Genomic DNA, 112,903 nt, shown 5'->3' with positions numbered 1-112,903 from the left:
AATTAAAAATTCAAATGGATGTTTTCAAGAAACTTTCAATAATAATGAACTTTGAATTTAAATTAATCAATTATTTGGTGAACTTTATAAATGCTGGCTTTACAACAGAATGTTAAAAAAAATAATAATAATTAACATTTTTGCAATTGCAGAATAGTGAAGTAAAAATATTATAAATAAATAATAATAGTACAAAATATATTTGAACGTTTCTTGAGAAAAAAGAGGAAGAACTGCCACCGGTATGCGAAAAATTATAATGAAAAATTTGAATACGGTTGTTTTTTTTTAAATAGAAGTTGTATTTAAATTATTTATTATGCAAATACGAAGTGAGATACATAAATATCATTAGATATATTATGTCATTCATAATGAAATTAAATTTTAAAAGCATTGGCGACTTATTTTTTTGTTTCATTTAAGTTTTTCGCGCGTACTCAATAGTGAGAAAAAATTATTTTATATGTAAATAGAAATTTATTATAATACATGCGTTCCATCATTTTTTTGTTATTCAGATTTTTGTGAATTGTCGTCATTATACTCTTATCAATATAAGTTATTATGTTATTATATTTAAACTTGCGTTAATCATTAATTCTATCATATAAAATACTCCACGAAAACTTTAATTAATTTTCATTTTACAATATTAAATGTGACGCTAGTCTGTACACAATTGCTTTCCTTTTATGCTAATGTATGCTAATGTGCTCTGTTGCCTGTGCCTTTAAAACAATGATTGATTGGTCGCCCATTTTTCAAATATATATATTATATAATTTTCTCGACTTTGGAGAAGTAATTTACTTAGGTACAACTCTTTTTTGATTAATCGCTTTAAGTTTAAACGGGCTTCCTTTTTATATTCATTTCACTGCGATATTTTCTATTTATTGTTCAAAAACGCTGCCAAGATACAATGGAAGAATGGGAGAAAGAAAATAAAACATGTGTTGCGATATGGAAAAGAAAAGAAGCAAAATGAGCAAAATTTTGTGAAAAGAAATTGGATCGAATATGATATTAAAAAAATTATTAAAAAATATGAGAAAGAAAAACTAAATAATAATTAGTTAACATTAAGGATAAAAAGAAAAAATAATGTATGAAGGGGTATCGAGGGTCACCACCTGCTAGTCTTGTCTATATCGTTATTCGGTTACACAATACATACAAGGAAATAATGTTTAATATAATCGATTTAATTAATATTATACTGTACTACTTATAAATTACATTAAAAATAATGAACCATTGCAAATGAATCTTTTAACATGCCCTTTGAAACGATCAATTAATAAAAATAATTTAAAAATAACAAGACTCGTTAATCTCTAATTCAGAAATATTATTTACATATTAAATATATTTTTATGTATAGAGAAAATCATTTTATTCTTTTATGTGAAATATCTCATTTTTATTACAATATATTAAAAATATTTTATGATATAAAATGCTTTATAGTTTTATAAAGAAAATGAACATGTGTTCAATTGACATTCTATATATTGTACATATGAACAAGTCTATAAACAAGGAAAGTAAATAAGAGAAGAAAGACAAACATAGGGTAAAAATTAGAGAATCACCGCTATCTTCAAAATATCGCAAATGAAACACATAAAGAAAAGACAGAAAATAATAGGAAAAGGATAGATATAAAACAAGAATTCATTTTTACCGCCATCTCTTGAATGGCAAAGATATTATTTTAAAAGGTAAAGTAGAATAGGAATCAATAATTAGTACCATCTATTGAATATTTTCTAAAATATATATAAAAAAATGCTTTAGTACTCAAGAAATGTCGCTAAAAGTCAATTCTTACTCTATCTCTATTTTTTTTCTATTTTTTATCCTTTCTTTAAATTCCTTTCATTTGCGACTTTGAAGATAGCGCTGATTCATTAATTTTTTCTTTTCCTTTCTCTGTCCTACTCACATTATTTAATTTCTTCATCTATAATTGCACTGCAATATTTATATGCTTAAAAAACTGTTTATACACTCGATTAACTTTATTATTATCATCTTTATTATTTTTGATTATAATTCAAAAATTTTAATAAAGTCTATTTAATCCGATATTTATAAATTGTCATATATGTATATATATTTATTTTCTTATATATTATAATTAATATATATTTTTTATACATAAATTAGTTTTTCCATATTTTCGCAAATGTGTTAAATATTATTATGATTTCGTATTTTGTATATACCTTTATTTCTTTTTATATTTTATATTTACATATTTCATACTTTTATATATACATATTTTATACTTTTATGTTTTATGATAATTTTTGGAATTAGAAAAGATTGAAAAACTAAATGTTAAAAAGGTAAAGATTCATTATTAGACGTAAGTAAAATGATGAAAAATGATTTCTCAAAATATTCCTAAAAAATAGCCAGATAAGAATAAAAATAAGTAAAACAAATAATAAAACAAATATCAATAAATTCAAAAAAATCCTCGCTTACTATATTCTCCTAATATAATTCTTGATCGAATAAAATTTTTGGCTAAAATTTCGATTTTGTATTAGGAGAACATAAGTTGACAGGAGGTCGTTCAAGAAATTTTTCCAAGAAATTCGGCAGTTTCTGGAAATGACGACAAATTCTTGGAATTTTCGAATTTCTTAGAAATGATGTCAAATTCCTGGAATTCTCGAAATTCTTAGAAATGACGTCAAATTCCTGGAATTTTAAGAATTCTTGGAAATGACGTCAAATTCCTGGAATTTTAAGAATTCTTGGAAATGACGTCAAATTCCTGAACGAACGAAATTTTTGGCTAAATTTTCAACTTTGTATTAGGAGAACATGAGTTGACAGGAGGTCGTTCGAAAATTTTTTCCAAGAATTTCGGCAGTTCTTGGAAATGACGTCAAATTCTTGGAATTTTAAAAATTCTAAGAAATGACGTCAAATTACTGGAATTTTAAAAATTCTTGGAAATGACGTCAAATTCCTGGAATTTTAGAAATTCTTAGAAATGACGTCAAATTCCTGGAATTTTAAAAATTCTTAGAAATGACGTCAAATTCCTAGAATTTTTCAAATTCCTGAACGAACGAAATTTTTGGCTAAATTTTCAACTTTGTATTAGGAGAACATGAGTCTATAGGAGGTCGTTCGAAAATTTTTTCCAAGAATTTCGGCAATTCTTGGAAATGACGTCAAATTCTTGGAATTTTAAAAATTCTTAGAAATGACGTCAAATTCCTGGAATTTTAAAAATTCTTAGAAATGACGTCAAATTCCTAGAATTTTTCAAATTCCTGAACGAACGAAATTTTTGGCTAAATTTTTAACTTTGTATTAGGAGAACATGAGTCGATAGGAGGTCGTTCGAAAATTTTTTCTAAGAATTTTGACAGTTCTTGGAAATGACGTCAAATTCCTGGAATTTTAAAAATTCTTAGAAATGACGTCGAATTCCTGGAATTTTAGAAATTCTTAGAAATGACGTCAAATTCCTGGAATTTTAAAAATTCTAGGAAATGACGTCATATTCCTGGAATTTTTCAAATTCCTGAACGAACGAAATTTTTGGCTAAATTTTCAACTTTGTATTAGGAGAACATGAGTTGATAGGAGCTCGTTCGAAAATTTTTTCCAAGAATTTCGGCAGTTCTTGGAAATGACGTCAAATTCTTGGAATTTTAAAAATTCTTAGAAATGACGTCAAATTCCTGGAATTTTAAGAATTCTTGGAAATGACGTCAAATTCCTGAACGAACGAAATTTTTGGCTAAATTTTCAACTTTGTATTAGGAGAACATGAGTTGACAGGAGGTCGTTCGAAAATTTTTTCCAAGAATTTCGGCAGTTCTTGGAAATGACGTCAAATTCTTGGAATTTTAAAAATTCTAAGAAATGACGTCAAATTCCTGGAATTTTAAAAATTCTTAGAAATGACGTCGAATTCCTGGAATTTTAGAAATTCTTAGAAATGACGTCAAATTCCTGGAATTTTAAAAATTCTTAGGAAATGACGTCAAATTCCTGGAATTTTTCAAATTCCTGAACGAACGAAATTTTTGGCTAAATTTTCAACTTTGTATTAGGAGAACATGAGTCTATAGGAGGTCGTTCGAAAATTTTTTCCAAGAATTTCGGCAATTCTTGGAAATGACGTCAAATTCTTAGAATTTTCGAATTTCTTAGAAATGACGTCAAATTCCTGGAATTTTAAAAATTCTTAGAAATGACGTCAAATTCCTAGAATTTTTCAAATTCCTGAACGAACGAAATTTTTGGCTAAATTTTTAACTTTGTATTAGGAGAACATGAGTCGATAGGAGGTCGTTCGAAAATTTTTTCTAAGAATTTTGACAGTTCTTGGAAATGACGTCAAATTCCTGGAATTTTAAAAATTCTTAGAAATGACGTCGAATTCCTGGAATTTTAGAAATTCTTGAACGGACGAAATTTTTGGCTAAAATTTCGACTTTGTATTAGGAGAACATAAGTTGACAGGAGGTCGTTCAAGAAATTTTTCCAAGAAATTCGGCAGTTTCTGGAAATGACGTCAAATTCTTAGAATTTTCGAATTTCTTAGAAATGATGTCAAATTCCTGGAATTTTCGAAATTCTTAGAAATGACGTCAAATTCCTGGAATTCTCGAAATTCTTGAACGGACGAAATTTTTGGCTAAAATTTCGACTTTGTATTAAGAGAATATAATTTGTGTAACATGTAAAATTTTTTGAAAATATTATGAAATAAAAATTTTTTATTATTTTATATTTAATTATATTTATCTATACTTACCTTGTTTTTATACCTACCTCTGCAAACTACTATTTGTTGTTTTAATCGTTTTTTAATAATGTACTTATTTATACTAGATTCAAGGATACAAATAAAGAAAAAGATTTTATTTTTGATAATATATAAAATGTTTTATATAAATTACATAAATTACATAAAATTGATTGGTTTCAATGGTGGCATATTTTAATATCATAAATTTTTTTAATTTTAATTTAAATTGCTTAATTAAATTAAATTAATCAAATGTATATGCTATATATATATGAATATTTATAGTACAAATTTTGAATATTAAAATTTAAAAAACCAATATTTTTTTATTATTAATTTTATCAATATTAATCATTAAAGTGAATGTAATTTTTAAATTCGCGGTTCTAAATCGTAGATGGCATATACAATTTCTTGTTGTATGATCGATAATTCAGAACATACCATACAAAGTCTCGTAAGATGATAGATCTATTCTATATGTAGTCTATGGCAGTATGATGCCATAAAAAGTAAGAGGTAAAGAATCAGTCGCAAATCAGTAACAAAATATTATTGTAAAAAAAAAAGAAAAAGAGAAAGTAGAACAATATATTCTTGATTATTAGAATGTAATAAAAAAAAGTGTAACCAAAATAGTAAGTATTTTATAATCTTTTGTATCTAAAATAAATATAAATTTCGTTCAATATTATGCAATTATTATACTTTTTAAACAAACAATATATTAAAAATGAATGCATTTTGATGATCAATTTCATTATGTACAAAATAAACGAAAAATATTTCTTGATTTTATTATAAATTACAATAGATAGTAAGATGAATATTAATATATATTCCTATACTATATCCATCCAATCACAAGTCATGATAACGAATATAGTTACTGGCTTTTGTCCATAATGATCCGGATGTTCCTAATTTTATCAATCCAGAATCTCTTATCGCACGTACTGATTTTCTCGATTGCTTCTTATTACTTTGTTATCGAAGACAATTCAATTCTTTTATGTTATAAATACGCAATTACAATGTATTTCTGATATATATATATATATATATATATATATATATATATATATATATATGTATATTTATATATGTATGTGTATATATATATATGTATATTATTATTATTCATTTTATATAATCAAGACATAAGCATATCGCTGTTAGTTTTTTTATGTATCAGTTTCCATCAACGCGAATTTTGATACGTAACATCGTAAAACGTATAAAACTTAGGTGATCGTATAATGAATTCATGTCGCGCGCCATCAGTGCGTAAATAGTATGAAATGATCGTTCGTGGCGCGCGTATAAACTGTGCAGCACGGTGCCATAGTGCCGTTCATTGATTGCGCTTGTCCGGTGCCATATTCCACGTTCCAGAGCGTGGCGTTTATTGCGCAAAATCCAATCACTAGAGTTTCGCCATTTTTGTTGACCATTCAGTAGTTTCACCGAAAACGGCTATAAGCTAGTCTGGTCGGCAAATTGGTCATGCTTGCTATCTAAATATCGATTCATCTCGATTAGGATCGAGAACCGCGATTAAATTCCTCGAAGAAACGTTAGAATTCTTACCGTTTTCTTCTTTCTTTACGATATTATTTTATTTATACAAATACATATTGTATCTATACACATAAGAGTATTTTGATTGTTCCTACGAATTTTGCGATTGAATTACCCATCAGTAACACGTGAGTATTATAATCCAATACTTTTCATTTAAAAGCAATTTTATTTAATTGTACAGTAAATAACGATGCAATGAAAGTTAGTATAACGTTTCACTTTCGTGTGCCAGTAAGCCTGCGTTATTAACAGTCTTAATTTTTTAAATATTTTATTGATTATTTTTTATACTTTCTAAAACTTGGTAACATTGATATTTTTTTATAATTATTACCATCATGTTCTTTTACTATATATTTATATAATTTTGAAATTTTTTATCTTTTATACAATAAATTAAATTTTTAATCAATTATATATACAGATTATATTTCACAAGATGTTAATATTCTTGATTATAAGAGAAAACATCGCATGTCATGTGTTTTCATTTTCGAAATATTAATATTTAATTCTGAATATGAATTTTTTTTTATGAATATTTTTTTTCCTTTTTAAAAATTAAATTTTAATTTTCTTTACTTTTACAATAAAAAAATTTAACAATTTTATTTTTAAAAAAAAAAAGAAATATTGATTTTATATATTAATAATTATTCTTATATATTAATATATTGATTTGCAAAAAAATATATATGCATCCAAATAAATATCAATTTATAGCGATAACGAAAAATCAGAAAAAATCTTTGATTAAATTTTTGTGAATATATAAAATTTGTATGAGACATCTTTGGACGATTGATTATTTCTCAAGTTATAAAAAATTTAATTTTGAACTAAAAATATCTATATGTGAGCAATAATAATAAAATGTCAATAAAAAAGTATTGGAAGAATAATAAAAAAGCAATAAATCTATATACATACAATACATATAATACATATTATATACATATACATATTTGATAAGAAAGAAGCAATCAAAAAGTTGTTTAACAAAAAAAATTGTTTTCTTAAACATAATAAATTCAACGAAAGCAATTTAATATTTTTGTTTTTTTTGAATGTATATATAAATACAATATATATATATATATATATATATATATATATATATATATATGTATCTATTTATTATAATACTATACTTTATTAAGATACTGTTTGAAGAATTTGCTATCGAGTATTTATTTTTTTTAGAAATTTGATTTTTAATTTCTCACTATGAAATAACAATACGAAATCTTTATTTTTGTAATGAAATTTGAGTCAAATAATTTCTCCGTATGCCTCGCTGTGCAATTTTAGATCCGTGGGAATAAAATAGCGCGATAAAAAACGAACAAGAAAATAAGAAATAGAAAAAAAAAATCGGCAGACGAATACGAGACATACTAAAATTTCTAATACGCACGATTCTCAAGATTTTATAAACCTACTGTTCATTTCTCTGTTCTATACTATTTTTAGCGCATGCATAGGCACTGAGAAGTTCGAACGATTTCACAGTAATAGAAGCCAGCAAACATGCAATTGCGTAAATCGTGCAATGTCTGTATGTATATTACTTAAGATCGACGATCTCCATGAATCTTTTCCGATCGACTTGTTTTCAAAATCGAAAATGAAACTTTTTCTTATAATCTTATAATTATTTTTATGGTTATATTTTTATAGAAATTTTCTTTATAAAAATAAATTCTGTATTAACTGTATGTAATTTTTTTCCCAAAGAAAAATGTAAAATAGAAATTAGTAATTGGATTATTTTGAGTATATATATATATATATTCATATATGTATATATTCATATTCATATGTGGTTAAATTTTTTTACTTATGTTTTTTTTTAGTAATAACAATCATCTCTTTAGGTCAATGACACAAGTATTGGATTGAGAGTTTGCAGGAAAAATAGAAAAATAACAAACAAGATGCCACAACGTGTTAAAAGTGTGTCTAATGAAAACAAAACACAAATCAAGGAAGAAGCTTCCACGTCGTCCGTTCTTTCTGAGAATATCGGTGATGATGACCCAAATGTAGCTGAAGTACGAAACAAAAAACCTTAAAAATAATGAAATTATTTATATAAATATTTAGCTATTATATAAATTCACAAATTAGATATTAAAAAACAAAATAAAATACATTTGATAATTACAAGATGAATATTATTTTAAATAAAAATCATGTTTTATTCCTGATAATCAAATATTTAAATGTGATCTCTTATTTTAAAATATAATTAAACATTTACATAATCGATTCATAATTTTATTTTATATCTTTAATTTAATTTGCAAGAAACTGAAATCAATACTTTGAAATATTGATTAATATTTCAAATATCAAATAAATAATAATAACTTAATTTTTCAACAATTTAAAATTTAAAAAAAAATTTGTATCATAGGTTGTATTATCAAACAAAGGAGGACCGAAATTAATTCATCATGGCTATATGTATACACTGCACAAAAAGCAACCATATAATATCCGATGGAGATGCGTCGGCAGAACTATGCATTGTAGAGGCAGTCTTATCACAACTACGAGTTGCACGAAGCCAAGGGTGCGTATGGAACACAATCATAAACCAGATTTTGCGGCTGCTCAAGTTGCCAGGAAACGTTACTTGGCTCTTGGTAAACCTTGTGTGCTAACGAGTAAGTTTACTTGTTAATATATACTTGTCGATGACGATTTAATTGTTTAATATATTACTATCTTAATATATTACTAAAGTAATTAGCTAAAAAACACGTTTAAAAAGATGTTCTTATCATATAATATTATAAACTGTTTTTTTATAGATATTGAAGGAAATACTGACAATTCCATAAACGTGCCGCAACGAGTAGTTCATATAGAAAATGATTTACCAGAGGAGAAAAAAGAGAGGAGACCGAAGACCCGAGCCACGTCTAGAAAAAGTAAGTGTTTTGAAGTTTTATATTTTTAATAATTAAAATTTACATATATAAATATTAGGAATGTAATTGAATAGAATATATAATTTTTCAATGAAATCTTTTTACTTATTGCATTCATATTTCTTTCATATAATAACTAAAAAATTGATTATAAGTTTTATTATAATGATTATTAATAAAATTTAAATGAATCTCCAGAAGATTAGTAATAAATAATTAATTTCTAAGTAAAAACAAAATCTATTACAATACTCACATTAAATTATCTATATTGATTTATATTGATCTTAAAATAAAAATTATTTTTATATGAAAAGCATGTATAATTATTGCATTTATAAAAATTATAATTTTAAATTAGTATTAAAATTTTTTACTTAAATAATTACGTTAAAAATATATGATAAATTCTTTTCGTTAAGTTAACATTACCCATAATTATATATATTTATTTTAATTTAAAAAGTTTAAAAATTATTTGTTATGTAAACTAATATATTCAAACATATGTAAACATAAGGCAATTAGCAAGATATTTCACTTGTATGTATATTGTTCCAACATGGCGGGCATCTTAAAGATGCGCGCGAAAAAAAGAGAGCCGTAGAAGCGGCTCCCGATCGATGAGAATTCGCTCGGTGAGGCTCGAGTGAGTCGAACGTGATCAGGTCGGTTAGTAATTCCTTAGCGAAGAGAGACCCGGGAACGCGCACACGATAGCAACACGAAACACGGTACGGATAATATGCGTCGACGACCGGCGGCGCCGTCGCACATGCGCGCCCTGACGCGCCCCTGTTCGTCCACCGATTTCGATTTTAGTCACTCCCGGGTTCGGCTTCGGGGAAAATCGTTTCGCTTCCGTAGAGAGCCACATTGTCGAGACGCGTCGTGAAAAAAACTTGCACGGAACTTAGTAACGATTCTGTCGATCAAGTAGATACAAACGCGTCCCTCACGAGCTACATATATTCTTATATTCGACGATCTTCCGTTCGAGTACATATTTGTACATTAAAAGAGTACCATAAAAGAAAAGGAACAGAATTTTTTGGCGATTTTTTTTCTTTGTGTAGTCGTTGGCTACGGATGATCATATCCAATACCGATTTAATCATTAGACATTTACACGGCAACGAGATTAGACACGCCGAGAATAACGCGATAGAAAACCAGTGTTGATCTGATCGAAAAAGAATCGAGAACACGGTGAAAGAAATTGAACAATTTGTAGTGTAGTTTGAATATCACTCCTGGGAATCGTGCAAGGGTCAATAAATTGTCGCGTGGTCGTTGGTACAACGGTTTCTGACGCGATACAACACAAAATTGAACCGGTTCGTAGTCGCGAATCGAATGACCGGATTGGATTAAGTGACGCTGCGACAGATGACAAAAAAGAGAGGAACAAAGACACAAGGAAAAAAAGCACAGAGGTACGGTAGACGTAGCAGTGGCGTGTGCCACTCGATATCGTGCTCAGTCGCAACGGTTGCCATTTTATAGCCGGTCGCTCAAGAGAGATCTTCGGGGAGGCAAGAAGGAGAGGGAGAACTAAGTAAGAACAAAAGAGCGAGTAAGAGAATGCGAAAAAGATAGAAGGAGCAAGGGAGAAAGGGAAAGAAAAGCAAAGTGAGAAAGATCGAAGGAACGTAATGAGACAGCAAACGTCGTTTGGTGGTGGTGAAAGGGAGGGGAGATTAGAAGCAGGAAAGGGAGGGGAGAAGAGAAGGAATAAAAGGAACTTTGTAGATAGAACTTCCGTAGATGTTTTTAGATTGTTTTCAATTATACGCATAGTTTTATAAAATGAAATTTAAAAATTTAAATTTTTTACGGTTGATCGTTTGTTTTACGTTACAATGCAATATCGATCTAACCTGCGTAATATACGTGCTATACTATCAGACGTTCTCATCGGATAAATCGTTAATACGTATTATCCGTGTGTTGTCTGCTGAGTGATGACACAGTGTGCTAAAAGAAGTGGGAGTAATAAAGAGGTATTGAGAAACGAGAAAGATAGAATGTGGACGCACATATGTATTTTATCTACTCACTGTATGATTATCTTTAGCACTTTTTATAGTAATATTACATGCCAAAAAACTTATATGTATCATACTATTTAAATATATTTTTCCTTATGAGCATATGAAATCTTATATCCAGAATTATGAAATATATTTCTCGTCGATATATTGAAATTCAATTATAGTATTTATATCATTAGATAAATATATTATTAATTATATTAAATTTTTTCAAGATATTGTAAAATATATTATTTTGAATAATATTAATTCATTTAATTCATTAATATTATAAAAATTAAACGATAAAAAGATATTCTATATATCTATTTATTCGCATTCTCTTACAAAATTATTTCGCATAATTAAAAATTGTAATTTAATATCAAATTTCATCAATTTGATATTTAAAGAAAGTTATACAATGATGATAGTTCTCATCAATCGACAAATCTTGTCATAGATTTATTTACTAAATTTATTTATTAATTATAATTAAATTATAATTATTATTACAAATGTTTTTGAATTTATTCAAAAATTAGAATTTTGATTGTTATTACAATAGTTCATCTTTTCTTCTTTATTCTTTTAAATTGTTCTTCTTGAAAAAAAGAAGTTAATTAGAATATCTTACTATATCGAGAAAGATGTTGCTCCACATAATTAATTCGTGAAACCATGTCCACACAAAAGGATGTTTTTCGTTAAGCGTTATCTTAGAATATCGCGTTTTCGCAGAGAAAACGCGCTGCGAAGTTGGCGTGGAGGTCAAATCGTAAGCAGCGCGACAAGAACGAAGACGACGGCTACAACGGCGGGTCGGCTTGTACTGGTGGCCTGTAAGGACACCGTGAAGCTGACTAGCCGCCAACTCCTGCAGGGACAGCAACCTGGTCGAAATTGCAACACATCGGTCACCACGTCTTCCAACGAGGATATCGTGGAGGCCATTCGGCTCGAGGATATCGCGATGAAGCAAGAACCTGAAGATGAAAAAGATTTTTATTTAGAGGCGGCTGAATTGCCATCTCTATCACCTTCGACTAATCGTCATGCAGGTGCTACACACCGTGTTCGTTCCCATACACGTAGCCTTCGTGCGATGACAAATCCAAGCGCAGTTTGGGCACATTTTGACCTATGTGCAAATGATCCTTTGCGAGCTCAATGTCGAATTTGCGGTGCGGTTGTTGTCAGAGGCGGAGCGAATCCACGTCAATGTGGTACAACGAATCTTCATCGACATCTTAGAGTACATCACGGTGGCAGACTCATTGGCAGTCATTATCATGGTAATGGTAGTTGGAGATATTTTATATGCTGGAAAAATGATGCTATGTGACTTGACAATTATTTAAAGTGTTAACAAATATTATTATATAAAGCTAAATATAAATTATAATTATATAAAATAAAATTAAGTTTTATGTTTGTACTTTTTTTATAAATTAATATCGAAATCTATAATTAAAGTATTTTTCATTTTTTTAAATATCAAATAGTTGCACATACAGTTTTTAAAATATTTTTTTGATATCTTCTGGAGACTCATTTTGATAAATATAAAAAATAATAAATTATTTGTCTTTTTATAAAATATATTATGTTTATTTATGATTAGAATAATAAAAATGATTTTTTTTTTTCAGTATTACAATCACCTTCTTCAAGTAATTCAACTGGCAAAACTATAAGAATAGCAGCGCAGTCCTTGGTAAGATCTCATATTAGAAACATTGCACCAGCACCTATATCACAGCAGCAACAACAACAACGTCAACCAAAGACTCTTGTGTTAAAAACAATTCCCCTAAAAGTAAAGCAGGTTGCACCTACAACTATTAAAATGCCACCACGACAAACTAGTCAAGGAATACCTCATAATATTGTACATCAACAACCTACAGAGGTAATGAGCTTTTAAATAATGAGATATATAATATTTCTATATAGATTTTATAGCAGCTAAAATATACAATATGTTTTTCAGGTTTGTTTAAGATGGAACAGTTATCATAGTAATATGCAAAACAGTTTTCCATCTTTACTAGATTCTGAACAGTTTGTTGATGTTACATTGGCTTGCGAAGGCCGTTCGTTAAAGTGTCATAAAATGATATTGTCATCCTGTAGCGATTATCTCGCAGATTTATTACGAGAAAATCCGTGTCAACATCCAATTATTTTAATGAAAGATCTTAAATTTTGGGAAGTTGAAGCACTAGTCAAATTTATGTATCGCGGAGAAGTGAATGTAGCTCATGATAAACTGCCCCAACTATTGAATGCAGCTGAGGCATTACAAGTGAAAGGATTAGCTGGACCCAATCCTTCTTCACAGGTGAATAATGATTTTTTTATTTTTTAAATAAACATAATTTTGTTAATCAAATTTTCATAAAATATATTTTTTTAATAGAATTCAAAACCACCTTTACTTATTCCACAATCAAAGCCAATAATATCTCAACCAGTTTCGCGAGTCGCTTCAGAGACCAAAGAAAAAGCTTCCACTTCCGGAGTTTCTACGCTTGCTAGTCCTAAACGTGCGCAAAAACGACAACATTCAGAACCAATTGAACCAAAACCCTTTACTAAAATACGTTTACAACGACCTGTTACACCTACATCACCAACTACTACAGTTAAACTTGAACCTTTAGATATTCCTCTCAGTCCTACAGAGATATTTCCTGAAAATAATGAAGACAGTTCAACTCCGTCGAACTTTGACAAACTTATGAGTTTACATGAAGAAGATGATCCAGGTGGTAATGAAACTATTGATGGTGAAAGAGAAATTAATTTCTGTGAGATACCTGAACCGCCCGATATAAATGATAGCGAAGATCAAATGGAATTCGTACCTACGGACTTTTTAGAACAGGAACAAGATATAGTCGAAGAAACTGAAATAGCCACGAACAAAGATTGCAAAGAAGAAACCAGAGAGGATAGTTCTGTTGAACTTGAAGTCGGCGAAGGAAATGGAGTGAAAAAAGAACAATGTTCAAAAGAAAAAAAACCAGTTTAGTAAGATAATCAGTGAATTCAGTACTTGGTTTGTTTATTAAAATAAGATCTATGTTTGATTTTTTTAAAATAGATTTTTAGAATCATCCAGTATTGCCATGAAATCTTTATTTTTTATTGAATATTGATTTCGATTATTTTCTTTTTTTTTTTCAGAATTAATACAAAAAATACATAATTATGAAATTATTAAAAATACATAATAATTATGTATATATTATTTTTATGATAATGTTTTACAAAATTTATCGTTACAATAGATTTCATAATTTGAAAATTCTATTTTATTTATATTTGATCAATTAAAATATAGTGTGAAGTTATATAATGATATATCATTTATTCTTAGAGTAATATGGCAAATATTTCATCTACATTGTAAATAGAACGTAAACGATAAAAAAGTAAAACTATTTTTACCACTTACTACATGAATCGTAGTGATACGATATATATCGGATATCTTTCGAATATTTTCTCCAAGTACACAGTTCAAAACTGATATTTCTATACAAAAAATAATGCCAGAAAATATGATTTAAGTAAAGATTACTAATTAATTGTATATAATTACAAAAGTACCTATAACTAATTTTAGTTTAATCGTACAATTAAAAATTTGAGTTTGACATTGACGTTTAATTATTACAACGTCTTTAATTATTATAATATCATATCTTTAATTATTACAATTTATTTGTTAAAAAAAACTCGATCTACACTTTTATATTATAATCTTGTAATTCAGATTAACTTCAGTAATCAAGTAGAAGTTAATCAATCATTTTAAATAATGCAATTTTTACTTTGAATCATTGTTGAAAATTTACAGATTACCTTTCTATTTCTATTACAAATATGCTAATAACATACAAAGAATGTTGCTTCTTTGATGAAAAGTTGTACCTGTTAACTTGAAAAGCGTTTGCAGTATAATCTAATGAAGAAACAGTACAACAAATTAATGTTTTTTTGTGTTTTATTTTTCTTTATGTTTATTCTATTCTTTTATTATATATATTGTATGTATGCATTATTTGAAATGGTATGTCTGATTTTACTAATAAATTAATAGAAAATCAATGCATTTATAATATATTAATCATAAAAAATTAATATTATATCAAATTGCAAAATTAACAAATTGATAACTCAATGTTATATTTTTTATTATTGTAATCTTTTTCTTAGATTTTTAAAAATTATGTATTTTTTTTTTTTTTCAAAAAAAAATTATTATACCTGTATGTAAGCGTTATGTAAAAGTAACATTCTACGTATATGGTATATATTACATAGAAGCTAGAGGCAAAATTTTATTGTAAAAATCTATATCTATATGATTGGAAAGTATATGTACATTGTAACATGTGAAATTATGTCTTATAAATAAATTGCTATAATAGTACATAGCAAAATAATTTGTATTATCTCTTTTTTTTCTAAAAAATTTTTAATATTTTAAATATTTATTATGAATTGTAATAATATAATAAAAAAATGAAATATTTTTTTCTTAATTTTGCTTATGATATTTTTGTTATTATGTATATAATATATATAAGAGAAATTAAAAGTCATCATAATAAATAAGAGACATCATAACTATTATAATAAAAGACATTATATATTAAATGTGTATTATTTTTAAATGAAACATGAATATTAGAAATATTAAATTTCTTTTATATTTATTATAGGAATATAAACATAGTTTCTTTATGTTTCTCTATTATATGTATTTAAATTTTTGTTTTTAAATTATATTATTGAGACTATAACAATATAATTATATAATATTATAATTTTAAATATTGAAGCTCCAATTTCTTAAAAAATATATTTATATAATATTTATTTTTAAAGTTTTAAATTTTTAAGCTATAATATAATATATATATTTCTAAAATGATTTTACAAAGTAATTGATTCTATTTTATTTATTTGTAAAATAATTTCAATTACATACTGATTAATATTTATACAACAAATATTCCAGGGATTACAATATCAATATTAGTGTTTCGATATAAATTGAATTTTTACATTCATATTCTAATAGATTTTATAATATTTATATAAAAAAATATACATTTTAATTCATTATATAATGAAAATCATCTTATTCTATATAATAATTATTCCTTTTTGAGTTATATCGATATTAAAATTGTAATATTAGGATTGCTGATTTGATCCCAAAGTAGGTCGCAACTCGCAACCACGATGGCGCCACGTTATCTTTACCCCTCCCCTTACCGAACTGTCAAATCGAGGAACGTTGTTTGTATACGAAATTTTTATCAGTTTTCAGCCTCAAGTACAATCCGGAGACTTCGAACAAGTGAATAAGATCAGGTTCGTACCTGTGCCTATTTTCACAATGAATTATATCAATATTATTTTATGGAATCCTTCGATTACCGCAGATAAACGAAAATGTTAAGAGCTCGATGTGACCGGCGCTGCTACCACCTTTCTGTCAATTTCTTCTTGTCTCTTTCTCTTACATTTTTCTTAATAATTCTTGTTATTCAATTCTTGTTGTTCAATACAATTAAAAAAATTATTTCTTTTGTCATTTTGTATAAGATAAAAATATTAATGAAAATTCTTCATTGAATGCAATTTTGTTATAAATTGTGTGTTATTGGCCTTGCTTTATTTCTCTTAACCTATCTAGAAAGATAATTATTTAACTATGTTTAATTTGAACTTTTTAAATAAAATTTGATGTCAAATTTGACAATGTTAATATGCTATGTAATAAATTGAAATTGATTGATAAGCTTATGTTAGAACTTACAATTTTTATTTAATATATTATAATTATTTACAATTATTTTTTGTAAAATTTTTTTTATCCTATTTTTTCTGCTATGTAAATTTTTTGATAAAATTGACTTTTGCTTAACAATAGAAATATTTTATGACATATTAATATTATCAACCTTTTTGTCAAGAATACTATTATTTTTATGAAATTATTAAATAAAATTTTTATTTTAACAAAATAAAATAATATTATTTTAAGAAAAATCAAATTTATTAATGAACTAATTATTTTAGAAAAATATAAATTTATAAATAGAATAATAAATAAATAGAAAAACAACAGATTAGATCTATATTTATATTTTTAATAGATGACTTTTAAATAAATATAAAAAATATATTTTATATTTAATAGATTATTATAAATTTTTTAGAATGAATCGTACAATGGATGAAAAAGAAGAATTAGTCAAAAAGTCTTTATTTAGTTTTGTGAGGAAAGAGGTACCCACTGCCCAATTAAGGTAAAAAAAAAAATAAATAAAAATGTTTTTTTATCTATAATTTGAAAAATTGTATGAAATCTATATATATAAATCTATATATATTTAATGTATGTTTGTAATTTATAAAGATATTATTTCTAGTTTAATAGATGATATTGTTTTGAGCTATGTGGTAAGTATGGTAGAAGAAAGTGCACTTGAAGAAGACTTGGATGTTGATGGATTATGTGAAATGGTTTCTGCTTGCCTTCCTGAGTTTTCTACCATTGAAAAAGAAGCAGTATCTAAATGGTTGTTAGATATTGAAAGCAAATTACGGCAAGAAACTAAAGAAAATGAAAATTGCCAACCTCAGGATCCTTTGAGTCATATTAGTTTAACAGCTTTATTACCTCCTGGTACACAAAGAATGAGAGTTCATCATCTCTCAGAAACAAGTGATGCTGGAAGTGATTCCAGTGGAGAATATTTTTCAGAAGTAAGCTCTATTTAATTTTTTCATAAATTAAATATATATTTTTTTAATTAAATTAGTTGCATCATATTTATTCATTTTTTTTCATAATTTAAAATGTGAAAAATTTAAATATTGAAATTTGAATTTTGAAAAATTTAGTTACGTGTAAAAAATTTTTATATTATTAATTTTCAAATAATACTATTTTACAACAATAAACTAATCTTAGAATGAAATTTAGTATCAAAAAAGCTGACATGGTTATTTTTAGTTGTCATATCTTTTTTTATTTATATAACAAATTTTATTTATTGGTATATACTAAAATACTAAATAATAGTATATACTAAAATAAAATAAAATATAAATATATCACATATTAGGAATCATCTTGGCATCAAGTAGCACTTCTGCAAGAAATGTTTCCAGCTGCAAGTCCAGCAGAAGCTAGACATTGCTTAGCAGTTGCAGGTGGTGATATAGCAAAAGCAGCACAGCTTGCACTTCATAGACAAGAAGCAGGACAAAGTCTTGTTAGTAATCTTACTTTTTTAACAGTAAGTATTTAGTTTTGAATTTATTCCTAAGTATATATATATATATATATATATACATATTTTAATCAAAAAATATATCATATATCTTACATGATCTTAGATAATTTACTATTAATTTAAAATATTGAATGCATATGTATTTTATACTACTAGTAAAGCAATTATATATTAAATGAAATAAAATAGCATAATTATCTTCTGTAGCCAAATGGTCGTAACAAGGCCAGAGTAAATGATGAGGAATTGAAATCACGTATCATCGCACGATATAGTTACGTTGATAGAGATGATGATTCACGTGAGCATCGTCCAGTTGCCCCGAAAACGGAACCAAAAAAATTAGTACGTTATTTAGATAACAAGATTGTAAGTGTGAAAGGTGAACGTTATACTGAAGTCAGAAGAGGTGGTGAAGAGGAAGATGGGAATGAAGGTGGTAGAAAAAGAGGTCATTGCCGACCGTAACCAGTCCCTTTGCCTCCACCCCCTGATCCACCCCCTTGGAGGCATCTAATTTCAAATTAAGCTTTCACTTACATTCTCTTGTATTGCTTAAAAAAGAGTACGGATAGGGCGTTGAATTTCTATATTTGTAGCACTATCCATTTTGTTCCTGCTTTCAGTTGATTTTGTCTCACAATCATCTTTCGCAATCATTTTTATCAATTTTAGAACTATCTTTTTTGTCCTTTTATGTGTGATATTATCCTTATTGTGATCTGACGCAAGAGATTTGTAGCATTTTAAAAAACCACGTATATATATATATACGATGTACCGTTTACGATATAGATCAATGAAAACTTTTCCCTAATGAGACATCGCTATTGTTATTATTATTATTGATATTAATATAATATAAAATCATTAATACTATTAATATTATTATTAATATTAATAATAATAATAATAACAATATATCACAGTTTAAGTACCTGTTAACGTATAATTAATTTACGTTTGAAACATTTTACTCTTCATTGAGTGTGATGGTCATTTTCTATTCTTTATTGAGTATAATAATCAATAAATTTTTAATTCAAAAAAATTTATATGATAACAAAATCATAAATAAATATAATGTAAATGAAAAAAGAAATTTTTTAATATTTTGTTATTTTTTTAATTTGAAAGTTATATAATTTATATAAATTTATATAATTCATGAATTTTCTTTATTGAATAAAAAATGACCACTGTAAACTCAATTATTAAACTTAAAACTCAATTTCTGCGATACAATGTCGAATTTTATTTTGCATTTTCAACAAATGCAAACTTTTTTTTTATTGTTAAAATAATAAGCACATTTTATTTATTAAACATGTTGTGTGTCTCATATTTCCAGTGAATATCGTACTATTGTTATATTAACTATTATTATTAAGTCCACAATGTGCTGATATTTTTTGAAATAGGCTAGGCTTGTATATTTTATAATGTTAACAGTAAGATTAATTTAGTTGATTGTTCCGAAACATTACTCAAATTGAGTGAAATCTCTTTCTTTTTCTCTTTCAATCTATCTCTATCTATCTCTCTATATCACTATGTATGTAATGAAACGTACGTAAGAATTATAAAATAAGTGAAACAATATCTGTGCAAGAAGTTTGGTTTCTTGCAAAAGCACTAAAATAAAATTATATATAATAAAAAAATTTAGGAATTTTTATGTGCACATTTACTCAAAAAAAATGAAAAATTTCAAATAAATAACTTCTAAGCATGCATAGTTATAATTATTGTCTATAATATAATCGAAATTCATTTAAAATTTAATATAATATTGTAAAAAGAAAAATATCCAAATTCTGTAATAGAAATAAACTGCGTATATGCTAAATTCTTTGATATCGCAGAGCAATTATAATCAAGTTGTAGATTTTAGATAATAAATTGTAGTATACGTATTAGGTACAAAAAAATATATATTGTATATATATTTATATATATATGTATACTATACATTATATATTTATATATACATATATATACATTTATATTAAATACATAAGCGGGATGAAAAATTGTTTATCGCGCTATGTAATTTATTGGTATTACTATTGTTATTGCCATTATTGCAAACTTTAAAATGTAGACAGATATAATCATTCAAACTTTAGAATATTAATAAAATCAAGTGATATACACTTGCAGTAATATATATTAAAGAATGAATTTATAGAGACATCAAATTTTGATCATATATCGTAACTGCTAATTGTCGATATAAAAAATGTGTTAATCGGAAATATAAATTTATATTTTCATATTTTAATTAGGCCCATTTATACGCTATTTAATCAGTAAAGCGTTAAATTTTATTATTTTTATTATTCATTTTGTCAAGCATATAACTTTCTTATTATTTTAATTGTTTAGAAATTTTTATTTTAATTATTAATAAAAAATTTTAATAAAATAAAAAGGAAAAGAAATATACATATGCAAATATACGTATATACAGAGTAAATTTCGTTTTTGGTATGGTTATAACTTGAATATAATAAAAAAAATAAAATATTGTCCTATTTTGTTCTGTTTTTCATATAATTATCAAGTTTTACAAAATCAAAATAATTAATAATTTTATTTTTTTCTATTTAAAAAAAAGTATATTTTTTGTTCTTAAATGTATAAGGTCTTAAATTACATACCTTCCTATTTTGCTTAACTTTTCTCTATAATTTTTCTATTTCTAACCAAATACGAAATGTAACTTATCTAAATTGTATGGATAATTTTATATACATTAAAATAATTTATAGTTGGGCCAATCCTTGCCATAAATGATTTATATGTATAACATTATAGAAAATTACATTATTATTTCTAATAATTGTAATTATTGATGAATATATTACATTCATTGTAAACTAAATGTACTCTACTGCCGATTAATCTCAGACAGAATGATATTGCTGTAACATTTCCGAAAGTATGTGTAGTAAATTAAGATAGCGATACATTAAAGAAATATTTAAAAAATAAAAAAAAAAAAAAAAGAAGAAAATCAAAGTAAATTGAAAAAAAAAAATAAAATTAATAGGATAAGCAATTATCATAAAACGAGGCACTTTAATTTCTTTCAAATTTTTCTGTATATCCTTTGATGTAACATAAGAATATTTTTATTTTGTTTCTTTTTAGATTAGCGATATTAGACATATTTTATTATAAATAATATTATGTAAAATATTTATTATCTGTTAAAATATTTAATTTGATACTTTATTTTATTAATACTAAAATAATGAGAAATTCATTCTTAAAAATCAGTATCAATTAAAACTGCTAACTGTTATATTAACTATTATTAAAATAGATTAGAATAATCCTTGATGATATTAATGATTCTTATAATCTAAAAATTAATTTAGTCAGAAAAAAAAGAAAGAAATATTTAATTATTCTATTTTGCCTTTCAATATTTATTAAAAATTTATTTTTTATAATGTTAATATAACACAGTAATAAAAATTTAACTTTTAATTTTAAATACTTTTTATGACATTTTATTTATTAAAAGATATTATATTTTTCATGTTTTTTTTTATAATACTTCGATGAATTTACAATATAATTTCTTAATAATGTTTTTTAAAATTATACGTAAACTATAAAATATAGTCAATAGTTTAATTACGCATTTATAAAAAAAAATGTATAACTAGTATATTGATTAAAATATTCTTAAAATTATAATTTCTCGTAATTAAAAATTTCTTTTTTATTATAATTATGAAATTAGAAATTTTTAATAAGATATTAAATAAATATGAAAAATATGAAAAAATATTATTGCTAGAATGCAATAAATATTAGTTTCATGAATATTGAAGTTTTCTTGCAAATTGAAAACTTATATATTTATGATTTAATTTTGGTGGTAATTAATTTTTTGTTATCATAAAATATCCATAATATATTCAGTATTTAAAATATATGGATTTATGTATAATTAGGATACTATGTTATTTACTTTTATTTTCTATAAAATTTAATCTAGGAATAAGTAATTTGAGTTATATCTTTTTTTTTCTTATGCTATGAATTCTGAAATTAATAAACATAATTATATATATATATATAAACACAATTTAAATTTTCTTCGTATATTATTCACTATCTTCGGATATTTTTTAATTTGTTATATTCACTTAATAAGGTAATAATTAATAATTGATCAAACACATTAAATGTTTATATAATGCGGCATATATTTTATTCGTAAAACGAATTACAATGCCTTTTAAAATCATAGCAAATAAATAAAATCGTTCACGTAATATTGCATTACAATTATTCATGTAAAATTAAATCAAGGTACGTATGTGGTTTTGTGTAATACATAGATGGTAGTGTGTGTAACGTTTTCATGATAATTAAGTATATATGTATAAAAAAAGTCTCACTTTTCTTCATCAGTGTCAAATAACTATAACTTGACTTTAATATTCACGAGGTGAATTGAAATCACTTGATACGTATAAATATAAAAAGTTATCGTGCCAAGGTTACACATGCAAAACCATTTCGAATATTGCTGTCAACCTATGTTTGTTAATATTAGATACATTGTTTTATTGTTAATTAGTTTTCTTTATGATTTTTAAAGATGATTCTTTGTGATTTTTATCATTAAAAAAGCAAGTCAAATTATATTGAAATATTAAAGATTGCAGGGGATGAAAAAGAACGAATTTGCGGCTTTTACAGGTCCCTTTGAATTTGAAACGATAATAGATCGTTAATATCTTAAAGGAAAATGAACGATGGAAAAATTATTACAGGTCAAGTTCGTGCTCTTTGAATTGAAGCGTATTTCTTTTTTTTATTTTTTCTTTTTTCGTGGTTTATCTTGTGGTGCCGGTAGATTTTCTTGTTTCCGTTTCGACGCAGGTTTTGCTCCAATACTGCCACCTTTTTTCCTTCTTTCTTGTCTCTCTCGTTCTTCCAACTCTTGATTTTCACGTTCGATCAACGTGATCAATGTATTGCATCGCCGTTGTAATTCTAAAGCTGTGCGCGATTTCACAAACCAATCAAAACGAAATTGTGGCGCCGATCTGACTGTGGCACGAAGCTCCTCATACACGTTTTCTTTATCAAAGCCCAGTTTATGTAACATACACACGAGAAATCGATCTTCTTCCTCAGTATAATTCTTACCTTTATTTGTTCCATATGCTATCCTCAATTGATGAAAGGGAGCACGGTACCTTGCCATTTTGGCATCCAAAGCTTTTTTGATTCCGGCTCTTCTCTGTATTTTTGCTTCTCCTCGTTCAATTTGAGCCATTACTCTGTCTATATCTTGTAATTCATGACAACGTTCCCAAAAAACGGCTGAGTATTCCATGACTTCTTCAGGAGTTTTTCCTTCTACTTCCTTAGCTATATTCTCAATATCATCTCGACCATATTTTTCATTGGCTTTTATGAATTGATTAAAGTCTCTTTTTGTCCAATTCGTGAACCCTTGAGTCAGCAATTTCTCTTTTTCTGCAACCTCGTCGTCGGTTAAAGGTTGAGCTTCATCTATTTTACGTTGCTCTTCCTTTTGAATTCTGGCAGCATCCGATCCAAGCTCTGGATTCTTTGGAACTTTATATCCAACTGTTTGTCGAAAGTAATATATCTCCTGATCAAGTAATTCGAATAATCGTGGCGGGAAAAACTGGAAATCTTGAACAATTGGTTGCTTTGGAGGTCTAGGGGCTTTTGGAGCTTTTGGTTCTGAAACTCTAAGAGCTTCTCTGAAATATGCATCAACTGCGTAATTGGCTTTACGCTCGCGTTTTGGCGGTTCTATCCAATTCCCTATACCAAGAATTTTTTGTTTTTCGCGATAATCCTCACCTTCAAACTGATAGACAGAATCCGTTGGTGCGTCTACGGTAAAGTTACGCAAAGATGATTCACCTAAACTTTCTAATTTCTGTTTCATCTCCTCGGTTCTAGCTTCACCTTTTTGAAGAATGGTATCTATATCTTCATCTGTAATAGCACTGTCTTTAGATGCAAATACTTCGTTTGCGCCATGCCTGATCATGTTTAACATTTCATCTTTATTCAATGCTGTTTGCTTCGCATCCACTAATCGTCCTTGTTGAATAACTAACTTATCTAAACGTAATTTAACTTCCGCACGTTCCACTATCTTTTCTTCTACAGTATTTTCTGTGATAAACCTAAATACACGAACTTGTTTTTGTTGACCTATGCGATGAGCTCTATCCATCGCTTGTAGATCCATTTGTGGATTCCAATCAGAATCATAAATAATAACTACATCTGCCGTTGCTAAATTAATACCTAAACCACCGGCACGAGTTGACAACATAAAAATGAATTTCTCACTTCCCGGTGCGTTGTATTCGTTAATTTGACGCTGTCTATCTTCATGTGCTGTATTACCATCTAAACGACAATATTGAAAACCTCTCCAGTGACAATAATCTTCTAAAATATCTAACATTCTGGTCATTTGACTAAATATGAGAACTCGTGATTCTTGTTGCTGTAATTTTGGCAACAATTTATCCAAGATTACCATTTTACCACAATTATAAACAAGATGTTCATCAGTTGTATAAGGAGGTCCAGGTTCTGCACCATCAAATAAATATGGATGATTACAACATTTGCGTAGCTGCATTAAAATATTTTGCAATCTCATTTTTTCAATCTTCCCTGCACCATTGACTATATCTATATCTTTCATAAGTACCTTGGTATACCATTCTCTTTGCATTTTACTAAGACCAATGTATACTTTAATTTCTTTTTTAGGTTTGAGTCCTTTCTCTACTTCAGATTTCAAGCGTCTTAAAAGGAATGGTCGAAGGACAGCGTGTAATCTTTCAACTAAAGAGTTATCACCTAAGAAACTATTAGTATTAAACCAAGAATCAAAATCATCTGAACTATTAAATACATCTGGTAATAAAAAATTGAGCAAGGACCATAGTTCATGAAGATTATTTTGTAAAGGTGTTCCTGTTAATAGAAGACGATTGGCTGTTTTAAATTCCCTTAAGATTTCTGACAATTTTGATTTTTCATTTTTTATTCTATGAGCTTCATCAATTACCATATAACGCCAATTAAACTTCTTGAATACTGATTTTTCTTTTATAACCATTTCATAAGATGTTACACAAACATCCCATTCCCCAGGCATCATAACTTCTCTAATGAAAGTATTTCGAGTCTCTGCATCTCCAATGAGACACACTGCTCTTAAACTTGGACACCATTTTTTAAATTCATTCATCCAATTTGCCAAAGTAGATTTAGGAACAATGACTATATGTGGGCCAGGAATGTTTCTAAAATGTTTCATATATCCTAGCAATGAAATAGTTTGAAGAGTCTTACCAAGACCCATCTCATCAGCCAAAATTCCATTGATACCATGCTCGTATAATGATATCATCCAATTCAAACCTCTTATTTGATAATCTCGTAACTCACCGGATTTGATGTAGTGTGGCGAAGATTCGAAACGCGTCGTTGGCGCAACACTAGCATTACTTTCAGCCAATAATTCTTCATCTTCTTCTTGTTCTGTTTTACGGTGTCTATGATCACCGGAATCAGTTTTTACTTGATTTTCTGGCTGTTTTCTAGGTCTGCCAGCTTTAACTTTTAATGGACTTCCAGCCTTATCTTTCTGATTGTTTGTCATAAAATGGGAGAATATTTCTGTCTGTTTTAGTAAATAATCAAATCGTTTACTTCGATCAGTTTCTAGTTTTGTTTCAAAATCACCACCTCGGGACGACGTGGTTTCGGCTGAAGATCCATTTGAATTATCTCCCGTATCTCCTGTGTCTGCATTTTCGTCCGGTTTTGACATTTTGATTGTTTTTGACGTACTTTTTATGTGTACAAGTAGAGTTTTAATTAATTTAACATATATTTAAAGATGTGTTTGATTTAACTGAGTATTCGTATATTAGATCCGATCTTTACCGTGATGATCACAAACGCATAACATCAATCACCGCCATAGTGGATCGTGTTATCCCTCCAAAACTACGCTATAAATAACGCCATCTATAAGCATTTGTCGAATACGTCACGTTACGAGAGGGAATATTCAAATATATTTTAAACAAGTATCGCGTATTTTCAAACATATTTATTGATAGAAATTATATTGATAATATATACTATGCTTTTTTCACTCAATGAAAAGTTTCGAAGTAAAATTTGTATATTTGAAATGATAATTAGTTCTTTTTTTTAATAATATATAATTTTTAAAACGTATATTTGTAAATATTTTTATTCGTTTTTTATTTTCATATTTTTAATATTTTGCATTTTTAATATTTTGAAATTAAAAAATATTATGCAATTATTAAAAAAATATAATTATAATAATTTGTTATATTTCTAAATTACATTTCTAAATTTTACATTTCTAAATTATAAAAAGAATGATAGTAATATATTTATACTTTAAGATAGAATGGATATCGATAAAAGAAAGAAATATTATTTTTACCAGAAATTGATCACTTTCCATCGATATTGTTTCCTAGACGACAAATTCGCGAACACGTAACAAACAATATACTCGACACGGTATACTACTGTGTATTACTACGTTATCCAAGTTAATCTTAAGCTCGCTTCGTATTGTAGTATTTTGAGAATTTGAATTTGTTTCTTTTCAAAATTTTTGTTCTTAACAGATTGATATTTGTTAGAATTTGAAAAATGTCCCTTGCAGAACAATCAGTTTCAGAACATGAAGTTATTGTACCACCTAATTTGCCACTAATTTTAAAGGAATTTTGTAAAGCGGCTATTCGAACTCAACCGTACGATTTACTTTTATGGTCCAGTTCGTATTTTCGAGCATTGGCCGATGGAGAAGAACCACCTACGAAATTAAGATTGGAATATCCACCACCGAATACAGCTTCCGGTTTGACTCTTGGTTTCCTGAGAATTTTACTTCGACAATTTGGAGGTAATAATCATTTGAATATAAATATTATACAACATTATAGCGATATATATATATATGTATATATTAGTTTTTATCGATTATTTTCGTAATAATATTCGAAGATATTTTATGCTATACATTAAATATTTAAATAATTTTTAGTAAATAGAAATAAAATGTAAATGGAAACATTTTCAATTATAGATAATTGAAATATCTTTTTCTTTATTATTATTATTAAAATTGTATTATCAAAATAATGTTTTTCGAACAGATTATAATAAATTTTTACCTGTGGAAACGATTTTAAGACGATGGGACTGCTTGTGCTTGGATCGTCGGGATTTAAATTTGATTTTAATGATAGGAAAATTTCGACGAAAATGTCAAGTAAAAAAATTTTTGGCAATCGCCGTTGGACTTTTAAGTTCAAGTCTCTTTGAAACAATGCTTATGATTTGTGAATTGTTCACTCATGAACCTGAAGGTGGATCTGCTATGGTTCCTGTTACATTTTTTTTGGAGATATATGGGTATATAATAAATTTATATAATATAAAATATATTAATATTTATAATACTTAATATTATTTCATACATATTTTATTAAATAAATTTATAATTAATAATATTAATATTTATATATTTTTTAGATATCTAGCGGGACTTCGTTGTGATGGAACTGAAAGAGATTCTGCCGATGAAGATCCAACAGAATTTATTATATGGGATTCTGAATATTTAGGAATTCAAGAAAAAAACAAGGAAAAGTTTTTTATAGATCGTGCTTGTTCAGTTACGAGCCAAGATACTGAAGCTGACGTGAATTTAGATTTGGAATTAGTATCAAGAGAAGATATTGATTCTTCAAGAAGTAAATTTATCCAATAATTTTATTTCTTATATATGTTTTTCACTTACTTCTACTAGAAAAAATTTTTTTTTTTACAGCTGACATAACACCACAATTGAGCGATAATTATATTAATTACAAAAAAACAATTGAAGATGAAATAAAACAAGACTTGTATAGTAAGAGATCATTAAGAATGGAACCTGAGACTTTTGTTAATGATGCTGAATCAAGCAAAAAAATAGATTTTAATGATGGACAGAAATTAAATAAATGTGAAAATGTATCTGCGAAGAATGCAACTAATAGCAGTACATCAGAAGAGAGTTATAGTAAGAAACATAGTATACGAAGTACAGAAGATAGAAATGCAAGCGAAAAAAGGAAAAAGAAGGCTTTAGATCCAAAAATACTCAAGTACTATCCCAATGTTCCTGGTGAGATAATTAAGAATCATTAATTATAAATGGAATCGTAAAATGATTTTAAATAATTTATGATATTTTATGATTGTTTATAAATTTAACATTTTTTTACATGATTATAATTATATATTATTATAAATTTTTATAAGATACCTATTATAATTCAATATCAGGTATTGGACCTCGGCTATCAGCTGAAGAAGTAGCTAGCGTTGCAATATGGTTGAGTGAATGCGCAAAAATACAGGAAGGTATGGTTGGCCCGCGAAATCTTCGACATATGAATTGTCCTCCTTTAGATAGGCAACAGACATCGGACTCATAATAAAATGTAATATGATATAATTAATATGAATTTGCAAAAGTTTTTAAATATTAAACATAGAACACAAGTGAATGCAATAATTACAAACACATCTTATTTTATAAATTAGTTTATATTTTAATTTTAATAATTATTGGATTAGAAGATATTTATAGTTTGAATGAATATTCTTATATATTCATTTTTTTTATCAATGAATATTGAATGTTAGAAAAGTAGTTATATAAATAGAAAAATATAGAAAAATAAGAAATATATTCATTTTACATTTTCTATATTACTTTGTTTAATTTATCATTATATTAAAACATAATTTCAGTTTTTATAATTGTTGTAATATTAACAATCATTAATAATATAAAATGTATTTATGTAAAAGTCAGTTTAATTCTATGTATATATATAGATATATATTAACAAATATGCAAGTATAATATTTTTTTTATTAATAATGCTCATTTAAATTTATATTTTTTTTTTAGCATTGATGCAATAATAAAATATTGATATCAAAATAAGTAATGATAGAAATAATCCGAAATTTATAGAATATTCTTTCACGAATTTTTTTAGTTTTAAATTAATCATTAAAATATAATTGAATCGATATATTTTAGAAAAATTAACGAATAATTTTTCTAAAGATGCATATAAATAATGTTTAAACAATTCAAAGTAAAATAAAATTTTATTTGAATTATTTACATATTTTATTATTTTAAAAATAAAATAAATACAAATTTTTAAATAAAATGATAATATTCATTATTTCATCGATATGTAATATACGATAAAATACAAAGTAATTCGAAAATTACTTTTTTAAGAAAAATATTTCATATAAAAGTTGCATATACATAATTTGATGTTATTAATTTTAATGCATTAATCGGCGCAATTCATTATTTTATACAAAAAAATATTAATTATTTTCAACAAATATTTTATTATAGTTTTAATTTGAATTATGTAAAGCTTATTGTATGAAAGTTAAGAGAAAAGAGCAAAGTATAATATATACATAATACTCTTTTGTTTATATTTTATATGTATATATATATATATATATATCACAGGAACATTTTATTTAATTTAAAAATGATATTTAAATATTTACTTGTTCGTATATCATTTTACCTTATAAAATATATAAATTCTTAATCAATTATATTTTTTAAATAAATGTTCTAAAATAAATAATTTTCATTTTGTCTTGTTAAATGTTAATTCTAAATCATGGATGGATTGACGAATAAAATACGTAATAAAATATAAAAATTATTTTGTTAAAATAGTATAAATTTTATGAGAAAATTATCTGTATAAATTTACATAATTCCATGTTCAATAAAAAAAAATTTAGAAGATCAATATATTTTGAATCGTTTTTCTCATTTTTGGATTTGTCTTAGTTTTAAACGAGTAAAATGGGCAGAGCCCGTATTCTGAATAATCTTCGTACTTGATGATAAAAAAAGTGATAGAACGTCGTAATAAGCAATAAAAAAATAAGACATAACAATAAATTTCTGGTCCTTGTTCGATTAGCTCTCCATTCAAGGAGCTTATGTCGATGAGTAAAAAGATTTCGATATTGTAATGGTAATTCGAAAGTACTACGTAATGGATAGAGAGAGCGATAAAAATCGTTCAATAATGCCCGAACTACTTCATTTTCAGCATGTCGAAGAGGATCCATATCATCATTTAAACAAATAAATTTTCTAAAATTTAATAATATTATTTGATAATATCTATTATTAAATCTGTAATTAATGAAATTACCTACTTGGGATCCCTACGTATCTCATCCAAAAGTTGTACTGTTAAAGATACGTTGCTCGTTAACATTTCAAATATTTCATTTTTTCCTGCTTTAATTATCTCATGTTGATAAAGTTTTTCTTCACCAAATTTAGCTTTAACTTTTCTTGAAACTAATTCGCATTTTGCTATCAATTCCTTAGTTACAATTGGCTATAAAAATATAAAATATAAATATTGTAAATAAATAATTTTCCTTTATATTTTAAATATCACTCATAATTAACAAAAAAAATTTACTTACAAGTGATGAATCCAAATATCTTTCTCCTGGTGGCACATTTAGTATCTTAGTAATTTTAATATGATTTGAACAATTCGTTATTGCATTTTCAAAATCAATAACTAAACTATAATCAAGAGGAAGTGGATAAAGTCTAGATAGAAGAGTCCTAATTTCTCGGTCTGACCAAGTGCTGAAAATAATAAATCACGAAAACCGCACAAAATTACTATTTTGAATAATATTTTTATTATTTTTTTGCTCTCTTTCTTTCTCTATTATTACTATTTTATAATAGTATAACTACCCTGATTTATCGGTGTCAAACGTATCAAATATTTCTTCAATTGGTACATTCCGTTTTTCACTCATTAAAAAATAAAAATAGGAAAAAGCAAATTGCATGTCCTCCGAGCTTCTAACTTTATGGTTAGATGTTCTTTTAAATTCATGTTTGAATTTCTTTTGCATATCAGCAGCAATCCATTTATCTATCAGATGAGGCATATGAGCGGGTACTCTTCTACGTTCGAATCCATATGCCATATTATATATTCTATTCACATACAGCAAAGATTCAGCATATGTATCAAGTTGTCTCGTTCTAAGTTTCCATTGATCAGAATGATGTAGTTTATGATTGATTTTTATGGTACTATTAACTTGTGGCAAATTTATGATATCATCATTTAAATAACGTTTCAATAATAAACGTCTTTTAGTTATATTTGATGTCTGAAATTTTACTTTACTCATCATTTTTGATAGCATTGATTTTTGAGTAGATACAGTTTGATTATTTTGAATTAATTGTTCATTATAATATTTCTCAATGGAACTTATATAATTATTTTTAAAATTATGAGATTTATTTATATTTAGCTTTAAATTTGTAGTCATATTTGATGATTGGTGAATAAATGTTTCTGTATCATTCCATATAGTACTTATATTTCTGTTTCTTAATATATTTAGAAATTTAAAACCATAATTATTATCATCTAATGAATCTTGTAAAAGTTTGTGTGAATAATCTCCTTCTTCTTCAAGAGTTTCACTATCAGTAGGAACTGGTGTGCTATCACAATCTCCTCCTACAAAAAAAATTTTAAAAATTGAATTAGATTTATATACAAATATGAATATAAATATATATATGTATATTTATATTATTTTATTTTTTAGATTAATTTAATAATTGATATAATTATTATTTAAAAACAAATGTAAACAATGAATGCTACCATCAAATTCACATAATGTTGTATTACAAGCAGGATCACATGATCCATCACCCACCCAAGCCCAAGGACAAACATCCGAACAATCAGGAACCCACCATGCAAGATATATCTTTTGACCATTTGCTTGGGTAATAAAATCTTCTGGCCATACTTCTGCCCCTAACATAACATCATCATTAAAATATAAAAACTTATCTGAAATTCCAGGAATTCTGTAAAAACAAAAATTATGTTAAGCACATTATAAGCAATCTATTAATTATTATAAAATAGATGAATTTGATTACTACCTATGAATATTACTTTCAATAGCTGGACTAGAAAATGTTGGAAGATCACTTTTATTTATAAATATATCTTCATGAGTAACAAGTGTAACTTTAGGATTATCCATATCTAACCAACTTGGTATTTGACCATTTGTAACAATATACACATGTCTTACCCAAGGTGCATATTTTTCCAATGAACGTAATGAATATCTTAATTCATCTTTATCATTAAATCTGGAAGCAGCTGTATTAATATCAGTAATAGGAACATGTTCTTTCAAACTTTTTAAAAAAACTGGATCAGATCCATTGACCCATGTATACACAACATCTATTGGAACATGTTGGCATAGCTTTTTTTGAAAAGAGATACCTAATATATTATCATTAAAAGAATGAAATACTGCTTCATATTTTTCTTTGCTCCAAGTTATCCACATCTGAAATATTTATATTCAATTAAAATTAAAATTCGAAATTTGAAAAACTAAAATATTAAAAATTATAATGTAAAGATTCAAAATTTAAATTAAAATTTAAAATACTACTAACTTGATAATTTTGAAGATAAATTTTAAAATTTAAATTCTTTTAAAAGGATTAACTATTTAACAAAATATATATTGAATAACAATTAATAAAGTAGATTTAACATAAAAACAATAGAGATGATAATACGTTCTCTAACCTCTCCGAAATGAACAATACCAATAAATATACAAGTGAACGCCGTTAATATCACCAATAAAGAATATTTGTATGATAGAAGATCGTAACATCGACGCTGGAGTAATTTCCATGTGCTCATTATATTGATAAAAATTCTGCATGCGATTAACATTGCTAAAACTGTTGTAAGAATTCATATAACACTGTTTACAGCTGATTTTAACCGGTAAAAACTTCGATGCATAATAAATAACCATAGACAAAATAAAGTATAGATTTAATATATAGATATCTAATAGTGAAAAGATTATATATTTGTTATTTATATATTTATTTTAATTTATATATTTTTTATATTAATAAAATTAAAAATTCTTATAAAGATTTTTATAATTTAAAAATGTTCATATTTACAAAAAAGTATACATTTATAGCACCGGGAAATTTGAATGTAATATAAAACAAACAATAATTTTTTGTATTTGCCATTATATTACAATTATTATAAACAAAAAAAAAAGTGAATGAAACACGATTTATTCATCCAATTTTTATTTTATCTAAGTCAAAACATCGGATTATATAAATTAGATTTTAGATTTGCAATCCACAACTATTATCATTGGTTTTACAGTTATCAAAGTTATCAGATGATGGTAAAAATATTTTTTTATATAAAAAATATATTTATATTTAATTAAAAAATATCTTTAAAATATAATTAGTAAAAAAATTATATTTAGAATAAAATATAATAAATTTTTTTTTATAAGATTAATATATAATTTTAACAAATATAATATCTGATAATTATAATTTAATAATATTTATATACAACATTATAATATATATGTAGTTAACAATTTCCCATAAAATTTCATTTTTATTTTTTATTTTTTTATTTTTAATTGAAGAAATTTAATATTAAAATTGTAAAATATATAATACAAATATTAATAAAAGAGTTATAAGTGATAATTCCGCTATTTGTTTTATCCAGTATAATCTGAAATAAATAAAAATATAATTTTTATTATTTCGAAATATAGAATCTATTTTCTTTATCATATATTTTTTAATATTTTCGTTACTTTTATATGAATATTATTTTACTTACATTACTAGTCGACTTCGACTTGTTAAAGAATGTTTAGATTCAGATAGATTATGTGTATTTAATATTAATACACATTTTTCTATATATTTATCCCAATCTAGATTTTTTATGTCAATAATAAAATTATCACAGTCTTTTAATGTTTTTACATTTTTTTGGAGTTCAATCATATTATCATTTTGAAATTTCAAATCATTGAGAAGAAAATATTTTAACAAATGTAATTTATAATTCATGTGCATTACATATTTCAATATTCTAAAATACAATTTTCACAATAGATTATTATAGAAAAATTATTGTCCAATTATTCATTCAGAAATAATTAAATACTTACCTAATTTTATTACCTAAAAGTTTTGCAAAAACATCATAGGCAAATGCAGGAAGGGTATGCAAAAAGAATATTAAGATCTTGAAAATATATTTGTTATTAACTAGTATAACATTGGGATACCATACCATAGTTTTGAATAGTAATTTTCTTGAAAATTTTATTATACTTGAACTGTATTTATCCCATCTAAAAAATCAAAAAATATTTATATTTATAGAATATTTTGAATATAAATAATATTAAAAATAGATTTTATACAATATTATATTACGGAATATCTCGCAAAATATTGTGTATATCATTTCAATAAATTAATGTTATAAAATTTTATGAGATATTCTAATATTTATGTACAAATATAATAAAAATATTTACGTAAGAGAATTTCCATTATTCGTGCAATTATAAATTTTAATGGTATTATCACATTGAAGCGTTGTATGCCACGCAACACATATTATTGTGTCGGTCACATAATCAATAGGCACTATGTTTGCCTTATTATTCTTATTCCCATTGATCACTCTAATGATACCTCTGCATGCACCAATAGTTAGATCTGTAATATCAAATCAATTCAAAGATTATCCACAATTCCAAGAGATATTAAAAATATTTAAATGAGATGAATAAAAATAAAACAATATTACAATAATTAAAAATCTATCAAAATACCTGTAATTCCTTGAATTGAATTGTCTACCCAACCAGGAAACGGATGTTTAATCGCGGAAAAAATTATACTTGGCCTCACTATTGCGATCGGTAAACCTGCACCATTGATCTTTATAATCTTCTCCGCGAGATTTTTTGTAAATATATATGTGTTTGGAAAAGTCTCTAAAATCTTAGATTCCACTACATTTATTAGCTCATCGTTTAGGCCATTGCACATATCTATGATCGTAGAAGGTTTTATATTTATGCTGAAATATTGTTAATAACAAAAAATAAACCGTTATATTTAAAGATATATACGAGCATAATTAAATTTACCATAGAAATTTATTATTTCAATAAACTATTTTACATATCAGGATATTTAGACTTACTCGTATATCGTTTCTTCGATCATCGATATATTTGGATTACTATAAGCAGTGCTAATGTACACGCAACTGATTAGATTTTTCATAGATTTGCATAATTCTAAAATATACAAAGGACTCTTCGTATTGGTTATGATAGCCTTTTTTAACGGTTCGTTGAATTTCACTGTAGCTGCTACGTGGAATACTATGTTTACTCTCTCTATTAGTAAATTTTTATCGCTCGAGGATAGGCCTAAGTCTGGCAAGGTTATGTCCCCTTTTATCAAATGAATCTTACTTAAAATTCCTGGATCCTTTTTTCGTATTTCATCAAATAACTGAAAAGCACATCGGTTACAGCATTATTACAAAATTGAATATTTTCGGGAAAATATATTTACAACTCGTTTGTATCTCAAATATAAATTTAATCTACGTATTTCTCGTATTTTCCGAGATTTGAAAACATTCTCAATGCAATTTTTCCATTGCTACTGATCTTATCTCTCGTTTCATTTCGATATTATTAATTAACATTACATCGATACGATATTTACGCTATTTTCCAAAAGATGTTTGAATCGTTGTTCAATGGATACATTCTTCTTGGGTCGGATGAGGATGTAGATTGCGGAGATACGGGAACAAGAGTGCAGCAATTTTTCCACAATAGCTTTCCCTAAATAACCAGTGGCCCCGGTCACGAATATTACAGAGTTCGCCAGGAATCCTTCGATAGATCGTTCTTCGCTTTCTCGATCGTTTCCTGAATTAATCGCTGCGTTCATCCTTTCCATTTTCTCGTCTCTAAACTCTACGTATAACGAAATAATGAAAATAATTAATTTTCTTATTCTTATCTCGTGCAATCATTGCCAATATTCTTTAAATTTATCGAAGGATAAATTTAATTTAATTCTATTTTAAATATTCAATTGATTTTTGAGAATTAAACCTAACGATCTAAAATCTCTCGTAGAGAATAATTTTATTAAGCTAATTAATAATTATAAAAATTTTCACCTTCGAAAAATCTAATTCTAAAGATCAAAATAAACATAGAAATTGGGATAGAAAAATTTATTCATTTAAATTCACAAGCAATGTAATCAAATGAAACGAGATGAAAATGGTGATGAGGATGATGTGACGTTTCATCGTATTTCGACGTATTTCACTTTATCCAACCTGAATACATTTAATTCGATTTAAGATTTAAGATTTCTGACTTTAGAATCGATATTTTGATCTTTAGCAATATCGACAATATTTCACATAAGATTGCACAATGAAGTTTTAGTTTAATTTCATCTTCTTAGTTCTATCACAACTGTACAATAATATCGAATTCATAGGATTATTTTACACAGATTATGTACCGAAATCTTTCCGATCGTTGTCAAACGAAATTTTCAATTTTTTCCAGAGTGAAAAAAATTTCACTCCATCTCACAGACCGAGTTTACTTAACTTTGGAACATTTCGTTCTAACTGTTAATCCAGGATATAGGTGTGTAAAGGCACTTTATTATTTTATATAATCACGAATAATTTATATCGTAAGTACGAAAGCCTCGATGGTATAGTTCATCGATTGGTCGTGTTCTAGAAAAAGAGTCTCGTGTCAAGGCGCATGAATGCCATTTTGTTTTTTGCCATTTCGTAAAAAGCGAGGTGAAAATTGTATTTTTGAATGAATTACAACATTAGGCCTACACCTAAGATCGATATTCCGAAAATTTAGACGATGAATATGATAAGTAAAATTAAAACGAATCGCAATAATTAATTTTCACGTGTTATTCGATGTGTTATCCTGTTTACAAATTGTTACCTTTATTGTTAATTATGGAAATAATTATGGAAATAAGAAGTAAATGGAGTCGAGAGAAAAAATTTTATGTTTTGATTAATTATCAAACGAGCTCGAACAAGTATCGCTCGAAGCAATTAAAACTATCGAAAAAAATTAAACTTAAACGAGAGACGCGAAGAAGCCACGATAATGGATCGAGCAATGGAGGAAATTAATATTTTCCATACTTTTCGTTGTTGTCTTTGCTTTAAAAAGCTTTGCATTAAAAGAAATACTTACAAAATACTCGAAAATCGATGGAGATGCTATTTAATTCGGGCGAATTAATGATTAACCAAACGTGTGTGTATATCTACGTCTAAAAGTCTAATTTGCACGCAGAATTTTAATATAAACGAATAACAATTATTTCACGATAAATAAAATATCTATTTTACGCAAACGTAATACCGTTTTTTCTATCGTTTGTATACGTTCTACCGTTTCTCTTACTTAAATTCGAAAATTTTCATCCTCATTTACAAACTGTATGGATACATTTTCAATCACAAGGATGCGCAATAATTTTTATATACGTTCTTCAATTTTCACATGATATTAAATGGTATTAAATTTAAATAATCCCGGACTGAATGTCTCACGTTGGAAGAATCGGTCGAGACTGATTTGTCGAACGATCCGAATCGATTTAAATAGTGATTCAAGCACTAATCTCATTATTAGGAAGGGATAGAATACAAAAGCAAAAGAGTATAAAGGGAGGATAAGAAGGCGAAAAAGTGTAATAAATGAAAAACAAAAGTATTATTGAAATGTTTATCGAGCGATAAAAATATGTGTCCAAACACGTGAACAATTTATTATTGTGTTTTCGTTTCAAATCGATAGATCTCGCTCAACTCGTTAGATCTATTATTTTTAAAAGTAAAATTTAAGTTTGCTCTACGGATAATCTGATTTTGATTAAGATTATTATCCTTCAGATTAACACTATATTTGCAACACTTGTGTTGCTTTAAAAGTAATTCATTTCTATATATCATTTTTTCCCCCTTTTCTTTATTTCTCTTCGTTACATTGCTTTGTGTAAAATTTATATAAATTTTTATATAAGTTCAAATATACTAATCCAATCACTTTTTTATGCATTTCATTAAACTGTTCAACTGATGAATAAATTATTCGATCGAATTGCCTGCCGCACGAAATAATAATCGTAGATCATCCAATAAAGATTGAACATGGTCGAACGAGAAATAATATTTTACTTTCTCTCGTGAATTTCCAGTGAAACGAAATTGTTTACAGTTTAATAAATAAGCATTTAAAGATTTTAAAAATGAGAAGCATATAAATAAGGAAATATTAAATTATCGAACTCATACTCCCTTTAATATGCATCAAATCACAGATTCTAATCGTCTAAAATTTTTCCTACAAATAGAATCATAAATTAATCATATTTATATTGATATCGTGATTTTCTCTGTTACAAGTTTGCATATTAATTTTTTTATTTGTTCTTTCATCCGTTTTGAACGTGAACCGATTTGAACACGATTGACCAAATAAATCGTTGATCAATTTATAATATTTAGACGAAAATAACGTTTATTAGATTATTTCAAGATAATCTGAATTTTTTTTTTTTCTTTACGGATAATTAATTTCATTAACGATCTTTCATAAAATATTTTTAAAAGTTTCTCGGTAATATTTTATTAATAAATCGTTCAATGGTATTAGAAAACGATATTTTATTATTATATTTCGTCGTTTTTTTCAAGTTTTTTCACAAAGAGCAATCAATTTGTACAAATAATTTAAAATGAAACGAGTTTCGATTTGTCTTTTATCTCTTCTAAAGTGGAAGAATATGTTGAAACGCGTTTATTTATTCTCCTTTCATTAAGAAACATTGAAAATTAATTCTGATTGAAATTTCTTCTCTTAATTGCAATTAAATTAAAGTTCTTTAATGTCAATCTAAAAATAACTTCCTACTAATGTTTAATTTCTCCTATTGTTTAATTTTAATGAATAAAATGGATTTTATCTCTTGTTTCTTGAAAATCAAAGTCTTCAAAAAAAAAAAAAAAAAAAAAATTGATAAAATTCAAAAGTATCTGTAAATTTTTCTTTGATAATTTCTTGAAATTTATTTTATTTTTCTCGAAAGTTCTTTAATTTCGACTGTTTCGACTGTTTCAGATTTTCACGAATTTAAAAGAAAAAAAAAAAATCACAATTTTCGATCTATCTCTATTTATTTTTCTTCCTTTTATTCAACGTTTATTTATTCTTTTCCAATATTGATTACGATTATCTGGAAAACTTATAATCTTGCACATGGATCTTGATATCTGAAATATATCACGCGAAGTAAGACAAGTTAATTCACGATTCAATATTAAATGTCGTCAAACGGGAGCATTTATTTGTTTAAGCTATTTTTTAATGATTTATTACTATTTATCTGATTATTCATAGGTACGACTTTTATCGATTTGTTTATCATGTATTTTATTGATTTTTTTATCATGTATCTCTGTATTTATTTCTCATTGATCTTTCATCAAACAAATCAAAATATCGTACGAATGATAAAATATTACAATATTACAATCTGAATTTATCATTGATATTTTAAAATTAAATTAGAGAAATATTTCAAATAGTTTCTTAAATTTTAATTTTAATGTTTCAATCTCTGGAATAATTCTTCTGGACAAATTCTCTATCTTTGTTTAAACATCCTTTTAATATCACATATTTAGTATACATAATAACAAATAATCATATCTGTCTGTAAAAAAAATAGAAATAAAAATAATATAGAAAAAAAAAAAAGATATATCAACCGATGGAATCTCTTGTAGATAGAAATCTCAACGTATTATATTAATAATATTAATATTATTTACCTCTAATTACAACTTTATCAATTTTATCAGCAAACAAACGTATCATTATTCTTCAATGTACATATAAATAGCAAATCTTCAAATTTCTAACTAAACTTGAACTTATAATTTTACACAAGACTACTGGACCGGGATTTCGACTTTTATAACAATAATAATTTTTTGCAGAAATCTAATAGATTGCTAAGACGATTATTTTCACTTATTCTATATTCTATCCACGATTCATCCTTATTTCCTGTTCTCAAATCACCACCATGAGTAATAAGGATGCAAAGCGTTATTTAAGGCACAAAAACTGGAAAAAAAGGAGCCAATCGATCAGAAGAAGATAATTGAGCCTGAATTAGGTCGCAGTTGAACGCAGTAGGACGAATATAAGATAACGAGAAACGAAAAATTTATTAGGATTCTTGAAAAACACTCGCTTAGGGTCCTCGTGTGGACCTTCGAGCATGGTATATATATAGTGGTATATATAGAGGGGCAACATTCTTAACCAAAATTAACTCGTTGAAAAAGTAACTAGTTAAAAATTTCGAATAAAGTTACTTTAATTAATTATTTATTAAAATGCTTGAATAACATTTATTCGTAGCTATTACAGTAGATATTTTAATATAATCTACAATTATTTGCGATTATTATTATGTTGAAGTAACTTTATTGTTCGTAACCTTGTTAAATTTTGCCCATCACTGTTCTTAACCTCAAATAGTATATTAATGATTCAATCTACTCGTCGCACATTTTTACATCTATCCAACTGTTTCAACGATAAATGTATATAAATAGTTTTAATTAGATAATAAAATAAAATTTCTTGGAAAAGGAAATGAAATACTTTCAAGAAAAGAATATTAATTTTTTTTTCGATGCTAATTGTTTCAACGTGACGCTCGACGATTGAAAATACATTCTACATCTGTATCTCTATTCTGTATCTCTCCAATTGTTTTTGCGATATATATAGGGTGTTTCGCGCAATTGAGTCTTAATTTTACAACCTGTGGAAGATAAAATGAAACATCTTGGAGGGAAATGAAATAGTTTCGACAATGAGCATCAGTTGCTCATTGTTCCAACGTGATTCAACTTCAAATTTCATCAAAACGCTCAAGAGTTTGGCTCGATAGAGTTGGATCATTGAGAATGGAATCTCGTTTCAAAGGCACGTAATTTATCTCCCTTGTAACCGTTTGGTTTAATTTAAGGAGAAGAATTAGATTAGAATTGCATATTGAACAATTGAAAATATTATAGAAAATTTTATTTTACGTACGTTGATTTATTTTTATTTTTTACAAGTTGATTTATAATTATTCCAATATATTTTTCGATTAATTTCATCTATCAACGTTTATATATGTATATATTTAATTCACTAATATATAAATTTATTCCAAGAACAACTTGATGAAGGAACCGATGCACGAGAGTCGTGGTGATAAAATTATCAGCCATCACGAGCATTATCTATTTTTACTTCAAAATGAGTAAACTTATATAATCTTATTGTGTAAACGCATATGTTGCTGTTTTCCACATGTTTTTAATCGTTTAATTTAAAATTATTCATAAATTGTACAAAAATACGTGTGTTCACCGATCCTTAAAATGAAAAAAGGAAACAAGAAATGAAATCTTACAAATTCTGGATCATGTCAGATTAATTGTCGGAATCATTTTATCTCGTAAGATAATTCTCGTTCAATTTGTATGCATAAAAAGATTCATATCTTGCATGTTCCATGTGTAAATTGGATGTCATGATCGTCGCTGTTTCGTTTCTTTTTCCTTATTTTGAAACCGACTAGTGATGCAACCTAAACAAATTACATTACAACAAAAAGTATCACGTGATCTGACATGATCCAGATCTGTAAAGGATTTTATTCAATCTTATTTCTTTTTATATATATATATATATATATATATCTTATTGTCTCGATTCCTTGTTATTAAAAATAAATCATTCCACAACAACAACTAATATGAAACTCAAACGAGTTATGCTAAATTCGATCATTTCGAATGAGAATTTTTTTTTTCTTCTTTCGGTATTATCATTAGCAGAAGCCGTGATACCATCGTGAGTAAATAATTTTCGATTTCATCCACGTATAGGATACAATAAAAGAGCGGGGATGTAATCTACGCACGTAATTCAATTATCAGATCTCTTCATCTTTGTGACGTGGAGATAGGGAGAAAAAAAAATAACGTATAGACAAGGTGTCGAATTGGTTTGTATAAAATGTGAAACTGTGGATGAAAATTATCATTGTCAATACTTATAACTATAATTTCAGTAAAAATTCCTTTTCCCGATTTTTACGAGTTTTTGTTATTTGTATATTTTTTTTTTATTAATGATTATTAGTATGATGAATATTATTGAATATAAAAAGCTTGTTAATAGTATTTAAAAAAATTGTTGTGCAAGTTCCAATATCTCATTAATATCGAATTGAATATATCATTTGAAGAGTAGGAAAAAATTACCGCTCAGAATTTCAAATTGAATAATTATCGATGAATGACAGATTATTTACGTCAATTATATGTATATGTAAGTAATTTTTTTTTTATTTTAAAAAATAATTTCCTAATTGATATTAAAGATCAATCAAGATCAAGTCATCATGAATAAAAAATAACATTAAACATTTCCACTATCTTATTTTACTTTACCAACTTGGACAAATAAGAATAGATCATCATCACAATCATCGATCACAAGAGAATTACACGATGAAAGTATTCTTGAATTTATTTGCGTCGAATAGTCCCATCGTTTTTCGTTTCAAAGCGTGAAATTATCGTGAACAAATCACGCATTGCGCTTCACAGATTCAGTGATGTGATATTGTGAATAGTGAATATTTTACATTTGATAAAATTGCAAATGTCATCTCAGACACGTATGGTAAAAATATAACAATTGTCAAATGACACGTGTATGTAATTATCAGAAGTGGAATATGTATCTCATCTAAATATGATAAAATTGTCATTCCCCGTGTGATGAATGGTAAAATTAAATAAAAAAAAAAAAATTCGTAAAAATATACTCATAGTTTTATAATATCGATTTCTAAATTCATCAAATGGATATCTGCACGATCTTTGATGTTAAAAGACGTTATCACATGACTCTTTTTATAATTATGCTATTATTTTTTTTTTTTATTCTAATGCATCTTCATAATAAATCTCATTAATTAAATTTTAATTTTAAATTACAATCATTATTAAGTTATCGGAACAATCGGTAAAGAAAGAAACATTGCATGTGTAAAATTTTTATCTCATTTTCACTTCTTTCGAATCCATTTCGAATCCAATAAGTTACAATCACGAAACATTCAAACTTCAGCGGATGAAAATTTATTTTGCCAAAAATATGTATCTCGTGTTCACGTGTGGCATTAAGAAGAACAAAAGAAATGAATATTACTTATTATTATATACACGATATAAGTATAATTTTACACAAAAACCGATAAAATGATATCGCCTCGAATATAAGACTCGTGGTAATTGATTCGAGTATTTCGAATTCTTTTCATCCTCAAAATTTGGCAAACACACGTGTCTCTTGTACATCTTAATAAAATCCTTTTTCTAATAATTCCAATTTAACAATTGTAATAAAAATTATTTTTATCCAAAACGCACGATCAACCTCGCCTCGTTCAAATCTGAAATTTATCTTATTAATTTATAATACGATACACAACTTTTTGGCAAAACAATGCAAAAAATTCTTAAAATGATCAAAAATAACACACGTATTTTTTTTTTTTTTATCATTCTATAACGTACAGAAGATGTTTCGAATGAAGTGAAAATAAACGATCAACAAACGATTTGTCTTGCAAATTGAACACGTTATATATTCCGAGTTATGGAAAGCAATTAGAGCATCGCGTATGCATAGGTAAGATAAGTGACGATGCACTTGTGCACACAAACGCTATCGCATGACGCACAAAGGACATTTTAAACTGCAATAATGGCACGATCACTTTTTGCAAATATCTCGAAAATTAGAAGAAGATCACGATTGGCAAAGAGAACGTATTTCATTAATTATCGTTAAAAATCGACGAGGGAAAGATATAAAGATATTTTATCCAAAGTGATTTTGATGTAATAATAATGTAATAAATATTCGTAAATTACTTGATCGTGTTCGAAAGGTGATACATATATTCTTCCTTTATAATTTTAATTTAATTACTCGATACATATCTTATCTGAAGTGATTTATGATTCGTTTCTAAATGATGATTGAATCGTGTCAGTCGCGATTAAATCTTTATCTCCTAATAAAGTTTGTTTCCACGGGAATTTTGCCGTTGTAAAACTATCAAAAATATTCCACGGAACACCAATTGGAATTGAAAATCGAATCTAATCGAAGAAGCCTACTCAATATTTTATTGGATTACGTAAAAGAACGAAAGAACGGTGATTGTATATATATATATATATATTTTTTTTTTTTTCCACCAAGAGTGATATACTCGAACCAACGTGTTCACGTGTTCTATGCGATATCGAGAAAAAAAACCAAGATTTGAACAGCGTGTACACGACGTATGGGAATGAATCACTCTATCTACGTAATAACAGTGACGAGCCGAATGATTCGATTTTCGTGAATGACGTAAAATTACGCGAATTATTCGTATATATATATATGAGTCTTTTGAAAACATCCTCTCTATCGTTTAAAAAAAAAAAAAAAAGAATTTATTTCTAGAATTTTGATTTAACGTTTGTTGGGTTGATTTTAATCGTACATTGCGATTGACTGATTTAAATAAAAAGGAAGAAAACTAAATTATGTTTCTTTCTTTTTTTTTAATTCGATTCTGCATAATATCTCGTAACTTTAAGGTTAAAATCAAGAAAATTGATTTATATCAATTAAAATGATAATTCTCAAGGCGATTTACCTCGTCTTTTTTTTTTTTTTAAATTTATCGATCAAATTCAAATTTTAAGAGATTTTTACCACGTTCATCGTCCCTGTTATTTGTCCCTATATTTCGTTCTATTCTATTGGCCAATTTTTAGTCACGTGGTCAGCGCGCAAATACGAATACTCTTTCTTCGAATATTTTTTAAATTTCAGACGGTGTTTTCAGAAATTTTTGGATAAGTCGTCCTGTTTATCGTTGTCTACGGATATCACGAATTTCTTCTTCGAATTGTTTCTTTATTTATCACCGATTCGACGAAAAGAGAAAGGATAAATACAAATGGAACACGCATTTGAAGGCCATTATCAGATTATTTAAAATTCGTCATTTTCGTCATTTGAATCGCATAGAGAGAAACAATATTTTTATTTTTTTTAAATAATATATCAAAATCATTTTCATACACTGTTTGGAAGAAACGAAGATGCGACAAGGAAAAGAGAAAAAAGAAAAAAGAAAAATTACGAACAACGCACAAAAATTTAAGGAAAATACGAATCTGTACGCAATCTCTTATAATTAAATCTTCAAATGAGATGTCCATCCATTTATTAAAATATTTAAAAAGGAATAAAAGTGGGGAGGAAAAATAAACAAGCAAATGAGATGAAAATAAGATGATAAGAGATAAATGAAAAGAATTTAAAGAGATTATAAAGAAATCTGTTTTTGGAAGTGAGATAAAAGTTGAACCCGAGCGATGGTGCATTGATGAATGAATTAATCATCGGATAAAGACTTCTCTGATTCACACGAGTTATTCTTGCACCATTGTATATATTAATCGATGCTATTCCGGATCAATCGATTCCAAGGAATGAACAGATCTGCTGGAACGTAAGAAACGTGATTTATAAAGTAAGAAAACATTATCGAGGAATCCCCTCGGAATGTAGTCGGTTTAAATCTGGAATATGGACGGGAAGTCTATCTAGCGTGCGATTTAAAGTGGAAAGATTGAAATAGAACCGAAGAAGATATTTAAAAAAAAAAAAAAAAAAAAAAAGAAGAATTGTAATTTTTCTTCCAAAATTTATAAATTTTTATTCGAATTCGTCAAATTTTCTTAATTTTTCCAATTTAATTTTATCGATCGTGTATCATCATGTACAGTGTATGAAATATGTATGAAATAAAATTATATATATCTCAGATACAGAGATAAATAATTTTTCGATATTATTCCTGTGGTGCTAGTAAATTTGGATCATTGGACATTTCTTCGAACGTACTTATCACATTGCGCAAAAATAACAAATGCTTCAATGTACAATGTGTATAATAAAAAGATTACAAAGTTCAGACAGTCGACATAATCCAGAATCGGAAATATTTGCTGCAACGGCAAAAGTGATTATAGAGCTTAACCTACGGGATTGCATCACGATCGTGTTATTTACAACCGGGGAGAACGAGTTCGGGGACGACGTTTCATCTATTCGTAACTCCGCATTCCGACGCGCGAATGACGGTTTCGAACTAATTTATAAATCATTCTTCAACAGATTCTTCAATTGTGTAAATTTCCAGTGTGGAGAATATAGGAAGGAAAATATACAGAAATACAGTTACGCGTAACCAATTGTCTTCTTCTTCTTTTTTTCTTTTTTTCTACAAGAATTTCATCAGATAATTGAATTTACCTTTGGAACGGAAAACTCCGGTTGCAATCAAATCTGTTTCGACGCCGATTATTACACGATCGAAAACACGTTGAAGTGCGTCCAACAAGATAAATGAATAACTTTATCATTTTATTACATATCGACTATCAAGATTTGCCAAATTTCTTTCATTTTTTTTTCTCCGATCCGTAGAATTTGATACATCGATCGAAAAATTTCGCTCTTTTCTAACACGTACATAATAAACGATATTGTCCAAACATTGTTACAAACGGATGATCAATTTATCGGATTAAACATTTTGTTTCGATCAATCGTCTCTTCTGAAATATGCAATTTTTAACGATTTAATAAAATTTCTTGTCTAAATCGTACTCGTAATCGAACAATCTTTATCTTATTGTTAATTCGTTAAACGATGTAAAAGTTGGAAAGAGAAAATTAATTTACATTTTGCGAGCGATCAAAAAATTCCTCGAATGCACGGCTCCAACAGGAACGCGCGTCACCGGCCAAACTTTCTACATTCCGAGTATCGCCGATTTCAGGCCCTTCTCTAGATCTCATCAACAGATTTAAAACTAAATCTATTCGATGATTCATCCATCGAACGAGATCTTAAACCATCTCTTCTCTTGGACCAGGAATAAAGATCCTATTGCGCAATTACTCGGGACGGTATTACTCAATTTTGTCCAATTGTAATTTAAAGATATTAAAAAATATATCTTTCGAGAAATATAATTGTTTTATGAAACACTATCGATTTCTCTACAAGAAAAAATAAATAGATAAGTGGAAGACATTTTTTGGATAGACCATAAAATATCGAATCAGAGTCAATCAAACGAATTTAAACCCTTTAATCCTTTAAACCAATTTTTTCTTATGTCACATCTATTTCTATTCCATCCAAGAATCATCAAAGATTCATCTCCAAATCCCACACGTACATCCAAATATAAAAACATCCTTTTCCACGTCTTTTGTTTCCAAGGAAAAACGATTTACACGAATATTTGCACAGCGATCGCGAGAATAAAGAAAAAACGCAAACTTTTCCTCTAATTGGAAAAAAAAAAAAAAGGAAAAAAATTCAACAGATCCAAACCCGTCCATATATATATATATACATCCAACATCTTAGAAAAATTTCAAGACTCGATATAAATCACGCGTTTCGAAAAGTATCGAAAAAAATCGCGGCAATCCTCGAAAAAATTCAGAAAGCGGACTTGGGTTACGTGAGAAATCACAACACGAATTCACGAAGCTGTTTCAAAAAAAAAAAAAAAAAAAAAGCCAAAATTCTCTCCATTCCTCCCCCTCCCCCTCCAATTCCCTTCTTTCGTTTCGAGCAACGAAAGCGTGGAAAAGAAAAAAAAAAAAAAAAAAGAAGAAGAAGAAAAAAGAAGGGAGAAGGTGGAATCGAGGGAAAAGGGTCGCGATTCTGGGAAAGAAACGCGAGGGAGGATTGAGAGGGATCGAGAGGGGGTATACGGTGGAGGGGCGAAGCCGGTACTCTTCTTCGCGTATATATGCGGGCGAAGCTACGTTACAGTTCACAAAGAGACAAAAGCGACATAGGAATAGGGCCAGATCCAGATAAGGGGAGAGAGAGAGAGAGAGAAAGAGAGAAAACCGAGTGGTTAATAAGACGGTTAATACACCTCGTTTCGTACAACGTGCCGATATATTCTGTGAACGAAGTTTGTGTTGAAGAAGTGCGCGTGATAGTGCGTGATAGTATCGAGACAAACAAGGAACGTGCATTTTCTTTTTTTTTCTGGACTCAAATTATTTCGTGGAGGAGAGGAGAATGGCGGGTTTGTACACCACGTTGCTCGTGTTGTGCGCTCTAAACGCGATCCTGATGCCGGACACGATTTACGCCAGACCACCCTCCCTGCTTAGGTGAGTGTTAGATTTTCCGTCTTTTTGGGTATTATTCTCTTTTTTTCCTTCCCCCCACTTTTGGATATATTTCCTTGGAATATCCGATAAGTAAAATTTCGTTAAACTTACGCATCTGGAAATCGAAAGTAGATCGTTCCAGTAGATATATTTCGAGATTTTAATCTCATCAAGTACGCATTTTTTCGTTAAATGAAAAATAAAATAAAATAAAATCCTCTCCTTCCTCGAAATCCCGACGTCAAACTCGATCGAGGCGCGATCCTTATCGAGCCGATTATCTTTATCGATTTATTTTCGACGACTTTTTATCCTCTTCGAGATCGCGTCTTACAGATATAAAAAAATCAGAGTATACCATCCGCAGGATAGCGAGTCGTCCAACGATTTTTATTCGAACTCCTCCTTTTTCCACCCCTCGAGAGATTCTCTCCTCCTGGCGGGAACCGCAGATAACGCGTTAGAAAGATCGCTTTGTTCCGTTCCACGTACACGCGTTACGAGAGATTAGTATACCAATTAACAAGACAAAATTGAGGATAAACGCGGCTTTATATCCTATATAGCTTCCAATATCACTCCCCTCCGTCGTAGTTTTTTTTCTTTTTCCTCCTCTTTTCCTTTTTTTTACTCCTTTTTTTTTTTATTATCGATACATGAATATGAATTCTTCGTTATCGCGTATAAGCTTCAGCATATAATCGGGAAGGGACAAGGATTAAGGATACGAAGGAGGGATCAAAGGGGATTTTTTTTTTTTTTTTTTTTTTAACGTAACCACTCTTCTTATCTCATATATCGGATTGATTCTTCCAAATTCTTTTTTGTCGAGAGATACTTTATATTTCTTATAAGATCTTTTTATCGTTCAATTATTTTCAACTATTTATTTGTTCTTTGTTTTTTACAAGTATCCGTGCGTAAATTTTTCGACAAACAATGTAGATATTCGTCGATTACGGATAATTATACGGATATTTTTGTTGAACTTTTTATTTAATCTTCGCAAATTCAACGACTATAAATAAGTACAAATAAACCGTGTCGCGTACGACGCGGTGAGAGAATAGGCGAAGGAGCGATTAAATATTAATGAATTCGGAAGGTGAGAAAAAACGAGGATACGCGAACGAGGATAAACGTGCAACATCCAAGGAGACAAGAGGAATTCGCAACAGGTTGGAATCGAGACCGAGGCACAACGGGCGTTTCGCCAATTCGATCGAATTAATCGATTTACTCGACTTTCGATCCGAGTTCTTCATCGCATCTGTTACGTGCGAATGTTTACATTAACTGACGTAACTTCCTATTATTCGCAAGTCACGATTTACGACAAATGATGAAAGAGAATCGCGACATGTTCCAATGCTGGTTAATTTAATGAGAACGGTGAATGAAATTTGGATTTCGAGTGGAAATTGAAAAATGTTTTCTATATTTTCGATTTATTTATTTATTGTGTGTTTTTTTTTTGTTTGTTTGTATTTATATATCCGACATCTTTGTGGATCTTTTTACACCAGTGGATCCCTTCCTTGCGCAACGATTTATCGCGCGATAATATTAGTCGACTGATAATGTTGCAAGTTGCAACTTGTCTTTCACGATTGCACCAGTTTACGTAGAATGGTATAATCGGATGACATATGATGCATAAAATTTACTTATGAGTACAGTTTGTTTGTTTTATCATTGAGTTTGTTGCCGTTCATTGTGCAAGAGAATTATGAAAATTTTCTGAAATTTCCAGTGTCGATTGATAATGTTCAGAAACGAAAGAGAAAGAGAGAAAATGTTGTTAACGATAATTTTATTGTCTTTTTTTTTTTTTTTTTTCTACAATTGATTCTCATTAGAAATCATCGGCTCTCTTTATCTTGTAAAAATATTAAATTGGAGCATCATAATTTTTATGATCAAACAGATGGAACTTAGACAGAAGTTATGATCCTTTCGCGCATCCTTTATGCAAACTTTGGTTCTTTTTCTATGGTTAAATTTTGCACAAATGCAAATGTTAATATTTTCAATACAATTTTAATAATAAACTATTCTAAAATTTGAATTTAGATGTTACATAATGTATGTAACAGAGATTCAATCGTATAATCCATCCATTTTGTTTTATACATGTTTTAAGGATTTATGCAATGAATCATTATTTACACTTACGTGAATATTATTTACATATTTAGTAGAATTAATAGATCTAATTTTAGAAACTTCTTTTTGTCGTTAATTAGAATTACAATCGATTTTTTCATCTATTCAAATGTATTCAAATTAATTAATAAACTCGAAAAACGTAACGGAATTCTCTCAATTCGTTCTATTACTATTACGCTACTTTTTTCCTCTTCCAATCTCTGCTTATTTTATTTATTTCACTATTTCGCTGGAGGACACGATTTTAATAATTATTATCCACTTATGCAAAATATTATCGATTATTGTATATTTATCGAATTCATGATATAAAAATATACATACCATCGATAAAGATAAAATAACGATTCTATATTTAATCCATCTATCTTAAACCTATCGAGAATTGTAAAAAATCAAAAATACAATCACATTCATCTAATCATTTCTTCCTTTTTTTTTCCTTCTTCTTATCATTTTTTCTGATTTCTCAGATCAAATTTCATAACTGGAAACGATTATCTAAATTCTCCAAATTAGTTTAATCACTTTTCTACTATCCAACTAATATCTGATCAACTATTATCAACATCCCTTCCTTTTCTATCATTCTTTCTTTTTTTGTAATTCATTCGAATCAAATTCAAACCAACAATAAAAAATCGTCCAAATTTTCGTCCTCTTCCATTTCTTTCTTTCTTTCTCTCCTTCTCTGAATTAAAGACTTACTTGATCAAATTTCAACGCGATAATAATAATATATAATAGATAAAATAATAATACAATAATTGTAAATAATTATCTATACATTTCTCACTCGCAATTTCTCTTTACCAATTTCTTCACGATCGAATGGCAATTATTTGTCAAAGATGATAATTGACGTTGATTATTTACTCGAATGCGTTTTGCAGCAGGCAAAGGCGGGTATCGGATCAAAGGCTCGCCGAGATAGAGACACTTCTCGGATTGAAGAACGTGAGGGGGAAAGTAATGACGGTTCCAGTTGCATTCGGCGTGTTGGATCCAGACAAGATGTGAGTAATTACTTAACCTATCGCAATTAATTTAACACGACCCCCTATCTCCGTTGATTTATTTGCCGGCTCTTATCGGCCAACAAGTCGAGAAATTATCTATGTGTTACGGCTCTTTCCCGCTACGTCTGCGAAATTATCGTTCGGATTAAACGAAAAATCTTGCACTCGTTGTTACGAGCGCCAGTCGAAAATGACAGTTTAAAAATAAAAAAAAAGAAGAAAAAATAAACGATAGAAAAAATACTAATTTTTTTTTTCTATCTTTAATTTGTATTTGTAATTCTTTTTTTTTTTTTTTTTTTTCTTTTTCGATTTGTCGAAATGTATTCCTCGTCTTCGAGATATAGATTCATTTTTTTTCGACTGTTGATCTAATTAAATTTGATGATTTTTTAATTATAAGAATTTCCATCTTTTCCTTTAAATTCCTCCCTTTCATCTCGTGTTCCAAATTCACGGTATATTTCTCGAGACTCGATTAAAAAATTACGAAAAAGGATTGACTTTTTTAATCCACGCATAATTATCTTAACCTTCGTCGTTGAATTAATTAAAGTAATTATTAAAATTATTTGGAAAATCTATTTCTCAAACGGTGCGAACGCGAGAGAAGATTCCACGAAAGAATCCTCCTTTTTACATCGTTGTCAAAATAACTGTGACTCGTGGAATTTTCCTGTCTCTCCTCGCAAACGCGGAAAAAAGAGAGAGAGAGAGAGAGAGAGAGAAACTCTGAACTATGAAAAAACCTCGTGACGCGAAACTGATGACCATTTCTTACTAAGATCATAGAATGGCATAGAGTACACAATGTGATGGTCATGAAAATAACTAATCTTTATTTTAAAAGAAGAAGAAGAAAAAAAAAAGAAGGAACATGTGATGCAACCGTGCATGACTCTGGGTTCAGGAATCTCTCTTGGAGGAGGAGGAGGAGGAACATTTTCTCAAACATCTTCTATTTTTAGGGCGGCGCGCTTCTTTTAATCCACGAATTTCCGTATCGGAAATAATTCGTTGAACGGAGAGAAACGGAGAGAAAGAGAAGGAAAGGAGGTATGCGCGGCACGTCGAGAGGGAGAAGGGAATTGAAATTCAACTTGTTGCTTCGCCACGAGAGGGTGGAAATCACCATGATGGGTGGCGAGGGATGAGAAAAAAATGGCGCGTGAGACCGGAAGTCAGTCCCGAGAGATAGTTTTCAGAGGACGGTTTTGAGCTTGGTCGTGGATTTTATTAACCCTTTATTACCTCTTCTGTGGAAAAAGACTTCTCGTTTTCCTTGGCTCTCTATAGTTTTCTGCCTCCCCCGTGTTGGGCAGAATTTGAAATTGACACGAGTTGATCAAGTAGTTTAATTCTCGGGTAATTTGTGCAATATTTTGTTAATTAATTTTTGCACGTAATAATAATATTCGTTGAAAGAATTGGAATCGAATTAGTTAGAATTTGAAGAAATTTTCTTCATCTGTTAATGTGTATATTTGTATCGAACGGATATCGATACAACGAGTTTATTATTGTTTCAAGATTGGACTCTGGTATTTTGCAGAAATAGAGTTGGAAAATAAACGTTTCCCTATTTATAAGCTGTATAAGTTAAAAACAGGAGCACAAATGTCGAAAGTTATATTAACAGAAATGCGAGATGGATATTATTCCCTCTTATTCCCTTTTAACTAACATTTTTCTAGGCTATTTCTTTTGACTGATAATAATCGTGCTGTAAAACACCCTTTTTCATAAAAAGAGAATAAAATATCACAGAATGCTTTAAACATTCAGAAACATTTTCATAATTTGAATGGTATAAAATATATGCTCTGTTGCAATTTTATAAAATAATTCATGAAAAAAGAAAAATTAAAAAACAATAATTTTATATTTTCATTCCATTTTTTATCCCATTAATATATTTAATTACTATTAATATTATTTTCAATATAGTTACGAACATTTATAACCATAGTTAAAAATTTCACCTGCAATTATTTAATCTTGATTATAATTTTCGATTGTAATATGTAATTTTTAATTTCACACTTACTCGACTAATTTCATCCTCGTTCCACTCTTCAAATACAAATCTATAAAAATCCATCTAATAAAAAAACTAAAGAAAAAGCAATAGAGAAAACGTTCTTTTATAATTTTCAATTTTACATTTCTTCGAGCTCTGAGCGAGTATCTTCCATTTGAATAACGCAAAGCGAAATTGAAATTATCGGTTCATTGATTATCATCGTAGCAATATTTTCCTTAAAATCGTGTTTACGAAACGAAACCATTCAAGATATTCGTGTATATCCATTTATTGTGCGGATGGAATAATATCGCGCGAACGAAGGCAAAGGAAGAGGAAATACAGCTTGTAACGCGGTTACATTCTACCACGAGATACCCATCCGAATAAATTTCTATTCAAACGTTGCCTCGACGAAATTTAACCAGCGAAAATTTGCTTAGAGCCGAGATAAAACGAGCAATTCTATCTTTTACTGGGTTTCGATCGCGTCAATGTCTCTACGCTATCTAGAACGAAGGAAATGCTCGCCTCTGCATCCATTTCTATTCCTCCTCTCGTCCGCGTTACGTGTGTAAATGGTGTAATAAAGAACGTCGAATCGAATCGTCAATCTTATTTCGCTTCTTCTTAGTTTATTCAAATGAAAAGATCTTCTATTCTTTCCGAGGAAGGGCCGTTTCGAATGTGTATCAAGGATGATTCATACTGTGAAAGATGAAAGTTCAAGTATTAGTGTTTGCATTAGTTCATCGAATCGAATTTATTTTACCAGTTTTCACGAGGAAGATAAAAGTCTTCTTTCAGTCTCTCCTCTTTCTTTTTTTTTTTTTTTACTTTCCTGCCGTTTACTTTTAATTCTCCATCCAAACTTCGTTGTTAAATGTTAAATTATATATATATATTCGTTAGAGTAAAAATTTATATTTTCTTGTCAATTGATTTTTGTAACGCATAAATAAAATTTTGTGGCATATACGTGAATTTGAAAAATTTTATGAACGTAAACAATATATAATTAAATAAATATTTCATTGTTTCGATATACACTTTACAGATGAAACGTAAAATATATATATATAAATCCATCGCGTAATAACGCTTATTCAAAATATAAAGCGTAAATTTTAAGAGAATCGCGGCATACGTTCCTTTCGTGTCGACGTTCGTCATCGTACTGCCGAGTTTGTCGCGAAGGAGGGAAGCGCGTTATTGTTTACAAACATTGCGCCGTGCGATTCGAGCAAAATTTACGACGCGATCGATCCACCAACGACGAGTCGAATTTTCTATTTAATCGAAATTTTCGAATGAATGGATTGGAAATAAATACGTTTTCCTTGGAAAATTTTCGAATGAAGTGGACGAAATAACTACCCAATATTTGCAAATTAAGCGCGAGATGCGAATTCGAGAGATTGAAATTTTAATCGATTAAAAATTGCTCTCTCTCTCTCTCTCTTCTTAAAATATTTCACGTGGAATTTTATTTTATTTCGAAGAATTATGAATATTTATTACGGAATTGGTAGAAGAATATTTAATTAAACGTGTTACATAGATATATTGTGCGAATTAATTTCATATCATTGCATAAGAATTTGATGCTGCTTTTTAATTAAGATCATTAATTAACAATTATCTCTTCTTTTTTAATTGCCATGTGAAGTAGATAGGATTTTTATTAAACTACTTCTTCAAATACTTTCGACAAGTGAAATCGTGGAAAATTCTAATTTTTCATTGTTTGAATAGGAGAAAAGACAACGAGAAAAGAATTATTCGTATGAATATTTCCATTCTCCGTTTCGAATTGCAATTCACTCGACATCTTTTGATTCGTATTACCTTTTTGCTCTCGATCGTATAATTTCTAAGAAATATAAAAAAAGAAAAGAAAAAATCTAATCAATCCGTTTTTTTTTTTAATCGATGTCGCTTTTTTTGTTGACAGAGGTCGCAGAAGAAGATCCGCGATCAATAACAGACTTGAAACTTTGCAACGTGTCATGCAAATCATTAATAACAATCCTGAATTGCTCGACGAGGATAATATTCTCTCGTCACCGGTGGTAAGTTTTATTATTAAAAATTACATTAATAATTTATGTATTTCTAATATTCTACAATTGATATAGAATTGAAAAAAAATCTTTATTAATTTCTTTCTATTTATAAATCTTTTATTTACTTAATCTCGAAGATACGTTTGTCACGATTGAAATTTTAATTAAAAAAAAAAAAAAAAAATATATGAACGATGAAATAATTTATTGCAAAAATCCTCCTCGAATAAGATCGATCGACGATGTACAAAATAATTCTTCAATAAGAATTAATTACAATTCTCGAATTAGAATTATTATATAACTCGAAATATGATCATGTGCTCGCGTAATTCTTTCATTGTATCGTATCAATCACAGCGATAATTAGACGAGGAAAGAGAAATAAAATGAATCGATGGCACGCGCCTCGTATCCACGCCATATGAACTTTATGCAAAGAGTGCACCGTTTTCTCATGATAAATCTATTTTTTCACACGTAATGAGCACACTTACAATTTTCTTATTAACACTCTGTAACACGAAACTCTTTAATATTTTATCACGATGTTGGAAACACATCGTTCAAACTTGGAAAACGAAATATCGCGAGATTAATCCAAAAAATAATAATAATAATAATTCCACGTAAAATTAACAAAACTTGATCTCTCGATTAGTTTTAATCATTAAAAATATTCATTTCTTTTATTTCAGAAATTAAAGGAGAGTCGACGAAGAGGGAGCGACGAATATTCACTTATTTAATTTCAAAACACGAAAATCGCGCTGGATCACAGGGCGAGCACGAAGACAGGGTCGGGAGAGCGAGGGATAATGAAGGAAATGAAGAAGAAGAAGAAGAAAAGATAAAAAAAACAAACGAAGAAAAAACAAAGAAGAGCAGAAAGAAAAGGTTTAAGAGAGAGAAAAAAAAAAAAGAAAAATATTATACGCGATCTCTCGACCCTAAAAAACCGCCTACAAACAGTATTACGGACTGTCCTCCGTCCGAAATTAAAGAAACTATTAGGATAACTAAATAATTAATCAGGAGATATATAAAAGAAGAAGATGACGAAAGAAATTCCTATTAAATCGTATTCGATAAGTATTTATCGATTTCGATTTCGATCGTGGTTTAATTTCGATTTTTTTATTCGTTCCTGAACATCTGCCATTTTCCTTATTTATTTATTTATAATTTATTTTATTTTAGCATAGATTTATAACTTATTTATTGTCTATTTATTATTTATCGATCTTAGACTGTTATTACTTCGACTCTTCTCGAAGAGAAACGTATAGTGTGTATATATATACAGTAGAACGTTGATTTTTCGTGCATATGAATTAATTGGAAGGGAAATTTTCTTAAACAATTGATCCAGAAAAAAAATTTATGAAGGAATTAAAAATCGAGCAATTTTTAAACAATGTTTATTGCAAAATTAAAAGAGGGGAAAAAAAAAATAATTAAAATTTTACGATCAACGTTGCAGGATAAGTGACGAAGAAAGTAAACATTGTTAGTCCAAGCACAGATAGTCAAATGATTCATCCTGTGTTCGGATAATCGGTTATTTGTATAACCTCGATTTGGATAATCGACGATTCTACTGTGCACATTCTCTTCTCTTTTCTCTTTTGATTTAATAATTTATCTTTATAATTGCATTGTTTTTAAGAATAATTTGTGGTGCGACGAAGGACGAGTGATATTTATTAGAATGGAGAATTACTGGCCTACTTTCACGATCTCGCGATGTTTCGATGTTTTGATTAATAATTATTTAATGATACAATCTTAGGCTCCGTTACATCTTTTCAAAGCGGATGGATTTTATAACGATAGATAGAACTCGAATAATGGTTCTCTCTCTTTTTTTTTTGTTTTTTTTCTTTTACAAAAATCTGAGACATTTTTAAGAAGATTCATTTTAAATGCGATTATATCTCTGTTCCATATTTTTTTTCTCGTCGATCGTTTTTATAATGCAACGGTTCTTAAATTTTTCAAAGTAAAATTTTTTCAAGAAAAATGAAAATCGAAAGGGTTGTTATATGGGATTGTTATTAGGAAAGGAAAGAATTATTTATTCTTGCGTTTTTTGCGATTAATTGTAAACAAGATTTTTTCATCGTCTTCATTAAACGTGTTATTTTATTATTGTCGAAGAAGCAGAGATAAAAATTAATCACAACGACGGAATAACATTTAAATATTTTAACAATTAAATTTGGAATGAAAAAAGAAAAAAAAAAAAAAGATAAAGATTTGAAAGAATTTAAGAATTGTTGTTGGATTCTCACTTTTCATACATTTGATTATCGTTACATTGTATTAATTTATTCAAGAAAGAGTGAGAGAGAGCGAGAAAAAAAATTGCAATATTAATTAATGTCAACGATATTTCGCAGGTCGTTAACATTAATTAAACTTTTCACGGAGAAATATCTGAATGTTTCGTATTTCAAATTCTATGTAATATTATCTATGTGTATGTATATGTGTTCATCGTTTATCCTCTTTATTTTCTAATTTAATTATTTATTTATTTATTTATTTATCGTAGAAACCGACAAAAAGTATTAAAGACAATGTTATAACTCTGCAATACGATTGTATCTGTAATTTCGATTCGTCTCGAAATCATAATCGATGGATTCGAAATAGTTTCGTTCGTTATTTTTCTGCGATTCTGCGTAATTATTTTGATTATTTCAATGAAATAAAAATAATAATCAGCTATATACGAGAAAAAAAATTATTTTTCTTTTCTTTCTTTTCACTTACACTTCCCTCCTGTCACTTTCCTCGAACAGATATTACATTTCCATTACGGGATGAAATCTTTAAAATTATATATCGTTTCATTTTAAATTAAATGATAAATTAAATATACGCATCTGAGGCTCCCTCTGGAGAAATTTTATGCGAATTATTACATACTGATGGTAAATATGATGTTTATCTTGATGTCTATTCTGTTCCAATATTCGAACGATTTAAATGACCAAAGATTCGAATAAATTTTTTACTTTCGATCGAAAAATATGAAATGTAAACAGAAATATCGATAAAATGTCTATAAAAAGATCCTCCAAATTGATAATACAATTAATTTAAAATTAACACTGGTAGGTAATAACAATATAATCAAAAACCGTATGTAAAAATTTTGTTACAAAATTTTAAATAACTTCAAAATTATTATGCAGTATATATTCGTATACTCGTGAGATGTCAAATACGATTAATCCTAATATTTGCAATTTTATTATTGCGCAAAATATTATTCACGTATAACCTTATTTTCAGAATTGTTCCCTGGTCGGACTAAAAGACGATTCGTACTACTATCAGTGAAAAAGCTAGTGGAATAAGTCCCCCTCTATTTTAAACAGACTCGAACGAACTCTCTTCCCCCCTAATTTTTCTTCCATTTTCCCTCCCCAATTTTCTTTTACCGTAAAATCATCTTTCGTAACTATAACTCATGATACAATTTTCCACTCTAATACTTTCCATTTAAAAAACAAAAAAATCTCTTCACGAGAAAATTACAAAATTTCAGTAGTATTATCTCGATACGAGGAACACCATCTACCCACACGCTAATAACGCGCTAATAAAAATGGCAAATATCTCTGTACTATTAGAATCACTAGAAAAAAGTTTATCAAAAAATTATAATCGTTTCACAATTATCTATCTTTCACAAAAAAAAAAAAAAAAAAAAAAAAGAATAAATAAACGTCTATCTTTGACACTGTCATTCACAAACAGAGGATAATCATCCACCATAGAAAAGAAAAGAGATATTCCATTTCGTCACGCGTGAATCGAAACCGTTCCTTTCTACCCGGAAACCGACTCGCAATCGTCTCGAAGAAGCGGAAGTTGGGACGGGAAGGAAAGCGAAACGATGCAAAATTGCACTTTCCTCCATGTTCTCGTTTGACTTTGTATGCCTCTTGTGTTTCATTCGTGGCGAGCGTGACCGACAGATATAAAATTATTTCATCGAATACGCACACACAGATCGCGTGGGTGGACGATTTCGCAAGTTTTATTACTGCGCAGTACGATAGCTGTGTGTGTGTGTGTGTGTGAGCGCGTACGTGTGGATATCGAATGGAACGGGCCTCCAAAGTTGCACAATCCTTTCAATTTCTGATTAGCATGGTTTGGTTATCGGCTCTCGCTACGTAAAACGTAGTTTTCGCTCATCATCCTCCTGTCTTTAAAAACCACGGATCGATTGCGAAAAAAGCTCTCAAGCGAATATCGTACCGATTCTGTGTTTTGCCTCGAAATTTTGTTTTCCTTCTCTGCCTTCTCTTTTATTTCTATACGAGTCTCTCGTAATAATGAGGTAGATCAATGGTTCGTTGATCTCGTCTCTTCTATTTTTTTTTTTGCTCGCTCTCCTCCTCTTTTTTTTTTTTTCTTTTCTTTTCTCCGCTCTGGCGAGATTGTCGAATGTGCTTGTAGAGGTTTTTTGGTGATTTTTTTTTTAAAGAATTTTTTTTTTGGTAAGAAAAAAAATGAAGAGCAACGAAGGAATATAATGGCAATTTTGATGATTGGAATAGAAGTGGATTTGCAATAGATAATACAGATTTTTGAGAAACTTTGACTTGTAATATTAGAATGATTGATTTCAAGGAGATCGGAAGTGTTTTTTATTTTTATAGGAATGTTAACTTGAAAAATTTAGTTTTTTTCTTTGGCATTGAGTTATAAATTTTCTTTAATTATTAACTCTTTTTCGAGCAACGAATGATTCTAGTGAAAATAAAAGGAATTGAAAGATGACAAAGATATTTTGTGGAGTATACAGGTAAATTTGAGATTCGATCTCTCAAATGGAGAAATTTGTGAATCGAGAAAGAACAATTTATTTAATTTCAATTAAAAGAAATCAGACTTCGTTTTTTTTTTTTTATCTTTCTCCCCGTCGTATTGTATGCAAACATAGCGAGAAAAAAAAACAAAGTTAGGTATTGAGATATTTTAAAAACAGAATGAAAAATTATCAAAGTTAATTCTAAGAAAAGTGGAAAGAAATATTTAATGGATCGTAATCGTACGACTAGAAATAGATCGTAAAAACCCGAAAATAAAGAAAATAATCCAAAAGAAGAAAAACAACGATGACGTATCAATAATATTTACAGAATTAGAAAAAACGAAATACGTATTCTTCTATCTTCGTTCGGCACAAGTACGTTTCCATTACACATTTTCGGCATTCAACAAGATTGGCGTTTCATTGACCACCGGATTTAATCCTCGATCGATATCCTCGAATCATCGATTAATTTAATATTTACAGGCAATGATATCGGAGAGGAAAATCCTCTTAAGATACCAGAAAGATATTTCCTTAGAAAGATAGATTATGCATATCTAATTAAACCATAATTAAAAACGTTTCATTCATTCATTTTAAATTTTATTCGGCAAAAAACTTATCAATTATTAATACTTTATTAAATTTCCAATTTTCTTTTCGATCATCGACTATCTCCACTTCGTTTTCAAATTTGCTTCGAATCGAACGAGAGGATAATTAGTTTTGGAAATGAATTACAACTCGATGCAAAAATATAATCTAAATTCGAGAAACTTGAATTATTCGAAAGGTTCGATCGTAACTCGAGGAAGGAATGAAAAGGAGCGTTCTAATTTCTCGCGTGAAATCTTTTGCACGAGAAGCATGCATGATTTTTCTGATAGACACGTGATAGGGAAAACTACGTATATCGTATGAATCAAGTATCATGACGAATCAACTAATTATCGAAATGTTTCATTCATATATATTCGTCCTCTTCTACTTCCACTACCGTGTTCGATATCACGTTTGGGTACGCGAGAGAGCTTCACGTTCGCGTCAGATGTAAAACTATCGTGAAAAAATGCAGAAGAAAAAAAGAAAAAGAAAAAGAAAAAAAGGTCATTACAAGAGATAAGCAAGCAAGTTTTCTTCCTGTCGCGTGTCTGATATTAATATTATTTTTCTCGAATGCCACTGCTTGTTGTAAAAAAAGGAGAGAACAAAGATCGAAATGAAAAATTTCCTTCGGGTCAAAGATGGAAAAGATAAAATCCAAGGATCCAACACGAATTAACTGGAGCTTGATGAAAATTTAGTTTAAACGTGTGTAAAATTTTAATTCGAAGTATTAAATCATCGCTCTGTGCGCATTGATATTCCTATTCTCTCTAAAAATTTCATTCGATTCTCACCCCTTCGATCGATGCACGCTGAAGAAAATTATTGAGATTAGGATTATTAAGATTATAAGAAAAGATATTAGGCGAACTGAGAAAGAGCTTATTGCTTTTGGACGAATAAGAATTACAATTTTTATTTTTCACCCGTTTCGTTGTCGCGCAAAATTCTGATTAAAAATTTCCATCGAACGAAATCGAATCTTTCGATCGAATCGAACGCAGCTAAGATCCAATTGGCTATCCTTTTATAAAAAAACGCAAGTTCGTTCCGTAGATAATCTAAGAATTTTTGTAAATTATCGTGTAAACTATCGTCACGACTGTGTGCTGTAATAACGCGGAATATTGCATAGAAGAATACTACGCAGAAAGAAAATTTTCTTCCATTTGTGCAATTATTCGAGGAACGGTTGCAAAACAGCCTCCAGATTTCCGATCCTGCATACACTTTCTCATTCTTTGTATCGTACGTGTGCAGTGATATACGATTAAAGAAATGAACAGGATCGCCAATAGTAATAATCAGCGTATATTTACAGGATTTATTAAACAATTTTAGTAGGCACAGTTTCATAAGTTTCATCGATTCTAAAAACGAAATGGATGTACAAAAATCGATGGATTGTTCGTTAATTCGAATAAACCTAAATTGAAATTCATAGATTAAAGCGTAACAGTTCTATCTTCGTTCGTTGCACGATTATTTTATCTCCATCTCGGTTCACTGCGTCGACGCAACTTCTTAAATTACTTCCATCTCTAGAATCAACCCATTCGAAGCTGGCCTTCAACGAATGTACGCGTTGACATCCTGATGGCGAGAGATAGAATGGAAAACGAGAAGAGGAGAAAATGATAGAGAATGAATCGAGTTGGTGCCGATTTATCGTGGTGCTTGAACGGCGAAAGGAACGTTTAACACATTGGAAAGATAATCACGAAAGGGGGTGTAGGAATCAGAGAAGGAAGGAGGTGGGGATACCTCGAGGCAAGAACACATATATACGCGCCATCAGAGCCTCATAGCGTTACAGTTTCAAGCAACAATCGGACGAATCGAAACGACGTACGCTTCGATTCTTCGAAGATTTTGTGCGGGAAAATTTTCGACTCTTTCTCTTTCTCTTCGATCACGAATTTTCTTGTAGTATTTTTGGCCGTGAAAAGAATGAGAGGGTACACGGTGGACAGAAAGATCTCCGATCGAAAAACCTGGATGGCGATCGTGACGATATTCGGGGTGCTTTACGCGAATGGAATCGTGTGTGCACACCCTGTATACGAAAGGTAAATATTTCTTTTCGTTTATTTATAGGAAGAAGAATGTTGCTCGTCTATTGGATCTTCTTAATTTTTAAGCAGATTATTATCTGCGATTTATAAGGGTTTATAATAATTTGAATATTTTATAAATTATTCATGAAGAATTAATTTTATATTTATCCGTAGAGTTGCGCGCGAAAACGCAATGAGCATGTACGATACGTTGTTAAATTTTTCGAAAATGGGAGAGATCGGTGCGGCAGAGGAATTGAATGAAGAAATATCAGAAGCGAGTAAAGAGTGAGTTTTTTTTAAACAATTATTTAATATATTTAATTAAAATTCAATAGAATCGAATGAACTATAGAGACCTTAATTTTCAATGAAATATTTCGTCCCAATTTCTATTCGAATTGAAAAAGATATTCCTTTTGATATCTTTTAATTAACATTCGTCATAGTAAACCAACGCGCGTCTTCGATTAGCAAATTAAAAAATCTCGCCTCCAACGATAAAGAAACGTTCGCGCAAAAAAAAGATTGACCCTATTCAAGTTTATTCTTTTTTTTTTTAAATAAATTTTTTATCACGCATGCAGACGATACAAACGATTATCGGATCAAAGACGAGCAGAGCTAGAGACCTTGATGGCGCTTTCCAAAATGACGGGAAAATTGATGAATGTGATCAGGGGAGGGCGTCAATCGCAATCAAGCAAGACGTGAGTAATAATATAAGTAAAAAAAATTAAAAGATAATCCTATATATCGATTTTTCTACTTTTAATCTATTTTATAGCAATGATCGCAAAAAACGATCCACCTTCGATATAAACATGAAGAATCTGCAGAAACTCTTCAGATTATCGGGCAAATTAGGATACAAAGGAAATGCTGCGTATCCAATTATCAGGTAAATTAAATTATATGACAATTATAATTTATATAATTTTTTTTTCAACAAACAATCAATCGTTGATTGTTAAATATTTTAATTTAAACATAAACGAAGAAGCCAAATCAAGAATGTAGAAAACTTTAAATTCTATTTTAATTCTAAAAAAATGTTGTTATCGCTCGATATTAAAAGAAAAAAAAAAAAATCAAACTTTAAACTTTTAATTAACGCAAGAAGATAGAGTATCGTGAAATTAATCGTGAAATTTGTCGTAGTAATCAACATGCGTCGTCCTCTGTGACGCATTCGATATATTTACTATTTCGCGTAAAATTGTAAAACTGCTGAATCGAAACGTTCCGAAGTTCCATCTTTGAAAAAAAAAAAAAAAAAAAAAAAAAAAAAAAAAAAAAAAAAAATACAAGAAATCTGGAAAGAAATCAACTGCGCCACGCGAAACTGATTTCCTTTTTTTCTTTTTTTTTTTTTTTTCCTCTTCTCTTCATCTCCATCCTTTTTTTCTTTTCCATTTCTCTCTATCTTCCTCATTCGCGATAAGATCACATTCACGTATTCGAAATTCGCGATGAGAACGTGTGCATGAGGATCGTAAACGTGATGTAAGAAAAACGTAATGTTATCCCAGATATATATTTGATATATATATATATATATATAAATATATAAATATATATATATATATATATTTGAACCGAGACGAACTTTTATCATTCACGGCCGTTTCGTAATCGTTCCAATTTGCATCAGAAATAATTCGATACCACGTCTAATAATTGGAGATTACTCTTGCGGGCACGCGTTTCCATTTTCCTTAATCCTTGATTTTCCCCCTTTTTTTTTTTCGTTTTTAAAGATGTTAGACCACGAAAAAAATTTTTATCACGATTCTTGTGACAATACGTTACGTGGTAAATATGTATCGTGAAATTAATAGTGATAATTTTATTTTTTAAATTGTAATAAGAAGCTTGTATAATATTGTATACCTGAGAAATGAGAATTGACTCGTATCGGTTTGATTGATTCTTCCAATGGTATATGCGCATGTTATCATAAATGGAATTACTATAGTTAATGCCTACTGTGCGGAACTCGAGGAATGGAATGCGGATCTAATTGATTTAAGTCTGTTTGAAGTGACAAGTATTTTTCATATTTACGATAAGAACTTGTCGAAATTGAGATAAGAGAGACTTATAGCTAGAGAAATATAAATGGCTTTAAATATTGCCGAAAATGGTGATAAACGAGCGAGAAACATTCTGGAAGCAAATTTTTGAGTTCTGTATATAATGTATTTATATATACCTTTCCTTTTCAAGAAAAGAATTTATGGGAAAATTTATAAATCAATATTTCATTCGATGATAATATAACAATAAATAAAATTTTGTGAAAATAATTATGAAAATGTCACAGTTCAATAGAAATAATATAAACAAAATTTAAATTCATTGCTATCAACGATAATGATGTTTTAAAATGCAATATGTAATTACATCCTCGTTCAAAACATTTGCATCGAGTAAAAATATTTTGAATCTCGAATGAATGCTATAACATTCATTGAGAAAATTGTCAATTTGTAAATTGTAGCGCTAGATAAACTCGATGATCTTTGTAGTATTGAGATATAGTCAAAATAGTAGAGACCTACTTGCAATGATTGATTTGCCTTTTCATTGATATTTTAAGTCTCGATAACATTGCACAATTAAAATAATAAATGTTGTGTTGTTTTCTCCAATGTGGATCAGGGAGGTTTGGTATAAAAACAAGAGATAATAACGATATTTTCCGTCCTTCGTAAACGACTTCCATTGTTTACATTGTTGGAATAATGAAAACATAGAAATTTTGAATTCCTTTATATTCTTAATTCTTTACAATTATTTTTTAAATAAGTCATTCTAGTTTTATAATTTAAATAATTTAGAAATTATTCATTATAAAATAAAATATTTTTTAAAATATCTTTTTTTTTTCTTTGCAGTTGAGACTATGGAAAATTACAAATAATATTGGAATGAATTTATTATTTGTCTAAGAAGATACATCAAGTCAAAAAAGGATGACCCTGGCATAAAGAAGAAAACAAAGAAATTTGATGTATCGTCTCGTTGTGAAAAATTATCATCGAATCATGAATCAGTTTCATTAAAAATCATCATCTTTTATATACTTTATATAATTATCGGACGATTATTTATTTAATGTAATGACAAACCGAATATCAATTTTTTTGTAAGATATCTTTTAATATTTTTTTTATTAACAATAAATATTTATTGAATACAAATCAAATTTGTTTACTTTTAAAATTTTAATTCATGTTCGATTTTTAATTATTATATAAATTATTATTTCTAAAATTATAAGTGAAATGAACATTTCTTAATTTTTTTTTTTTTTTTTTTAATTATAATCCTAAAAAATTTCCAAATTACTCAATTAAAAGTTGAAAATTTTATAAGTTTATTTGAAAAATTAAAATGAAGATGTTTTGAACAGTTATCTTATAAAGATTACCGCAAATTATTTAACTATGACATCTCAATTTTTTACACAAAAATTAATTCATTTTTAAATAAATTTAATGTCGAACATAAAACCTTGAAAATCAAAAAAAAAAAATGAAATTAAAAATGAATTTAAAAATATATTCATAAATAGAAATGCGATGCACAAGAAAATCTAGCTTGAAGTAATAAATAAAACACAGAAAAAAAATATTATTACTTATAGATATAATAAATAGCAGTCATTGTATTCGTGAAAAAAATCTATATAATCAATCGTATCAATTCGGATCTTTCATTCTAACATGATTGAGTGATTAAAAAAATCAAAATGCATGCAACTCACCAATAGATGCGAAGAATCTATAATGCTATCCATGTTGAGTAACCCATAAGAAGCAATAGAAAAAAATGAAAACTATAAAAAAAAAAATGAAACATTATAATTTAATTTAATTTAAACATTACAATAATTAATATATTGGCTTTAATATGTTAAAATGAATATTTACAAATGAAAAAAAAACTATTAACATGTTTATTTAAATATTATTTATAATCAAACAAACTGGCTTTAATTTCGCAAATAACTATTATAATTAAATTAAATTAAAGTACATATATATAATTAAATTAAATTGTTTAAGAAAATATTGAAAACATTGTTACGAACAAGCATTGACTTTAGATCGTATTGCACGCGATCATAAATATTCTCTAAAATAAGTTAAAACTGTATTAAAAGATAAAAAAAGAATAAAAAAAATATTATTTTGATATTTTCCTTTTTCTTTCCGAGCGTTTGTGAAAAAAATACTATTAAAAAATTATTTTTTTGAAGCTTTATTTTAGGATTCCCAATAATTAATATATTTATGTTAAACTACTTAATCTACACCATTAATCAATAATAAAAAGAAATTAAAAATTTAAATTTTTAAACAACAATTTTAACAAAATTTAAATTTTGTTTCTGATTTAAAAAAAATCGAACTATTATTCTTTGTAAAAGATTGTGAAAAACAAAAGATAAATTATTACATCGATTATTTTGGCATCCATATTGAAATCCTTTTTTCCCGCCATGAAAGTGTCTCAGCATTCAATTATTAATCTGCACATAATATAATCAAATCTTTAAAATAAATGTATAAAATATATCATATAAAATATATGAAACAAAAAACAATATATTGCATTAAACAAAATCATGCTTATTTTAAAAATTTAAAATAAAAAGTACTAACTCTAATAATTATAGTCATATAATAGTCATATAAATGAATGAAGGAAAAAAAAATGAAACAATAAATCAATTATAGAAATATTCAATAAATTATTGAATAAATACGTATTAATAAAATAGTAAAATAGTAAAAAATAAAGAAATAATTATGGAAATGAATATTATTATAAAGATAAGTCTCTCACCTGAAGAAAAATATCCGAACGTTACAATTTTCGATAGTAGAATGGCATCTTGCATAATGATTTCGATATATCGAATTACAAATTGGAGAGAGTTCTGTTCGTCAACTCGAATGTTCATCGGTGGTAAGTCGAAATATATCGAGAGTAATATGATGCAAATCGCCAATTTCTTCAAAAAAATTATTATAAGAAATGTTTTCAAACTTGAATGTAATATCAAAACAAATAAATATAGGAATAATATATGACTTGATAGATATACGCATTTGGGAAATATATGTAAAAATAGAAGAAAGATATGTATGAAAGTAAGAAAAAGATATAAAAAAAATTGATTATAATAATTTATTTCATTTCGTATAAGAAGATAAAAAAAAGTTACAGTAATTGTATCTTTTTATTTTAAAATAAATAAAAACTTACCAATCATTATGGCGTATACATGAACTATTATATCTTCAAAATCATCTCGACAATTAAATCTCTAAAAATAAAAATCAAAATTGTCAAATAAAATAAATGTATAAAATTAAAATTACATTAAAATAAAATAATAACTTAACTTAATTCGTGACTCAAAGATTTATAATACAAATTACCGGTAATTTTAAATGTCAAATAAATAAACAATGTAATACGATAAGAAAGATTCCAAATACAATTTTAATAAAATAATATTTAATATATGATTAAATAAATATATATTAATCACATGAGACTACTTATAATCTATAAATCGTAATATAATAGCCTATCAATAGAAATTCTACGCAATTACTCACCTCTATCAGTATAACACATCATGTCCTCACGATTTTCAACACTAGACTGACACCATGTGCATAAATTTTGTAAGCAATTTTATGATTGGCTGAAACTGTACGAATCCTTAAACATTTAAATTCGCGCGAAAATTAAAGTATATACTATTAACTATGAATCTTTGTAATATAAAATTTTATAAAAATTAATTAATAATATACCTTTATTATATTATATTAAAAATATATTACTATTGAAAGTAATATATAAAAGATATATTATTGAAAATAATTTAATAAAAATAAAAATTAAACAAATTAGAAAAATTTAAGATTTAATGACAAATCTAATCAATTTAATTGTAATAATAATATATTTAATATAATAATCAATATCTATTAATAATTTATTAATATTAAAATATTATAAAAATTTTATAAAATTTTATAAATTTTATTTTATAAAAATAGAAAGATAATTTAATTATTATATTAAATAAACAATAAATTTATTAATAATTATTATACTGATTTATGAGGTTTGACAAAATTATATGAAATAATATTTTTTACATAAATTTTGTGTTTTATGAAATATCTAATGATTCCATTACTGCCATCTAGTGAGCATTATTTGAAATATATACAATATTCTTATTATAAACTCTTGTTATATATTATTAATATTATTAATAATTAATGTAGCTAAAAAATAATTTAAAAATAATTTAAAAAATAATTAAAATATTATTGTTATTTAAATATCATTTTTATTTTAAATTTATAATTTATATTTTAAATTTTGTAATTTTTGTAGTATAATAATATGCATTATTAGATTAATGTTTCGTCAATATTAACAACTTTTACAATTCATTTTTTAAAATAATTATAATTTCAAAAATTATATAAATTTATTTTTAGAATAATTATAAAAATTCAAAATGTGTATAGATTGTAAAAAGTTTTAGACTATTATATAAATTAAATAGACTTTTTGTAAAAATCTGCTATATAGATTTCAAAAATTTTTCATTGTCAAGATCGATATTATAATAGTGAAATATCTCGAAATCGCAAATCTCGCTAAAGACAGTATTATCGCAGTTATCGATCGATGCGAGTCGCGCAATGGTCTTCTTTGATAGTAGTGGTATTCATACTAAGTTCTGACAAAAATTCAAGTGAAAATATCGCATAAAATGTATAAACGGTATAACTCGAAATTTCTCGGGTTAGCCTCGGAGATGTATTTAATAAGTGATATAATTGTACAAATCTTAGAGAAGTTTTATCGAGTAGCTTAGTTGTCGCATTATTCAGAGATGTCTGTGCCTTGAGAAACGGACTGACGGACAGACAGACGTCTCTGTCAAGTTTTTGTGATTCCCGACAAAATGTTGCTGTTTGTAAAATTCGGGAACTCTCCGGAGTGTATTTTATTCTTTATAGTGCTAACATTCTATCAGGTGCGTGATTGTTTTTAAAAAAAGAAACGAATATATAAAAACGTGGTAGTGTTGTCAAAGGTCCTGGAAAACCCTAGGGTCCCGAAAACGAAGTTGGAATTTTCTTTACTTCTAAAAACTTTTGCCAACCACGCCCTAAAAAGGTCGGATTAATGGCATTAGAAAACATGGAATAATTATAAAATCAAGAAACAAAATTGGAATTCTTAGAAAAAAAAAAAAAGGAAGAAAGGTATTGTTTTAGTTCTATTGGTTGGGCACAATTGTTGATCTCTGCCTTATATGCATGAAATATGAGGTTAGGCTTGGATCTTGTATTTGTAGAAACGTGTATTGGAGTAACCACTTGCGAGAAAATTGTAGACATCTGGCGGTGGCGGGCCGAATTACCGCCGGTCGCTGGATCCACACACGTCCGGGGACGTGACAGTGGAGATGTTTTCGTCGCCGGCGTCAGTGGTAGGCGAGCCGTCAGGCTACGACTTTCAGAAAGAAGAGAACATCGCCAAGTGGAAGGGAGTATTTGTCAACTCCCTACGCAAGGTATTCTCTTCGAATCTTATAATACGAAATTTATAATGATTCTGTCTCACTATGCTTCGATGCCCTCGATAAGCTTTCGTCGATTCGTTCTATTGTCATTGTTGCGCGATATGCATGCGAGTATTTTGTGCCCTTTCAGGTTCCACCAAGCTTGTTGTGTCCCAAGAGCGTAACAATAATATTCGATTCTGGGATTCATCTAAATGTTATGTTTCATATACGTCATACGAAATAAATATTTTGGAAATTAACCACTGCATGTTCTTGTAATACAACTTTGTTAAAAACAGTTTGTATCTGTATCTTGAATAAAGGATACTGTTATTTAATATACTAATTATTTTTTTTTTATATGAGAAGTAAGTTATTAATGAAAAATTTATTTGAGAAAGAAGATTTTTTTCAAATCATTAATTATCATATTAAGTATTTTATGTATCTATTTTAATTATCTTCTCAATGATTATTCTTCCACATATATTCTTAAAAATATAATTCAATGATATTTAGAGTATTGTTTAATTATTAAAAAAATGATAATGATTAAATATGGATATAATTATTAAATATTTTATTTTAAATAATTAAATAACTTGAATAACAATAATATCCATGTATCCTAAAATTAATTATTAAATGAATATGATTTAATTATAAACAATATTGCATACACAATATCCTTTATGTCAATAATTATAGTAAATAAGTATGACTAAAAAGGTAACAATTTTAAATCATGGATAATATGTTTGTTTTTTTTAAATCTTCTAAATAATCTTTTTCTTCTATATGATAACTATTATAATAATAGATAATTAATGTAAAATAGGTATTAGAGCAAGTACATCCTAGTCTTGAAGCACGACAAGATGCCTTAGACTATGTTGAGAGTTTAATCTTAAGGCTGTTGGGAATGCTGTGTGGTCATCCTCCACCGCATACACCTCAAGATGTGGAAGAAAGAGTAAGACGTACATTTCCCACACCTATTGATAGATGGGCACTCAGAGATGCAAGAGATGCCTTGGAAAAGGGAAAAAAGAAATCACCATTAGTTCTTCCAGTTGACAAAATCCATCAATTATTACAAAAAGTAATAAAATATACTAAATTTATTTTATGCATATTTTTATATATTCACAAATATAGTTTTTTATTTTTATATTAACAGGAAGTATTACAACAAAAAATTGATTTACAAGTTAGTCTTTTTGTGGTAGGAGTTTTGGAATATATTTCTGCAGATATTTTGAAGGTTGGTAAAGGCTATCATTAATTATTTTTGTCAATATTTTATTTCTATTAATAATGTCTCAAGCTCTTATATTTTTTATTGTTTATTAATATTGCTTATTAACATTAACTCCTGAAAATCTTTAAGACTATTTTCTCTTCAGTTAGCTGGAAATTATGTCAAGAACATACGTCATGTGGAGATATCTTGTGAAGATATAAGGGTTGCAATGTGTGCTGATATGGTAATGTTAATTTTTAAAAAGCATATTTATGCCATTTTTGTATTAAATGTATCAATAATTACATTACAATTGATAAATAATTAATTATTTCTTAATAGGTATTAATGGACTTATTTTATCAAGATGATTATGCAGAAGGTCCACAAAGTGGTTTAGGTGCAGTTGTTTCACAAACTTATGAAGAATCTGTTCGGGATCTTATACATGATGAACGTCATTATTTACGTGAACTTCATATGATAATTAAGGTAAAATAATTGATTTAGTAAAAAAATTTAAACTAAATGAAAAATAATGTTCTCTCTTTTTTAAATAGGTATTTCGGGAAGAAATTGCAAAATTAGCACAAGATAAATCTGAAATTGAAATACTTTTTAGTAATATTATGGATATTTATGAAGTTACTGTAACATTACTTGGTAGTTTAGAAGATATAATGGAAATTACAGAAGAAAAACAAACACCTACAGTTGGCTCATGTTTTGAAGAATTAGCAGAAGCAGCAGAATTTGATGTTTATATAAAGTATGTATAGAATTATTAATTAATAATATAATCGGTTAAAATTATTAATGCAAATTTTAATATTAGATATGCAAAAGATATTAATAGTCCGGCTTGTCGAGAAGTTTTAACGAATTTATTATCGAGACCTGAAGCTAATGCTGCATTAAGAGCAGCAGGACATGGTTTTAAAGAAGCTGTCAAATATTATTTGCCAAAACTTTTATTACAACCAGTATGGCATTGTTTTTTGTATTTTCATTATATAAAGGTATATTTTATAAAAAATAATTTTATAGTTATATATTATTATATATATTATTCTAATAATTGAATAATATTTTTTATTATTTAGGTATTACAGAAACGTACACCAAATATAGAAGATGGTGAAACATTGGAACAAGTACAAGGTCTTTTAAGTCCACTTCAAATGGAATTATTACAATCTACAGCGAGTCTTCCAAAAAAAGATACAGGTTTACGAATGCAGAGTAGAGCAAGAAGGCAAGCAGCATTAGAAAAAACTAGTGAATTACAAAAAACTGTTGATGGTTGGGATCAAAGAGATGTTGGACAATCTTGTAATGAATTTATACGTGGTATGAAAAATATATATATATATAATTATTATTTTTTTATTATTTGTATAAATTATATAAATTAATAACAGTATATTTTCTATATATTTTTTATATAGAGGACATGTTGGGAAAAGTAAGTAATGGAAGAAGACTAACAGAACGAAGAGCGCTTCTTTTCGATGGTTTGTTAGTTCTTTGTAAACCAAGTGGTGGTAAAAGGGTTAGCGTTACCGTTGCAGCTGTTGGTGTGGTGGGTCATCCAGCTCACCAAGGTGAACTGCGCTTAAAAGAAAGATTTTTTATTAGAAAAGTGGATATTATTGATAGAGAGGATACTGAAGGTAAAAAATATTATTATAATCTCAATATTTTTTAAATTTTAATTTTATATTTAATAATAAAATATATATAATTATTTTTCAGAATTAAAAAATGCCTTTGAAATTGCACCAAGGGACCACCCTAATGTTATTCTTGTTGCCAAATCCGTCGAAGATAAAAATAGTTGGATGGCGGATCTTGTAATGTTGAATACAAAGAGTATGTTAGAAAGAACTTTGGACAGTATCCTTTTAGATGAGGAAAGGAAACATCCTTTAAAGTTACCTCCACCACATTTATACAAATTTGCCGAACAGGATAGTTCAGAAAATATTGTTTTAGAAGCGAGAGAAAATGGAGGTGTACTATTAATTAAAGGCGCAACTTTGGTTAAATTGGTAGAAAGATTAACTTATCATATATATGCTGATCCAGCTTTTGTACGAACATTCCTTACTACTTATAGGTACATAAATATTTTAAAATTTATATAACATTTTATTAAATTTTATTATTAAATTAATTTTTTACAAATTTTTATTCTCTTTTTGTAGGAGTTTTTGCTCACCACAGGAACTATTGACTTTATTAATAGAAAGATTCGATATACCGGATCCATCATTAGTTTATGGTGAGGAAGAAAAATCTTCTGGTTGTAAAACAACTGTTAGGGAAGATTGGAAAAGATATAGAAAAGAATTTTGTCAACCTGTTCAATTCAGAGTTTTAAATGTTTTAAGACATTGGGTTTGTAATTTTAATATAGTTATTTTAAATTATTATAATTTTATAATATTTATTTAAATATTTTTTATATCAGGTTGATCATCATTTTTATGATTTCGAACGCGATAGAAATCTCTTAGAAAGATTACAATCATTTTTAGACACAGTAAGTGGAAAATCAATGAGAAAATGGGTAGATTCAGTAATAAAAATTGTGCAAAGAAAATGTGAACCTTCAGAACAACGACCTATTACGTTTAGCTTTGAACGATCTCCACCACCTATTGAGTGGCATTTAAAAGTTCCTGAAGAAGAATGGGGAATATTAACGGTAATATATTATAAATATAATTAATATTATTTATACTATGTAGAAAAATAAATCACTTTTTAATTATTATAGTTACATCCAATTGAATTAGCAAGACAATTAACTTTACTAGAGTTTGAGTTGTATAGAACTGTAAAACCTTCAGAATTAGTTGGATCAGTATGGACTAAGAAAGATAAAGAGAAAACATCACCTAATTTACTAAAAATGATAAAGCACACAACAAATGTATGTAATATTTCATCTTACATATTTTAAATTTAAAAAAAATTTAATTAATTTTTAATTTTTATAGTTTACACGGTGGCTGGAAAAAACAATAGTAGAAACTGAAAATTTAGAAGAGAGAGTCGCAATTGTATCGCGAGCAATTGAAATTATGATGGTGCTTCAAGATCTTAATAACTTTAATGGTGTATTAGCAATTGTTAGCGCAATGGGATCTGCATCCGTTTTTAGGTTAAAATTTACATTTCAAGTATGTTCTTATGTTAAAATTTTTAATTAATTTTAATACATAAGAAGTAAATAAATTTTATTATATTTATAGCAAATACCAGCACGATTGGAAAAAGCTCTCGAAGAAGCTCGAGAACTAAATAATGGTCATTTTAGAAAATATCAAGAAAAATTACGATCTATTAATCCACCTTGTGTACCATTTTTTGGTAAATAATGAGGAATAAAATCTAATTGTTAAATTTTTTTAATTTGATTAAATTTTTATAAATAAATTTTTATAGGCATGTACCTGACCAACATCTTACACATTGAAGAAGGTAATCCGGATTATCTACGAGGAAGTCCAGAACTTATAAATTTTAGTAAACGGCGAAAAGTAGCAGAAATAACTGGAGAAATTCAGCAGTATCAAAATCAGCCGTATTGTCTTTTAGTGGAGCCTAGAATAAGACATTTTATTGAGAATTTATCACCTTTTGATCCTAATATGAAAGAAGCTGATATAAGCAATTATTTGTATAATAAAAGTTTAGAAGTAGAACCCAGAGGTTGTAGACAACCTCCTAGAGTCGTAAGTTCTTTTTAAATTGTTAGAGTACAGCATATAATAATATCATCTATACTAATTATTGTTTTTATAGTCTCGTAAATGGCCGGACTTAAATTTAAAATCACCAGGCATTAAAGCTAGAAGTTTAAGCGGCAAATTACCAGCTCCATTGCAAGCTGTAGCTTCAAGTGTAAGATTACACGATCCTCCTCCGGAAGCTCCACCACCAGAATTACCAGAAACTCCTCCACATACTTCACATATTATAGTTTCTCATGTAGGGGACCACACTGTCTTTGCACCTGTACTACTAGGAGGTTCGTATGCCATGATACTGAATTTAGCATGCGCTTTTTACAAATTTTATTTCTTTTAAATAAAATTATTTTTATTTTGTTATGTAGTATGCTTAGGTAGATAGTAGATGTATGTTACTATTAATACAGGTACAGCTCAACCTCCAGGTTCACCAGGTCCTCTCAGTATGTCGGGACTTTCGATCAGCTCACCAGGTAGCAGTCCACAGTTAGGATCACCTGGTCATTTGCCAGTTCCGCATCATCAACCACAGAATCATTTTGGCTTTAATTCCGGTACAATAGGTGTAATGGGAGCTTTAACTGGTATGCCATCATCAAGTGGAAGTCCTAGTGCTGCTATGCCACCTCCTCCTTCTCCTAGCCACATACCTCCTATTCAACCTCCGCCTCCTTTGCCACCAAGATCTCATAGGAAACGAGAAAGTTCTATTAGTGAATCACCGCAACAGGTAAATTATTAAAAAAAGTTCTTTTAATTTATTTTTTGTTTAAATTATATACTTTATATTATAACATGTTTTGTATCATTTATTTTTGGATATATAGGCGAGACAAGCTCCAAATGCACCAATACTTCCTCCACGAGATGGTACGTCTCCACCACCATTACCGCCACGAAAAGATTTACCTCCGGTGATGTTACCACCTCGCCTTCCTACAACGTTAAATCCAAATTGTTCAGCGCTACTCGCTAGGCGGAATTCGACGTTGGAGAACACGTGTTCGAGTACTGTTCATCCACGAAGGCATATGTCTTTCAATGGGCCCAGTCCTACAAAACTTCCACCTACGCAACCTAATGGTAAAAATATTAGATTATATTAAGAATTTTCTCATGAAAATCTTTATACGACTTATATCTTAAATTTTATACTTTAATATTAAATTTTTCAAATATACCTTGCATATAATTGTTTCATTATAATTTTTTTACAATATTTATAATGAATTTCAGGATCGGTAACACCAAGACTACCGCCAAAACCATTGCCGGGACGTCCACCAACTACCATGTTTAATTTCAATGCTCCTCCTGGATCTAGTTAAGTGTTACATCTTCCTACCTCTTACCTAAATTAAATCGCATCTTTTGGAATTTAGAAATCGAGATTTAGTCCACTCAGAAGGATTAGTCAAGTCGGATATTTTGCTTGTATAGTATATTTTACAAATTCATACTGTTTACGTAACATTTTTACAAGAAAATTTCATAGGAATGCATTTAAAGTTCCATATTAATGTATTTACCACAATTTTTTAGCCAAATATTTGAAGCATAATTGGTAAATGCATTGATGCGAGAGAGCAATTCAACGAAAATTTTATCGTGATATAGCTTGTACGTGATGAGATGCTGTTACATTCCTTTTTACAATTTGTCTTTTTAACATATGACATATTTTTATTGAAAGTTTATTTTTCGAAAGGATATAGAATGTTTTATCGCATATAGTATATTTTTAGAGGTTTTTTTACCAAATGACTATATAGTGACTATATAGTAAATATAAGGCTTTATATCCTGTTCGATTGAATAAACTAAGTTGAAGCCATTCATCTTTGAAAGATATCTAAAAATGAAATTTGTACAGTTTTCCTAACTAAAAAAAAAATATATATATATATATATCAATCTCTGTTGTTCAAATCTACAAAATATTTTTATAAATTAACAGAAGAGAATTGCTTTGATAATTTTGCATATCTGAATCATATATCGCAATATAATGCATGTTAGTTCTAATACACATACTGATAAAAATAAGCAAAGAATAACCAAAATTATTTCTGCAATAATATAGGGGCGAAAACATTTATTTAAAAAAAAATATTTTACCTAATAAATAACTTTATCACACGTATGCATGCGTATACACGTGTATGTGTGTGTATATATACACTTTTTTCTACGAAATGCCCAAAAAAATGTAAATTTAGCACAAAAGCAATAATATTACAAGAATATATGTTATTATAAGATGGATCGCTACAAATGATTTTATTCGTAGAAAATTTAGAATAAAAAAAGCAAATAAGAAAACATGAAGATTCTTTCTCATTTTTAAAATTATGAAATGATGAATTACATTTTTATGATTTGCCATTTAAACGCCTATAACAATATATTTTTGAAAAAGGTGTAGATGATTGTATAAATAGGATAAATATTGCATATTATATAAACAGATTGAGGAATGTAGGATACATTTCATCGCATTCGTTTACTAGAATTATGGCTAATAAATTTTAAGTTCATGTGTCCGTCAGATCCGGAGATCTGACTGAATGGACTATGTATCGATTTCAGTCATCCGAATGGTCTCCTTTTCTTTAAAACAAGAAAAAAGTAAAAAAAAAAGATCCCTATCTATCCCTCAACACAACTGTGATACACTTTTAGATTTTAAAAAGGAAGCAGAAGACGCAAGAAAGTGCAGTATGGAATGAATTATATGCCAATATGCATATAGAATTATACATATAAATCGTGAATCAATAGCAAAAAAAAAGTAAATATGTACATGTATATTATTATAAATATATTCTATAGTAATTATTGTAATAATGTCAAGCATAAAATGGAGAATGAAATATTGAAATTATGTACAATAAAGAGTATATTGTGTAAATTTTGAGAAAATCCTTTGTCCTTCACATTATTAAATATTTAACAGCTAAATGATAACAAGCAATAGAAATACAATTCGGCTATCATTTATATTTTTTATTAATCAGTACTTTCGTTCTTCTATTATGTAATATTGTGATTTAAAAATTATTTTATAGAAATATAATTATAGAAAATAGAATATCATATTCAATTATAAAAGAGATTTTTTTAATTACGTATATATTAATACTGAAAGTATTATATAAGTCACACATTTAGTCAAATGTTAAAAATTTTTAAAATGATTTTCTTTGAAAATCATATATATCTTTGATATATCTTTGAAAAGTATTGATATACGTTTGGCATTTATTACAACATCACATATTAATTTGATTGTTTTTTGTTTCTTGTTCGCATATTTTATGCAATTTTTTAAAATATCACAATTAATGTTCTATTTATTTGTACTTGTTATTCCGATATTTATATAGGATTTTGCTATCGTAAATATTATTTATATAACGATATAAGTAAGTAGTTTTTGTACAAATAAGCGAGGCATTTAAAAAATATTTTTTAAGTATCTCAAGAAAATAATATAATCTATATATCTATGAATCTATTTTAAAATCATGTTACCTCCCACACAGTCGAACCGTCACTGTTTCTATTGTGTCTGGAAGCTATATCAACATGGGCATCTAAGCCATCGCTTAATTTACTAAAGCGTCTTGCCCAGCTACCTCTACCACCACCTGCAGCTCTTCCAATGCTACCTGCTTCTCTAAGCATCGATAAAATATCATCATCATCTTCTCTACTTTTTATACCTTTTTCATACTTAGCCTCTTGAGCAAGTAAACGTTCTCGTTGAAGTTGGGTTGCCAAAGAACGAGGCACGGCTGGTATTACATAACTCATTATGCCAGTTAAAGCGAAAACAATATGTTCAAAAACAACAACGAAGGCTAAACGAGCTGCGAAAACATGCCAATATTGCGGGCTTAGTCCATATGGATCGTTAGCATGGTCCGGTCCATTTCTGTAACCTCTGTATTGACAAGTTTCCGGATGATTAGTATCCATATCGCTTTTCATGTCATCTCGATAATCTGATGTATTAAATTCTGATAGAGAACTATCAATGTAACCCACTAAATCCTCCGTGGGTGAGTAAACGATAGCATATACGCTACGAGGGATGAAATCTGACGTGTATGCAATAACGAATGCATTCGATACTACAGCAACGTAAGTTACTCCACGTAATATACCGTACCAAGCTCCTATATCTTGTACTCTTTCTGCTAATGGTCTTCTCGCTTCTTTTACCATTTTATATGCATCTAGTCGTATTTCAGCTATATTGTTTAATAACGCAAACAATGGCGCTAACGGGAATGCAGCGACGAACAAAGTCACAAATCCATATTGTAAAATCATTTCCAAATATTCATCAAAGAGTGCCAGTCTTCCAGGATCTTGCAACTGATAATCTTTCTCCCAGTAAGTATACGGTCTGCCATGATCTTTCGTAGCAGCAATATGATTTCTTTTACGCCACCAATTCCACATTTTTGGTGATAATATTTCTACAAAATTATTGAAACATTGCTTGCCTACCATTATAATAGCAAGTTGTATACAAAGTTCCGACAAACATCCAGCTGGATCGCACACGTCCGTTTTTATACGAGAAAATTCTGTAGCTCTTGCATCAGCATCTCCAGGATGAACATAAAACCTCCCTTTAAAGAAGGCTATATAAATGAGAGATGAATAGAAATTGACAAATTCGAACAAAAATATCTTGAATGTAAAACTGGATTCGTATTCAGTCTGTGTTCTAGGATTTTCCATGTTCACCATCCATCGTGCTAAACGATGATACACTCGTGTAAGGATCATAATAATCACTAAATTAATAAGGGCAGCAGTCATAGAAGTGAAAATCTTTGCATGCTTTTGTAAAAATGGACCTCCACCTTCATAAAATACGGATACTAACGATATTCGAGAAATAATAGTTCCCAGTACAGCACCCAAAACAACGCATATCTAAATATAAATTTATTATTTAAAATTTATTGCAATAAATATCACGAGATATATAATTACCATAAAAAATACTATAGAACCCGTGGCACAAGAACGTAAAGCCTTAGACCATACTGGTAAATAAGGTTCTCTTTCTCTAGTCACAGGATTTATTCGAAATGTTTTTACTGTAGTTTCAAATTCAGGTCGAGGCTCTTCTTCGCTTTCAACATTTTGAAGATCCCATTCCCAAATTATTACAGCTTGTCTTCGTTTCCATAATTCAAGAAATGTTGTGGCTAAAACATTAAAAAAAATAAAAAATATTCTTTATGATATTAAATTATGTATTAATAGCATACCCCAAAATGACATAAAAATAGCAAAGAAGACAGTAGCAGGATTATCGAATAAATAAGTTAATTTTGAAAATAAGCAGGATTCGCCGAGTCTTTGATAGCTACATGCTTTATCGCAGACAGGACATAAAGTAATATTTCCTAAGAGAAATGATTTTTGTTAGTAAAATGAGAAATTATGAAATAAAATTAAAATTGTATAAAATAAAAATACCTGCTATATTATAATCACATATTTCTTTACTCGGTACATTGTCTGGTCCATCCATACTTCCTACGCCATACATAAAACATAAAAGGCCAACAATTGCTGGTGCATATAAACATTTTGTGTAAAATCCTAACCATGCAAAATAAAGAGCTACTTTTTCTCCAAAATATCGTCTGATTAACCATAGAGGTTGTCTTTTGTACCTAGAAAGAAATAGTAAAGATAGAAATATATAAAAATTATTTAATAAAATATAATTACTTATATTCGTAATATTAACATTCATAATATAATTAAATAAACTAAAAAAATGAGTGATAAAATTACCATTGCGAAGGTCTAGCCCATATTAAATATAATAAGTGTCTATCTAAATTTTCACCATTTAATCCAGGTTTGTTATACGGACCCTCGTGCAGAGAATAACAATCAAGATAAGTACCATCTGCTAAAAGTCTTCGGATACCTGCCTTTTCGTGATTTTCATCGTATCGTGCTCTTAATAAAATTTGCATTACTATTAAAGATCTTTGAGCAGGAGTATAAGCTGTATCTCTATCTTTTACTACAAATCTATAACAGTATAATATATATAAGTAAATAAATATTTAATTAATATTTTACATTTTTACCTTTCTTCTCGATCGCCAGAATCAATGCTATCATAAAAACTAGGTTCTTCCGGATACTTCTTCGTATCCCAGGTATGTATTTCTTTTATCCATTGTATCCATCTTTCCCAAAATTTCGGACTTTCTTTTACATCTTCATTGCTTTGCTAATAACAAAATAATATGAATAAATATTAAAATTATTCATTAAAAGATAAAAATTTCCTTTAAAGGACATTATAAATTAGAAAACTACATTGATATAAATATAAGTAATTAAATTTTGAAAAATTTCATAATCTTACCCAAGCTTTAACAGATATAGTGATAAATCTTTTGGTGGGTAATTTCAAATTCATTACTTCAGCATATTGAACCTTAATTTTCCATGGAATGTGCAACTTTAAGAAGTAAGTTTTTCCGTCGAAAGAATTTTCTTTTGGTTCTAATTCTAATTGCAAACCTTCTTTTAATAAATTCTGTTGAAAAACACGTCTTTGCTCCTTTCGACGTGCTTCTAATTCAGTCATTACTCCATTATTTTCTTCGTGATATACCAAAACCATATCAATGCGTCTACGACCGTCTCTGCAAGTAATATATATATATATATATATATAATGTATTATTATATCATATCTAATAACTTATAATAATTAAAATTTATATTAATTGTTATTAATCAAGAAATATTTCTTCCTAAAAGATTATTTGAAAAATTGCATTATTTATAAACTAATTAATTTAACTAAATATTCTTATCAAGGAAATTATAAACTAAGTAATTTATTATTTTAAAATAATATAAATTATTTTAAGATTATTTAAAATGATTTTAAAGTTAATTCTATAAATTTATTTCATATTTATTTATCATAAAATTATTTCAATCATTTCATTTCCAAGTTGTTTTAAGCTTTTTCAGGACATTTTTAAAATTGTATAAAGATTATTTCTATTTTATTTCTTTTATTTCTTTATTTTATTTTTCTGATTTAAGATCATTTTAAAATCATTTATTTAAGATTTTTCAAGATTGTTAAAGATTTTTAAATATCATTTCTATATAATTTGAATTATAATTACTTAAATGTTGTTTAATTTTATTTTAAAATTATTTAGTAGAACAAATAATTTCTTTAAGAAATGAGATTATTAAATATATATTAGGATTCTTTCAAAATAATCTAATAATAAAGAAAATAGATAGCACATAATATCGTTAAATCTAAAATTAAATTAGACACGAACGAAAGGAATCAGGTAAACATATTAAGACATAAAATCGCAATAATCTAATTCGCTGGTCACGCAATAAGAAAATTAATTATATAAACTTTTTTTATACGTCGTGGGTTTTGTAATGTCACATATACATATATTATTTTCTAATAATAATTTCCTTGATAAGAATATTCTTGACTAACTATATTATTTTTGCCTGTTATACATACTGTTATTTTTTTTTTTAAACTATTAATTAAAATATTAAAATTACAACACAACAATAAAATGTCAGAATTAAAATTCTAATCATCAATAAAATTAATTAATTTAATTTTGAGTTTACATTTTTATGAGAAAAAAAAATAAAATCAAATTAATCAAAATAAATCAGAGAAAATTAGTTAAAAAAAATTAATTGATTACGAACTAATGTCATTACAAACCGGAAATAAAGTGTTTCAGTATCTATTTCCGTTTCTGAAGATGAATCCTTTTGTAACAAAGAATCTCTTGGTACATCATTAGAAAATATCGGTGTTCCTGGTAATGGTGGTGTATCTTCTGGTGTCGTTGGTACTGTAAGTTTAGGACCTATGAAGGATAAAAACATCTTCAAACTAATTTAAAACTTGAAAATTCAATATATTAATATTATCTGTAACTAAAATAATCATTCTTTAAATAATTGCCATATACAAGATAAACAAACTTTGTAAAAATATTATTTTTCCAAAGTGCTTTTGAACGTATAAATGAAGTTATCAGCATCTGTTGTATGAAATTTTAATCTGTTAATTATAACTCAAAAATAACTTAAATTAATTAAATAAAACTAATCAACATCCTTTGACCTTGAAGATTCAGATCGTATAAAAAATGTATGCTCAATATCGCGTATGTCATATAAATTTTAAAGTAATATAAAGGGTATAGTAATCATCATCAAAAGTTTCATGTTATATAAAATCAAAAAGGAAGATAATAATAGGAGACACGTGTTGGTTTGACAATGGTCCGATATTCATAAAGTCTTTACGGTTGCGATGAAGTTACGGATACATTATTCATATCTATTATTCGTGACACACTGACATTCATATATATATTGATCGTAGTTTATTGACTTAGGCCTATTTCAACTATAAGGCCAATGTGTAATTGCAAATACTTATTCCGATTATTATATATTGAATTCTTTTCAAGTTCTTAATTAATTTGAATGTTCTTTATACATTTTTTAAATATAAATAGAAAACAAAAAAATTAAAAAACTTTTATATCTCAAATAATTTAAATAAAAAAAGTTAAAGAAAAAAGAAATAGAAGAAAAGAAAAAGAAAAAAATCAAAAAATTTATTTGAATCCTACCAAAAGCGTCCCGAGCAGTCAAATTTGTTCCCGATGAATAAATATTGGTTCTAGATAATTTCTTGTTAACTTTTGGCGATTCATTTGATTGAATACCATTTTTATTCATTTCGTATATCATTTCTTTGTTATTTCCAATTTTTATATTTTTGTTTATAGTAGGAGAATTTGATATTATTGAGGTTGTCGTTTTTTGGGGTGAAGAACTAGTTGATGATGCTTTCGATGGCGAATTCCTCGTTCCTGTTGCATTCACATTCGTTTGAGATTCATTTGAGCTTGATTCGGTAATAATTGTATTGCTAGTAGACAAACTTTGCCGTCTACTGTGATTATTCTAAACAAATAATTTTTATTAATTATATTTTATTCAATATATATTATATTATTTATTAAATTAATAAATGATTTATTATATTATTAAATTATTTGTTTGTTTTTTAATAAAAAAATTAGAATTAATAATGTTTTATTATTTTTCGATAGTTATTTTGTTAGTAACGTCTTCGATTAGTTATGTACATTAATATATTATTCATATTACCTAATTATTATTATGTACTACTACTAATAATTTATTTAATGATACGAGATATTTATTCATAGAAACATTTATCACGTAAATATCATTTGTATTGCATAGCATATTATAGAACAATACGTGACTAGTTTGGTGATCGATTATTTACATACATTTTATTCGAAAGATTCATTGATTAGATCAAGATAAAATAACGATGCAATTTTTAAAATATTCATTGTTTTTATTCATATAATAATATCATTAAAAGTTCATATAGATCTTTTATGTGTAGATCGTAAAATAGATCATAAAATTTATTAATGAGAAAATAAAAAGAAAAAAATAAACAAAAAAGAGAATATAGAAATACGATACCTGTGTTTCATCTTCGACTTGAAGTTCACTATTATCCATTGCGTTCAATTAAATTTAATAAATAATACCAAAAAGTTCTCTGTCATCGATGATATTTAAAAAAAAATGCACATTTCGCGACAATCTTGATCAATGTTGTCATTCTGTATATCCAAATAACAGAATGCTATCTTTTTTAACTAAGAGCAAATTCAATTTTTTCATTTGAATGATATTAATTTATAACACGTTAAAATGTAACACATGAAAATATCAAAATGCCACAACTTTTTATAGAATCATATTATTAATATTGAATGATAATAATTTTATAAATATTTTCATTGGCGATTACAGATTGCAAATTACAGATTGAACAAACAAGAAACTTACTGAATTGTTATATGTAATATTATATCAGAACCGAAAATTCTTTCTTAGAAAGATTAACTATTATGAAATTAAATGCAACCATATTGATCAATAAATGTTTTTTTAACTTATAATTTTATTTCACTTGCTGATCGATCGATAATGTATCGATAGAAAGCGATAAATCGATGAAAAGTTAGATTCCGATTCAATCGACATTTATATGTACAACTCATGATAATCACATCTGATCGTTGTCGAATAAATGGAAATCGATCATAGTTGTCGAGACTGTCGTTTAGCCTTGATTTACCTCTCTTTTTCAATTATGAATGAAATAGCCTGCTATTTTATGATTATCACCTTTTCTAATCCGAAAATATTTTAATGTTTTTAGCCTATCAGAAAAAATATAAATATTCCAGTTTTTCATATTTGATCTTCAAGGTAGATCCATAAATTCGTTGCGCGACATGATATCTTCAGATAATCACGACCTCTATAATTGATATTTCAAAATGTATTTTGTTCATGCATTTGTAGGTACTTCGTCGTATGTTTTTAATCAGAACATTTTATTATATATTATATATTTCTTTTTTATTTAATTTCTGTTTTATTGTTAATTTAATTGTTAATTATTTATATAATTTCATTGTCTTTTGTAATTCTTAGTAAGTCTTGATTAATAATTTCAATCATTAATAATTTATAATTTTAATCGTTGATATATCATTGTCTTATGCATTTACACAATATACATCTCATTATTGGAGAACAATAATTCTAACAAGTAATTGACAATTATTGAGAAAAAATTGACGTTAATTCACAGCATGAAAATCGAAAAAACATAAATCATATCTATAAATTAATTAACACGATAACACACATTTTATAATCTTTGGTTTTTTTTTCGATTATTGTTTACTTGTAATTTCTTTAAAAATTAATCACTTTTATATATACAAACTATTTCTTCATAGGTAGAAATGTTAAAAGCTATTAATACTGTCCATAATCACTAGATAATAATTGTAATCAATTGTGTTTTTTTTTTTGATTTTTAATTATAATCATAATAATGTTTATATTTTTGTCACTTTTTTCAAAATTCTAAAATATTCTTAACTTTTAAACGATGTTTGTGTTAGTCAGATGATGCCGGTAGCTTCCACCGCAATACTGTGACACATACTGACCTCCTCGTGGTAGGATGATACTTATATGTTGCACACATGATCATGCGTATGTTATTTACGAATACTAACTATATACATGCCTTTGCATGAACAGGACATATATCGCAAGCATGGTTCGTATTTCAATATTCTTTTACGTTCAAACTATATATATATATATATATATATACGTAATTTTATACAATTTAGTATACGTAATTTTATTTACAAATGTAACGAATGACAATGAATGTTTCTCATAGATTTGTAATCACATTAATGTATTATATTTCTTAATACCTAATGGACTTTTACAAGATATAATTTTTTAAATCATTTTGGATTGAATATCTTTCCATTTATACGATATATTATTTATATTATGTAAGTACAAATATAATGTTCACACATACATATTAACACATAATATTCAACTTATATTCTATACGTTGCATGACATATATTAGTTTGCGTTTACGTATGAACGACATGGCATGTCACACGTAAAAGATCATCAAAGATTTTAACCCTGCAGGTATGCAATATAAGAGAAATACACGGGACAATGAGGTTTTCGAATCTCTATGGTTACTGAATAAGCACAACATATGTTACGTATTACGATGTGGTTCTTTTATGAACTTGAAATACCAACAGAAAGATGAGCATAAGTTCACACGCACATCGACACTTAAGAATAATGAACTTTGCTATATATAACGAATAGTGCTTTTTCTTATTATTATGCTTAGTTATAATTTTTTCTAATAATTATGTTATGAAAAGTTTTTTATTTTTTTATCTTTTAGAATATAGAATATCTACTATTTTTATATCATACATTTTTCATGTAAAAATAATTATATAAATAATTATAAAATGGAAAATTTATAAAATGTTAAACTAATAATTAAAAGATGTATTTTTTTCGGATTAATTCAATTTCTTTATTACCAAAATATCATTGTCCTAAATTATAATATCCTAACAATATGTTGACCTAGTGATATATGATTATATATATATATATATTTTTTTTTAAATAATATAGAAATAGACTTTAAATAGACTTTAAATAATAGTCTTTGTATCTAGCTTAGTAAAAAGTAATCAATAGGAAAACTGTCTGTTAACTGTACATTACTTTGACATTTTGCTGTAATTGTTATGTAATTTGTTTGACATACCTATTCACCTTTACAATTTTATAACAATAAAAGTAATGAAAGAAGTATATTTAGAGAATATATAAATATTTACATTAATTATTGTTAAAATTTATTTTTTGTGCGATTAATAATCATGATTATAAATACTTTTTATTATATTATTATTTTTAATGTAAATGAGAATAAAATCTTTTTTTTATAATTTTCATTTAACAATTTTTTTTAATAAAGTTATTTATAATCTTATTTTTTTATAAGAATAATAAATGCAATTTATTGAATTTGTTATTGAATTTATTTTACATTTCTTGTACATTTCCTATAACTACGTTGGAAATTTTTGAATGAACATAGTAAATCAATTGCATATTTATTAACTTCATTAAAATTATTAATTTAAAAATAAAAAATTATACATAAAGAAACAAAATAAAATATTGAAAGAATTATTTAAAAAATAGAAAAATTAATGTTTTTATTTATATCACACATCTTATATTTTGACTTGCAGTATTTTATTTGATTAGAAATGTAGCGTCATTCGCCATATTTATTTTCGATCAAAAGACACCTGTCCTGTGAGTACCTTTTCCTTTTGATTAGTATTTAGTAGCGTCGTTTAACAATAATAAGAACGATATGTAATGTTGTCAACATTGTTAATGTAAATTAAGACGTGAATATAATATTGATAAAAAAATTAATTAATAATCAGAAACTTAAAGAATAATCTAAAAGATTATTCAAGTTATAAGAACATCATAGCATCAGGGGTGTGTCACAATGAAGACTCTTCATACTTTTTTCATATTGACTCTTTTATATACAGGTAAAAGATATTTATTTGTATATATTATTTTACGTATATAACATAAATATTATATTCTTAAATTTGTTCACTAGAAATTATTTAATCGATTGAAATATCAATAATCTTTATGTGAAACCTAATGTTTACAGAATATTTTTTTGTATATAACCAATATAATATAATTTGTGCAATTATGCAAGTTATGCATTGTCTGTTATATTTCTTTTTTTTTTTTTTTTGGAATTAGTATAATGTAATTATTATTATTAATTAATATACAATATACAATATTGCTTGATATAATTAGAATAATGTTTTTAAACAGAAACATTATTGTATTTTTCAGTTAATAGTCAACGTACACCAACAATATCATATATTTCACAAGAGCAAATTAAAGATATTGGTGATACTGTTGAATTTCGTTGTTCAGTTCAATATGCTCCTGAATTTCCAGTTGTATGGACAAAAATTAATAAAAATATAGCTAATGATCAACTACCTCTTTCACATGGTAGCTCCTTAATTATAAGAGATACTAGATTTGCCCTTAGATATGATGATGCTTTATCTACCTTTATATTACAGGTAATTTAATATTAAGCTTAATACATATAATATTTTTAATAATTATAGCTGATTGTAAAATTTAAGTAATAATGTAATGCATATTTTAGATAAAAGATATACAAGAGACTGATGCTGGATTTTATCAATGCAAAATTTTAATATCTTTGAATAATTATGTATCTGCAAATGTGGAACTGCAAGTTCGTAGACCACCTATTATAAGTGATAATTCAACTAGGTCTTTAGTTGTTACTGAGGGACAACCAGTGCAACTTGAATGTTATGCTGGTGGTTTTCCCACACCTAGAATTTCATGGAGAAGAGAAAACAATGCAATTTTACCAACTGGAGGATCAATTTACCGGTAAATAATTATTTTTTGTTAATTTCTTTTATCTTTGTACTAATTTTTTTTAAACAAACCAAAATATTATAGTGGTAATACATTGAAAATTTCTACAATTCGTAAAGAAGATCGTGGAACATATTATTGTGTAGCTGAAAATGGAGTAGGACGTGGAGCTAGACGAAATATTAATGTAGAAGTTGAATTTGCACCTGTGATCACTGCACCTAGACCAAGACTTGGTCAAGCTTTACAATATGACATGGATTTAGAATGTCATGTAGAAGCTTATCCTCCACCAGCTATTGTTTGGTTGAAGGATGATATTCAACTATCGAATAATCAGCATTATAGCATATCACATTTTGCAACTGCAGATCAATATACAGATACAACAATTAGAGTGATCACAATTGAAAAAAGACAGTATGGAGAATATGTATGCAGAGCTGCTAATAAATTAGGAACTGCAGAAACGAAAGTTGAATTATTTGGTATGTACTTTAATGCGCGCACACATTCTCTTTTTCTCTTTGTTTATATATATATATTATTATAATTTATTATTATATATTATTATTATAATTTATAATAATAATAATTATTGAAAATAATTATATATATATAATATATATATATTTACATTTATTTATAAATTATAATAATTATTTATCTTTAATAAAGTATTAATTTCATTTTCTTAATTTTAATTATAGCTATATATAAAATTGTAGAATCCATAAATATGTATATATATGTTATAGATTGTGCATGTTAATGTAATAATAATATTTATCTATTTATTAATATTAATATCCCTATTTATTAATAAATTTTATTTATTTATTTTGCATAATAATTAATAATTTGATTTTCAGTGCATTTATTTATTGAGTTTAGTAGTTAGCATGTTTTAGATTTTCTTTTTTTTTTTTTTTTTGCGCAGAAACTACTGTCCCTGTGTGTCCACCAGCATGTGGCCAAGCTCTTTATTATGGGACTGGAGTAACACAAGTTTCTTCAGGATCTTTGGTAGTCTTAGTTTTATTTATTACAATTATTCTAAGGTATGTTGTTTTTTGTTCTGCTTCTGTATAGAAATTTTTGCTGTTCCAGTATAATATAATATAATATAAATTCATTTTGTATTATTTATGAATGTAAATTTACAGAAATATCCACGCCAAATATTAATTATCCTGGACTTCAATGGGCGGCAGCAAGTCAATGCAACTTATCAAAATGGTTGCTGATAGTACTATGGTTCACTATTCTTAATACACATTAGAAATATTACTAATATCTTTAGGAGCCTAATTTGTTTTTAACTTTTATTAGATGATTATTTTTGTAGTTATTTACAAATGAAATTGAATCATTATTAGCGAATATAATACAAGTTTTAGGGGCCAACAATATAATAAATGTTGGCAAGGTACAAACTAACATTCCAGAAAAATATATAGTGATACATAGTGAAAAAAAAGTAATGATATTATTAATAGTTTAAAATTTATAGATTATATTAGTCCTTTTTCATATGTCAGTACAACTGATAAACACAAAGAAGTGATTGATAATAATGTTATGAATATATCAGCCTTTAACATAGTTTGTAGTAGGAATTCGAAAATATGTTCATACAATTTAACACATTCGAGATTAATATATTTTAATAAAACTTCTAATGAATAATTTTTTTATATTTATAATAATAATAATATAATAATAATATAATAATATAAAAAAAATTAAATATTATGATATTGAGATAAAATATATTTCAAAATAAGATAAATAAGTAAGATTTATGATATTTTTTGAAAGAGTCATATATAAAGCTCTGCTATTTTCACATCATTGTAATAATTTTTATACAATTCTTTACTCGATCTAAGTCAATATATACTTTTTTTTTTTCATTTTTTTTTTTTTTAATTACATTTAAATACATTTTTTTTTTATCTATTTATATTTTATTTTATAATTGATCTTTCCAACTCAATAACTTTAAATGATAATTAGAAAATTTTTTAACTAAATGATATTATAGATCCTTGATCTTGGATGTGTTAAATACTTGTTAATGTCCTGTTTAGAGGAATTCGAAATAACAATACTCTATAGTTGCCTTGTTATATAATGTTTGGCAAAAAGAAAGAAAAATTAATATACATGTTACTGTATCTTGATCGTGATAAAGCATGTAAAATTTGTTCTAGAATTAGATGAAAGATTGTATATTGTAGATGAAATTATTTATAACAATTAATACCAGAATATTTTTTATTATGTTAACGAACGCATAAAAAGACCGCATACTCATAACAGGGATCATTTTTGGAACAAACTTAAAAGAATATTTGTAATGTCCTGTAGGCTGGAAAGACATATCGATACTTATATCGCGGCAAATTACTTTATACGTCCGGGACGTAATATGAAAGGTAACGAGAAATAACAAGAAATGTTATAAAATAGCTTCATTAAAAAAATTAATTTTTAATATTTTCGTTCATTAATAAAGAAACAATATTGAATAAATTTAATTATACAAATATTTGAATATAATAGGAAGTTTTTTTATTTCTAATTATGCGTTAAGAAAATAAATAATTTTGTAATTCTAATTGCACTATGTATACCATAATATTAATACAAATGAATGTTTCCTGTTTTTTCTCTTACCTTTCACATATAATAAGTGCTGAGAAACGTAGAATCTCGAATAAGTAAGATTTTTTATGACCTTTTTACGAGTTTGCAATTTTATATTTACTTCTAGGCTAATATGAATTTTAATAAACGAAAATTGCGTACAAAAATTTTTTTTTTACATTATTACCTGCTGCTTTATGTGTTACGAACAAAATAATGAAACATGTTTAACTATTGTTAAAAAATATTTATTTTATTATTTAATTTCATATTTAATTTTTCTTTTTACAATTTGAAAACTGCTTTACTGATTTCGCCTCGTTTCAGAGCTTCCAAAGCTTCACGATATTGTGACAACGAGAATACTTTAATACCTAATTTATCATAATTCAGATATCTATCAGCCATTGCACGTAATAAACCCAATCCTCTGGGGAATGAGAAAGGATTTATGTTTACACCTAATATCGTCAATTCCTTTAAATATACCTGTTGGAGAATAAAAGTTAAATTAGTAATTAATTTATGTCCGATTGATTACTTTAATGAGAAATGATTAAAAAACGAGTAAAAAAATGATGACTCAGATGCGTGGGAATGGAATGACACACAATTATGATTAATTTACCTGGAATGGTTCGACGCTGAATTTAGCTTTGGGATTGGCGACTCCGAATATACATAAACGACCACCTGGTGTTAATAAAGGAATGCTTGCTTCTATAGCGGGTGCGAAACCACTACAATCCACGACCACGTCATACGAATTCTTTAATTGTTCTGGACTCTTTGCCTCGAAATCCAGATCTAAAAAATATAATCATCGCAATTTTCTTTCGTTAATGATAATTTTTGTAATTCAATTAATTACTTAATTTAAAAAAAGCATCATTTATCGAAAAGAAATAATGCTAATCATGAAACATGAAATCAATTATCAATTACACATCAAATACATAATTCATACATTATACTCGTTCAGATATCCTTTTCATTATTGTGATGTTTAAAGCATATACTTATCAACCTTATTGAACAATTCAGAACAAAAACTTTTTATCTTCTTTTATTTTTTTCAATTCAACGTAATTCATTTACAAATTAAAAATACTTAAAAAATACATAAGAATATTTAATGAGATTCATCCTTACCAAGTTTCGTCACCAGTTTCCGCCGTTTTTCCTGGGGCTCGCTGATCGTCACGGATTTCCTAAGCCCATGCAAATGTAACATACAAGCCCACAAAAGACCAATGATTCCGGCGCCAATTACGAGCACGTTGCTACCAACGTTGACGCTATTAAGTTTCTTCCATCCATGAGCCAAACACGACAGAGGCTCGACGAGGACGGCTTGATGTAATTCGACGTCATCTGGTACTAAATACACCTGAATTAAGAATTAAGAAAGAGAAAAGAAAAACACAGTTAACAAAGCTTACTACATACTTACAACCTGTGAAATTGATAGGAACGAACCTGACTTTCGGGTACGATAGCGTGAGTGGAGAATCCACCGTCTCTGTAAATCCCTATCGTGCTGTTTATGCCACCGGCGCTACAGTGCTGATAAGAACCATCGTGACAATAGTTGCACGTATTACACCCACTGTTAGGATCGACAGCCACTCTTTGCCCGACTTTGAAGTTCTTCACCGAGGAACCAACAGCGTCCACCGTGCCTGCGAATTCGTGGCCAAGAGTGAGAAAGCCATCCTTCTTGCATGGAAACGATCCCTGTGAAATACAATTTTTTTCATTAATTTTTTGTTTTTTAAAAAATTATTATACATAAATGATTTTAAATTTTAGACAAATGGAATATACACGAATGAATGTAAGAATATCGAAATTAATTAATTTTCTTCGTTCATCTCTTTTTTTAATTTTCTTAAACATCTAGAATATTTTTCACTCGCGTCACGACTGATCATATTCGTCCGATACAACTATCAAATTATTCCATCTATTTCTTTTTATTTTTACCGAAAATATAAATACCTTCGGTCTTTTATTTTTATTTTGAACTTTTCCTTATCACGAAACGTTCCATTTTGTCGTGTCTCGGGCCGCTATCACGAGATTTATTTCGCATCGTTTGGAAACGAGAAAAAAAGCGGGAATTATTGTCATACACATGGTAATGTTCCAATCGGTATAATGTGATTACATGCACGGGAACGATAAAGCATACTATGCGCACGTTGATATCATGTTTCGTGAATATTTATCAAAAAGCTTATATCACGCGGTCATAATGTCTATCTTTGGAAATACTCTTGTTGTGTCGTGTTACAAGGAATTATGCAATTTTTTTGCGGTACGATCGCAACGGCGTAAAAGTCTCGTGAGGTCAGAACAATAAAAGGAGGAAGGGGAGGAGGAGGAGGAAGAGGAGGAGGAAAAAGAAAAAGAAATAAACGTAATGCTCACGCGAAAAAAGATATTTAATTATTCACCTTTTTCCACATACGATGCTGCATTTCGTTTTTACATGCAATTACAGATAGGAAAAATAAACGAAAAATTGCGATCGTATTTCAAAAGGAATAGAGGAAAGGAATACACGCGATCGTATGAAATTTCAAACAAGTAGATTGCGTTTGTTGTGAAATATTTAAACGTTGGTAGAACGAGATTATTTTGTATAAAATAAAATAAAAATACATGCTTTGTCCTTATCAGATATAAATGAAATTTCAATCTAAAGTTTTAATCAAAAAAAAAAAAAGGAAGTAAACTGAATTCTTTATTGTTAGTGAATAACAATAGTTAGTTCTAATTGTCCTTTGACAATATTTTTCTTTCCAATGTAAGAAATTCCTTCTTATCTTTATGTAACAATTTCCTGAATGGCGCCAATTTAAGACAATTTATATTTCCTTATCTTTCTTACTCATCTAATATCACAAATAGTACAAATGTCTGGTATTTTTCCTATTCTAAGAAGATTTTATACTATATTTTTTTAAAAAAGGACATTCATATTCAAACTTCATTTCTTACTTTGTATCATCTTGCTCAAAATGGAATGCACATTCCAGAGATCTCCACATTAATTAACATAAACGCAATTTTAATTAAATTTTAATTAAAGAAAAAGGAAATTTTCTCGTAAACGTTATCTTGCTTGCTGTACCGTTTTGAGGAAATTTCCCGGTTACTTGCTACTCTAAATATCCGGTCAACAATTTGAGAACCGTCGAACGAAACGCGATTAACGGATAAAGAAACCAAAACAATGACGACGTACTTCCAATATATGAAGGTCGGTCCCGCAGATGCCCGAATAAGCAACTCTGACTCGAACTTCGTTTGGTCCCGGATTCGGCACATCAGCCTTCCGCAACTCAAGAGTGTGATTCTTCACGTCGAAACTGAGGAATTCCATCTTCCCGCTCTGCTTATTCACGGATGGTAACTAACTCGACATCTCTATCTCCAACATTTATATATCTGTTTTGCCACGTGTTTATGTTTATATATTGGTGCCGTGTGCCGACACTTAATCGCCAAATACGCTGTGGTTTCAGTCGCGTGCACTGCAACATAACGACATAAGAAAAGAAGAAGAGGTTTGAAAAACGGTTTCGTTCGGAACGGATGATTGACTCGATTATTCCAGACGGAAGGAAATGTTTTTGAAAATTGAAAATAATAGAAGTTTAGTTAGTTTAATTTGAAATTTGTTTTTTCAAAGGAAACGAATCGATAAAGGATAGATTTTTTTGGGATATTTCGCTCCACACGGGTCAAAGAACTGTTTCGAGGAGATGATTAAAGATGAGATGCGGGTAATCACAGTTCGTTAATAAATAATTAAACAATGTCTCGTTACGTGAGAATATGTATAATTGTTTTATAACAAGGAAACTTGGTCGAACAGTGTAATAAAGAGACGGAAATTTATTAAGGTTGCACGTTTGAAATTCCGGATGGAAAAATTGCCTTTTCTTTCCTCGATCGATTAGAGATCTGTTTAACCCCGTTACGTTTCTCATTTATTTATACCGATTCTGCTTATCGAAATAGTTTTCCATTTTGCAGAGGAAAGAAGCTACGCACAATAATTTAATTAGGGCAATAAATTTTAGACGACTACAGTTACGTGGATTTCTTTATTTAAGAATAAAAGAGATAAATTGCAGAAAAAAAGAGAAGCATATGGAAGAAACAATAAATCTCAAAAAAAGATAGCAAATTTAGCCAATGATTCTTCTGATAAGGATCCATAAGGAATATTTTCTCATTTTGTCTCTAAGAATTTTTCTTAACAAAGAAGAATTATTAAATTCTGAATTTAACTTGTAACTTATTAAAATTTCCCCTCCCAAAGTACAATTCTCGACGATCGTCCAAAACCAGTTTTCAAACCAACCGATTTCCACGATAAATCTTGGCTTCGGAGAAGCGTTTTGCCAAGGAAGAAGAGGGGCGGGGGGGGAGGGGGACGAGAAAAAAGAAAGGAGGAAGAGCATTGCGTGTGCGTGAGTTTCCTCGAGCCGAGTATCATTTCCACGGTTTCGAACGGTTGGCGAAGGGGGTGAGAGTTGGCCCGGTGACCCAGTTTGTTCCCGGGGGGTTGAATGAACGGCACTGAACGCGATGACGTCATTCTCGACCTCATTTCCGGTTCCCGGTGCAGCCAGCTATCCCAGCTCCGTCCCGTTGACCCGAAATTTCTCGTGAATCGAAGGACGCTCGTTCATCCCGAGCCATTCTACCGGCTATGAATGAATTTTCCGCATACGCGTTCGTCCACAACGAAAAATATCCCGCGCCGCGCCCCCGTTACAAATTGTTATCTCGTTCTCGACACCGTCCATGTTTCGCCATCGTTTCGAAAATATCGAATCGAACATTTTACAACGTGTATTCGTCTTTGAACGAATTCTCTTTGTACGAGAAAAATATTAAATATGGAAAATGCACGTCTCCATTTCGTTTGAACGGTGCGAGGAATTTCGTCAAGATCATATCTTTTGTGAAATTAATTTTTCGTCTACAAGAGAACATCTTCATTTGGACAACGATTTGCACTTTGGATAAAATTATTCGAAAATATCACGAATTTATAAAATATCGTAGATTATGAAGGAGAAAAATATTAGATATGGAAAGTGCACGTCTCCATTTCGTTTGAACGGTGCGAGGAATTTCGTCAAGATCATATCTTTTGTGAAATTAATTTTTCGTCTACTAAAAGAATCATCTTCATTTGAACAACGATACGCACTTTAAATATCACGAATTTATAAAATATCGTCGATTATGAATGAATTTTCTCCGTACGAAGAAACATTACATGAAAAGTGCACATCTCCATTTTGTTTGAACGGTGCATCTGCGTTTCGATTATTCTGAAACTTGAATCGTATGGATCTATCGTTATTCCTCCACGAAAATATACATAGATCCCACGTTAAGAGTCGTTTGAATAGAATTTATCATCTACGAGTAAATTTTTACATTCTCTTTACTGTTCCTCGTCCACCAAGAAATATCTTCATCGAGATCAACAATGATTTCACACTTTGGATGATTATTCAAAACTTGGATCGAAAATATTGGATCGAATCTCTTTACGGATCATTTGTACGTGTATAATTTGAATACGATTCTTTTTTCAGTCGAGACTGACGTTTATATAATTTAGAGAATTACCTTTGCATCGAGTTTGATCGTTTCTTTTATCGAGTGCGCCCAATCCCCTTACCTTCAGATTTTTATCAGTGGTGAAATCGTCGATTGACGAGAAAGAATCGATGAAAGTATCCTGTAAGAGTTATTTTTAAACCCTCACCTCGATCATTAAGCCAACAAAGCATAACGGGAGGAATGTTGCCGATTTTACATCTCTTTTATCCCTGTACTTATTTCAGTAAACATTTCAATAAATCGCTATTCTTGCGTCAATTTATTATCTAATTATAGATTATATGGCCGATATAAAAAAGATGAGGCCAAGTTTATCGCGTATTCACAATGTGTTAGGTAAGCAACCGTTGTTAACTATGTTATTCCTACGATGTAGATTAATTAAATTCCATTTATATATTGATCGGGGAAACGAGACTGTGGAACAATGAAGACAAGAAAGTCGAGGTTCCACGTAAAAGAAAAGACACCACGACACGAATTTTACATTTCATTTGTGTTCAGCAATTGGATTTTACGATTTAATATTATTTGCGATTTTTACTCAATTATTAATCCTATCACCCTTCTCTTAAATACCTTTTAAATATTTTAAATGGTATTGCGTTAAATCCACGATTGGAGATATTTTCTCGCGAATAGAATTTTTTTGTTAATTATTCGTTCTTTATCTTCATTTTTTTTTAGTAAAGGAAGGATGATCAGGATGACGGAAAGGGATGCTTGGCGATGATATGGAATTGCTTGAATCGAATACCATGCACGTTCCACCTGTTGTTCTTCGCTCCATAATAGCTATGTTAACGTTGCGAGCAATGCCAGGAAGAAATTACATACACGAAGTTATTCCGTTGGAAAATTTATATTTACTTCTCCTTATTCCTTTTTTTAATCGTTATTTAATCGTTTTGTTTTTTTTTTTTAATGAGTGTTGAAACGATAACAGAGATGAAAAAGAAGAAGAAGAAGGGGGGAAAAAAAAAGAAAAAGATTTTGAATGGGAAAAAATACTCACATTTCTGACCCGCAGACACGATAGCGTACGAGGCGTTATATTCCTCCAAGAATAAACCGGGTAAACTGAATCGTTACGAAAGCAAACTTTCGATGTCGAATTTCGTCACAGAGAGTCGCTCGATAATTATATCGAGCGGTAAAAATGATCTAATCTACTCGGTAATCGACTTGATAGAACGTTATTATTATCTGTTTGTTTTAAAACAACAGTTGAGAAAATCGCATCATCGATTAATTAATTAACCTTTTTTTTTTTTTTCCACATTGGGAAAATTTTTGGGAGAGAAAAATATATACTTGTATTCTTGTACTTTTATATTTTATCTACAGGAAAAATTAATTTTAGGTTTAAAATATTTCTGGAATAAATAAATTATCGAGTTGAAATTTGTTGTGAGAGACGTTTTTAAAATTGGTTTTAATCCATCGATGAAAACCATTGTTTAAATCATTTATTAAAATTGCACAACAAATTGTAATCGCAAGATCGAACTCATGTACTCGCATGAGAATTCGTTCTCGAGCATGTAAATAGATCTTTGTCGACGAGGATTTTAAAATTAAATTTTAAATGAGAGATTTCAAAGAACGAATGAATTTGTTATTTGTTAAAACCTTGGATTATTTAAATTAATCGTGACGAATTTCATTCCATTTATAGGGAGTGCAAATAAATTTGAGAGTTTTTCCCAGATGTATTTCCACCTTGTTTCGCATTTATCGAATCAAAAAAAGGAAGAAAATTATCGAATCCACCAAATTCGATTCAACAGAGATTTCATATGGAAAAAAATCATTTTGCAATATATATCGTTTAAGCCTCGTTTAACGAGGCCAACGAAACGATTTAGCTTCTATTCTCGTAACCCTGGTTCTTCGAACCCCTTTTCCGGAGGAAAGAGGTGGCCCGTTTCCGGCTTGGCTCGAGAAAATTTTCAAAGGACGGTGTGCGCTCTTTTACACGTGGCACGAATAAAACTCGCGGATGTACAGCTTGAATTTTTCACGAGCGCTCGTTAAAAGGATATTGGATAGTCCAATTTTCCAGCAGGCTCGTTATTTACATGGCTTTTATCTATGTAAAATATATAATCGATCATACCTTTTAAACCGGATTAAAATTTTAAAAAATATCGTAATCGAATATTCTTATAATCCCAAAAAATTTCCAGATACACTCGTTATAACAAAGAAGAGAAAAATCTTGACAAAACTCGAGCCAAATTGTCGATTGCCTCTTTCACACATCGTTTTATCATACTTTAAAAATACCTAAAAAAAAAAAACTTGCAACGTGCCGAAATTAAAGAAGAAAAAATAGATTTCCAAGCCAAAAATCGTACGAGAAAATAACGACACGAATAACTCGTCCAGAATTGAATTAAAACCACGATATCGATGCTCTTTTTTACATGTAAACAACGCTGAAGCGAGAATAATCTTATATATATATGTATGCACGAAAATGGAAAATTACTCGCTAATACAACTTCTTCGACAAGACTCTCAACCTTTATTTTCTGTCGTCCATAATTACGACGGTGGATCGTCGTTTTTTCTTTTTTTTTATTTTTTTTTTTTTATTCCACGAGAAATGCGTGGATGGCGGCGTCCACGAAGGCTCGACGTGTCTAAACGGCGAGTAGAAAGAATGGGGACAGACGTTGGTCAGACGGAAGACGCGGAGGAGGTGGCGTGGGCGGTTTGGCTGCGAATTAATCGGGGAAGGGAGCAGGTGTCGGCTGCCGTTTCCGGATGTCGTTTCTTCGACTCTTCCTCGCGCAGATTTTCGTCCTTCCATTTTATCTTCCATTTGAATTTCTTTTTTGCTAAAATTATATGTTATACATTGGATTGGTTGTGGAGTGACAACGTCGATACGACTCTTATTATTAGTTGTTTTAATCAAAAAGTGGCTTGCTTTCTTGGCTTGCAAAAAGAAGATAACGTTACGAATCATTAATCTTTGAAAATTTCTAAGATTTCGCGTTAAACGTTTTACTTGTCGAAGTAAATCGTTCGTCTTTCGAGAAGTGATCCAGCGAAATTGGAAAAAAAAATTGCGAGAGATAAATTTTTTTCGATTAATTGTAAAGTAAGTGAAAGAAGGCTCGAGGCTTGATTACATCGACAATGGCTAAATCTTGGTTCGATGAAAACGAGCGAAACGAAAACGGGGATAGATACTACGGTGACCTATTTCGAGAGCGACCAATGTCGATGGATTCATTCATGCCGGGGCGGATTCTTTTATAAAGCGTCTTTGCCGCTTTGAAACGTGACAGCGGATCTTGTAAAAGGAGCCAGTGCACACGGATCGAATCCTCTCCCTCCTTTTTGTCCTTCCTGATAATTTTGAAAGAAAGCTCGCGTGAGCGTGATGGAAAAACAATACGTTTTCTTTTTCCATGTTTTTTTCCAAGTTTAAACATCGTCGAGGAAAATAATGAAAAAATGAATTCTAAAATCGAATTGTTTTGTCCCAGGGAGGAGCAATTGTACAAATGTATTCTTGAATAATCGAACGAAGTTACATCTGATCAACGAAAAGAGTATTCTCGACGATTCTTTGACGTTCGATCCACGCTAAATTTTCGACAAACTCACGTCCAACTCACTTAGCAAGCAAGATTGATCGAATTTCGATCTCTCGCGACTTTGACGATTTCGACGCTACGATACACGGCGAAATTCTATGGCGACCTAGTTGGCGAATAGTGACGTCGGAGACCATTCAACCAGCCAGGAACACCGTGTCACGGAACTGGGTCACTCTCGTATAATGCATCCCTTTCAGCATCCTTGGATCTCCGTAAAAATAGAATAAACGTGATAAAAAGAAATGTGCCGCATGCTCGTTCCTCCATATCATATCGTATCGTGGAATCACTTTCGAAAATTAAAAGATTGCAATCCACGATTACTTTCTCGAAAGTTTTTTTTTACAATTTTCATTTATCGTTTTTTTCATACACGCGGAGTGATAAGATTGTTGAGAAAAGTGGAATTTTCGAGATTCAATTTTGATTTGTATTTTTAATAATTGAAAACAAATCTCTATTGATCGATTTTCTGTTTTTTCTTTCCTTTTCTGGAAAGTATATTCATTTTGAATGCTGAATTGTTGTTGAATCGAGGTTTATTATATTTTTAATAATTGAAATTTTTCTTTTTTTTTTATACAGAAAATACTTCGTTCTCTATTTCGAAATAGATATATTGAACATCGTTAACGATCGTTTAATATCGAGAAGAGAATTTATAAGTTTATTGTAGAAGAAATTACAGAGAAAAGGAGGAGGATCTTTGACTTTATTTCCTAATTTCGACTGTTAATCACACGATAGAAGCACATTTTCAATTTGTTTTTGGAAAATATTTATTCAAGAAGGAATTAAGCGGGAAAAAAAAAACCTCGTAGCCGATTCATAGCGACGCTCGTTATCGAGTTTTTCGCTTCTGGGAACAAGCTTCTGAAAGAAACGGGGAAGGTGAATGGACTGGCCGACGTCACTGCTTTCGAACTAGGTCAGCCCCAGAGATCTCGCTTCGTATTACCCTCGCGCCAACCCTGGCGCAGTCACAACCCTGCTTCATTGAAAACTTGAAAAATGTTAATTCAGGGGATTGATTCTCAAGAACCACCGCCATCTATCTTTCTTTTTTTTTATTTTACACGAACTGTTATGGCTTTCTAAAAATAAATAAAAGCAAGAAAAGCAAATCTTGAATTATCTGATTTTGAAATTTCGAGTCGAGCCGCCATTAAATTCCACGACGAAATATATTTCTTTTCTTATCCGCCCATAAACACATCCACGCAAGGATCCCACGAGACTCGATTGCAAACACAGGGAATGAAATTATTCATAATCTGCCACTTTGATGCAAGGCTGGCAAAGAGGAGAGGAGAATCTATCCTTTCGAAGAAGAAAAAAAAAAAAAAAAAAAGGAAATCGGGAGGAATTTCGCGTTGCCAAGTCGATATCGACGAGGACTCGCGAAGAGGGGAAGGTTAGGGGGTGGCGAGGATGGCGGCTGCGGTTTCTCCCCGTGGATCGTTCTTTCTCGAGTTTGTAATTACCAGGCAGGGTTGTTGCTAGGGGCGCAACCGCCGTGCCGGAGGGGGGAATAAAAAAGGGCGACACGATAAATTCCCAACGGCGAGGAATAAACGTCGAGCGGGCCTCGTCTCTTCCCTTCCTCCCTCATTTTCCTCCTGTCCTCGAACGAATCGAACGTTGCCCATCGAAGGAAAATGACGGATGGGATTGAAAAAAGGGGGCGAATTAATATTATATCTGGTGATGCTTATCTAGGAGGGAAGAGAATTTGGAGAAATGGGATATTTTGTAATTATATTTTAATAATGCTTTGTAAGAAGAAGGCTTTGTAAGAATACTTAAATTTAATCCATGATATACTGAAATTAAGAGATTCGTGTGTAGATGCTCAAATATTCGAAGAATATTGGAAAAAGGAGGCGAATTAATATAATATTTGGAGATACTCATCTAGGAGGGAAGAGAATTTGGAAACGCAGAAATTTTGTAGTTATATTATTAATTATGTAATTAATTTTATTATATAATTATATTATATAATTAAGAGATTCGAATATAGACGCTCAAATATTCGAAAAATATTGGAAAAAGGGGGGGAATTAATATAATATTTGGAGATACTTATCTAAGAAGGAAGAGAATTTGGAAACGCAGAAATTTTGTAGTTATATTATTAATTATGTAATTAATTTTATTATATAATTATATTATATAATTAAGAGATTCGAATATAGACGCTCAAATATTCGAAGAATATTGGAAAAGGGGGGCGAATTAATATAATATTTGGAGATACTTATCTAGGAGGGAAGAGAATTTGGAAACGCAGAAATTTTGTAATTATATTTTAGTAATGCTTTGTAAGAAGAGGACAAGAATGCTTAAACTTAATCCATGATAGACTATTAGTGGATTCGAGTGTAGATGCTCAAATATTCGAAGATCGAGGAATATCGTTTGAAAAAGTATACAAAAATATAAATATATTATAGGCTAGACTGGGGATTTAAAAATTATCCAATTTAATTCTCGAGAATTCCATTTGGAGGAACACATATCTACAGATATCGTGACTGGATCAAGTTCTGGCTCGAGCATCTCAATCCTCCTTTGAGTACGTGCAGCTACACCTGTCCTTACGTACGCGCGAGATATCCGATTTCTCCTCCCGATCACTTTCACCCGAGCTCGTCACCTGCCTTTCGATCCAGTCCTTCGATTTCAACGCCAGGACATTTCAACTTGTATTTCTCTATCTCGATCTTCTAACACAGTTTTTGCAATTTGAAATTTCCCCTTGCTCGACGTTAACCCTTTCTCTAAGATAAGACGTATCTTTCTCTCGAAACGTAGCACGTCCATATTTTGTTTTTATCGTCAATGTTTTTCTTCCTCAATATATCAAACAGCATCAAAGCAACTCTAATTGTGAGATACAAACGCTGACAATCTTTCTCGGTTAATAAAGTTCCTATCTTCCCTCGACAGATTTAGATTTCAAGTAATCTGAGGCGATTAATAACGCTCGTTCAAGGAGTCAAATCCCTCCACTTCGCCCCCAATATTACGAATCACGTGAATTTTCTTTCCTCTTCTAAAATATCTTCGAATTTTTCTTCTCTCGTCGTCTCGTTCGATTAGTCGAAACCAGATTGGACGCGTTGAAGAAAACGGTAGAATCGTCGGTTTTAAAGAAGGCCGTGATCAGCGTGGCCGAGAGGGGAAGTGAAAAACTCGCGAAAGAGGAGAGGAGGGGGAGAGGGTGATGCATGAACGAAAAGCGGAAGCGACGGAGCCGCTCAATGAAACGGCTCTACCCCTGCAGCGGATGCGAATGGGCAACCGACCCATTGAAGATACCTCGGATATTCGCAATGCGTATGCGCAGGGTTGACGTTTCTCTTTATCGAGCAGTCTCGGTTATCTCTTTCGCTCTTTTCGCTTCCTCCTCTCGCAACCTCCCCTTCGTTCCACGCTTCCTTCCTTCCTTACTCTACTCTCTCTCTCTCTCTCTCTCCCCTTTCGTATATCCCTTTTTCCATCTTCTTCCATCGATTTATTTGTCTTTAATCTTCGTTTTCTCTGTTTCCAAGTGAATTTTCCCCCTCCAAATTGTCGTTCACGTATCACGTCGCTCGTATCGATATTCATCGAAACTTGGTTGGGACGGGTTGATAGAGGTGAATGGAGCGTGTTGGTGAAAGATATATTTTTTTAATCTCATTTCTCTTCCTTCTTAATTCAAAGAAATTTTTAATCGCACGCGTGTCCCCTAATTTCGTTCCCGTTTCAGAAGACAATTGATTAAATTGGTGCCATTCCATCGATGCTCGATCGAAAAGAAACGCACGCGTTCCATTTGGAAAAACTGGATGGAAATCGCGTGTCCGAACGAAAAGGATAATCGTTGCGCTCGTTTCTGCTAATTAGTGGCTAATTACGACATTCGACCCCGGTGCGTCGATGATGCGTTGCGGAAGCGGCCGGCCTTAATCAACGAAGCCTTTCGCCTGGACGTGGGTGTACTTCCGCAACTGCTTGGAATAAAATTACGAATGGTGAGTCATCACGATGGTGGAAGAGGCGCTGTTTCGATTTCAGGCAGAAAATTCTGCGGACGTGGAAGGCGCGAAGATGTGCCACAGCCACGTGACTCTCCAGTTCTATTTTCAATCCTTCTCTCTTTCGTTCTCTTCGTTTTTTTTTTTTCTTTTTTCTTTTAAACACGGCTTCGATTGGAATTTGGGAATCGAGGATTCGACGAGGGAGATGTTTAAACAGCGCGATGTTTAAAATCGATGAAAATAAATTCGAGGCGAACTTTTGATATTTGATTTTGAACTTTGGAAGGAAACTTTTTTTTTTTTTTTTCGAAAAAAAAAAAGAAGAAAAACACGCGAGATAGACGCTGCGATAAATAAAATACAGGAATTTTGGAAACGCGATAAAATAAATAGTATAAATCTTTCGATATGAAATCGGGCGGATTTGGAGTGAACTTCGATATTCAAGTTTTGATTTTTTTCGAGAGAAGGAAATTCTCGGTATTTAATATGGATAAATTTTGTCGAATCTAATCGTAATGGTAAACTTTTTAGAAATTGTTGGACGAATTTGGAATTAGTATCGATTGCTAAATTGATTTTTCAGTAAGTAATCGTGAGTGTATATTATAATAAGAAATGCAGCAGTGACGAAAGGTACATAACGCTTAACGAGCGTAACGGCGTATCCTACCATCTTCCTTTCCATTTAAATTAAAGCGATTCGCGCAATATGAATTCCCTTTCGCACGAGTAACGGTATTTTTAAAATCCTCTTAGAAGTAATACGTGTTTAAATCTATAAAGCGATATTTCCATTCTACTTTTCGAATAATATACGATTTTTATTTAAACACGTCGAAATATATTTTGTCTATAAACGGGAGGGGAAAGATCGATTTTATTTAATCGATCGTTAAACGAATGTAATTCTCGCAAACGAGAAACAAAATTTCTTTACGATATTCTTTTTCGAAACACGACGAATGATCTTTATTCAAATATTTTATCACGTTATTTTTCACGCTTCGAGCTTACGTTAAATTTCGTAATTAAATTTTCTGTTAATCAAAATATTATTAAATTATATAACGGTATCGTATTATATAAAAAATATTAATTAAAAAAGAAGAAGAAACAAGATATTCGCAATTTGATTACTGTCAACATTGGAAAACGTTACGGTTGATGTGAAATAAAGAATTGAAATAGAAATTTGCAATCGTGTATCTAAACAAGAATAAACTCGATCGGTACGAAACAATTGTTGCATAGCGGAACAATGAAAGCTCGCGTTAATAGAATTTTCCTCTTCATTTTCCATTATATATTGTGCCATCATCGCGATATTTTCTTTCATAGCGGTGAAAAAAAAAACATATTTTTAATACGTCATTTTCAATACGTGCATTGTGCATCCTGAAAAGCGATGCGACAACGAGACACTGTTTTCATACGTGACGCGCGCGTATTCTACGGATAGATAGACGGAAAGAAAGAGAGAAAGAAAAAAAAAAAAAGAAAAAGTAGAACGTAAGTAGAACAAAATAATATTTATTTTGGTATTTTCGATCAATCAAATTCCCGATTTTAAACTCCTTAAAAATGTCTTATTATCGTACAATTTTTATACGGGAATAAAATAAAACGGGAGAATAAATACGGGAGAATTAAATTGAAAGATACGAGTCTTCGCTGTAATAATAATAAAAATACATATCGAGAAAATAATAATTTTCTTTTTTTCCACGCGTATCTTTTAATACGTCGTTTTTTACATTTTTCTTTTCTTTTTTTTTTTTTTTTTCCAACTAAAAATATATTATATCATATTTACGCTTCGTTGCGCCACGTTAACACCATCGATTAGGAACCCTAATCGATTTAATTAAAATTAACCGACCTTTATTAATTAACGAGAGTCAAACTTGTATAAAGGATTGAGAATTTGAAATTGCTCGAAAATATAACCCCTCTTCTTTCATTTAACTTTCAAAAGAACCTATTATCATCGTCCATCCACCAATTTCAATATCGTTCAAGATGCTACGATATTATCAATATTATACCAACGTTATAACAATATATTCGCTTCGATCCGAAAACACTCTGTACTAACACTCTGATATTGTAACGATATTACAGCATCACGACAATAACACGATATACCGTAACATTGTTACTTAACCAACATTACAACGATAAAATATTTTTCAGGAATTATTTGTCAGGAATTGAGGGTCAAACGATATCGATAAATATCGTAAATGCAACATTTTTTTCCACTCCCTCCTCGCTTAGGCTCGCCGATGATTTATGCGCGAGAGGAAACGAACGGTCGTTACGAGGGAACGTCCCGTCGTATAAGAAGCGTTTTCTTCCAGAAACACGTGTTCCGCCTTTTTCTTTTACCACCATCGGCTCGCCAAACCGTGATTCCTGTCTCTCGTGTACGCGCTTCTTAAATAAGAAAAAAAGAAGAAGGAGAGGAGGGTTACGCGCTTTTCGACGGTTCTCACGAGAGGGTGAATCTCACTGAGTGACGATCCTTACTTCTCACGCTTGTTAATTGCATTTTCACCGGAGATCGGTATCGGCCAAGTTATTCGTATTCGGGTTACGCTTGTTTCTGTTTCACTCGAGAAACGAGTGACGCGGAAGAAGAGAGATGATTCCAGGATTTATCCGTTCGTATTTTTGATTTGGGAACCGCTGCTCATTTGAGCTTTCAGGATCGTGTAGTTTCGTTAATTTGATAATTTTTAAATTTAAAGTTTGGAAACTCGAAAGATTGAAACAAGTTCGTATCTAAAGTTTTTAAATTTCTAAATTTTCAAATTAATCGAAATTTCTCAAGCTTCCAAAGTTTAAACTTTCAACTTTCAAATTCTTTCAAGTTTTTCCAATTAATTTTTGCATTTGAAGTTTCCAAATTTTTAAATTTCTCAAGCTTCCAAAGTTTAAATTTCCAACTTTCAAATTCTTTCAAGTTTTTCCAATTAATTTTTGCATCTGAAGTTTCCAAATTTCTAAATTTCTCAAGCTTCCAAAGTTTAAGTTTTCAACTTTCAAATTCTTTCAAGTTTTTCCAATCAATTTTTGCATCTGAAGTTTCCAAATTTCTAAATTTCTCAAGCTTCCAAAGTTTAAATTTCCAACTTTCAAATTCTTTCAAGTTTTTCCAATCAATTTTTGCATCTGAAGTTTCCAAATTTCTAAATTTCTCAAGCTTCCAAAGTTTAAATTTTCAACTTTCAAATTCTTTCAAGTTTTTCCAATCAATTTTTGCATCTGAAGTTTCCAAATTTCTAAATTTCTCAAGCTTCCAAAGTTTAAATTTTCAACTTTCAAATTCTTTCAAGTTTTTCCAATCAATTTTTGCATCTGAAGTTTCCAAATTTCTAAATTTCTCAAGCTTCCAAAGTTTAAATTTCCAACTTTCAAATTCTTTCAAGTTTTTCCAATCAATTTGTGCATCTGAAGTTTCCAAATTTCTAAATTTCTCAAGCTTCCAAAGTTTAAATTTTCAACTTTCAAATTCTTTCAAGTTTTTCCAATCAATTTTTGCATCTGAAGTTTCCAAATTTCTAAATTTCTCAAGCTTCCAAAGTTTAAACTTTCAACTTTCAAATTCTTTCAAGTTTTTCCAATCAATTTTTGCATCTGAAGTTTCCAAATTTCTAAATTTTTCAAGCTTCCAAAGTTTAAACCTTCAACTTTCAAATTCTTTCAAGTTTTTCCAATCAATTTTTGCATCTGAAGTTTCCAAATTTCTAAATTTCTCAAGCTTCCAAAGTTTAAATTTTCAACTTTCAAATTCTTTCAAGTTTTTCAAATCAATTTTTGCATCTGAAGTTTCCAAATTTCTAAATTTCTCAAGCTTCCAAAGTTTAAATTTTCAACTTTCAAATTCTTTCAAGTTTTTCCAATCAATTTTTGCATCTGAAGTTTCAAATTAATCGAAATTTCTCAAGTTTCCAAAGTTTAAATTTTCAACTTTCAAATTCTTTCAAGTTTTTCAAATCAATTTTTGCATCTGAAGTTTCAAATTAATCGAAATTTCTCAAGTTTCCAAAGTTTAAATTTCAACGCATTCAAAATTCATTTCATCGAATTTTCAAAAATGGAAAGCGTAGATAAATTTCGAGAGCTTGAAAACACTTTTAAAAGAAAAATTGCAAGCTTTCGAAATTGAAAATTAATCTTTCCCGCTTATCGACAAAGTAAGATCGTATTACGTGTTCAATGATTATCATAAATAGACGTCCTCGTTCGTGTGTAAGGGAACGTGAAATTTCCATTTCCGGGCAGGAAGCGTGAAGATTGTTTCCTTCCCTCCGGTTGACCGGCCTGGTATAAGCCTGGTATAAGGAGACAATACGAGGTAAAGTAGCGGAAGCAAGGACGTAGGGGGTTTCTGGCACAAGAGGGAAACCGGATGGGACCTTTAAAGGGCGATTCGAAGAAAACGGATCCTTGGAACCGTTCGCAGAATTCTTGTGTCCTTTGTTGCCCTACCTTCACCCCATCTTTGAATAGAAAATCAACCGGATTCCGCACCTTTCCTTCTTTTTTTTAAAGCCGGTTGGAAAGCTGGTTAAAATTATATACGCCGTATTTCTCTCTCTCACTCTCTCTCTCTCTTTTTTCCTTTCTTTTACATTATCGAAAATTGTCGTTGAAAGTTTCACTCCGTGAAATTTTCATGGATCGATGAAGCTTCGTCGGTGCGATAATGAAATTTTCATTTTCCATTAGCGACTGTTTCCGGTTATTTATTTTAAAGGGGAGGAAGAGATTATTTGGGGAGACGATTTGTTTAGACTTTTGGATCGGTAAATTTTAGATCGTGCCGATTTATTATTCTCGATGATGGACGGGTTATCCTGTTCGATCTCAATTCGCATTCCAGTTATTAACGAGATTAAGAAATTAGATATCGGGCTACATCCGGGAGAGATGTAACAAACGAAAAACCGATATCTCTCAATAAGAGAGAGAGAGAGAGAGAGAGAGATGTAGCCAGGGATTTTGTCACTCTGTCTTAATCATTGTTGATTAAATATCTCGAACACGTTTTACTTTGCATCGATCCGGTCAATATTCCTTTCACCCACTTTTTAGCGGAATCCAAAGATCAGATTTCGATTTATTTATTTACTTACACGTGTTTGTTATTTTATACGTTTCGAGTTTTTTTGAAAATTCGAAAGGTTTAAAGCTTCGTCGCAAATGGAATTTCTGTCTCCATTCCATCGTCAATAAATTTATGCGTCCATAAAAGATCCCATGAAATCGGGAGCTTTCGAAAAAATTCAAACTTTCGTCCGGAAGTGTAAAAATCGAAATCTTCGATTTCGCGTGAAGGAAGGAGGGAAGGATATCTCTCGATCCAAAAACTTTCCAAGCGAACGAAAACCGCTCTTTTTTTTTTTTTTTTTTCGAATCCGACACACGCGGATCGCTCGAACCTCTTCGAAGCGAAACGAAACGGTTTCGCGTTCTCGATTAATCGTCGATCGTGGCCGGCCAAGGACGCGTTTCCACGCCCGGAAACCGGAAGTGACGTCGCCGATCGTTCGCCGAGGAGAGGCCGGTTATTCGTTATTTTTGAACGAAATTGCTCGAACCCGTTTTTAACGCGTTTCAACCCTCGTAAAATTGTGAACGTTTTAGGGAAGGGACCGAGGGAGAAAAGGTAAAAGGTTGGTGTATTTTAGGGATTAGGGAGAAAAACGAGGCAGCGGATTTTATATGCTTTAGAGATAATCAAATTTTTCAACGTTCCACTTCCTCGTTGTTGTCTCGAAAACGTCGATTCGTCAAGAATATCTGTATGGAATTAAATTGTTATATATCGCATTGGAAATATATTGCTTTAAAATACATCGAAGTTAAATTTTCGTTGTTTTAGACTTCGTGTTGTCTCGAAAACGTCGATTTGTCTCTCGTCAAGAATATTTGTACGGAATTGCTACATATCGCATTGGAAATATATTGCTTTAAAATACATCGAAGTTAAATTTTCATGGTTTTAGACTCGATTCATCAAAAATATTTGTATGGAATTAAATTGCTATATATCGTATTGGAAATATATTGTTTTAAAATATATCAAATATATTAAATTTTCGTTGTTTTAGATTTCGTGTTGTCTCGAAAACGTCGATTCGTCAAGAATATTTGTATGGAATTAAATTGTTATATATCGCATTGGAAATATATTGCTTCAAGATATATCGAAGTTAAATTTGTTTTAGATGATTGATAATATTCAAAGA

General features: G+C 28.8%; 12 protein-coding genes and 1 long non-coding RNA gene across 39 annotated transcripts; 8 read left to right on the top strand and 5 right to left on the bottom strand.

Moving 5' to 3' along the window:
• The first annotated feature begins 5,274 nt into the window (after nt 1-5,274).
• LOC100871388 (uncharacterized) lies at nt 5,275-15,805 on the top strand. 14 transcript variants are annotated; one of them, XM_086907665.1, is made up of 8 exons: nt 5,295-5,430; nt 7,850-7,934; nt 8,254-8,430; nt 8,796-9,048; nt 9,196-9,315; nt 13,001-13,260; nt 13,342-13,692; nt 13,771-15,805. In XM_086907665.1, exons 2-8 carry the CDS (start codon nt 7,929-7,931, stop codon nt 14,383-14,385), a joined length of 1,782 nt encoding a protein of 593 aa, XP_086763791.1. In that variant the 5' UTR covers nt 5,295-5,430; nt 7,850-7,928; the 3' UTR covers nt 14,386-15,805. The 14 variants fall into 14 exon arrangements, with proteins under 14 accessions (XP_031773352.1, XP_086763793.1, XP_086763791.1 ...); XM_086907671.1 differs by having other exon boundaries at nt 8,233-8,430; XM_086907672.1 differs by lacking the exon at nt 5,295-5,430 and adding an exon at nt 6,086-6,501 and having other exon boundaries at nt 8,233-8,430.
• An 819-nt stretch (nt 15,806-16,624) lies between these two features.
• Nucleotides 16,625-20,408, top strand: LOC100872062 (CUE domain-containing protein 2). Its single transcript, XM_003695173.4, has 5 exons — nt 16,625-16,742; nt 17,594-17,683; nt 17,807-18,143; nt 18,506-18,679; nt 18,884-20,408. The coding sequence occupies exons 2-5, from the start codon at nt 17,595-17,597 to the stop codon at nt 19,142-19,144; spliced, it is 861 nt and encodes a 286-aa protein (XP_003695221.1). The 5' UTR covers nt 16,625-16,742; nt 17,594; the 3' UTR covers nt 19,145-20,408.
• Nucleotides 20,409-22,882: 2,474 nt separating this feature from the next.
• Iswi (nucleosome-remodeling ATPase imitation SWI) lies at nt 22,883-26,723 on the bottom strand. Its single transcript, XM_012488643.3, has one exon. It carries the CDS (start codon nt 26,544-26,546, stop codon nt 23,517-23,519), a length of 3,030 nt encoding a protein of 1,009 aa, XP_012344097.2. The 5' UTR covers nt 26,547-26,723; the 3' UTR covers nt 22,883-23,516.
• Nucleotides 26,724-27,254: 531 nt separating this feature from the next.
• On the top strand, nt 27,255-29,687 carry LOC100870916 (uncharacterized). Its single transcript, XM_003695164.3, has 5 exons — nt 27,255-27,671; nt 27,925-28,183; nt 28,304-28,524; nt 28,602-28,940; nt 29,102-29,687. Exons 1-5 carry the CDS (start codon nt 27,416-27,418, stop codon nt 29,251-29,253), a joined length of 1,227 nt encoding a protein of 408 aa, XP_003695212.1. The 5' UTR covers nt 27,255-27,415; the 3' UTR covers nt 29,254-29,687.
• Gnptab (N-acetylglucosamine-1-phosphate transferase subunits alpha and beta) lies at nt 29,511-33,774 on the bottom strand. Of its 2 annotated transcripts, none has more exons than XM_003695163.3 (7): nt 33,505-33,774; nt 32,835-33,256; nt 32,545-32,756; nt 31,608-32,394; nt 31,322-31,493; nt 31,043-31,230; nt 29,511-30,977 (listed from the first exon to the last, which is right to left on the bottom strand). In XM_003695163.3, exons 1-7 carry the CDS (start codon nt 33,655-33,657, stop codon nt 30,668-30,670), a joined length of 2,244 nt encoding a protein of 747 aa, XP_003695211.1. In that variant the 5' UTR covers nt 33,658-33,774; the 3' UTR covers nt 29,511-30,667. The 2 variants fall into 2 exon arrangements, with proteins under 2 accessions (XP_003695211.1, XP_086763790.1); XM_086907664.1 differs by having other exon boundaries at nt 33,369-33,717.
• A 508-nt stretch (nt 33,775-34,282) lies between these two features.
• LOC100866504 (putative fatty acyl-CoA reductase CG5065) lies at nt 34,283-69,717 on the bottom strand. Of its 5 annotated transcripts, XM_031917496.2 has the most exons (12): nt 69,663-69,717; nt 69,304-69,364; nt 68,881-69,049; nt 68,491-68,563; nt 67,796-67,867; nt 36,528-36,784; nt 35,992-36,308; nt 35,615-35,865; nt 35,315-35,498; nt 34,940-35,125; nt 34,603-34,860; nt 34,283-34,491 (listed from the first exon to the last, which is right to left on the bottom strand). In XM_031917496.2, exons 6-12 carry the CDS (start codon nt 36,765-36,767, stop codon nt 34,410-34,412), a joined length of 1,518 nt encoding a protein of 505 aa, XP_031773356.2. In that variant the 5' UTR covers nt 36,768-36,784; nt 67,796-67,867; nt 68,491-68,563; nt 68,881-69,049; nt 69,304-69,364; nt 69,663-69,717; the 3' UTR covers nt 34,283-34,409. The 5 variants fall into 5 exon arrangements, with proteins under 5 accessions (XP_031773356.2, XP_031773359.2, XP_031773358.2 ...); XM_031917499.2 differs by lacking the exons at nt 67,796-67,867; nt 68,491-68,563; nt 68,881-69,049; nt 69,304-69,364; nt 69,663-69,717 and adding an exon at nt 49,602-49,772; XM_031917498.2 differs by lacking the exons at nt 67,796-67,867; nt 68,491-68,563; nt 68,881-69,049; nt 69,304-69,364; nt 69,663-69,717 and adding an exon at nt 38,279-38,421.
• Nucleotides 48,893-59,119, top strand: LOC105735930 (uncharacterized). 2 transcript variants are annotated; one of them, XM_012488630.3, is made up of 4 exons: nt 48,893-49,243; nt 52,306-52,428; nt 56,409-56,526; nt 57,219-59,119. In XM_012488630.3, the coding sequence occupies exons 1-4, from the start codon at nt 49,149-49,151 to the stop codon at nt 57,267-57,269; spliced, it is 387 nt and encodes a 128-aa protein (XP_012344084.2). In that variant the 5' UTR covers nt 48,893-49,148; the 3' UTR covers nt 57,270-59,119. The 2 variants fall into 2 exon arrangements, with proteins under 2 accessions (XP_012344084.2, XP_031773363.2); XM_031917503.2 differs by having other exon boundaries at nt 48,894-49,243; nt 52,309-52,428.
• LOC105735943 (uncharacterized) lies at nt 63,777-67,229 on the top strand. The gene is made up of 5 exons (XM_012488704.3): nt 63,777-64,035; nt 64,198-64,311; nt 64,611-64,733; nt 64,811-64,924; nt 66,924-67,229. Exons 1-5 carry the CDS (start codon nt 63,917-63,919, stop codon nt 66,925-66,927), a joined length of 474 nt encoding a protein of 157 aa, XP_012344158.2. The 5' UTR covers nt 63,777-63,916; the 3' UTR covers nt 66,928-67,229.
• A 1,032-nt stretch (nt 69,718-70,749) lies between the features above and the next one.
• Sos (Son of sevenless) lies at nt 70,750-79,559 on the top strand. Of its 3 annotated transcripts, none has more exons than XM_086907759.1 (22): nt 70,785-71,110; nt 71,171-71,342; nt 71,435-71,653; nt 72,483-72,746; nt 72,825-72,908; nt 73,051-73,131; nt 73,230-73,379; nt 73,448-73,656; nt 73,723-73,906; nt 73,991-74,237; nt 74,336-74,560; nt 74,643-75,006; nt 75,095-75,287; nt 75,361-75,597; nt 75,670-75,825; nt 75,893-76,075; nt 76,148-76,265; nt 76,341-76,630; nt 76,701-76,926; nt 77,056-77,378; nt 77,476-77,731; nt 77,885-79,559. In XM_086907759.1, the coding sequence occupies exons 3-22, from the start codon at nt 71,546-71,548 to the stop codon at nt 77,974-77,976; spliced, it is 3,990 nt and encodes a 1,329-aa protein (XP_086763885.1). In that variant the 5' UTR covers nt 70,785-71,110; nt 71,171-71,342; nt 71,435-71,545; the 3' UTR covers nt 77,977-79,559. The 3 variants fall into 3 exon arrangements, with proteins under 3 accessions (XP_086763886.1, XP_086763885.1, XP_031773391.1); XM_031917531.2 differs by adding an exon at nt 71,793-71,858 and having other exon boundaries at nt 70,785-71,342; nt 77,885-79,552; XM_086907760.1 differs by having other exon boundaries at nt 70,750-71,342; nt 77,074-77,378.
• LOC100866390 (anoctamin-4) lies at nt 77,884-87,804 on the bottom strand. 6 transcript variants are annotated; one of them, XM_086907767.1, is made up of 11 exons: nt 86,255-87,804; nt 85,357-85,693; nt 84,432-84,579; nt 83,067-83,349; nt 82,783-82,928; nt 82,478-82,723; nt 82,154-82,353; nt 81,943-82,080; nt 81,662-81,879; nt 80,374-81,601; nt 77,884-78,000 (listed from the first exon to the last, which is right to left on the bottom strand). In XM_086907767.1, exons 1-11 carry the CDS (start codon nt 86,291-86,293, stop codon nt 77,990-77,992), a joined length of 2,994 nt encoding a protein of 997 aa, XP_086763893.1. In that variant the 5' UTR covers nt 86,294-87,804; the 3' UTR covers nt 77,884-77,989. The 6 variants fall into 6 exon arrangements, with proteins under 6 accessions (XP_086763893.1, XP_086763892.1, XP_086763888.1 ...); XM_086907766.1 differs by lacking the exon at nt 77,884-78,000 and adding an exon at nt 78,073-78,500; XM_086907762.1 differs by lacking the exon at nt 77,884-78,000 and having other exon boundaries at nt 79,455-81,601.
• On the top strand, nt 87,760-88,723 carry LOC147657731 (uncharacterized). The gene is made up of 3 exons (XR_015291957.1): nt 87,760-87,920; nt 88,050-88,170; nt 88,322-88,723. It is a non-coding gene; the product is annotated as an uncharacterized LOC147657731 (long non-coding RNA).
• A 757-nt stretch (nt 88,724-89,480) lies between these two features.
• Nucleotides 89,481-93,507, top strand: Lac (septate junction protein lachesin). The gene is made up of 6 exons (XM_003695161.4): nt 89,481-89,784; nt 90,113-90,354; nt 90,444-90,700; nt 90,773-91,176; nt 91,629-91,749; nt 91,855-93,507. The coding sequence occupies exons 1-6, from the start codon at nt 89,739-89,741 to the stop codon at nt 91,874-91,876; spliced, it is 1,092 nt and encodes a 363-aa protein (XP_003695209.1). The 5' UTR covers nt 89,481-89,738; the 3' UTR covers nt 91,877-93,507.
• Nucleotides 93,508-93,572: 65 nt separating this feature from the next.
• On the bottom strand, nt 93,573-100,107 carry LOC100870350 (uncharacterized). Its single transcript, XM_003695160.4, has 6 exons — nt 100,014-100,107; nt 96,594-96,882; nt 94,820-95,077; nt 94,493-94,730; nt 93,969-94,147; nt 93,573-93,829 (listed from the first exon to the last, which is right to left on the bottom strand). Exons 2-6 carry the CDS (start codon nt 96,729-96,731, stop codon nt 93,626-93,628), a joined length of 1,017 nt encoding a protein of 338 aa, XP_003695208.2. The 5' UTR covers nt 96,732-96,882; nt 100,014-100,107; the 3' UTR covers nt 93,573-93,625.
• Nucleotides 100,108-112,903: the final 12,796 nt, after the last annotated feature.

Source organism: Apis florea, unplaced genomic scaffold, assembly GCF_048593485.1.
Source record: "Apis florea isolate Af1SG1 unplaced genomic scaffold, ASM4859348v1 contig_2897_pilon, whole genome shotgun sequence".
Classification (NCBI taxonomy): Eukaryota; Metazoa; Arthropoda; class Insecta; order Hymenoptera; family Apidae; genus Apis; species Apis florea.
This window is presented reverse-complemented; position numbering and strand designations above follow the sequence as displayed.

Excerpts from the sequence above, each read along its gene's own strand:
- LOC100871388 (XM_003695168.4), top strand. The coding sequence starts at position 10,705 with ATGACAAAAAAGAGAGGAACAAAGACACAAGGAAAAAAAGCACAGAG. Across the intron at positions 12,644-13,000 it reads CATTGGCAGTCATTATCATG|TATTACAATCACCTTCTTCA; the intron begins GTAATGGTAGTT and ends TTTTTTTTTCAG. Across the intron at positions 13,261-13,341 it reads TACATCAACAACCTACAGAG|GTTTGTTTAAGATGGAACAG; the intron begins GTAATGAGCTTT and ends TATGTTTTTCAG.
- LOC100872062 (XM_003695173.4), top strand. The coding sequence starts at position 17,595 with ATGAATCGTACAATGGATGAAAAAGAAGAATTAGTCAAAAAGTCTTTA. Across the intron at positions 17,684-17,806 it reads GTACCCACTGCCCAATTAAG|TTTAATAGATGATATTGTTT; the intron begins GTAAAAAAAAAA and ends TATTATTTCTAG. Across the intron at positions 18,144-18,505 it reads GTGGAGAATATTTTTCAGAA|GAATCATCTTGGCATCAAGT; the intron begins GTAAGCTCTATT and ends ATCACATATTAG.
- Iswi (XM_012488643.3), bottom strand. The coding sequence starts at position 26,546 with ATGTCAAAACCGGACGAAAATGCAGACACAGGAGATACGGGAGATAAT.
- LOC100870916 (XM_003695164.3), top strand. The coding sequence starts at position 27,416 with ATGTCCCTTGCAGAACAATCAGTTTCAGAACATGAAGTTATTGTACCA. Across the intron at positions 27,672-27,924 it reads TTTACTTCGACAATTTGGAG|ATTATAATAAATTTTTACCT; the intron begins GTAATAATCATT and ends TTTTTCGAACAG. Across the intron at positions 28,941-29,101 it reads GTACTATCCCAATGTTCCTG|GTATTGGACCTCGGCTATCA; the intron begins GTGAGATAATTA and ends ATTCAATATCAG.
- Gnptab (XM_003695163.3), bottom strand. The coding sequence starts at position 33,657 with ATGTTAATCGCATGCAGAATTTTTATCAATATAATGAGCACATGGAAA. Across the intron at positions 31,494-31,607 it reads TTTGACACCGATAAATCAGG|CACTTGGTCAGACCGAGAAA; the intron begins GTAGTTATACTA and ends TATTATTTTCAG. Across the intron at positions 31,231-31,321 it reads GATATTTGGATTCATCACTT|CCAATTGTAACTAAGGAATT; the intron begins GTAAGTAAATTT and ends ATATTTTTATAG.
- LOC100866504 (XM_031917496.2), bottom strand. The coding sequence starts at position 36,767 with ATGGAAAGGATGAACGCAGCGATTAATTCAGGAAACGATCGAGAAAGC. Across the intron at positions 35,866-35,991 it reads ATCGAAGAAACGATATACGA|CATAAATATAAAACCTTCTA; the intron begins GTAAGTCTAAAT and ends ACAATATTTCAG. Across the intron at positions 34,861-34,939 it reads CTTTTAGGTAATAAAATTAG|AATATTGAAATATGTAATGC; the intron begins GTAAGTATTTAA and ends ATTGTATTTTAG.
- LOC105735930 (XM_012488630.3), top strand. The coding sequence starts at position 49,149 with ATGGCGGGTTTGTACACCACGTTGCTCGTGTTGTGCGCTCTAAACGCG. Across the intron at positions 49,244-52,305 it reads AGACCACCCTCCCTGCTTAG|CAGGCAAAGGCGGGTATCGG; the intron begins GTGAGTGTTAGA and ends TGCGTTTTGCAG. Across the intron at positions 52,429-56,408 it reads GTGTTGGATCCAGACAAGAT|AGGTCGCAGAAGAAGATCCG; the intron begins GTGAGTAATTAC and ends TTTTGTTGACAG.
- LOC105735943 (XM_012488704.3), top strand. The coding sequence starts at position 63,917 with ATGAGAGGGTACACGGTGGACAGAAAGATCTCCGATCGAAAAACCTGG. Across the intron at positions 64,036-64,197 it reads GCACACCCTGTATACGAAAG|AGTTGCGCGCGAAAACGCAA; the intron begins GTAAATATTTCT and ends ATTTATCCGTAG. Across the intron at positions 64,312-64,610 it reads ATATCAGAAGCGAGTAAAGA|ACGATACAAACGATTATCGG; the intron begins GTGAGTTTTTTT and ends TCACGCATGCAG.
- Sos (XM_031917531.2), top strand. The coding sequence starts at position 71,546 with ATGTTTTCGTCGCCGGCGTCAGTGGTAGGCGAGCCGTCAGGCTACGAC. Across the intron at positions 73,907-73,990 it reads TGTATTTTCATTATATAAAG|GTATTACAGAAACGTACACC; the intron begins GTATATTTTATA and ends TTTATTATTTAG. Across the intron at positions 76,076-76,147 it reads GGTTAAAATTTACATTTCAA|CAAATACCAGCACGATTGGA; the intron begins GTATGTTCTTAT and ends TTATATTTATAG.
- LOC100866390 (XM_086907762.1), bottom strand. The coding sequence starts at position 86,293 with ATGGATAATAGTGAACTTCAAGTCGAAGATGAAACACAG. Across the intron at positions 85,694-86,254 it reads AAGTCGAAGATGAAACACAG|AATAATCACAGTAGACGGCA; the intron begins GTATCGTATTTC and ends TTATTTGTTTAG. Across the intron at positions 81,880-81,942 it reads TATTTTTATGTCATTTTGGG|CCACAACATTTCTTGAATTA; the intron begins GTATGCTATTAA and ends TTAATGTTTTAG.
- Lac (XM_003695161.4), top strand. The coding sequence starts at position 89,739 with ATGAAGACTCTTCATACTTTTTTCATATTGACTCTTTTATATACAG. Across the intron at positions 90,701-90,772 it reads ACTGGAGGATCAATTTACCG|TGGTAATACATTGAAAATTT; the intron begins GTAAATAATTAT and ends AAAATATTATAG. Across the intron at positions 91,177-91,628 it reads AACGAAAGTTGAATTATTTG|AAACTACTGTCCCTGTGTGT; the intron begins GTATGTACTTTA and ends TTTTTTGCGCAG.
- LOC100870350 (XM_003695160.4), bottom strand. The coding sequence starts at position 96,731 with ATGGAATTCCTCAGTTTCGACGTGAAGAATCACACTCTTGAGTTGCGG. Across the intron at positions 94,731-94,819 it reads CTATCGTACCCGAAAGTCAG|GTGTATTTAGTACCAGATGA; the intron begins GTTCGTTCCTAT and ends TTCTTAATTCAG. Across the intron at positions 94,148-94,492 it reads GAAACTGGTGACGAAACTTG|ATCTGGATTTCGAGGCAAAG; the intron begins GTAAGGATGAAT and ends TATATTTTTTAG.